Genomic DNA, 122,517 nt, shown 5'->3' on the forward strand with positions numbered 1-122,517 from the left:
TGATGAGTGGGTTAGGTAGAGGAGGAAGAGAGGAAGAGCTTGGGGGTGATGGTGCCGGTCGCCGTGATTGGATGGCGACGAATTGTCGGTTTGAAAGTGAGACAGAGTGGGGGAGAGAAAGATGAGAGAGAGAGAAGAGGAAGAAAGAAAGGAGGAGAAAAAAACAAAATAAAAGAAATAAAAATAGTTTAAAATTTTAAAAGTAATATAATTTTTTATTTGTTAAATTATACATTTAAAAAAAAATCCTTTTAGAACATAAATTAGCAAAAATTCACTTGAAAAATAACACACATATTATATTTTCAAATTGTACTACCAGACACGTTTTCATTGTTTTTATTTTTTGAAGATATTTTCTAATTAATCTATCAGACGCATTTTCAATTCCTGAAAATGCAAATTCATATTCTTGTTTTTATTTTCTGGAAACATTCTTTGAAAACGTTGCTCAAAGGGCCTTAAATCTCTAACATCCTAACAACATTCAAGATTACATCAAGGTATATATTGAAGGTTGATATCAACGTGTACGGTGAAACATAATAATACATGATAATAACTAATAAGGAAATGCCAAGTATCATACAATATACATTATAATATAGGCAGTTTGTTTCGATGATTTATGTGATTTTCAAATAGGCAAAACTAAACCAAACCAAACAAAATTATGGTCCGTAGGTTAAGGTGGTACTTTATAAACTGAACAAAATCGATGAGATTGATTTGGTTTGACCAGTTTAAACCTTAGCACATGTGCTAAAGGCTCATCAGATTAAGCAAATGATGTCTGAAAAACAAATGACAACAACAGATTTGAGAATAATTTGCCTAAATACATTTTGGTTACTCTAATTGTTACTATGAAAAAAAATCTAAAACATTCCAAAAGACGTGAAAGAAATGAGAAGTCCTCTGACAAAAATGAAGTAGAACAAAACAAGAGAAACCCTATTCCAATTCAACCTTATTCCCTTCCTTAGTTCCTAATATATATGAAAGAACTCTTCATTCAAGGCAGGCAGCAAGTAGTAGTAGGTAAGGTATGATACAAGGCAGGCAGCAACTAAGGAACCCCAGGTGGGCGGGCCAGAAGAGATATCGCTGCTTGATTTTTGTGCTTTTGCAGGTTTTGGTGCTCCGGCGGCTTTGTCCTTGCCTTTCTTACGAGCCATCACAACGCTGACAAATGCAGCAGCAAAGAGGACAAAGCAAGCAATCTTCTTCATCTTCATTCCCATGGCTAAGTTGGTGTTTTGTTATTAGGCAAATACTAGCCGAGCTCCAAGAGGAATATTGAGAGTGTGATTAATATTGTCAATGATCACTGAGTCCAGTCCGAGGAAAGTGGTGAGATTGTGAGTGATTTATGTATGGGAGGAGAGGTTCATGATGTTTTGGGTTTGAGTACAGTTAATCTTTTCCACATTTAGTCTTTTCTTTTTCAACTCCTGATCAGTGCCGGTCCTGAATTTTTCAAGGCCCAGGGCAAAAGTAAAAATTAGGCCCTATATATATATATATATTTTTTTTTGGCTTTTTATCACAAAACATCCCTGACGTTTACGAAACTATCAGATTGCATCCTTAAAGTTTTTTTGTATCACTTATGGTCCCTAACGTTAATATGGGTGCTCTTAAATGGTCCCTCCGTCAAAAAAATCGTTAAATCTCCAATTTTATGAGGGGTATAATCGTCAGATCAACTCACTTTTACTTTGACCCAAAAAAAAACTCACTTTTACCTCTCACAATTCAAATATATTTCCTCTAGGTCGTCGTCAACATCATCAGACCCATTTCTATGCTTTTTCTTTGAAATAAGGTTTTTCAGTCGTGGGAAATTGGGCGGTAAAGCTCATCTGCAAAAGTGATTGAGAGAAGATGGATGAGGCAAATGAAAACTATCGAAAAGGGGGAAAGGCTCCAACGTATAAAGGTAAGAATCTTTTGAAGAGTGAAAAAGCAAAGTGTTCATATTTGACTATTTGCTTCTGATGAGAATTTTTATGCTTTAACCTGTGGCTTTATGCTTTGGGTGTGGTCCATATTTGACTAGTTTGTGTCATATTCAAACATGGGGGTTTGTTTATTGTTTTGTTGCTTTGGTACTTTGGCTGTTGTCAGTGTGTGGTTGTGGTTTGTCATATATGGTTTGTTTTCATGTGGTTGGTGTACGTATTTATTATAGAAAGGCTTTGAAATAGGTAATGAAGGAAAAAAAACAGACTTCAATTCTTGGGATTAATTGTTTGTTATGGCAGATCCTGACAAGCTTACTCTTGAGATTCACTATGGAGGTACACTGATGCAAGTAGCTGTCGGAAAAGAGGATGAATATTGTGGAGGGGAGGTTGTGTGTCTTGACAATATAGATGGAGATAAATTATCGTGGATTGAGCTGGTTAGGATTGCAAAAGAAATAGGTTATACAGGGGAGAACATATGCTTTTACTACAAGTTGCCTCGTGATAAGGATTACAAATTAATAGGTAATGATAAAAATGTGTTGCAGATGGTTGCAGAAAGGCCTAACAGCAAAATTATCCCTCTATATGTTGTTTCATTTGATGTGGCACTTTATGAGTTGTCATGGCAAGGTCAGCATGGGGATTTACTAAGTGAAACAGCAAGTGGCACCTACAAAGAAGCTGAAGGTCAGAACGGGGAATATGAAGGGCAAAATGAGGGACAAGATGGTAATGGTACAAAAAATGGAGAAGTTAATATGCAGGAAGAAAGGGAAAGAGCTGGGAATGCTAGTGAAAATGAAGAGAGTGATGAAGAAGATGATACAGAGTTCATAGATAGTGACTATGAGCAAGACACAGATGCAGAAGAGGTGGAGGTTGATGATACAATGTTTGAGGAGTGCATTGACAATCCAATTGAAGAAGAGCCTGAAGAAATGGGTTATGCAGGGGAGATTTCAGATGATGTCCAGAATTCAGAAGATCTTCATAGCAAACAAGACAATGATGACGAGTGTGATGAGAATGGTGAAGTCACCAGCAATAGGAGGAAAAGAAATGTTCCAAACTTCAGACAATGGAGGAGAGAAGCTATGCTAAAAAATCCAACCTTTGATATTGGGATGCACTTTGCCAACAAAACAGTATTTAAAGAGGCTGTGCAACACTATACTTGCATGGTAGGGAAGAACATATGGTTTAAAAAGGATGACAAACAAAGAGTAAGGGCTGCATGTGAGGTGGGCTGCCCTTTTGTGATATTTGCTTCGAGAATTGATGACTCACCAACAATGGTCATCAAAACCTTGAATTTGGAGCACGAGTGTTCAAGGGATCAGAGAAATTATTGGCTGAATTCTACTTTTTTTGCTCAAAGGTATGCAAATGAGTTAAGGGCTGATCCGGATTGGTCAGTTCCTGGATTTACAGCTGCAATTCAGAGAGATTTTGGCTTGGAGCCGAGTATGCAACAAATATATAGAGCTAAGCTGAAGGCAACGAAGTTAAACAAAGGTAGTTTTGTTGAGCAATTCCACAAGCTGCACGATTACTGTGAGGAATTGAAGAGGGCAAATCCAAGAAGCACAGTTTTGCTTAAAACTGAGTTGGATGGTGATCAAAGAAGGTTTCATAGGCTGTATATTTGTTTGGAAGCATGCAAGACTGGATTTTTGCAAGGTTGTAGGCCTGTAATTGGTATGGATGGGTGTTTCATTAAGGGACCACATCCTGGTCAGTTATTGGCAGCAGTAGGGATTGATGGGAACAATGGAATGTTCCCGCTAGCTTATGCTGTTGTAGAGATAGAGAATAAAGAGACATGGGACTGGTTCATAAGAAATCTGATGGCGGACTTAGCCATTGAAAATGGACATGGTTATGCTTTCATTTCAGATAAACAAAAGGGTTTAGGACTTGCCCTTGGTGATTTACTTCCCAATGCAGAACATAGGCATTGTGTCCGTCATTTTTACAACAATTTCAAGACTTCACATAGTGGCCTGACATTGAAACAACTTATGTGGGATGCAGCTAGGGCAACAACAATCCCTTGGTGGCAATGCCATATGGAGAGGATGAAGCAAGAGAGTGAAGTTGCTTGGAAGTGGTTGCACCCAAAATCTGCAGTTCATTGGAGTAGATCACACTTTAGAACCCAGTATAAGTGTGATATTTTGCTGAATAATCTTTGTGAGGCTTTCAATTCTTCAATATTAAAGGCAAGGGACAAGCCAATTCTTTCAATGCTTGAGGGTATAAGGACAAATCTCATGGTGAGGATGGCAAACAGGAGGGTTGCAGCTTGGAAGTGGAAAAGGCATGTTGGTCCAAGGATTGAACAAATTATGGAGAAGAACAAGCTGGAGGCTGGTTATTGTATTCCTACTTTGTCTGGGGATATGAAGTATCAAGTCACAAATATGCATGGGGGGCAATTTGCAGTGGATCTTGCAATAAAAACATGCTCATGTAGGAGATGGGATCTTTGTGGGCTCCCATGTCCACATGCAATCAGTTGCATTCTTAGAAGGAAGCATGACCCTTACTCATATGTAGATGAGTGCTATAAAAGGGAAGCTTATCTTAAGTGCTATAACCCTATTATTTCTCCAATGCCTAGCATGGATCAGTGGCTAAGCACTGGTCCTCACCCATTGTTGCCTCCTCTATTTAAGAAGCAAACTGGGAGGCCAAGAAAGAAAAGGGCTAGGGAGCAGGGTGATCCACCAGCTGCAACCAAAGGAAACAAACTATCTAAGTGGGTTCATGACAAATTTAGTTGCAGCAAATGTGGCCAAGCTGGCCATAATAAGAAAACATGTGGCAAATCAACAAGTCAACAGGTATATTATATTCTTACTTCAAGGAATTATATTATTCATTTGCTTATTGATTAATTACTAAAATTCTTCATATGCTTTGCAGCCTCCAAGTGCCCAAGTGGTCCCTAAACCTAGACAAAGGAAACCAAAACTTAAGGTTTTACAAAATCGTTGTATTGTGATTAAAATAGTTCTAATTATTGTATTATAGTTTGACTTTAATTGTTGTCTAGGTGGCAAGAGGAGGGAGGAAAATACAGCAATCAAGGTCAAACTCTAATGCTCCAATGGGAACAAGTATTTCACAACCTTCTCTAGCAGTTGTCAGGTTTTCACAACCCTCTCCAGCACCTCAAGTGGCATCACAACCTCCTACTGCACACAATTCTTCATCCCAGCAAGCCTCAACATCACAAACTGTCCAAAGAAGGAAATTAAAGTCTCCAGCAAAGAAAGGAAGGCCATGGAGAGTTTGAGATGATGTTTTATGGAACTGTAATTGGAAGTGGTCTAAGGTTTTTGATGTATGATATTGTTTTTTGATGGAAGCTTTCTAGGGGTTAAAGTGATGGAACTGAAAGTGGTTTTTGATGGAAGTGGTCTAGGATTTTTGTATGTATGGAAGTGAAATCCTACTTTCTGACCAAAAAAAAAAGGAAGTGATTTTTGATGGAAGTCATGTAGGGGTTAATGTGATGGAACTGAATGTGGTTGATGATGTAATTGAAAGTAGTTTTTTATGTATGGAAGTGGTTTTTGATGTATGCAGTTGGTTCAATTTGTTCATAGTGGTTGGTAGTTTAGTTTATTCAATTTGTTCAACGTGAGTTGTTTATAGTCCAATTTGTTTTTGTTATTCCCTTTCATTTTTAGCGCTTTTAGCATGTGAAAATGAACAGCAGCTTTAGTTGCCCGCCAATTCCAATAAGAAATGGAGGGAAATGGTTCCAAATTGGTGGCAAATAGGTCTAAGGCATTGAAGAGGTCAAAGGGATTGATTTGACGATTATATCCCTCATAAAATAGGGATTTAACAGATTTTTTGACGGAGGGACTATTTAAGAGCACCCATATTAACGTTAGGGACCATTTGTGATACAAAAAAACCTTAAGGATGCAATCTGATAGTTTCGCAAACGTCAGGGACGTTTTGTGATAAAAAGCCTATTTTTTTTTTTGGATGAAAACCCTATATATATTTAAACTTAGTGATAACTCTCTTATTTTTCAACCAAGATCTAATCTGTCCATCGATTCAAACTTCAATATATTAAAATTTAGAATAAAAGGCTACAATGTATAAACAAGATAAATACTTATAACAATTCAATAAGTTCTTTTTCAACCACCAACAAGCAACCAACCAAAAGAAAAAAATTCTCTACATGCTGAATAGCCTAAGCAAAATAACATCAATCTATATGAAACCCTTTTGCATCCTTAGCAACCAGCAAAACAAAAATGTCTTTACATTCTCAATAGCCAAAGCAAAGTGCAGCAGCCTACTTGAATCTCTTTGCATCCTCAGCAACCAGCAAAATATCAACATCACCACCTGCAAGATAAGGTGAAAAACAACAAAATCACAACTGAAAAGGTATTATGTAAATGATTTTCTTCTTGCATTTTGAGAAGCAAAATCCTCAATGATGCTTTCAAATTCAAGCTTTTCTAACATCTCCTTTTCAATGGATAAGATTGCTAGCCCATTTAGCCTTTCTTGTGACATGGTAGACCTCAAGTAAGATTTCAATAATTTTAATTTAGAACAACTTACAGCAAAAACAAAATACCTTATCCAATTCCTTTGAGTATACTAGCCATTTTCTATCATGAGTCTCTCCATTTGGTAACTTTCTCATGTAATAAGTTGAGGAAAAATGTCTGAAGTTTTCATCCCTAGGATATTTGATATTATTATCTCTTGCAGGACCTTTTTCCACAAGTAAAGCTCTCATTTTTTCATCTAGATTATCCCAAATTCGAGGATAAAAAATGTTTAAAGGAAAACTTGGTTCTACACTCTCAGGTTTAGTGTCTTCATTATTACAAAGATTGTCAAAATCTTCATTCTCAACATGTTGATCTTCACCTAAGTCACCTACCTGTGCATTAAAATCATTCTCAGTTCCTACCAATTCTTCCACATGATTTTGTTGTTCAGATTCATTGACTAAATCATTATCAATTCCTACAATTTCTTCAACATGATTTTGCTGCTCAGATTCATTGACTAAATCTTCAGTTGAGTTATCAAGTGAACTATTTGTTTTGTTTTGAAAAAATTTATCCAGAACACCCTTTTGAGATTGAGTTAATTCTTCTCTCTGTCTTTTTTTTTTCTTTTCTGACTTCCAGATGGGTGTTTCTTAGGGAACATTGTTACACCGAAAACAGAAACAATACAAGGAAAGCCAATGCAATTTTAATACTTCAAAGAATAAATAAAAAACAACATAACCTGGAATTTGAGAAACCCCCTTTGAGAAATCGCTCTCCACATAAACAAATTTGCAATCAATTAGAGCTTAAAAGAATCCCTGCAAAGAGAATATGTAATTTCATGAGTTCACAAATCTACAAACAAAAAAAAAAAAAATCATATTTCCCTTTTCATTTGATATATCAAATCATAAAAAAATTACCTTCAATTGATAAAAGCCCACACTTTGGATTTTGGAATCTCCCAAATCTACCAACAGAAAAATTAATTTAGGAATTCACAACTTTGTAACTTGTAGGAGAGAGGCTTAGATGAGATGAGATGAAGGGGATTCACAACTTTGTAACTTGTAGGAGAGAGAGAGGCTTAGATGAGATGAAATGAAGGGGATTCAAAATTCTGTAGAGGAAGAGGAAGAATAAGAAGAAGAATAAGAAGCACCAGCAAAAGCGACGAACTGGAGGAGTAGAACAGATGCAACGTTCTTCTTCTTGAGGAGTGGAACAGATGTTCTTCTTGAGCAGTGGAATGGAACAGATGCAAATGTTCTTTTTCTTGAGCAGTGGAATGGAATAGATCCAAATATTCTTCTTCTTGAAGAGTGAAACAGACCATCGTTGGTCTTTTTTTTTCTTTTCAAAATATTAAATTAGTTAATAGTTATAATAATCTAATATAATACTTACTAAAAAAAAAAATTGGGCCCTCTGAATATTGGGCCCAGGGCGATCGTACTGTTTGCCCCTGCCCAGGGCCGGGCCTGCTCCTGATAAATATTGATAGGGCATAGCTATATTTAGGTGCATGCTACACTGTGTTTACTTTGCATGTTGAGAATTTCATGTGGACAGAAGTGATTGTAGCATGTTTGGGTTGTGTGGGTCTTGTCGTTAACAGTTGGGTCACTTTATCAAAAAAGGAAAGGAAAACGAAGCAGGCAAGGATTGGAGGAAAAAAAAAAAAAACCATTTTGAGACATCGTGTATTGCTGCAAAATGGCATTTGAAAGTGCAAAATTTGAGTATGGAACATGTTGGGTTGGAGAGAGTCTTATACATGGATTTTCATTTCATATAGGTTTTTTTTTTTATATCACAAAACGTTCCATGAAATTATCAAATTGCGTATCCTTGTTTTTTTTTGAGTCATTCATGGTTCTCAAGGTTAATATGTGTGCTCACAAATAGTCCTTCCGTCAAAAACTTCGTTAGTATGCTGATGCTCCACATATCCAATAATATAGTGTCACGTGTATTTAAAATACAATATATATATTTTAAAAATAATTTAAATTTTAAAATACAACTTTTCTTTTGGTTTTTTAATTTTTAATTTTTATGAATTATAAATTATAAATTATTTTTAATATATATATTGTATTTTAAATACACATGGCACTACATTATTGGATATGTGGACTCCACATATATGCATAAGCAAACTAACGGAAATTATAAATTATTTTTAAAATATATATTGTAATTTAAATACACATGGCACTACATTATTGGATATGTGCAGGGTTGGAGGTGTGCTTAGGCCTGCAAGGGTCTTGGCCCTCCCAAAATTCTGAAATACTATATATATATTGCCTTTGCATTGTACAACTTAGGACAATATATATATTAAATTAATGCTTGTGGCCCCGAACAATAAAGAGAAGGAGGGATTTACATTTCCCCCTCCAACTAAAAGACTCTTTCCATAGCAATATGGCAAAGTTACTCCTAGATCCTACCAACATAATTAATAAAAATTAAAAGAAACAGCCAATCAAATCTTTCTTTCACAAGTATATTTAAGAAAATAGGAAATTAAAGATAATCGGTTATTTATTTATTTACAAGCTTAACACTGGGAAAGAAATCAACCTTAAACCCTAATATATTGGCCCCTCCACACATAAAATCCTGGCTCCGCCACTGGATATGTGGACTCCACATATATGCCACATCAGCTAACTAACGAAGTTTTGACGGAACCTAATGGCAGAGATTATTTGTGAGAACACATATTAACTTTGAGGAACATGAATAACACAAAAAAAAAAAAAAAACAAGGACACAATCTGATAGTTTTATGAACCTCAGAGACGTTTTGTGATATAAAGCCTTTTATTTAAATACTGAATATTAAACTTGATGCAGACTTTGAAATATCTAGATCTTCTAGTTCTAGGTGTATGACTGAATTATTAATTTCCTGTATACAACTTTGTCCAAACGTATGCACATGCATTTCTGAAAGCTCTGACAAAGGTAAAAACAAAGAAAATGGTTTCATTTCAGAAAATCTCTTCAAAACCAAACATATATAATGGGATCCACAAGACTGGTTTCATAATTTTTGAGAAAAAAAAAAAAAACAAGGTTCTATCTTCATAAGCTAATAAGTTATACTAGGGGTGGGCGCATTATGGGTTTTCTCTTGAATTGGAACCGAAACCGAAAATTACACACGGTCTATATCAGTTCAGTTTCATAGAAAATGTCTAGAAAAACTGAACCAAATTGAATAGGTCCGGTTTGGTTATGCCGGTTTCCGGTTTGGAAAGATAAAAATATTGTCACGCCCCGGACCTGGGGGTAGGTGGAAATCCCGCGCCCGGTGCGTGAGAAAATAATAAATAAAAAGAAATAAAAGAAAAGTCGAAGACATAAAATAAACTTTTCTTATGAAAATAGCTCCCAAAAATCTTACAACTTTACAAGAAATAAATAAAACTATATCAATCTCATCTAATCATCTTCAACTGGTTTAGTCCTTGTCTTACCCACTAACTTATCTGAAAAATTAAACAGAGTGAGGGATGAGCAACCACCGCTCAGTAGGGGCATGAGACCTTACCACAGTAGATTGATATAACTAAATTAAGTGACATGCAATCACATAGCCAAATATCATATAATTATGAATAATGCATGAATGAATGCTCTTCATCTAATCCCATTAATTCATATAACTGGACAAGCAGACCTGCACGTCCCATACCATGCTTATACCACTTGGTCCCGGATGCCCATTTATATGAACTAACACCCATCTCAATCATCCCATAATTCCCCTTTTGTTAGTCATCTTGTCTAACTCCCTTTCGCCAGTCCCGAATCACCCAATAAAAACCATATGCACTGTGGGATCCCTGAGACCTGGTACCTGCCAAGAGTTAGACTCAACTACACAAAAGATCCTTCCCATTACCCTATTTTCCATACTTTCTTTATCAACCCAAGAATTCCAGCCATCACCGATAACATATGATCATGTCAATATTAATAAGATAATATAATGATAACTAACAACACTTAACCACCAAATATTAATAATAATCAAATAATAATATCATCTTGATATATTGCTCACAAAATTTAATTAAATCAATCTCTGCAAAAGGCCCCCAAGAAACCCCTACCTCGATTCCAAAGTATAACTCCAAATTAGTAAAACACAAGCAAACCTCTCTATCTCCTCCAATATCATATTTCCTTGCATCTCTCTTTCACTTTTGTTTTTCCCATATTTCTTTCTGTTAGAAATGTGCCCTAAGAGCCAATACATTTGATGTGATCTCCTTAGAATACATTTCATATATGATATATAAAGGGCAAACTTAATTTGTTATCTTTTACATCGTGTAAAGAAACAAATGTCCAGTGTATGCTAAATAAGAGATAAAGTAATCTAAAGAAGATTAGATTCGGGAGACCTTTAATCTCTAACTGTAGCATCCCAAAATGTTCCTAATCATAGGTTATCAAATGGGCATTGATAAACCGTCAAGATTATTTGATCATGTTCCTATGCCTACTTGTGAATCTTATCTACATGGCAAAATGACCAAGTCTCCTTTCACTAGTAAAGGAGAAAGAGTTACAGAACTGTTGGGATTAATTCACTAAGATGTTTGTGGATTTTTGTATACAAACACAGAGGGTGGTTATTCATACTTCATTACCTTTACCGATGATCATTCACGGTTAGGGTATTTATACTTAATGAAGCATAAATCTGAATTTTGAAAAACTTTCAGGAATTCAGAAATGAAGTTGAAAACCAAACAGGCAAGAGTATTAAAATCCTTAGATTCGATCGAGGGTGTGAATACTTAAGCACAGAGTTTCTTGATTACCTTAAGGAACGTGGCATCTTATCACGATGGACTCCACCAGGAATTCCACAACATAATGGAGTTTCTAAAATGAGTTCTATGAGCTGTACTAATTTACCTATATCCTTTTAGGGATATGCACTTGAAACTGCAATTCATTTGCTAAATAGAGTGCCTTCCAAATCCATTCCACAAACTCCATTTGAAATGTGATTTGGGAAGAAACCAAGTCTTGATTAGATCAAGATTTGGGGTTGTCCAGCATATGTCAAAAGGCAAGATGCGGATAAACTAAATGCAGTCCCAAATCCACAAACTGTTGTAACACAGACTCCACGTAGTTCAAGTAGGGTTAGCAGAATGCCTAAAAGGTATTGTTGTTTCCTTCACGACAACAAAGGAGAGTTAAATCTCCTAAGTGATTGTAAGGATATCGAAGACCCTTTGAACTACAATGAGGCAATGTCAGACATTGACTCATAGAAATGGCTTGGAGCCATGAAATCCGAAATGGATTCTATATATACCAACCAAGTCTGGACTCTAGTTGATCCTCCTCCTGGTACTGTACCAATAGGCAATAAATGGATCTTTAAGAGGAAGATAGGCTTAGATGGGAAATTAGAAACCTACAAGGCAAGGCTAGTAGCAAAGGGCTACAAGCAGAGAGAAAGGATTGACTATGAAGAAACCTTCTCTCTTGTCACTATGACAAAGTTTATTCGGATTTTTCTTACAATAGATGCATACCACGATTATGAGATTTGTCAAAATGGATGTGAAGACGGCCTTTTTGAATGGCCACCTTCAGGAAGAACTATATATAGATCAACTTGAAGGCTTCATTTCTGAAGTTGATAAGCATAAGGTATGCAAACCACATTGATCCATTTATGGGTTGATGCAAGGTTCTTGGAGTTGAAACATCCTATTTGATGAAGTTGTCAAATCGTTTGACTTCATACAAAACATGGATGACCAATGAGTGTACAAAAAGGTCAGTGGGAGTTTGGTAGTATTCCTAATAATGTATGTATATGACATACTACTTGTCGGAAACGATATAGGAATGATATCTTCAGTGAAGCTGTGACTCATTAAATCATTCTTAACGAAAGATTTTAAAGAAGCATCTTACATACTTGAGATAAAGATTTATCCTGATAGATCTAAGAGTATAATTGGATTATCTCAATCCTTGTATGCTGATAAGATGCTAAAGAAATTTCATATGGAACAGTCTAAGAAAAGTTTATTTCCAGTACGACATGGACTTCACTTTTCTAAGAGCATGTGTCCAAAAACTCATTATGAGATACAGCAGTTGAATAAAATCTCTTATGCATATGCAATAGGGATTCTCATATATGTCATAGCATGTACAAGACATGATATCGGTTATATGAGTATAACTAGAAGATATAAATCAATCCCATGATTAGATCAATTGGGAGCAGTCAAGTATGTTCTTAAATACTTAAGAAGGACTAAGGACATGTTCCTCATCTGGGAGGAACATCAGAGTAGCAAGTGGAAGCATTTACTGATTCGGATAATGTATCTAATATCAACAATTGCAAATCCACCTAAGGGTACGTCTTCATTTTGAATGGACACGTAGTTAGTTAGAGAACAACTGAAGTTGATTACATTGTCGCTTTAGAAGCTACAGTAAAATCTGTTTGGATAAAAGGTTCATTACCGAACTAAATGTGGTTCTAACCATAATGTCACAAGTACCTTTACTGTGTGATGACAATGGGGTGATAGCTCAAGCCAAGGAACCTAGGTCTCATCAGAGATCCAAACACATAGAAAAATGTTACCATTAGATGGGGCATCTGCAAATATTTAAATATTTTTTGGAGTTACTAATGTGATTTGAATATTAATTAATTAGGCTTACTAATAATTTTGGATATAAATGAACAAGTAAACTTAACATAATAAGTCCGGTTCGGTTACCGATTTTTTCAAGACAAGAATCGGGATGGGAACCGATCCAAAGCGATCCTGTTCAGTTTTTTTTAATCTTAAGTTGACTTTTTGATCAACACAATTTTTATTCCAAGTCGGTTCGGTTTAGTTCACCAGTTCAAATACCCGCCCTTAAGTTATACTACAAATTTTTTGGTAACCTGCCATGGATTGTAAATGTTAAAATTTGACTTTATTTTTAGGCTATTTAAATGGATTGGGTCCAATATGAAGCCGTGCATTTTGTTTGCAGTTTGTCATTTGAGAGGTACTTGTGTTTACCCGTTTCTGTTTGTTTCCTATGTTGGTAGGTAAAGTTCCCCATTAATTCGAAGACCATGGTTTGGTCAGCAAATTAACTTTCTTTATGTGTCGAGCGTGCCACTGTTAGCAATTTTTGATTCTAACAGACTTGAGAATAAGCATAGCTTGCGCCCCAAGCTATTGACTTTGATAAAACGATTGTGAATTTGGGTGAGGAATATCTCCCAAGTAAGTTCTTTTCTATGCCTTAGACTGGTAAGGACTTCATACTTTTTCTCAACATAAAACTGGTAGTTCTGGCCGGAATAAATGATAACGATTGAACTGATTTCAGGCAGAACTCCTTTTTACAAGACTCAAAAAGGGAAAACTGACTATACAAAGATACGAAGAGGACTGTGTTTCCATTTCTGCCTGGGTAGTTGCCTTTGTTCTGGGCTGGACTGGGTGTGCCTGTGCTGGACTGGACTTCCAACAATTTCAACTGATGGGTTTTGGCTGCAAATCGATACCAAAGCTTGAGTTTGGCAGAGCTTCAATCTATTTCAAGCCCTGGAAGGCTTTTGGATGGGCAGAACTGGAATTTCTCCAGTCTGAAAGGGGCAGAAGTGGCTGGACTTGAGCTGGGGGTGTACTGTAGTACCTGTGCTGCTTAGTCAGGGTTCTTCATAAATTTGTTGAGTTTTTTATATTTGAAAATCCTCAAACTCTGCTAGTCTTGGCTTTTGCTGAACCAAATTTGTAACGAGAGAAATCTCGTTATTGTTGACTTATGAACTGGGATTCAACTCAGAAGTAGTGGTCTAATTGCCTCTGCTGGGAGAAAAACAAGATGATTCTGCAAGCTTGTTGGAAAGCTTTTGGAGTACTTCAGACTCTGAGTCTGTTGGAACTTTGTTTTGGGATTTTGCGATCAAGTGACCATTTGAATGTTTGTCTTTTGACTGAATTTTGGGTTGTGTTGGTTGATTGTGTGTTGTTTCTCTGTTCACCCCCTCTTATATATATATGAAATGTTCTTTGAGAGTGGGTGGCAAGTAATCAAAAGATCTTTTTAATTTTTAATTAAAATAAACAAGGGTTCCATCCATTTTCTGGCAAGAAAACACTCAATGATTAGTTTTCTGAGGTGACTGCTTCTGCATTTTTGATGGGGCGCCATGCTTGTTCTTCCATTTTACCTGCTTCTGCAAGAGTTTGGAATTTTGAGGTAGCTAGTTCTCAGCTTTCGAACAGTTTCCTGTTTCACGCTTATCTCTCTTTTCATAAAAGCAGAGTCTGTTTATCCTTGAAAATGGCGTTCCTAAAAAATATCCAGATTATCTTTAGATAATCTAAGCGGAATATGATCTCTTGGCAGCAAAGCCACTTCTGAGTTGTTCTTTTTTTGCCTGCTCCTGTTCAAACTTTATCTCGAGCCGATTTCATTGACTTTTCTAAGTCAGGGTCACGTGGGTATGTTTCTTTTTAACCCAAATCGTCAAGCCCATTTCTTCTTTCGGCTGTTTTGGTTTCTATTGTGGCCCAGTTTTCCTAACGTCTTTTGGGCCACGTGATATTGGCCTGTTTGCTTTGCTTAATAGACTGGACGTGCTGATGGGTTGAAATCGTTTCAAGCGGCCCAGGAAGTGATGTGGGCTCTTTGCTTTTGGTTTTGGCGTGTCAAATTTGGGCCCAAACAACTTGTTTAGGTTTTCTTGGCCGCATTTGGTTAGAGAGAAATCTCTTTTTTATTTTTCACAAAAAAAAAATCTCTCTTTTTTGTTTGGGTAGAGGTCACCATTTGAGAGAATTACACTATATCCTATTTGGCTGTGAGTGTGATTATTGGTTCTTTGCTTTGATTGAGAGACATTGGATGTACTTGATCTATGGGCTATGTGTAGGAATTTCAAAACATTTTTCCAAAGTTCATTTGAATATTAAACATGCATTTAATCAAATTAATCGCAGCGGAAGTCTAAGGTGGTTGTTTAAATTCAAAAACAAAACTTCTTCCAAGTATCTTAAGCCATGAACATTGATATGTTTTTCATAAATGAAAATTCAAGAGAAAAGGATAAGATCTAATTACCCTTGAAGCAATTATATGAATCAATTTGTGTTTGGTCTTCTCTTGATGATTTCCTCTTTGTTGATCTCCTCTTTGATCTTTGATCTTTGCTCCTTGATCTTTCTCCTCCATGTGAGCCACAAAAGTATATGGCCTCTAAGTCTCCACACCAATGGAACCTTGAGATGAGAATAAGTATCTTGAGAATACTTGGATGCTAGTGCAAGATTCTCAAGATTGGTTTCAATCTAAACCACTTTGAAAGATGAAAGTGTTTCACTCTTGAAAACTCTCATTTTTCTCTCTTTGATCTTCCAAACCCATTTGGTTGATGTTGGATTGTGTTTGTGTGTCAATAAGCTTATGGAAACAATTCCCATACACATTCACTTAACCATTTTCGGCCGAACCCCATTGGGCTTCCAAAATTGGGCCTTATGACACTTAAACCATAATATTTAGGTGTCTTAAGCCCTTGGGCTTGATACCCAACCATTTGGACTTTCCTTAATTATTACCGAGGCCCAAATACGTTTTTACACGTAGTAAATCATCCACATCAAATCAATCAAATTGATTTCCTCATTCTCATTTGTATTACTCAAAGTTAACCATTTAAAGTGTGCGATCCATTAGGTTCTAATTAGCAAGGCAGTGGGAAAATATTAGAACTCTTTCTAACCAACTGGAATTAAAACCCCTTTTTAATTCTTCCTTTATTTGGATCGATCACAATCAATCTTAGGACTTCCACAAGCCAAGAGTGACATCTAGCAATATATCAAGGCTACCCAAGCTAACCAGAATAGATGAAGAACCTATTCAGTTGGAATTGCAATGCAATACGGTCCTTCTCTTATACAATGTTTCAAATCATATTATTAGGGTACAGATTGTTTATGTCAAACCCCTAATATGATTTATAACCTCATGTGATTCAAAAGAACATGATTAAGAACAACTTTCTAAATCAAGCTCAAAATACTTTGGCCAAAGATTTACTGAATCACATCTTGAAACATTCTCCTTCTTTATCGAAAGTAGAGATTCCTTATTGTACATTCACATGCCCCTATGATGAATTAAGAGATCCCAACAACACTTAAGACAAATCTTTTACGGCTTGCCTTTAAGAGCTATCAAAGATCAATAACGCATCACAAGACAACCATGATGCCTCAGGTCTAAGGACTAATTTGCATTATTGCAACTATGAGTTCTCATTTGACATGTAGATAAATACTCCATATGAGAACTACGGTTGATCGCGTTCAGTGTACTCATTCACTAATGAGCACCCACATACTTGTATTAGTGTCAACTACACAAATGGTTTGAGACTAACCATCCTCCCAATTGAGCATACATAATATGCGCTAATCTTGACGGTTTATCAATGCCCATTTGATAACCTATGATTAGGAACATTTTGGGATACTACAATTAGAGATTAAAGGTCTCATGAATCTAATCTTCTTTAGATTACTTTATCTCTTATTTAGCATACCCTGGACATTTGTTTCTTTACACGATGTAAAAGATAACAAATTAAGTTTGCCCTTTATATATCATATACGAAATGTATTCTAAGGAGATTACATCAAATGTATTGGCTCTTAGGGCACATTTCTAACAATCTCCCACTTGCACTAGAGCCACAGAGCCATGTATCTCATACCCATTATCTCTGTATGTCTATCCAGTTGTGACTGTGACATAGGCTTAGTGCGTGGATCTGTTACGTTGTTTGCAGATGCCCCATCTAATGATAACATTTTTCTATGTGTTTGGATCTCTGATGTGACCTAGGTTCCTTGGCTTGAGCTATCGCCCCATTGTCATCACACAGTAAAGGTACTTGTGACATTATGGTTAGAACCACATTTAGTTCGGTAATGAACCATTTTATCCAAACAGATTTTATTGTAGCTTCTAAAGCGACAATGTAATCAACTTCAGTTGTTCTCTAACTAACTACGTGTCCATTCAAAATGAAGACGTACCCTTAGGTGGATTTGCAATTGTTGATATTAGATACATTATCCAAATCAGTAAATGCTTCCACTTGCTACTTTGATGTTCCTCCCAGATGAGGAACATGTCCTTAGTCCTTCTTAAGTATTTAAGAACATACTTGATTGCTCTCAATTGATCTAATCATTGGCTTGATTTATATCTTCTAGTTATACTCGTATAACCAATATCATGTCTTGTACATGCTATGATATATATGAGAATCCCTATTGCATATGCATAAGAGATTTTACTCATCTGCTGTATCTCATAATGAGTTTTTGGACACATGCTCTTAGAAAAGTGAAGTGTATGTCGTACTGGAAGTAAACTTTTCTTAGACTGTTCCATTTGAAATCTCCTTAGCATCTTATCAGCATACAAGGATTGAGATAACCCAATTATACTCTTAGATCTATCAGGATAAATCTTTATTCCGAGTATGTAAGATGCTTCTCTAAAATCTTTCATTGAGAATGATTTAATGAGTCACAGCTTCACTGAAGATATCATTCCTATATCGTTTCCGATAAGTAGTATGTCATATACATACATTACTAGGAATACTACCAAACTCCCACTGACCTTTTTGTACACTCATTGGTCATCCATGTTTTGTATGAAGTCAAACGATTTGACAACTTCATCAAATAGGATGTTTCAACTCCAAGAACCTTGCATCAACCCATAAATGGATCTATGTAGCTTGCATACCTTATTCTTATCAACTTTAGAAATGAAGCCTTCAGGTCGATCTATATATAGTTCTTCCTGAAGGTGGTCATTCAGAAAAGCCGCCTTCACATCCATTTTGACAAATCCCATAATCATGGTATGCAGCTATTGCATGCCAAATCCGAATACACTTTGTCATAGTGACAGGAGAGAAGGTTTCTTCATAGTCAATCCCTTCTCTTTACTTGTAGAACTTTGCTACTAGCCTTGCTTGTAGATTTCTACTATTCCATTTGAGCCTATCTTCCTCTTAAAGATCCATTTATTCCCTATTGGTACAATACCAGGAGGAGGATCACTAGAGTCCAGACTTAGTTGGTATACATAGAATCCATTTCGGATTTCATGGCTCCAAGCCATTTCGTGAAGGAAACCACAATACCTTTTAGGCATTCTGCTAACCCTTCTTGAACTACGTGGAGTTTGTGTTACAACAGGTTTGTGGATCTGGGATTGCACTTAGTTCAGTGTTGATTTCTAGCTCATTGGACAATTCCTTGAGTTCTATCTCATGTCCCCTTTTTCCCATCAAGAGTGTATTCTCTTTTTAGGAAGGTAGCTGACCTTGCGACAAACAACTTTTGCTTGTTGATGTGATAGAAGTAATATCCCATAGTTTCCTTGGGATACCCTATAAATCTACACTTCACTAACCTTGCATTTAGTTTATCCACATATTGCCTTTTTGACATATGCCGGACAACCCCAAATCTTGATCTAATCAAGACTTGGTTTATTCCCAAATCACATTTCGAATGGAGTTTGTGGAACGGATTTTGGAAGGCACTCTATTTAGCAAATGAATTGCAGTTTCAAGTGCATATCCCTAAAAAGGATATAAGTAAATCAGTACAGCTCATGGAACTCATTTTAGAAACTCTGTTATGTTGTGGAGTTCCTGGTGGAGTCCATTGTGATAAGATGCCATGTTCCTTGAGGTAATCAAGAAACTCTGTGTTTAAGTATTCACATCCTCGATCGAATCTAAGGATTTTAATACTCTTGCCTGTTTGGTTTTCAACTTCATTTCTGAATTCCTGAAACTTTTCAAAATTCAGATTTATGCTTTATTAAGTATAAATACCCTAACCGTGAATTATCATCGGTAAAGGTAATGAAGTATGAATAACCGCCCTCTGTGTTTGTATACAAAAATTCACAAACATCTTAGTGAATTAATCCCAACAGTTCTGTAACTCTTTCTCCTATACCAGTGAAAGGAGACTTAGTCATTTTACCATATAGACAAGATTCACAAGTAGGCATAGGAACATGATCAAATGATCCAAAAGGTTCCATCTTTTGCCATCCGGTGAATTCTATCTTGGCTAATGCCTCCAAGTTTAAGGTGTCACAATTTAGTTGCGGTATCCACATCTCTAGGCCTCTCAGGTCTAGTTGCATCTTTATCCATATACAGTTAATGCTACCATTCATTTCTAAAATGAAAAGAGACCATCAATCAAAATTGCATAAGCAACTATTTGATTGATATGTGAAATAGAACAAAACATTTTGTCAAACAAAACATCAAATCCATCTCTTAAAAATATAGAGATGGATATTAAGTTCTTTACATATCCAGAAATGAAATAACAATGATTTCAAATTCAGGTCCTCTTCGAATGGTAGTTTGAGATGTTAGGTGCCTATTGCATTGGCAACTACATTAGTGCTATTTCCCACGGTTAGCACCATTTCTCATTTTCCAAGTCTTCTACTCCCACTAGTCCATGCACACAATTGCATATATGTTGATTAGCTCCTGAATCAACTATTCAGTTTAGAAGCTTTAACTGTAATTACTAATTTTAGAACAAGAGAGTGACCTTCTGAAGGTTTTTCTCTTAAGGCTTGCAAGACATCTTTTGCAATTCTTCTTCCAATGTCCATCCTTGCCACAGTGAAAACAAGTACATTTTAGTTACTTGTTTTTCTTTTGTATTCTTTCTTCCTTGGGTTTTTAGAAAATCTTTCTTCTTATTTCCTTTATCCTTACCTTTTGTTTGGATTTGAAAGAAGAAGAACCCTTCTAAAATTGCAACTATCCTTTTAACCCTTTATCTTTTGAGATATTCATTTAAGCTACTATAGCCATGTTGAGTAGCTCATATAGGGTTTCATTCATCTTTCCCATTTTATAGTTCATAACATATTGGGATTAACTGATGAAGGGGATGAAAGAAAGAATCTTGTTGAACTTCAACATCAAAGAAAAATCCATATTTTTCAATATCTTAAGTAATTATATTACTTTGAGATCATGTTGATTAACCGGGAACCCACTTACCATTCTTGTCACAACAAGTTCACATATGGTATTGTAAGCTAGGAGTAGCTTCACCTTTTCATGGATGCCAACATGTAACTTTTACCTCGGTTGTCATCTGACACATGCTTCTTATAAGCCTTTGTCTCCTCCTCAATGGCATATGGACCAAGAGGGGTATGTGGTGGGGTTTTTCTTATACACAACTAATCTTATCCAATTATAGGACAAGTTGGTGTTTGTGCAATCAAACCGGATAGTTCATGTCATCTTGGACGTTTGAGTCAAGTATCTTCGAGATTGGGTTTGTGATGGTTAATTTGAAATTATGCAAAAACGTAAATAGATTTTAATTTAGATTAATCTTCTACCAAGGACTTAGGGTCTTTAAGTCATGATGGTAGCTCCCACTATTTTTGGCAAATTTCATATCCCTCCTGAAATCCGAGAGTTTCCGTTGAAACTCTTAGTGGGGATGGGAGTCTCACTTTCACATACTTTTCCTCAACCTAACAGTTTGTTGGATTGCTATGATACTAATGAGAGGATACTCTTATCCAATCACATCATTAATGTGAATACCCATCACTATGGCCTCTAGAGAACTAGACCTCAACCTAACAGTTTGTTGGTTTCGTTCGTCTTAGTTAAGTTATTCCCACCATGCTTGTGGGTATAGGGTTTCAAGCATGACCTCAACCTAACAGTTTGTTGGCCACACTCGTTATCTATCCGCACTACATCAAGTATGTGTAATAGGCTTCCCTTGGATGGTTACAAGTACTGGATGTTGCCTCACTGAGGTCCAACAAGGTGTAAATGTGCCACCCAATAAGAGACTACCACGGTGGAAGGCCACAAAATAGCATTCAAAGTGCCATTTCGCTTATCAACTTAATATTGCTTTGAGGGTAGTTAAATTGGTCTCATTTTAATCCAATTTTAATCCTGTTAAAAATACCTATCTAATCTCATTAAATGGTTCCCATTGCAATATATTAGTAGCACATAATACTCCCACTAAATGTTTTAGAAACCATTTGCTTGAGATAGTGGAAATACATGATACTACTAATTGATTAATTATCATCATTACCGAACATTCCAATTGCATTGGGCTTGTAGGATGATTATGGACTTTCTTGTTGATCCAACACGAGCCACCATGTTGGATCATGGTCTTGGATGGTGATTCATTTTAATTACGCGTGCATAAAAATAAATTAGGCATGAAAGCCATTTCATTATTACATAGCCAATCAAAATCGAATACATATCCAATAAGCGGCCAATCTCATAGCTCAATTGTTTGGTCTAAGTCCATAACCATCCTTTAATTATTTAAACGCTTTAAACAATTAAACTAGCAATGTAAAACCATGCTCTTGGGTTGCAAACATATATATGGGTTTAATTCAAGTGGTAACCATATTCAAATAAAATAAATTTACCATGGAGTGAAAACGTTTTACTACAATAGCAAAAGTAATTGTGAAAATCTTTTGGACATAGTTACATTTATCATATATTGCAAGTCCAAAATTATTCATCAATTAATAATGGATCCAAAGTTGATCCACTAGGGTGTGGGGTTAATGCATGCATTTATTTAACACAAAGTGGTGATCATGATTATTCCAACAAGGTGAATAATCATGAATGTGACTAGGTAGGCCAACCACACTCACCAAAGTAATCAAAATTAATTTTAGTGTGGTAGGTAAATAAATAGTGATATGAATAAAATGATCAACTTTTGCATTTTATATCAAATCATCATAATATAAATCTAGATAGCCCCACACACTCACCAAAGTAATCTTATTAATTTTAGTGTGGTGGGTAAATGTTTATTGAGTGGAAACATTTTTGAAAAACTTTTAATTTTATAATAAAACACCATCATCATCTTTTGACCTATCTTGGTGGAAAATTCCACTAAACACAATCATCAAAATTAGTCACCTAACTTATGGATCAAAAAGATCCCATAACAAGAACATCAAGAATACCAAGAACATGCATATGAACTAATATGAATGTTCATGCTATTTCCGGAAAAATCCATATTCCATTTTAACCATCTCATGCTCTTAATATCATATATTTCATGAAGTTAAAATCATGGGGTTTTAATGCAACTATGCTATAATATTCATACATACAATTATGAATACAAAGAGAGCATCAATCATCAAAACATAAATCCGGAAATTCAAAATCCCAAACAACCCCTTTCACTCCATTTGATTTTTATTCAATCATATCAAAATAAATCAAGTATAACTATTATACTTTTAAATGAATTCACAACCCATATATGCATCTCTAAACCCAAAAACATATCAAGTTCATGACCTATGGCTCTGATACCAATTGTAGGAATTTCAAAACATTTTTCCAAAGTTCATTTGAATATTAAACATGCATTTAATCAAATTAATCACAGCGGAAGTCTAAGGTGGTTGTTTAAATTCAAAAACAAAACTTCTTCCAAGTATCTTAAGCCATGAACATTGATATGTCTTTCATAAATGAAAATTCAAGAGAAAAGGATAAGATCTAATTACCCTTGAAGCAATTATATGAACCAATTTGTGTTTGGTCTTCTCTTGATGATTTCCTCTTTGTTGATCTCCTCTTTGATCTTTGATCTTTGCTCCTTGATCTTTCTCCTCCATGTGAGCCACAAAAGTATATGGCCTCTAAGTCTCCACACCAATGGAACCTTGAGATGAGAATAAGTATCTTGAGAATACTTGGATGCTAGTGCAAGATTCTCAAGATTGGTTTCAATCTAAACCACTTTGAAAGATGAAAGTGTTTCACTCTTGAAAACTCTCATTTTTCTCTCTTTGATCTTCCAAACCCATTTGGTTGATGTTGGATTGTGTTTGTGTGTCAATAAGCTTATGGAAACAATTCTCATACACATTCACTTAACCATTTTCGGCCAAACCCCATTGGGCTTCCAAAATTGGGCCTTATGACACTTAAACCATAATATTTAGGTGTCTTAAGCCCTTGGGCTTGATACCCAACCATTTGGACTTTCCTTAATTATTACCGAGGCCCAAATACGTTTTTACACGTAGTAAATCATCCACATCAAATCAATCAAATTGATTTCCTCATTCTCATTTGTATTACTCAAAGTTAACCATTTAAAGTGTGCGATCCATTAGGTTCTAATTAGCAAGGCAGTGGGAAAATATTAGAACTCTTTCTAACCAACTGGAATTAAAACCCCTTTTTAATTCTTCCTTTATTTGGATCGATCACAATCAATCTTAGGACTTCCACAAGCCAAGAGTGACATCTAGCAATATATCAAGGCTACCCAAGCTAACCAGAATAGATGAAGAACCTATTCAGTTGGAATTGCAATGCAATACGGTCCTTCTCTTATACAATGTTTCAAATCATATTATTAGGGTACAGATTGTTTATGTCAAACCCCTAATATGATTTATAACCTCATGTGATTCAAAAGAACATGATTAAGAACAACTTTCTAAATCAAGCTCAAAATACTTTGGCCAAAGATTTACTGAATCACATCTTGAAACATTCTCCTTCTTTATCGAAAGTAGAGATTCCTTATTGTACATTCACATGCCCCTATGATGAATTAAGAGATCCCAACAACACTTAAGACAAATCTTTTACGGCTTGCCTTTAAGAGCTATCAAAGATCAATAACGCATCACAAGACAACCATGATGCCTCAGGTCTAAGGACTAATTTGCATTATTGCAACTATGAGTTCTCATTTGACATGTAGATAAATACTCCATATGAGAACTACGGTTGATCGCGTTCAGTGTACTCATTCACTAATGAGCACCCACATACTTGTATTAGTGTCAACTACACAAATGGTTTGAGACTAACCATCCTCCCAATTGAGCATACATAATATGCGCTAATCTTGACGGTTTATCAATGCCCATTTGATAACCTATGATTAGGAACATTTTGGGATACTACAATTAGAGATTAAAGGTCTCATGAATCTAATCTTCTTTAGATTACTTTATCTCTTATTTAGCATACCCTGGACATTTGTTTCTTTACACGATGTAAAAGATAACAAATTAAGTTTGCCCTTTATATATCATATACAAAATGTATTCTAAGGAGATTACATCAAATGTATTGGCTCTTAGGGCACATTTCTAACACTATGGGTCAAATATAGCCCTCAAAATGTGTAAAAATCAACTCCAAACATGGGCAAAACGAAAAAAACCAACCCCTTGGACAGTGAGCACATTTTTTCAAATATAAAGAACCTAAAATATGTCTATAAATACCTTCAAATTTCATAAATCATTTCACTCATTTCATTCAACATTTCTTACGATTTTTATCACATTCTCTATTTATTCACAATTTTCCACACTCAATTTTTTTTTTTGGTCAAATATTTTCCACACTTCAGAAATATTGTTAAATACAAATGTACTATGCTTCAAAAGCAATAATGCGAATGTACTTTTTTTTGGCAACAAAAAATTGCACTTATATGGGACTGAAAAGAAAGAAAGAGTAGAATATCGGTGATGATCACAATTTTAGAAACTGAAAAGGATCTATCTAGAGGCGACAACTACCTTTCACGTGATACATACATTAATACTATGAGTGCAATTAAAGGAATGATTATCAACATGAGTTCTTCACGGCTATAAATTCAATTTAACTGATTATTTAACTGATTACCATTTTTGGTCCATGTAGTGTACCACTTTTACCACTTTGGTCCTTGTAGTTTCAATTTGATCAATTTTGTCATTGTAGTTTCAATTCTGAGCAATTCAAGGACAATTCCCAATTTTTTGTTAAATTACTCTAATATGGAGCGGCATTTTGGTCCAACTCACAACCCCTCCACAACCACTCCCACAAAAACCCAGCAGCCCCTACCCAACCACCTTCTCTCATCCCTCCTCCCTCCTCCCCTTCCCCACCCAACCTCCTCCTCCTCCTCCTCCTAACTCAACCCACTCCCTATCTTATAGCCACGACCGAACCACCCCCACAATCACCTTATCCCCTCCCTCCACAACCACCTTTTCCCTTCACTATCTCTCTCTCTCTCTCTCTCTCTCTCTCTCTCTCTCTCTCTCTCACACACACACATCAAACTCCATAACTAATTACATGCATTGCCTAAAACCTCTCATCATGAATCCAAGATAAAGTAGGGGCTTGAGACTTGAAAGCATAAGAAAAACTACATTAGGGATTGCTTGGGTGGCTAGGGAGTAGTTGTGGAGGGGATGCAAGATTGGACCGAAATGCCCCTCCATATTAAAGTGATTTGACAAAAAATTGGGGATTATCCTTGAATTGCTCAGAATTGAAACTACATGGACAAAATTGATCAAATTGAAACGACATTAACCAAAGTGGTAAAAGTGGCAAACTACAGGAACCAAAAATAACTTTTTGCTTGTATTAAACTCATGATAAGACTCGAACCCATGATACGAACTTTCATGTGAGAATAATTATTCCAAATCATTATAGTGGTCCTTTGCCAATTTTACTCATTATAATAACAACCAATGGGGACGCATTGAACTCTCCACAGGCCCCACTCCCCACAACCAACCGACACTTTTATATAATTGAGAAGTGAAAGGTGCTAATGTATGGCCAGAGTGGCTCTTTGATGTCTGGCTACAGATAAACTTTCCTATCGTTTGATTTAAAAAAAAAAAATATGTGAAACGTGCTTCTAATTTTAATTAAATAAGTTGGCCCAGCACTCAGATTATTTATACACACAATTCTTGGCTGAACGTAGAAAGAAAGCAATTTCTTGAGCACTAATCAAAGTTCAACTTCTATTTGTGTGTTCACCCTTGTCTCTCTTTTTCATCCATGGCTAGACTCTCCAAAGTCAAAGTTCTTGAGCAATGCCAAGTCTCTCCCCCACCAAACTCCTGCTCACCTGATATTTCACAAACCTCTCTCCCTCTGACCTTCCTTGACATACCATGGCTCTTCTTCTCTCCAAGCCTACCTCTTTTCTTCTATGAATTCCCATTTCCCACTTGTCATTTCACTTCCACCGTCCTCCCAAACCTCAAGCACTCTCTCTCCCGCACTCTCCAACACTTTTACCCTTTCGCCGGAACCCTAGTGGCCCGGCCCAAACCCGGCATTCCCGAGCTCGTCTACACCCAAGGTGACTCGGTTTCGGTGACCGTTGTCGAGTCAGATGGAGACTTTGTATATCTTTCAAGCAATTTCCCAAGAGAAGTGGAGGAATTTTACACACTTGTGCCTGAACTAGCATCAAGTAGTAGTTTTGCACCTATTAGTAATGCTACACAAGCAGCCAAACTTCCTTTGTCAAGTGTTCAAATTACAGTGTTCCCAAATTGTGGGATTTGCATTGGACTTGCATATCATCATGTTGTTGCTGATGGGAGGACCTTCAACAATTTCATCAAGGCTTGGGCCTCATTCTCTAGGCTTGGAGATTCATCAACAGTAGACGCACGATCAAAACCCTCTTATGATCGTACGGCTATTGTTGATCCATATGGGTTGGAGGCTATTTTCTTGAAGGAGTGGTGGAAGCGAGTTTCTTCACAAGGCTTGGTTCTTCTTGGTCCTAGATATAATAATGGACATTCAACGAACGTGGTTAGGGCCACTATTTTGGTGGACTTGGCCCAAATGGAGGGCATCAAGAACTGGATTATTGCTTTATGCAACGAGGGAAATGAGCCACATCCGGTACATTTATCGCCATATGTCCTAACATGTGCATTTGTGTGGGTTTGCTTGGTCAAAAGCCAAGAAAATGATCTTAATCACAACATTTGGTGTGGTGAAGATCCGAACTATTTTGGGTTCATTGCGGGCGGGTTAACCCGTATGGGTCATCCAGTACCGCCTACATATGTCGGTAATTGCGTTGGGTTTGGCCGGTCGATGGCGGTGAGTAAGGACTTGCTGGGGGAAAATGGAATTGTTGTTGCGACAAGGGCAATTGGAAACACTATTAAGAAGCTAGACAAGGCAATTTTGGGAGGGGCAGAGAAGTGGATATCGGAGTGGGAGGTGATGTTCGGGTCGGAGCTTCATGTTATGGTTTTTGGGTCACCTAAGGTGGATCTTTATGAGACAGATTTTGGATGGGGAAGGCCCAAAAAGATAGAGGATATTGGAATTGATGGTGCAAAAGCTATTTCACTCACTGAGAGTAGAGACATATTGGGTGGGATTGAGGTTGGCTTGGTCCTACCAAAGCCCCAAATGGAGGCTTTTACAACTTTTCTCATCGAGGGACTCGATGCTTTTTCTTGATTTCATCTTTGTAATGTAGGTGTGTGTACATAATTATTGAGACTCATTTTTTTTCCTTTTGATTTGTCAGTTTATGGTTGTTGGGGAAGCGAGGTGAACTGTTAAAATGGGGTCAATGAATTTATATTATCAGTGAAGGATTTATTTTTACATTAGTGCCCCGCATTTTTTTAACTGTCATCACATTACACATGCATTTTACGTGTTATCTATTTTGATAAAAGTGCTATTTTTGAGAGGGAACGAGATTCGAAATCGAATCTATTACCTCAGATGCAAAAATAAATACTCTTAATCACTCGTCATCTATATAATAGAATAAATGAAACATCATTGCATGATTTGAAAACAAATTATAGTCATTCCAATTCCCCCATTAGGCCCATAGTGCCACCGACCTCACCTGCAAGGTCTTATTACTTCTCAGCTAAGAAGAACAATGATTTACGCAGAAGGCAATTGTGGGAAGAAAATAAAGTAAGTTGGTGAACCAACGGCTTTCAAAATTAAAAATCAAAGCAAATTCTAGCCGTTAGTTTTCTGCTTTTGTGACGCCACAACGTGGCCAGCCCACAAATCCAGCTCTTGCCCCATGTTCTCTCTCCACTCTGTGGGCCCCACTCCCTTCCCCAAATATCACTATATATTTGGGGAAGCAAGCAATCAGCCCAACTCTCTTCTTTATTTGTTCTCTCTAGCTAAAACTAAAAGCTTTTCTTTTCTTCATTCAAATTAAATCTTTGATTTGCAATGGCACATTTGAGCAGCAGTGTGATGAAGATGAAGGTCTTGGTCTTTGCCTTTGCCGTGGTGGGTTTCTTTGCGGCTATGTCTTCGGCCCAAGATTTTGATGGTGCGCCCGCTCCCGCGCCGTCTCAAGACAAAGGAGCCGCTCACTCTGTGGTGGCCTCAGGGGCTATGATCCTCTGCCTCCCGTTTTTCATGTCCATGGTTGCTCTCCTCAACCACTAAATTTTTATTATTATTTCCATCCATTTATTACTTGCTAGTATTAATTCTTTGGGGTTTTCAAATGAATTTCATGGAAGTGACTCGGTGATTCTTTTATTTTATGTATGTATTCATCATGTGTGTATTTTCCTCTACCATTCTTTGTTGATGTGATACCATATTATAAATACAGACAAGTATTGAAGGTTCTGAAACAAATTGTAGTTTTGGGAGAATTTATAAGCACTGCTTAATACAACTAACACAGTCCCTCCAGCTGGAGTGATTCTGAGAAATCCCGGTGATAAAATGATTTGAGATAAAGGATTTAGATTTGAGAAATGAAGGATTGAGAATAAATTTTCAAATCACTTCGGTGATAACAGAGATCGAGAATCAAAAGAACGAACAAACATTCACGCACAACTTCAACACCACAGTTTTACGTGGTGCACTCATAATTGAGCTACGTCCACGGAGTTGCTAGGGGTTTTCACTAATTGAAGAAGAAGATTACAAGTACAAGAGCACTCAAGTGTGTTTCCAAACTCAATTTCGTCATGTTTATTGGCCTCTGAATTGGAGTCGAAATAGGGAAAAAAAAAGAACATCAAAAATACGAAATTAGAAAGCTCCCGACACTGCAACATACCAAACTGGGGCATACTGAAGCTTTCACTCAAACTGTTCAAGTGCCCCACAAGTCTTGAGCGCATTTCTGCTGCTATTACTCTTCTGATTGCCATATCAAATTCAAATGCGATACGGTAAAGGGGGAAGGAGAAGGCCACTATGAAATACAAAGTAAATATTAATTAAACACTGAATAATGGACAAACAAAAAAGAAGAAAGTGGGTTTCAGAAGGAAGGAAAGACATTTCATCAGAAAGAAACAATTCAAGGGAGAGAGAGATGACCAGAAGGTGATATATGTCAAGTACGTACTTTGTTGCAGTCATATTATATATGTGTGTGCTTCAACTCATTGGCCAGCACGTAAAATGCCGCTCTGAAAAGAAGGATAAATCACCAAATAAAAATGAACAGAAAAGAAAATGAACAAGTGAGGTTGGCATCTAAATCAAGACAAGTTAGAAAAACTCACTCGACTTTGAATCTTGTCTAGGTCGAGGAGGCGAAGAAATCCAAATGTTTGGGATGTGAGCAATCTTAGGCCAGTCCTCGCCTGTTTCTACGTTGCATCTTTGATGTAAGATGGGGGAGCAATATGTAATATCCAATTCTTGTAAAGAGGTGTGACGACTCATCCTTTCAGGCAGTGACGTCAAATTAGAGCAACCGTAGATGAAAAGTCTGCGAAGTGACCTGAGATTTCCTATCCCTTCTGGCAGCGATGCCAATTTAGGGCACATTGAAATTTCCAGTTCCCTTAAAGAGATGAGGCATCCCATACCTTGGTCGGGCAGTGACTCCAAATTAGGGCAATCATCAATCTTTAGTTTCTGTAAAGAGGTGAGGCGACTCATCCCGTGATCTGGTAGTGATGCCAAACTATTGCAAATTTCCATTGAAAGCACCTCAAGTGATGTGAGGTTGCCTATCCCTTCCGGCAGTGATGCCAAACTAAAACATCTGTAAATTTTAAGCGATTTGAGTGATGTGAGGTTGTCTATCCCTTCAGGAAGTGATACTGGCTTGTCGCAATCTTTGATCTTGAGTTTCTGTAACGAGATGAAGGGACCACCCAATGAGCTCAAATTAGGGCAATTTTCCATCTTCAGTTTCTGTAAAGAGATGAGGCTACCCATCGATTTCGGTAGCGAGGTCAAATTAGGGCAATAGGTAATTTTAAGGGATTCAAGTGAAATGAGCTTGCCAATGGCCTCGGACACACATTCTATATCCTCATCATCTGTCATAATTTCAAGGGATTTCAATGTGGAATGAGGGGAAGAGGAGACATGTGCATCAAGGATTTTCCAGGTGGAATCCATCAATTTTAATTTGTCAAGATATGGATATAATGGAACGGAAGTAAGGTAAGGACAATTACAAACCTCTAATTCAGACAAACAAGGAAATGAAGGTTGTTGTTCCTTTTCACACTTTGCCGTTGACCTCCACCATCCTTTAAGATTAGGGCAAAATGATAGAATGAGTTTCTTTAGGGAGGGGAAAAATGGTGCTAACAGGCAAATAATATGGGTAGAATATTTTCAGGTTGTATTTCATAATTCTCCAAAAGGAGGTATTTATAATATAAGGATGTAACCCTAGTATGGTCAAACTAGGAAAAAAGATAAAATCCTAATTACCCAATATCTGTATAAAAAGGAAAGAAATATAGCCATAATAAATAAGGAAATAAATCTCCTAATTAAGATAGGATCTCGCTAACACTCCCCCTCAAGTTGGAGCAAAGATGTCGCGCATGCCCAACTTGTCAAGCGAGTTGAGAAAAACTGCAGTAGACACAGCTTTCATAAGAACATCTGCCAGTTGATACTCGGATGATATAAACGGAAAAGAAATAATTTCTGCATCCAACTTATCTTTAACAAAATGTCGATCAACCTCCACGTGCTTTGTACGATCATGTTGCACAGAGTTATGCGCAATTGCAATTGCAACTTTATTATCACAATACAAATCCATGGGTTTCTGGGGTCCAAACCCAAAATCTCTCAACAATCTTCGCAACCATAGTAGCTCGCAAACACCTTGAGCCATCCCACGGTACTTGGCTTCAGCACTAGACCTAGACACCACTTTTTGCTTTTTACTCCTCTAAGTAACAAGATTATCACCAACAAATGTGAAATATCTAGACGTAGAACGTCTATCAGTGATTAAACCAGCCCAATCAGCATCTTTATACCCTTCCATATCTGTATGACCATATATACTTGCAAAACATTAACCCCTTGCCAGGAGTTACTTTTAGATATCTCAAAATGCGCATCACAGCACCCATATGATCTTCACTAGGATAATGCACAAACTGACTCACTACACTCACTGCATATGCAATATCAGGACGTGTATGAGCTAAATAAATTAATTTCCCAAAAAGTCGTTGATAACGCTCTTTACCTGTAGGGACTTGATCAGGATACAACCACAACTTATGATTTTGTTCACTAGGGGTATCAATTGGTTTACAATCCAACATTCCAGTCTTTGCAAGTAAATCTAAAATGTATTTTCTTTGAGACATAAAGATACCATGTTTAGATCTGGCAACTTCAATACCCAGAAAGTACTTCAAATCACCCAATGACTTCATCTCAAACTTGGAAGCCAGATACTTTTGAAGATTTTGCATTTCTGCCTGATCATCTCCAGTTACAATCATATCATCAACATAAATAATTAAAGCAGTCAATTTACCTTTATGACGCTTTAGAAACAAAGTATGGTCTGAGTTACCTTGCACATACCCAAATTTCTTCATAGATGCTGCAAATCTCCCAAACCACGCTCTTGGAGACTGTTTCAATCCATATAAAGACTTTCGCAGCTTACACACAACACCATCTTTAGAGGTTACAAGAATACCAAGAGGGAGATCCATGTAAATCTCCTCATTGAGGTCACCATATAGAAATACATTTTTGACATCGAACTGCAATAAGGGCCAGTCGCGGTTAGTAGCCAGGGACAATAGTACACGCACAGTATTGAGCTTTGCCACATGAGCAAAAGTCTCCAAATAATCAACTCCATAGGTCTGAGTATAACCCTTTGCTACAAATCTAGCCTTGTAACGGTCAATGGAACCATCAGCCTTATGCTTCAAAGTAAACACCCATTTGCATCCAACAACTTTCTTCCCTCGTGGTAAATGAACCAAATCCCATGTTTTATTCTTGTTCAAGGCATCCATTTCAACATTCATGACATCCATCCATTTGGGGTTAGATAAAGCATCCTGCAGCTTAGTTGGCACACATATACTAGATAATTGACACAAATATGATGCATATGACTTAGACAAACGATGAGTTGACACATAATGGCTAATGGGACATTTAGACTTGACATGTATATCATGAGAATATTGTACTTTACGTTTTCCATGAGTGGTTCGTGGGGGTAACTGATAATTTGACACAGATAGATCATTAAAAATTATCTCACTTGATTCACTATCACGAGTAGATTGGGGCACTGGCAAGGTAGATGGGGTATTGCATCAAACTCTTCCATACAAGAATCACTGTCACTATTTTCAGATACTGGCGATTGGTCGCTTGCTTCAATGCCACGGGTTATTTCAACATTGAGAGCACCTGCTTTATCTCTAGATATGGGCGACTGGTCGAGTTCCAAAGGGCGACTGGTCGTTTCTTCACAGAAACCACATGTTTCATCTTCAGATATGGGCGACTGGTCACTTGCTTCAGTGCTACTGGTCGTTTCCTTCTCAAGAGCAGTATCTTCAAACACATCATTCTCCAATTCAAGTCCAAGACTCTTCAATTCACTCCCTCTTTTCCCATGAATTGGAGAGGAGGGAGAGACATAATAAGACACTTCTTCATGGAAAGTCACGTCCAAAGTAACATGCACATTCTGGGTAGGTGGATGATAGCACTTATAGCCATTTTGAGTAGAAGAGTAACCAATAAAGAGACATCGCAGAGCACAATGATCAAGTTTACTCCGTTGATAAGAGTAAACATGAACATATGCAACACACCCAAAAACTTTAGGGGGTAACTTGGAGACGGAGACAGAGGAAACATGGTTACCAAACACATCATGCGGAGTCTTGAAATCAAGAACTTGGCTAGGAGTACGATTAATCAAATAGGTAGCAGACAGAACAACATGCCCCCAAAGATGATGGGGAACAGACATATCTAATATGAGTGAGCGGTGTTGCGTAGATACAGCTGCACCAAAATGGGTTCAACTGCATCCTCAACTTGTGATACTCGCAAGTGCACGAGCCGTTTGGTAGTATAGAATATGTAAGTGCGAGGTCGATCCCACGAGGATTGGTGATTGAATGATTCAATTCATTTTCCCTACACAAAACAGAAATGAAAAAGAAGGGAAATAAATAAAACAAGGAAGAAAGAAAATAACTAACTCAAGCAGATAAGTTCCCAAGTTCAATTAGATTAACGGATTGATTCTAGCTAATGTATGATTAAGCCATGGTGTGTGGTCATAACCTTGTGTTCCTAATTCCCTAATTTGATCATTTGTTGTCTAACCTAAAATTAAGCATTAGGAACCCATTAAGCATAGAAGAACAATTTAAACAACCAAGCATGTATCTAATCCCTGTTGTCGAATGTCCATACATACTCTTCCTATTCATAGTTCAATTCGAATTAAAGCATGGTGTCTACTCTTAATTCAAACCAAGATAGCTAACATGCAAGCCTAAATGGTGATCAATCATTCAAACTAGCATATTAACTTATAAGCATAATGAATAAGAACAAAAACCATAATTGAAACTTGGAAACTAATCAAACTTGAAACTAAAGAAAAGAATTTACATAACGAAAAGTTAAGTGGAACTAAGAAAACTTAAGAAGAATTTCAGCACAAATATTTCATTACAACAATTGAAAACTAGAAAATGAAACTAAGAGAATTTGAGGGAGAGAAGGGAAGGGAGCTCTAGAGAAGTGTTTGAGAGCTCCCCCCCTTGGGGTGTGTTTACAAGCTTAGAGAACTTCCCTATTTATAGGCCTAGGGGAAGTGAAAATCTGAATTCAATATGACTAATGCATACAACACTTGTGTTATAAAATCTGAATTGGTTGATGCACTTGTAATAAAAAATCAGAATTGGTTGATGCACTTGTATTAGAAAATCAGAATTGGTTGCTGCACTTCACCAATAAATCCCACCAGCAGCCCTAGCTCATCTTCATGTCACCATGACCAAGCTTCCAACCAGAAACAATAGCTCATCCTGAGGTCAGCATGACCAGCAACTTCAAGGGCTTACAAATTGGGCTTCCCTTAAGCAAATAACGACTTTAAGCACTCAAACTTGAAGTTCAGAATGTCTTCTTTCCAGCCATATATCATTTGGGCCAATCCAAGGTCGGAGGAGGAAGTTAAGGCCAAAACAAATTGCTAACTCATTTTGCGCGCTGATAAAATCCATCCTGAGCATGGCTCTGTGTTTGCTAGGTAACAGACTCCATATTTATCCAATGGGGCTTAATTTTGGATATGTTATAGTACACACCCATTGGAACAACTTTCATGAAGAATGTGGCCTCATCCAAGCTGTGTAGGTTGCTGAAACAAAGCTTGCAATATGACCTACGGAACTGGACTGGCAGGGGGCTGTAGCCAAAATGAGTTTGTCTTTAAGCTCTTCATCCATTCATCCAAATTAGGCCTTAACATGCTTGAATTGCATGAATTATGCTCTCTAAAGCCATCATTATTACCTAAAGCTCAATGAACTGAAAGATAAACACAAAAAGGATTAAAAGCACAAGTTTAACTCAAAAACATAACCAAATCATAAGCTAGAAGGGTACAAAATGATATACAATTATGAACCGATCAAATACCCCCAAACCTAGATTTTGCTAGTCCTCGAGCAAAACAAAAGGAAAATGAAGAAAAACAAAACAAAATAAGAAGTTAACTAGACCACTTTCGTAGGTAACTCGATTGCATTGAGCGTATGCAACAAGCCTTTAAATCTCTAGGCATCCCTAGTAGGAGGAGTTGTGTCTCCTGAGGGTTTAACATATACGATACCCACAAACGTTTTTCTAACTCTACAAAACAAAATGGTTAGAAAACTTAATAGATTTGTTAGTCCTTAAGAAAAAAAAAAACAAAAACAAAAACAAAAACAAAAAACAAAAAAAAACGTTAACCTTCCAACCAGACAGAAATTTTAAACTTCGTAGACATGGCTCAATAAGGAACAAAACAAACACTAAGGAAGTTCTAAACATTATTCAAGTGCTACCACAATCTCACTCAAATCATGCTCAAGGTGTGTGTGTGAAATAGCCATGAAGATACAACTCATGCTTCTCAAACAACGATATGAATTCCTGCAAGAATGAACACAAGTTTGCCAAGCTAAACCAAGATCAATAGGACTTTACTCATGGCTGTAATGCGGTTATGGTAATGGTTAGACAAAGAATGGATATGAAAACACAAAGTCTAAGGAGCAAAGTAGAGCATGACATGTAAACAAGATCATGGACGTTTGAAATGTAAGGCACATAAATTGAAAAGCTCACAACACCAGATTTTGCAATTGAATTACTTCACAATTTGATTTTGACATTTACACTCTTTGTATAATATTTGGCCCAATTTTGCGGCTCTTTACCCTAGATCACCTTGATTTCTCCTTATATCACCCTAGGGTCGTGACTACATTGGCCACACTTCTTTTCTCTTTTTCTTCTGAATTTTTTTTTAATAGCTCATTTATTGCCTTGAATACAATCTGAAATACAATCATACTCTACATGTTCCCTAGATGGTAGGATGTTTAATGGATGATAAGGTGATAAAAAGAAATGGCTAAGTGTTTGAGCACAAAGGGGTTTACAATGGAATATGTATTGTATGGGTTGATGGAGGAAAAAGAAAGAGGCTTAACAAAGATGGCCTAAATCATATCTTAGTTATAAACTTGACATTCCAGTGAATCACACAAGCAAAAATGCATACAATTGGGTAAGACATGCAAGAGTTGTATAATCATGGCTAAAGTGCATAGAAAGCTCAAGTATAATTATGTGAGACTTAGCTAGCAAAAGAATAAGATTCAGACCTAACACAATGCTTATCAAATTCCTAAGAGCCATATTAGAAGTTAGACTCAAGAAATGTCCAGCCTCCGCTAGTTTATTTCTTTGGCTGCTTCCTTTTTCTTTATTTTTGTTTTCCATTCTCTAAGATTTACTCCTTCAACACCTTAACCACTATATCACTTATGTTTTTGTGAAAATATGCTAAAATATTTATATATATACATGGTTTTGTTTTGAATTTTTTTTGCAAGAAACTACATATTTTCTACACTCAGAGTGTTTGCCAGCTCACTATATAACCAACTTAAATAAGTTAAATCCATCATGCAATGCATTTCATTCCAATTTTTTATGATAAACTAATAGATAATTGACTAAATAAACATCCTGCAAAATTTCAATAAAAATTTCCAAGTTTTTCTTACAATTTCCGTGGTTTTTATTCAATTTTTATCGATATCGATAATATCCCGATATTTCCATCGAAATTTCCGTGTTTTTGGCCTACCGATATTTCCGATATCACCGATATTTTAGACCTTGGTTTCAGGAAGAGTTTCAACTAGCACTATTCAGAACTCCCTATGGTGAAAATATTTTCCTGGACATGGTATATGCTTCATACCAACATCTTGAACTAATTGACTAGGATATATATAATTCCATGCACCTACTTAAGCGAATTGGATTTTGCTTTTCTAGGTTTTTGATCTCTTTGATGAAAAGAAAAATGGTGTCTTTGAATTTGATGAGTTTGTTCATGCACTCAATGTCTTCCATCCATATGCCCCTACAGATGATAAAATTGATTGTAAGTCTTACTACTATAAGAGGCAAAGCTAAATGTTGTGCGTGTGTGTGTCTTTCTTGTTATCTTATGTTGTTTGTTAATTACTTGCAGTTGCATTTTGGCTCTACGATATGAGACAAACCGGGTTCATTGAGCAAGAAGAAGTGAGTCTTGTACTACTTTTTTACTGTCTAAGTCTCCGAGGAAATTTATGTTTTTATGGTTATTTTTACGTTTGATACCTTGTATGAACACGGACACGATATTTAAATTAAGCGGCCTCTGTTTGGTTTCAGGTTAAGCAAATGGTGATTGCCATAATGATGGAATCTGACTTGAAATTGTCAGATGATCTTCTTGAGTCTATCATTGATAATGTAAGCACTACGTAGTTGTGTAAGTTTGGATGTTGTTTTACTGGGTGGTAATCAAAGCTTGTGGAGAATTTAGTACTCACGACATCTTCTATGACAAAGTATTAACAGTGTACTTCTATGACATTGTATTAACAGTGTACTTTTTTTTCTTTCTTGTAGAGGTATTTCCTTTTGCCTTTGCAATTGTATGTGGTGAAACTATGGACAATTGGAGGTGGTTTCTGCAAAAGATATCAGATGTCTTGCTGGGGTTTTTTGGGTTTTTTAATTTTTTTTGGTATGAAATGGTATTAACAATGTACTTCTATGACATGGTATTAATAGTGTACAGAGGTTCGGTGGAGAAGGGTAGTAAGGATAGCTCCTTGATTTTCGTTATTTTTTATTTATTTATTTATTTAAAGTTCGGGTTTTTATAAAAAAAATTGAGTTGGGCTTGTTTTGGATTGTTTTTTGAGTTTTTTTTGTGTTGGGTTTGTTTTAAGTTAATCAATGGTAGAGATGTAATTTATAAGAACTTCAACACTCATTTCTTATGTTGTAAATAATTTTTGGGTATGTTTCTAAAGTGCATTCCATGTGGAGTTTTTATATATTATAATTTCAGCCCTTATTTTGGGTATATTACTAAAGCTCCCTAAAACTTATTTGTCCTTCTATTGGTTCGAATTGATTCTTCTCGATGATGCAAAACCCCTAGTAACAAATACAGGATCGATGCTATTGGAATGTTGGACACAAGAATTAATCCGTCAACCTACCTAAGATGATCTGCTACGACCATCTGAGACATCCAAGTTGTTAATTTGTCCACCAATAAGAACCAGAGCCATGCCTTGTAGCTCACACTTCCAATGAAAAAGCTTACAACTCTCCCAAGTTCAATTTTGAACCACATGGGCTCGCCATTTTTTCTTGGGCTAGGACCAGAACCATTATTTTCTTCGGGCCAGGCCCATTGTGGCTACTGAAGACTATCAGCGTTGCTCCAACAAGGCATAATTTGTGGATCTTTGTGTTGACATACCAAATACAACTTGTGCCATTAAACCAAAATTGTGAGAAATTCCTAATTTCTTCTATAAAGAATTCAACTTTCTGTCATTGATCATGGTTTCTGCAAATCAACTCTAAATTTTGCAGTCCCCAATTTTGTCCTTTTAAGTGTTAAACTAGATGATACAAAACAAATTATGTGACTTGGATATTTCAAATGGAGATGATGTGCTAGACGTACATGGAATTATGGGATTTGTTAATGGTTTCTTTTATAGAAAATGTGATTGATGATTCTGGGGTTACTGAAGATTCAAAGCTTAGTTGCTTGATAAACACATAATTATTACAATTTCTATCCCTAATCTATATTTGTTAATACTTTGTTTCACTGAATTTTGAACCAATTAGAATGTTACCTTGCATTTTACAAATCTAATTGCACTTCATTGAAATAAAGGCTAATTTAGTTGAATTTTCTATTAGGTAGCATTCTCTTTGCAAGCAGCCCAAGGAGAGAAAAGAAATGAAGCCTAAACTCCAGTCCATTTTCGGCAGTCAGTTTGCAAGCCCCAAAACACACGTTTTACTGCTCGGATGGGAATGTATTCTTCATGAAAGTTGTTCTAATGGGTGTCTATTATAATATTTCCAAATTTGAGCCCCATTGGATACATATTGAAACCTCAGGCCTTCCTACACTAAACCTGGTGCAGAATAATTCGTTTTTCCAGCAACACATGTGCAGCAGCAAAAGAACTTTAGCAGTCAGCAATTTTGGACAGAAACACATGGGTTGGCAGCAAATAAAGAGCCAGACCTCCATGCTAAAAGAAGAATGGACAGCACCATGTGTGCAGCTGCCAACATGTGAAGATGATGATTATGTTGATGCTTTAGTTGCTTTCCTTCCTTTATAAATAGAAGGTAATGCAAAGAGATTGAGAGTAAAATTGTAGAGCAGATTTTAGTAGAATAGAGTGCAGATTTTGTGCAATTCTTAGGCACCAAGGGAGAGGAAAAATGGCAATATAATTGGAGAGAACCTTGGGGAGCCATGAGGCAAGGAACCAAGGGGTTGATGATGCAATTTTTCCTTCTCCTCTTTGTTCTTCATTTTTATCTTGTATTGTTATTTTATTTATGTCTAGTTAAACTTTTTTAATGATGAAATACCATTATGAAATGAAGTTTTAGTTCTTAACTTTCAATTCCCAACTATTATATTCTTCAATGTTTATAATTTCACCTTCACATGATTAATGGGATAATTTTCTTTTTACCACTTCTATCATGTATTTGTGGTAGTTAGGAATAAAAGTTAATCTATTAATGCATCCTTGGTTTTGTATTACTAATATACAATTTTCTTTGATCCTTTGTAGTTAAACAATATTTTTCACATAGGATGGCTTAGAATTTGTAATTATGAAGGGAATGGGAATTTACATAAGATTCATAAAAATGCATGCTTAATTGATATATCTTGAGAAAATAGTAGATTGATTTCTTGATTGCTACTCCGTGGGAATTGTTAGAGTTTATGGAATAATGGTATGGAATCTAAAACCTTAGTTTTCCCCCTATTTTAGTTTATTTGCCTTTTCAATTCTTTGCTTTATTTCATTTTCTTTTTCAACTTTGAATTAACTTGGGTTAGGTTTGTTTTCCATCTTTTTCACGCACTCCCTGTGGGTACGACCTCGCACTTACACACACTTATTCTACAAACGATTCGTGTACTTGCGAGTTTTATAAATTTAAAACATGCACTTTCGGGTGGCCAACAAGTTTTTGGCGCCGTTGCCGGGGAGTGCAATGGAAAACTAATCAAATATGAAGTAATTTAATTTTTTCTTTTAGTTTTATTTTGTGGGGAACTAACTCCCTAGCTAAGGCTAGGGAGAAAGCTTTTAATATGAGTGTGTAATTTTTATTAGTTTGATCCAAACTTAAACTTTAATGTGAATTTGTCATTTTTGTTCAAATGGAATTTGTAGTTTTCTTTTTAATTAGTTGATGAATGTTTGATAATCTAATTCATGGGTTCAATCATGTTTTTTCCATTGTGTAGTAAAAACTTTCATGCTTTTAAAAGAGAAGAGAATTACTTAGATTAATAGAATTTCGATGAAGATTATTTTTTGATAGTTTGTTGCCAATGGTACAAGTTATGCTTAGAATACTTATAAAGGAAATTAAAAAGAACTTTAATTATTTTGAACAACTACATTGGAAAATATTTTGTGGATCAAATTATTAAGAGTTGCATGCTTATGTTAAAAGTGGAACCCCAATGCCTTAGTGTTTTAATCAATTGAATTTTCTTTAAATCAAATCTTGCATAAATCTACTTCTCAATCACACTTGTTCTTTTTCATCTCTGTTATTTTCTTTACACCGCTCTCTGTGGAAACGACACTCGGACTTCCGAGCTACACTACTATACGACACCTTCCCTTAGGTTTTGCAAAGTGGTACGAACAAATTGGCGCCGTTGCTGGGGATCGAACCCGGGTCACCCGCGTGACAGGCAGGAATACTTACCACTACACTTGTTGGCCACCCGAAGGTGCATGTTTTAAATTTATAAAACTCGCAAGTGCACGAATCGTTTGTAGAATAAGTGTGTGTAAGTGCGAGGTCGTACCCACAGGGAGTGCGTGAAAAAGATGGAAAACAAACCTAACCCAAGTTAATTCAAAGTTGAAAAAGAAAAAGAAATAAAGCAAAGAATTGAAAATGCAAATAAACTAAAATAAGGGGAAAACTAAGGTTTTAGATTCCATACCATTATTCCATAAACTCTAACAATTCCCACGGAGTACGGAGTAGCAATCAAGAAATCAATCTACTATTTTCTCAAGATATATCAATTAAGCATGCATTTTTATGAATCTTATGTAAATTCCCCTTCCCTTCATAATTACAAATTCTAAGCCATCCTATGTGAAAAATATTGTTTAACTACAAAGGATCAAAGAAAATTGTATATTAGTAATACAAAACCAAGGATGCATTAATAGATTAACTTTTATTCCTAACTACCACAAATACATGATAGAAGTGGTGAAAAGAAAATTAACCCATTAATCATGTGAAGGTGAAATTATAAACATTGAAGAATATAATAGTTGGGAATTGAAAGTTAAGAACTAGAACTTCATTTCATAATGGTATTTCATCATTAAAAAAGTTTAACTAGACATAAATAAAATAACAATACAAGATAAAAATGAAGAACAAAGAGGAGAAGGAAAAATTGCATCATCAACCCCTTGGTTCCTTGCCTCATGGCTCCCCAAGGTTCTCTCCAATTATATTGCCATTTTTCCTCTCCCTTGGTGCCTAAGAATTGCACAAAATCTGCACTCTATTCTACTAAAATATGCTCTACAGTTCTACTCTCAATCTCTTTGCATTACCTTCTGTTTATAGAGGAAGGAAAGCAATTAAAGCATCAACATAATCATCATCTTCACATGTTGGCAGCTGCACACATGGTGCTGCCCATTCTTCTTTTAGCATGGAGGTCTGGCTCTTTATTTGCTGCCAACCAATGTGTTGCTGTCCAAAGTTGCTGACTGCTAAAGTTCTTTTGCTGCTACACATGTGTTGCTGGAAAAATGAATTCTGCATCTGGCTTGGTGTAGGAAGGCCCGAGGTTTCAATATGTATCCAATGAGGCTCAAATTTGGATATGTTATAATAGACACCCATTGGAACAACTTTCATGAATAATGCATTCCCATCCGAGCAGTAAAAACGTGTGTTTTGGGGCTTGCAAGCTGACTGCCGAAAATGGACTGGAGTTTGGGCTTCATTTCTTTTCTCTCCTTGGGCTGCTTGCAAAGAGAGAGCTACCTAATAGAAAATTCAACTAAATTAGCCTTTATTTCAATGAAGTGCAATTAGATTTGTAAAATGCAAGGTAACATTCTAATTGGTTCAAAATTCAGTGAAACAAAGTATTAACAAATATAGATTAGGGATAGAAATTGTAATAATTATGTGTTTATCAAATACCCCCAAACCTATAATTTGCTAGTCCTCAAGCAAACTAAAATTAAAAACTAAGAATAAATGAAAACTAATTAAGCCACTTCCGCAGGGATCTCGATTGCATTTAGTATATGCAATAAGCCTTTAAACCCCTGGGTTGCCCTAGTGGACGAGAGTTATAGTCTCGTGAGGGTTTTCAGTGATGATACCCACAAACATCGAAATGGAGGTTAAACTTAAGGTTATTTCAAATAGCCAGCAAATCATCAAGAAGAATACAAAGCAGTAAAAATCCAAATTTTCAACTCATGGACAATTTTTAAAAGAGCAAACACATTTTTTAAAAACTCATCCCAACTTAAAGTCAAAGGCACTTATAACCATTTAGTAAATTTTTCATTTGTTTCCTTTGGTGTAATGTGAACCAACACAGTTGAGAGACCAAAATAAACTTCAATCATACTAACCTCATTATTTCAAGTATAGTTCAAATTTCATTGCAAATAACAAACCAAGGCATTATTATTATAATTTTTTTAAATTTATAAACAAATAAACATTTTTTTTTTGTACATTTCTTTTGGGTGACCGTGCAATGTTTAGTTTCATTAAGCTTTCTAATTAACCCATGTAACGAGTTTTAGGCTAACAACTCTCAAACCGAAGGTTTTAAGGCATTAGGTGTTGAACACCCCCAAGAGCTTACTAACTCGAGTTAAAAAGGCTACGAAACTAAACTAGTCACAACACAAATTTATACCAAAACCCTACGGGTTGACGCGAACACTCACTGCTAATTAGGCAAGAGGCCCGGTTACTAAGTAAAGTTTGGATAAATTTTATTTCACAATATTTTTTTTTGCAATTAACTTTTTTTTTTATAAAATTTTTAATAATGAGAATACCAAGGTAAACAAGAGCAATGCCATCTAACTTCTCTTAAAACAACAAGGCTAAAATAATTGATCTTTCTTTTATTCTCTCAAAAGTGTTAGTGTGCATGTGTGAATTCAAAGTACAACTCACGACTCATCCACTAAACAGAAATAAGTGAAAAAGACTAAAAAGAAAGAGATGAAGTTAATCACACATGTTTCCAATCGTAAAAACCGTCCATGAATATCAAATCTTAATTTATATGCAAAGAATTCTAATTGATGATAAAATGACTTAACCTCAAATTTTTTATTTTTTAATTTTTTTTTATTTTGTGAACAAATTTGCAATCTAACAAATTGCCAAAAAAAATAATTCCACTTCCCCCCAACTTGAATGAAACATTGTCCTCAATGTTGAAAATGTAGGCATCAACAATGTTAAAACAAGAAACGAAAGGATTAAAGCAATTAAATAAAAGAACAAACAAGAATTAAAACTACACACAGTTGCAAAAATAAAAACAAAACAAAACAGTAAGCCCTAACAGACAGTTCTACGCAACTGAAACCCAAACTTTGAAGAAGTCCAACCCATTGGAACGCCCAAACCAATTGAAAACCCAACCCAAACGAAAGCCCAAAAGAGAAGAAAACAAAAACAAAGAAGCGTTTTCAGAAGCACAAGGAGCGAGAATTCTGAAAAAAAAAAGAAAAAAAAAGGGCCCCGATGTCTCGGCTTCTGTGAGTCACGGGCAACAAAGCGAGGGACGTGTCTTGTGCAGAGGCCCCTCGCACATCCCTAAGCTAGAATTATTGGCTTCTCAGGAAGATGTGATGAATTTTTGTGTTTTTGAAAGCGCTGAAAGGTAGAAATGCAATTAAAGGGGTTGGGGAACAGGTGAGGTGATAGAGGGGGATAGGCCGTAAGGGCCGCGCGAAACTCAGAAGCGCAGTGGGCTAGGGTTAAGCAGAAACTAAGTCTATAAAAGAGAAAGAGAAAGAGGGGAAAAAACACACAAACTCAGAAACACACAAAAGAGAAAAGAAAGTGAGAAATCAAAGCAAGAAATCAAATGGCCTCTTCCTACCCATTTTCATTGGATCTCAACCTAGCTCCACCAACTCAGACATGGGGCCAAGCAGCGGCATTGCTTGCTAAGGAAGCATCCATTGAATGCGTCTCTAAATAGATACCTTGCTTGGCTATACTGCAATGTTTACTAAGAACCAAGATCAGGGCTCCACATGTTCCTAATTTCTTGCCAATGTTGGCTAAGAATCAAGACCAGGATTCTCTTGGATCAGGATTTTATAGCTCAAATTCTGAATCCTTTGTGGTCTAATTCGCAACAAAGAGGGCTTCAGAGGCTGTGGTAACTCTTGCTGCACCTCATCGGTTTTGATATTTCCTCTTTAATACTTGATCAAGCACAAATTTATGTTACAAAAGATGCACATCTGTCTATATGTCTATCTTGAGATGGCAAATTGTCAAAATTGCCTTTTTTAGTCTTTGCTTACATTCTGAATCAATTCTCTACTTCTATTAAAACATTCCAAAGTGATTTGGTCAAGGAAGAATATATAAGCACTGCCGAATACAACTATCACAGTCCCTCTAGCTTGAGTGATTGTGAGAAATTGAAATTCCTAAGGCTGCATTTGGATGAAAGGATTTGAGATGGAGTTGGATTTGAGAAATAAAGGGTTGAGAAAAAAAATTTAAACATTCACGAGATAAAAGAGATCGAGAATCAAAATAACAAACAAACAAACATTCACACACAAATCAAACACCACAGTTTTACGTGGTTCACTCATAATTGAGCTACGTCCACGAGGTTGCTAGGGGTTTTCACTAATTGAATAAGATTACAAGTATAAGAGCACTCAAGTCTGTTTCTTGGCCTCCTCAAGTCTTATTTATAGTTTATAAGACGTGGGGTTACAATCTGGTTCAGAATGGGAAACAAAATAAAACAAAAAATAAATAAAAAAACACGAAATCAGAACGGAGGAACGTTGCTCGACAATGCAGCACAAGATAGCACACTTGGGATACTGAAGCTCTCTCAATTGCTGAAGTGCCCCACAAGACTTGAGCACACTTCGAACCACACTCTTCCGGCACTCTTGCAATTTTCCAATACTCTTAGAAGGTAGATTTTTAATTCCCTGTTCCACAAAAGCTATTATCAACTTAATAGAACTAGAATGAAGTTTATGCGAGTGTAGGATATAACCTAGCACAGAAAATGATAAGGCACGCAAACCAGACACACACAAGGATATAATATGTGAAACAAAAATCACATGCACATCCTATAGAATGTAGCCATGGAGAGAGAGAGAGAGAGAGAGAGAGAGAGAGAGAGAGAGAGAGAGAGAGAGAGAGAGAGAGAGAGAGAGAGAGAGAGAGAGAGAGAGAGAGCCATGGGAGCTTTGAAATTGGGTCAGAAGTGGAGAGGAAGACATTGGGACCTTCAATTTAATAAAGAGAATGGGTGTTTCGAAGCAACTATTGGAAAAAGGCTCGGGTCTTTCAAAGACCCTTTAACAATAGATTACAAGGAACAAATCTATAAACTATGCTATTTTGTATGTTTTATATATACGAGTATTTAATAAATAATAAATAACAAATAACAAATGAAAAATAAATATTATACTATTTGTTTGTAAGTATCATGCTAATTTTTCACTATAATATGTATTTTCAATTTTTTAATATTACGCTTTGGCAGATCCATAATTGAAAGCTCATGGAGTAATGTGAGGTTGCCGGTCCAAAATATGAATAATGTAGGGAATTAACGTCATTCTTGGTAAATCAATCTGAATTTAATTCATAAATATCAGCCATCATGAACGACATCAATTTCAAAAGCTATAAGGAAATTTGAGAGTTAGAATTACCTAAATTCATCACATGTACAACTGAGTCACTTGTATGATCAAAGCCAGGATGCCTAATTAGTTTCTTCTTTTAATCACTGCATATCCATGAAAGAAAAATAAGAAACAAAACCGAATGTTATTATCATGTCAACATACCAACAACAAAACAATGTTAGGATCAAGGGCTCATCATCTAATACATACATACCACTTTCCTGGTGACCTGCTATTGCACAATCACAATCAAGCCATAAGAGTTTTTAATGGGGACCCAATCTGCACTGACCCAACCCTTAATAAAAATAGTCTTCAAGATCAACTGACAAAGAAGAAAATGAACAAGCTGAGGTTGGTTGCCATTTGAATGAAAGTCTCAATGCAAAAGAAAGAAATTAGTAAGAAAAACGCACCAGGCTGTGGATCAATGCGAATGTCGGGGATGTGAGCAATCTTGGACCAGTCCTCACCTGTTTCTTTCTGGCATCTTTGCTTTAAGATGGGGCAATCCTTAATTATCAACCTTTTTAATGAGGCGAGGCAACAAGGCCCTTCTGGGAGTGATGCCAAATTAGGGCAATCTGATATCGAAAGCAACTGAAGTGATTTGAGGTTGCCCATCCCTTCTGGTAGTGACGCCAATTTCAGGCAATCCCAAATTTCCAGTTCTTGTAAGGAGATTAGGCATCGAAGCCCTACTGGGAGTGATGCCAGATTGGGAAGGCATCGAATTCGAAGATTGGAAAGTGACTTGAGGTTGCTGATCCCTTCTGGTAGTGATGCCAATTTAGGACAATTTGAAATATGCAGTCTCTGTAAGGAGATGAGACGACCCATCCCTTGATCTGGTAGTGATACCAAATTAGGGAAATCTTCAATTTCAAACTCCTGAAGTAATGTGAGGTTGCCGATCCCTTCTGGTAGTGATGCCAATTTAGGACAATTTGAAATATGCAGTCTCTGTAAGGAGATGAGACGACCCATCCCTTGATCAGGTAGTGATACCAAATTAGGGAAATCTTCAATCTCAACGCTCGTAATATACATATATTTTAATTTGGAGAGAACAAAGGAGGAGGGAAGGACCTTCCAGCTGCTTCCCTGTAACGATAGTCTGTCAAGATTTGGGTACAACGGCATGGAAGTTAGGTTAGGACAATCACGTATAGTTAAAGTAGAAAGACAAGGAAATGAAGAAGCTGAAGCTGATGCTGTTTCATTCCTCCACCAACCCTTGAGATTAAAGCAACAAATTAGATTAAGACTCTCTAAGGAGGGAAAGAAGGTCGTCGATGGAGAAGCAACTGATATCATCTCATTACTGGCAAAGTCTTTAACCATGTCTTCTGATATGTGCTCCAAATTCCTTAACCCGAAAAGCTCAAGACTCTTGAGAAAAGGTAAATGATCCAACAGTGGAAGATGTTGGCATCTGTCACATTGAGACAATTTGAGATTAACAATATTTGTGAGAGAATGAAACCAACTCGCAAACCTCGCACCCATATAGTACTCCAGGGTTAACTCTTTCAGACTTGAATGGGGCTGCAGCGCTTCCATTGACTTAATAATTACATCACTCTCCTTCTCAACCGCATCACTATTTTCTCTTTCGATGTGCATCCAATGTAAAGTCAACGAATAGAGATGTTGTTTCTCCTTCAAAACTACACCATCATAATTCAATTCTGACACCATATCTTTCTTGTACCTCAAATTTCTGATCTTCAACTCTCCTCTTAAATCCTTTAGCTTCCCCAACTCACTGAGCCCTGCACTGTCCCTCAACATGGAATTGTTTTCGCTCAAAACAAATATACTCAAAGTACGAAGACAAGTCAATTCACCTAGTCCACGAGGAATCCGAGCCAAGTTATTACAACCTTCCAAAATGAGATGCCTCAAGTTGATCAATTTCTTAATATCTCTAGGCAGTTCCACAAGAGAGTCACATCTTGAGAGATCTAGAGTTTCCAAATTTTGAAGTTTGACTATCCAATTTGGAAGTCTCTCAATGGGATTACGACTAAGATCAAAATATCTTAAATGTATCATTTTCCTAAGACATTTTGGCAATTTTTTAATTTCCAATCCATTCAAACTCAACATATGCAATGACTTAAAATTTGAAGCAATTGTAGCACAAAATGACTTGTGGAATGACTTCCCGTGCCACCAGCTTTGGCTTAGGAAAAGAAAAGTCCTTAGCTTATTTGATTCCAGCAAGGATGCTGGTATTTTCCATTTCGAAAAATCAACATCAAAATCGAAAGATACATGAAGAAGACGTTTTGCATTAAAATCAGTCTTCTTGCCATCTATTATTCTGCTTCCCTCCCCTGCCACTTTAACAGCAAGTTCATTCATGAGATCATGCATTTTACAGCTTTTTATTATACCAAACCTATCTTTTTCTTCTTCTTGGAAAAAAGATCTCCAAACTAGTTCGTTATAATATTCATAACCAACATCTTCCAAGCACTCATTAGGATTTGAAGACTTAACGAACCCTTGTGCCACCCACAGCTTAATTAATTTCTCTACGGGAATCTCATAATCAGGCGGGAACAAACTACAATAAGCAAAACAATGTTTCAAATGTGATGGGAGAACATCATAACTCAGCTTTAGAGTTGGTAAAATATCATTTTCTTCTTGCCTTATTGTTGAAAGCTTGTTATTCTTGAAAGCCAACCACTCAGTTTCTGGATCTCTAGTGTACAACATCCGTCCTATGGTCCTTATAGCAAGAGGAACCCCCTTACATTTTGTAGCAATCTCCTCCCCAATCACCTTAAAGGTTGAACTCGTTGGCCCTTTTCCATTTTGAAATGCCATTTTCGTAAATAAAGACCAAGACTGTTCTTCATTCAATCCCTTTAACTTATATGGTTTAGCTGTGTTTGTTATCTTTGCAACTGTATCAATACGAGTAGTTATTAGTATTTTACTACCTCTTGCACCACCCATCAACAAGTCTTTCAAGGCAAGCCATTTTTCACGATTATCATTCCACACATCGTCTAACACAAGGAGGTATCTCTTCCCATCGATCTTCTTCCTAAGCTCATTTTGCAACTGATCCATGTCAAGGCTTTTGGCTATGTCATTAGTTGCAGATTGAATGATTTTCTTAACAAGTATATCCAACTCAAATACATTTGACACACATATCCACATTTTCAGCTCAAAATGTTTCTCAACCATCTCATCGTTTAAAACTAGTTGGGCAAGTGCAGTTTTTCCCAATCCTCCAAATCCAACTATGGAAATAGTTGAGACATTTTCTGTAGAGATGGGATCCAAATCCAACAAAAGTTGAAGAATTGCTCTTTTATCTTCATCTCTCCCTATTATATTATCCTCGCGGACAAATGAGTGGGTGACCCTCTCTTTTATAACAAATCGTGCATCTTCGTGGTTCAATTCTAATTGAACAAACATTCTATTGGAGGCAATCACATGCAGCCTCTGGTTGATATTTTTAATCTTATGACCCATCTTCAGCTGAAAAGCAAGCTGGTTTGAGCTAGAGAAGAAGATGCGTACCTGCTTTGACATTTTATTATTTCCAGGCACCATTTGTCTCCACTGAGCTTCAGTATAAAACTCATCAAGCACGTCATCAGCTTCATAAACTGCATCTTCTACACTATGGAGCCACTCTTTGACTGCTTCACTGTTGGCTTGCTTTTGCTCAGCATCAAGAAGAACAGCTTGGAGTTGGGAAACTACAAGCTTAAGCTTTTGGAGCTCATCGTTGACACCCGAAACCAATCCAATCTCTTCAAAGGCACGGGAGACTAACCTTTCAATGATCCCTTGTGCAATGTTGAAGAGGACTCCTTCTGCCATTGCTGTGATTCAGAACAAAACACAGAGGCGGTGAGGTGAATTAAAGTAGAGACTTGAGGTGTTTTATGTCAACAACAATTCTTTCTTTCTCCTTGTTTATTGTTTCCAAGTGGATGTGGGTGCTTTACGTCAACAACAATAATGACTCTTGCTGCGGTTTTGGTTTCATGTCTGTGTATTATGTGCTTTACACGGCAATTCCAATAGAGGCCAGCTATCTATTTTTATATTAAATAACTAATACTATACAATATCATGTAATGTAATGGTTTTCATATAAATTATTATCTTCATGTGAATGAAAAGACGATAGAGTTGAATACCTAAGTATATATGATTAACTCCATTTGATGACTATACACACACATGAAATGATACATGACCAGCTAGCTGCCATACAATAATTTGTCAGCCGTCCACACTGGCGGTGATGTAGTTGAGTCAAATATTCTTTTGCCATGCACGTCAAGCCAATCACAATTTTATTATGCAGGCTGCGGGGTAAAGAGGAATCCAAAGACTATTTATTTATAACCAAGGTGGTTGGTGTGAGTGGTTCGGCACTCTCATTCCTTAAGAGATGTTAGGGGTTCGATCCCTGCTCTCGTACGGAGTCACCACTTTGGCCAACACTTTACCCCTTACGGGCCGACTCGGTATGAGTGGCGATTAGTCTGGGTTGTGGTTAAGGCTTAAAGGTGCCACCCATAGTTGGGGCCCATCCAGGACCACCTCATGGTTCAGACAAAAAAAAAAGACTATTTATTTATTTATTCAAAACCCTCTTATGATCATACGGCTATTGTTGATCCATATGGGTTGGAGGCTATCTTCTTGAAGGAGTGGTGGAAGCGAATTTCTTCACGAGGCTTGCTTCTTCTTGGTCCTATTATAATAATGGACATTCAACGATCGTGGTTAAGGCCACTTTTTTGGTGGACTTGGCCCAAATGGAGGGCATCAAGAACTGGATTATTACTTTATGCAACAAGGCAAATGAGCCACATCCGGTACATTTATCGCCATGTGTCCCAACATGTGCATGTCCGTGGGTTTGTTTGGTCAAAATCCAAGAAAATTATCTTAATCACAACATCTGGTGTGGTGAAAATCCGAATTATTTTGGGTTTATTGCGGGCGGGTTAACCTGTATGGATCATCTAGTACCGCCTACATATGTCGGTAATTGCGTCGGGTTTGGCCGGTCGATGGCGGTGAGTAAGGACTTGTTGGGGGAAAATTGAATTGTTGTTGCGGCAAGGGCAATTGGAAACACTATTAAGAAGCTAGACAAGGCAATTTTGGGAGGGGCAGAGAAGTTGATATCGGAGTGGGAGGTGATGTTCGGGTCGGAGCTTCATGTTATGGTTTTTGGGTCACCTAAAGTGGATCTTTATGAGACAGATTTTGGATGGGAAAGGCCCAAAAAGATAGAGGATATTGGAATTGATGTTGCAAAAGCTATGTCACTCACCCAGAGTAGAGACATACTGGGTGTGATTGAGGTTGGCTTGGTCCTACCAAAGCCTCAAATGGAGGCTTTTACAACTTTTCTCATCAAAGGGACTCAATGCTTTTTCTTGACTTCATCTTTGTATTGTAGGTGTGTGTGTATATAATTATTGAGATTTTTTTTTTTGCTTTTGATTCGTCAATTTATGGTTATTGGTAGGGCTGGGCATCTATACCGTATATACCGAAACCGTACCGATACCATGTCATACCATACCGTTTAATACCGTACCGTATACCTACCGAATTAATATGGTATCATACCGTACCGTACCAATCTTGTATGACATGGGTGCGGTACCATATATCAGCCACCGAATGCCACCGTACCGTACCGAATAGTAACCCTAAACAAAAAATACGCGAGTTTTTTTCACTCTGTCGTCAACTCGATCTCTCACTCACCCAACAGACCCGAACTCTCGAACTCTCCTCCCACTCCCAGCCAGCTCTCTCTTTCTCTCAAACTCTCGATCTTTCTCAGTCACCCACCCTCAATCGATCGAACCAGGCCAAAACAAACCCTTGGGTCTCTGTCTCTTTGTCACTCTCTCACTTTCACGATCTCTGTCTCAGTCACTCAATCTCTCGAATTTGATCGATCTCTCGATCTATGTCTCACTCTCGATTCAATCTCTGTCTCTCTCTCTCGACTCGATCTCTGTCTCTCTCTCAATCTCTCTCTGTCTCAGTCTCTCGATCTTCCTCTCTCTGTCTTTGAAGCCCCAAATTGACGATCTATCGATCTCTCAATCTGTCTGGAAGCCCCAAATCGACGAAGCCTGCTCCTCTCGATCACTCTCTCTGTCTGGAACTGGAAGCCCCAAATCGAAGACTCAAACTCAAATGGTAAGTTTATGTTCAACAAATTCTCTGTCTAGAATTGAAACTTTTGATAATAAGCTTTTGATTTGAATTGAAATGTTGCTGAATTGATGAATTAGGACAATATTTGCATTTATTTTGGAAAGAATTGCTGAATTGATTATTTGCAAATGTTGCTGAATTGCTGAATTGAAATGTTGCTGAATTGCTAATCTGATATTTCGGTATTTAATTTTTCAATTTTCTAAAAAATGTCACTAATTAAAAACTATTGGTCATTGGTGTTTGTATAAATCTGATATTGCATTTAGCTTCATCGATTGTATTTTCAGTGTGTGTTGTTTGACTGCTTACTTGTGAATGTGATTCTATGATGTCTCCTGTTGTCTCTCTTACAATTTGTCTGCTTGCATTTGTTGGTTTGTTATTTGATTCTGGGGTACCAAATATTTTGTTTTCTGTTAGTAATATGTCTTCAGGTTCATGAATGAACAATTTGAGACCTAGAATACGAGGGTGATTCTTCATTCTATTTTCTAAGAATTCATTTGCATATGAACTCTCAGAAAACAATAATGTTGTCTCTCAACTTAGACTTTTCCCATTTATGATCAGAAAAGTAGTTGTTGCGGTTGCAGTTCTATATATGTTGATGTTCTTGCAGCTCATTTTGGTGCTATAAGCCTTGTAGACTTTCAAGATAATTATTTCTGGCATGTCTCATATTGAGGGTGTTATTATTACAGTACAAAATATTTCTTAAGTGTCCTGTTGATTACAATTTTTGGACGATAAAGCATGTGATCATAAAGCAATGCATGCTTGTAAACTTGAACTTTGCAGAAAGCAATTGCTCAAATGTTTTAATAACTGAGAAGTGTGATACAGTTACAGTATATGTTTTTGTTGCATCAGTTTGTTCAAATTTGATTGCTCACGTGTATGTTTGTAAACAATAAGTGTGTCTGAACTATAGAAGGTGAAACCTGCGCTGCTAATAATTGTTTGTTTGGGTAATTTGCAGAAATTGCAAATGATGGGGATACTTGAATCCAAATTGTGGGCTGCAAATGAAGCTTGGATTGCATAACTTTCTGTTTTTGTCATTTATGTTTGGATTGTGTTTGTAATTTTGTAAGCCATAAGGCATAATTATCATTTATTTTGGTTTGTTGATGTATATTGATTTGGTTGATTATGATTTGGATGTTGAATTTGTTGATGGATATTGATTTGGATGTTGAATTTGTTGAATCTTTGGTGAATGAATAGGTTGAATATTCAATTGGTTCATTTCTGAGTTTTGTCATTTTGAATACCGAAATGGTACCATACCATACCCATACCGATTCGGTACGGTATGGTACGGTACCAACTTTGGCAAACCATAATCCCATACCGAACCATACCGGTTTTAATTTCCGGTATCGGTAGCGGTATGAGCCCAATACCGTACCGTACCGAACCGTGCCCACCCCTAGTTATTGGGGCGCGAGGTGAACTATTAAAATTCGGCCAGTGAATTTAATTTAATTTATTCTTTTCACGCAATGTTCTCTGTCGGCATGATGAATATTGTCTTGTTTTCACTATTTTCAGTGAAGAATTTATTTTTACATTAGTGCTCTGCAATTTTTTTTCTCCCCAAAACTCACGCGAACATGTTGAGTGTTTGTTTTAACGGGCTTCCTCCTTTTCTCAGTGAACGTGTTTCATCCAGCAATTTTTTTAGAACTTTTTACTGGTTCGAGCTTTCTTTGTAGTTTCAATTGCCACAACAAAGATATATGTCGAAATATATTATTAACATAGGATCACTTGGTCAATAGAGAATGATCTTTGGTGGTAAGCAATCGGAAGATGGCTGAACTCTTGCATATTATAACATCCAAAAAAGTCAACGCTTCACCTGGTTTGATATCGATCTCAGTTTCTTCACGGGTAATTTGGAATTGCAGTTTTAATTCCAAAGTTTCTTTAATACAAACTATTGGAACTACTGTTTTTATTAAGACGACAGACTAAGTTGGACAATATTTGGAATTAAGGTAGTTGATTGAAACCACAAAGCTCAAACCAGGAAGAAAAAAATGTTAAAAAGGGAAAAAGAAGAAGAGAAGAGCACGTTGGATGAAACACACTCGTGAGAGGAGGAAGCCTGTCAAAAACCTCAACGATGTTAACGTGAATTTTGGAAGGAAAAAAAAAACCTCATTTAAAGTTTGATGACGTGTCATGTGTTAAGTGGTTAGATTGTTTTAATGATTTAAATTTAATGAAATGCAGGTAAATGCACGGGACCTAAATGCAGAGGCTCATGATCTTAAATTACAAAAGTGCTATTTTTGAGGAGATTGGATTTGAAATCGAATCTAGGATCTCGGATACAGAGATAAATGCTCTTAATCACTTGTCATCTAAATAATTGAATAAATGAAACATCACCATGTCATGATTTGAGAGCAAATTCTACTCCAATTCCCCCATTAGGCCAATAGTACCACCGACCTCACCTGCAAGGTCTCACTTGTCAACTAAGAAGAACAAAGATTTACGCAGAAGGCAATTGTGGGAAGAAAATAAGTAAGTGGGTGAACCAACGGCTTTCAAAATTGAAAAATCAAAGCAAATTCTAGCCGTTAGTTTTCTGCTTTTGTGACACCTCTACGTGGCCACCCCATAAATCCAGCTGTTGACCTATGTTCTCTCTCCACTATATATTTGGGGAAGCAAGCAATCAGCCCAACTCTCTTCTTCATTTGTTCTCTCTAGCTAAAACTAAAAGCTTTTCTTTTCTTTCATTCAAATTAAATCTTTGATTTGCAATGGCACATTTGAGCAGCATTGTGATGAAGACGAAGGCCTTGGTCTTTGCCTTTGCCGTGGTGGCTTTCTTTGCGGCTGTGTCTTCGGCCCAAAATTTTGATGCTGCGCCCGCTCCCGCGCCGGCTCAAGACAAAGGAGCAGCTCACTCTGTGGTGGCCTCAGGGGCTATGATCCTCTGCCTCCCGTTTTTCATGTCCATGGTTGCTCTCGTCAACCACTAGATTTTAATTATTATTTCCACCCATTTATTACTTGCTAGTATTTATTACTTGGTGATTCTTTTATTTTACGTATGTATTTATAATGCGTGTATTTTCCTTTATCATTCTTTGTTGATGTGATACCATATTATAAATACAGACAAGTATTGAAGGTTCTGAAACAAATTGTGGTTTTGGGAGAATTTGTAAGCACTGCTTAATACAACTAACACAGTCCCTCCAGGTGATTAAATGATTTAGATTTGATAAATGAAGGACAAACAAACAAACATTCACACACAAATCAAACACCACAGTTTTACGTGGTTCACTCATAATTGAGCTACGTCCACGAGGTTGCTAGGGTTTTTCAGTAATTGAATAAGAAGCACAAGATACCACACTTGGGATACTGAAGCTCTCTCAACTGCTGAAGTGCCCCACAAGACTGGAGCACACTTCGAACCACACTCTTTCGGCACTCTTGCAATTTTCCAGTACTCTTACAAGGTCCCTGTTCCACAAAAGTTATTATCAACTTAATAGAACTAGAATGAAGTTTATGCAAGTGTAGGATATAACCAAGCACAGAAAATGATAATGCACGCAAACCAGACACAAGGATATAATATGTGAAACAAAAATCACATGCACAACATATAGAATGGAACATTATCTATCTGTTTGTGTATATAAGCCTAAATGTAGTAGCTCAAGGGTCGAGTCAATCTTATGATCAAATACCCAGGTGCATTAACAGGGTGCATACATTTGAATGATGGCTATTGGCTTTCTTCACTCCATCTGTTTCTTCTTCTCTCCACTGCACATGTATGGAAGTAACTGGATCGAAAGTAAACCAATGTTAGTACCATATGAACAATTTTTTTGAGATTTAATAATTGAAAAATGTTTGTTCACCTGTGTGGAAATATATAACAATTACATATGATGAAGTAGCTACCTATTATTCTTTTCCTAGTTCTTCATAAGCCATAACGCCATCTAAGCTTAAAGAACACTTGGTCATGTTCGTTTCAGTATTTTATTTATGCTCATGAATACGGGTTCAAGTGAACTTCAATTCCCCTCATGCACACCGTTCAAGGGAACTTCATTTCTCACACAGGACCTGAAAAGACAAGGAAGAAGGGAGAGTTAGCTGGGAATTGATTTCTTTAGAAAAGGACTAAGAAACAGAGATGTACAAACCCGAAAAATCTGCCCTCTTTGTTTTTGCTTCTCTGTATAAAGGAATAGTATCCAATTTCGAACTGGCTTAAAACGGTGAGGCGGAGCATCCGTTCGGGCACTGTCTGACATCTTCAATTCCAAGATGACAAAGCACTACTCTCTCCACCCAGCCATCTCGCTACACTGCATGTTCAAAAACCAATGAAAACTCTCATTTAAGCATTCAAAGCATAAACCAGCACAGGAAATGATAATGCATGCAAAGAAGACAGAAGGATATGATGGGGTAAATGAGTATCAAAGAAACAAACAACACAATTAACTTCATTGGAACAACAAGTCGGTAGCAGAGGGCAGCATGATAGAAGTATCAATGTTTTAAATGACGCGCACAAGTAATAGGTGCGCTTTGTGGCGGGCCTCTTGGCGAGGCGGTTTTCTAGTGTTTTCTCTAGCAACATAGTGGCTATAACATAGTGGCTATTGTATAATTTCTCAAAGTAATCCCCTTCATCCAAAAACAAAAAAACAAAAAAAAAAAAATCAAGATTTTCCTTTACTAGCACCCAAGTAATTGGGCTAATTCTTCATCAGCTTTTTGAAGAAGCAACATGACAGCTCTTCATAGCATTAAATGGCCAAAAAATCTTGCAGAAATGGCATTGGCTTGGTAACACCAATTAATGTTACTTCTCTCAATTGTAGTTGCTGCCCAGATGTCATTATCTCATTCGTCCGTACTACCACACGGCAACACGTGGTACTATTGTATAAATTCTCCAGAAGTGGAGAGGAAGACATTGGGTCCTTCAATTTAATAAAGAGGGTGGGTGTCTCGAACCATTGGAAAAAGCCTTCTTTTTAATAATAGATTACAAAGAACAAATCTATAAACTATATTATTTTTTATTACGCAGATCCATAATTGAAAGCTCATGGAGTAATATGAGGTTGCCGATCCAACAGATGAATAATGAAGGGAATTAAATGTTTAATTCATAAATACCAGCCATCATGACATAATACAAACTGCTTTCATAACATGGCACCAATTTCAAAAGCCATAAGGAAATTTGAGAGTTAGAATTACCTAAATTCATCACAATTACAACTGAGAGTCACTTGTATGATCAAAGCCAGGATGCCTAATCAATTTCTTCTTTTAATCACTGCATATCCATGAAAGAAAATTAAGAAACAAAACCGAATGTTATTATCATGTGAACATACCAACAACAAAACAATGTTAGGATCAAGGGTTCATCATCTAATACATACATACCACTTTCTTGGTGACCTGCTGTTACCCAATCAACAAATCATCTGAAAAAGAAGAAAATGAACAAGCTGAGGTTGGTTGCCATTTGAATGAAAGTGTGAATGCAAAAGAAAGAATTTAGTTAGAAAAACGCACCAATGCGGATGTTTGAGATGTGAGCAATCTTGGACCAGTCCTCACCTGTTTCTTTCTGGCATCTTTGCTTTAAGATGGGGCAACCGTCAATCGTCAACCTTTTTAATGAGGCAAGGCAACGAAACCCTTCTGGGAGTGATGCCAAATTAGGGCAATCGAATATCCAAAGCTCCTGAAGTGATTTGAGGTTGCCCATCCCTTCTGGTAGTAATGTCAGATTGGGGAAGCGTCCAATTGTAAGATCGGAAAGTGATTTGAGGTTGCCGATCCATTCTGGTAGAGATGTTAAATTAGGAAAATTGTTAATATGGAGCTGCTGGAGTAATGCGAGGTTGCCGATCCATTCTGGTAGAGATGCCAAATTCGGAAAACCGCTAATTTGGAGGCTCTGGAGTAATGTGAGGTTGCCGATCCATTCTGGTGGTGATGCCAAATTAGGACAATCGTTAATTAGGAGGTCCTGGAGTAATGTGAGGTTGCCGATCCCTTCTGGTAGTGATGCCAATTTAGGACAATTTGAAATATCCAGTCTCTGTAAGGAGATGAGGCGACCCATCCCTTCATCTGGTAGTGATACCAAATTAGGGCAATCTAAAATTACAAGCTGCCCAAGTAATGTGAGGTTGCCAATCACTTCTTCTGGCACGTATTCTATATCCTCAACGCCGCTAATATCCAGAGATTTTAATTTGGAGAGAACAAAGGAGGAGGGAAGGACCTTCCAGCTGCTTCTCTCTAACTTTAGGCTATCAAGATTTGGGTACAACGGCATGGAAGTTAGGTTAGGACAATTTTGTATATCTAAAGTAGAAAGACAAGGAAATGAAGAAGCTGAAGCTGAAGCTGTTTCATTCCTCCACCATCCCTTGAGATTAGGGCAATGACTTAGACGAAGACTATCCAAGGAGGGAAAGAAGGTCATCGATGGAGAAGCAGCTGACATCATCATCATCTCATCACTCGCAAAGTCCTTAACCTTGTCTTCTGCTGATATGTACTCCAAATTCGTTAAACTTAAAAGCTCTAGACTCTTAAGAAGAGGTAAATGATCCAACGGTGGAAGATGTTGGCATCTAACACAGCCAAACAATTTGAGATTAACAATATTTGAGAGAGAGAGAAACCAACTCGCAACCCTCGCACCCATATAGTACTCCACGGTTAACTGTTTTAGACTTGAATGGGGCTGCAGCGCTTCCATTGAGTTAATAATTACATCACTCTCCTCCTCAACCGCAGCACTATTTTCTCTTTCGATGAGCATCCAATGTAAAGTCAACGAATAGAGATGTCGTTTCTCCTTCAAAACTGCACCATCATAATTCAATTCTGACACCATATCTTTCTTGTACCTCAAATTTCTGATCTCCAACTCTCCTCTTAAATCCTTCAGCTTCCCCAACTCACTGAGCCCTGCACTGTCCCTCAACTTGGAATTGCTTTTGCTCAAAACAAATCTACTCAAAGTACGAAGACGAGTCAATTCACCCAATCCACCAGGAATCCGAGCCAATTTATGACATCTTTTCAAAATGAGATGTCTCAAGTTGATCAATTTCTTGATATCTCTAGGCAATTCCATAAGAGAGCCACATCCTGAGAGATCTAGTGTTTCCAAATTTTGAAGTTTGACTATCCAATTTGGAAGTCTCTCCATTTTTTGGTTATCATTAAGATCAAGATATCTTAAATGTTTCATTTTCCTAAGACATTTTGGTAATGTTGTAATATTCAATCCATTCAAACTCAACATACGCAATGACTTAAAATTTGAAGCAATTGTAGCACAAAATGACTTATGGAATGACTTCAGCCACCACTCCCAGTTTTGGCTCAGGAAAAGGAAAGTCCTTAGCTTATTTGATTCCAGCAAGGATGTTGGTATTTTCCATTTCGACGAATCAACATCAAAATCAAAAGATACATGAAGAAGACGTTTTGCATCAAAATCAGTCTTATTGCGATCTATTATTGTGCTTCCCTTCCCTGCCACTTTAACAGCAAGTTCATTCATGAGATCATGCATTTTACAGCTTTTTATTATACCAAACTCATCTTTTTCTTCTTCTTGGAAAAAAGATCTCCAAACTAGTTCGTTATAATATTCATAACCAACATCTTCCAAGCACTCATTAGGATTTGAAGACTTAACGAACCCTTGTGCCACCCACAGCTTAATTAAATTCTCTACGGGAATCTCATAATCAGGCGGGAACAAACTACAATAAGCAAAACAATGTTTCAAATGTGATGGGAGAACATCATAACTCAGCCTAAGTGTTGGTAAAATATCATCTTCTTTTTGCCTTATTGTTGAAAGCTTGTTATTCTTGAATGTCAACCATTTAGATTCTTGATGTTCGGAGTACAACATACTTCCTATGGTCCTTATAGCAAGCGGAACCCCCTTACATTTTCTAGCAATCTCCTCCCCAATAGCCTTAATGGTTGAACTCGTTGGCTCTTTTCCATCTTGGAATGCCATTTTCTTGAACAAATTCCAAGACTCCGCATCACTTAAACCCCCTAAGTTATACGGTTTAGTTGTATCTGTTATCTTTGCAACTTTTTTACTACGAGTAGTTATTAGTATTTTACTACCTCTTGCACCACCCATCAACAAGTCTTTCAAGCTAAGCCATTTTTCACGATCTTCATTCCACACATCGTCTAACATAAGGAGGTATTTCTTTCCATCTATCTTTCCCATAAGGTTCCTTTGCAATTGATCCATCCTAAGGTTTTTTGGTTCCTCATTAGTTGCAGATTGAATGATTTTCTCAGTAAGTACATTCAATTCAAACTTATTGGAGACACATATCCACATTTTCAGATCAAAATGATCTTGAACCTCCTTATCGTTGAAGACAAGTTTGCCAAGTGCAGTTTTTCCCAATCCTCCAAATCCAACTATGGAAATAGTTGAGACATTTTCTGTAGAGATGGGATCCAAATCCTTCAAAAGTTGAATAATTGCTGTTTTATCTTGATCTCTCCCTATTATATTATCCTCCTGGACAGATGAGTGGTTGACCTTCTCTCTTCTTACAAATTCTACATTTTCATGATTCCCTTCTAATAGACCAAATGTTCTATTCGAGGCAATCTCATGGAGTCTCTTGTTAAGATCTTTTATCTTATGACCGATTTTCAGCCCAAAAAAAAGCTGGTTTGAGCTAGAGAAGAAGATGCGTACCTGCTTTGACACTTTATTATTTCCAGGCACCATTTGTCTCCATTGAGCTTCAGTATAAAACTCATCGAGCACGTCATCAGCTTCATAAACTGCATCTTCTACGCTTTCAAGCCACACTTTGACTTCATTATTGTTGGCTTGTTTTTGCTCAGCATCAAGAAGAACAGCTTGGAGTTGGGCAACTTTCTCCTTCAGCTTTTGGAGGTCATCTTTGACACCCCAAAGCAACGCAATCTCTTGGAAAACAAGATTGCCTAACCTTTCAATGATCCCTTGTGCAATGTTGAAGAGGACTCCTTCGGCCATTGGAGAAAGGAAAAGAGTATTCACTTGGAGAAAGGAAAAGAGTATTCTTGCCGAAAGTTGTTTGTTGATAGAGTTATTTGGTGTGGAACAGCAAGTGGAGCAAGAGTATTAATAATTGGACAAAGGAAGGAGGAAACATGCATCAAATCAGGTGGGAAAGCTTTGAATATTTGGTGTGGAACAGCAAGTGGAGCAAGTTGAAGAGGAAATGCCGAAATGTCATCTTTGACTGTTTTTGTCATTATTTTAATGGAGGAGTCCAATTGGTTGGTGACATGTGTGATAGCCGTTGGTGTTTGTTGTTTCCAATTGGTTGGTGACGTCAACAACAATAATGACTCTTGGTTTTGGTTTCATGTCTGTGTATTATGTGTTTTACACGGCAATTCCAATAGATGGCCGGCATATCTACTTTCATATCTACTTTTATATTAATCTCTTTGTTTCCAATAGATGGCCGGCTATCTACTTTCATATCATGTAATGGTTGCATATCAATTATTATTTATTTATTCAATATCATGTGAATGTAAAGACGATAGAGTTGAATACCTGAGCAATTATTATTTATTTATTCAATATCTTGTCTGTGTATTATGTGTTTTACACGGCAATTCCAATAGATGCCATTGCCGGCTATCTACTTTCATATTAATCTCTTTTTTTATATATTAAATTACTAATAACATGACATATAACTTGTCATGTAATAATTTGTCAGCCGTCCACACTAGCTGCCATGTAGTTGAGTCAAATATTCTTTAGTCCAATCACAATTTTATTATGCAGGCTGCAGGGTAAAGAGGAATCCAAAGACTATTTATTTATTTGTTAATTTCTTCAACAACAAAAAATTCATTTTGGACCAAAAACAACATCAAAATTTCAAGGGAATGTGATGTAACACGATAAATATAATACATCATTTTTTGTATAGTTTTATATGTATGTATATGAATACGCATGATTTAAACCATTAATTGTGTAATCCTAATAATATGTCATAAAAAATGTAGAGCCATAGCAAATTTAATTATATTATTAGCACACGTTCTATGATTAATAGGCTTTTGGATGGAAACTTATATAACAATGTTATGTTATATATATATTGTTAGAATTAACGTCAATATTTTCATTTTAATATATTAGTGTGATATTTGCAGCTCAACAACATGTACTAAAATATTTAGGGTAAGACACATTGGAAGGAAAAGAAGAAAACAAAAACAACTTATTACTTATGCATTCAACATCAACATGATGTAGTTTTAGATGTCCACCTAGTAATAATAAGGTTTGTCTAAGCGCCCATGGCATGCGTGTTGTTGTTTGTATTCTAATATAAAGGGGAGAACTTTTATTTGTTAATGTTCTTTCTTGTGGAATATTTGCCCTTCTACTGTAAAAAAAAATATTGTCTCCAACTTAACCACTTATTAGCAATACTAATATTATCCTTAATTTACTTACTTGAAAAGTTCAGTACGTGTATGGTTTTATCACAAAAGGCCTCGACAATATTAATAGTGAAACCACTCATTATTTATTTTATCAAATTTCTGACCAGGACATTATACATCAAGCTATACATTACTCTTTAATAATTCATGGTCTTGGTTGGTAAAACATGACCATCCATAGTCATGACCCACTTTTAATTTTCATTAAATTTTTGGGACAACATTTTGGCACATTCTCTAGCTCGCATGCCAGTTTGCCACATGATCTCCTCATCATTTTGCGCATTAAAAAAGGATATTAAAAAATAATAATATTATAGATAGATGACCTCAGAGTGAGTGTCATTTTATTTAATTGGCGTTATCTCAATGTCTTGATATATCTCTCATAAATTTTTAGTAAGAATTACGTGGTCGTATACATGCTTCAATAGAAAACAAGTTTTAAATGCAAACGTACGCTTCATTATAAACAACTCAAAATGCAAGATGGTGATGAAAACATGCATTTTAAAAAAGTATATGTGGTAGTTTAAATGTAAGGATCATGGCAATATTTGACTTATTGTTTATTATTATTTTATTTTTCTTGCTCTACCATATGCTGCAGGTTATTTGAATCCAAAATTATTTATCAAGTTGTAATTGTCATTGCTTAACTACTCTAATTATATTTTCATAAACAATTATTGGGTGGTTATAACCAATTAATCTGCACTACCAACCGTAGTTAGTGCCGGTTTGGCATTGCTTATTTTGGGTGATAAGTGATTTTTAAAAAATTTTGAGAAGCCCAGCCCGTTTGGTAAACTATGAGAAAATCACTTATTATTAAAAATTGCTGTGAGAGAAAGCTATAAGGGAAAGCAGCTAATGAGGTGCTTTCATTTTCTGATTATGCAGGAATCAGTTTCGAAGAGGCGCTGGGTTTAATGATTATGCTGCAATTTTTTTTCTAATTATGCTAGAATCAGTACCAACAATACTTCTAACAAAAAGTTTACCAAACGCTAAACTGCTTTCTCTTACAGCTGATTTCTCTCACAGCAAATCTGACAGCGATTATTTTCACAGCATAGCAATGCCAAACTGTCTCTTAGTCTTAACAAGTTTACCTCAATTATGTCATTTCTAAAGTGGGAGTAGGTGCTAGCTCGCTGTCTCTGCCAATTTTGTTATTTCCTGCTTCTTTGCCAAAAAAAAAGGATGCAGCGTAATAATGGGTTGGTGATCAAATGAAATCTGGAATTCACCATAAAATTGAGAAAAGTCTGATGATTTATTGATAATTATACTCGGAATAACAACCCTAATCTCTTAGTTAAAGTTTGTTTAAATACTACCTCAAACCCTAGTACTACTAGGAATACTAATTGGATTCAAAAATTCCAAAATTATTCTTAATACTAAAAATGATGATTTAACTTACCAAACAACGATATTCGGCCTGCAACAATTAGATTTTGATGTTACGCTTATCAAACAGCTCCTCGATCATCTCGACTATATATATATGCTCTACATCAGAAAATTTACAGACGCAAGAATGATATACTGATTTGTTCAACAATAGTATAAGCTAATAATTAATTATCTGCTTCAATTTGGAGTACCATACACATAGCAGTAAATATAGGATATATATATATATATATATATATATATATATATATACCGCGATGGAACTAGTTAATTGAGACCAATGGATTAACTGCTCACATTCTAATAATTTGCCCTCTTTGTGAACTAGATAAAATGCTAAATCATCATTATTGTTAGGACTCGCCAAATTAATTATTCACATAATAAGAATATAACAAACAAATATAGAGATTATATTAATCCAATGGGGTTGTTGAGTGGTTAAGATCATATGAATAAGAAGTTGAACAACCAGGGTTTTAAATCAATGGAAAATAAGAGTGGAGAAGATGCATGATTTTCATCTGGAGCTCTTCACAATTCTATTTCTTAGAGTAGTTGAGGAGGTCAGGTTGGATCGTGGAGCTGCCCCACCTGACGTACCATGCCATTGATAAAAAACAAAAAACCCATACATACACATTATGGCCATGACTTCCAACTTCTCATATGTTTTCCTCTTGAGAGATATATGATAGTTCCTTTTCTTGGAAGTTGGAAATGAAGTGTCACATGAATATTGACTTTGAATGGCAGTTTGTAAAACAAGGTAGGATATGAACGAAAGAATAGTTCTGACAGAATGAGTTTTCATTAGTGTGATATTGTAATTTATAGAGATGTGATTCTATCATTTAGGGGTACAAGAAAGGTAAATATATATACAAATCAAATCAGATATTTATTCCTACAGTCTTGTAATTCTACTGCTGATAGTCAAGGGATTGCATAATCAAATCAATCCCCTAACATCTTGTATCGTATCAATTTCTTAACACTCCCCCTCAAGTTGGAGACTGAATGTCAAGAACTTCCAACTTGCGCAACATGGCTGAAAAGGCATCTTTCCCCAATGGCTTCGTGAATACATCTGCTACTTGTTGGGATGAAGCCACATACTTCGTAAAGATTGAACCGTCCAAGACAATTTGGTAGGGTTATGAATCCCATGAAATTCAGACTCAACATACGCAATGACTTAAAATTTGAAGCAATTACGTTGCAAGACGACTTGGACCTTTTCTCATCAATACGGCTACATAATTTATTTTGAAAAAGAAAAGTGCGTATCTTATTTGCCTTTAGCAAGGGGGTTGGGATTTTCCATTGTGAAGGATAATAACCATCAAAGCAAAAAGAAACATGACGCAGTTTTTCATCAACATTCTTTTGATTTGAATCTATTATTGTACTTTCCGTTCCCTGATGCTGAAATTGCAAGTTCATGCATCAAATCATGCATTTTACACCAGCTTATCATACCAAATTCGTCTTCTCTTTCTTCTTGGAAAAAGGATCTCCAAAGTAATTCCTTAAAATATTCATAACCAACATCTTCCAAACCCTCATTCTCATGTGAAGACTGAATAAACCCTTGTGCCATCCGTAGTTTAATTAACCTCTCCACAGGAATCTCATAATCAGATGGGAAGAGGCTACAATAAGCAAAGCAATGTTTCAAATGTGATGGGAGAGCATCATAACTTAGCTTAAGTGTTGGTAAAATACATGCTATTCTTGAAAGCCAACCATTCATTTTCTTGATGTTTGGAGTACAACATTCGTCCTGTTGTTCTTATAGCAAGCGGAACTCCTCGGCATTTTTTAGCAATCTCCTCCCCAATGGCCTTGATTTTTGAACTCGTTGGCTCTTTTCCATCTTGGAATGCCATTTTCTTAAATAAAGACCAGGACTGATTTTCATCCAAACCCCTTAATTAGTAATGTATTTTTGCTCTATCCCTTATCTTTGCAACTATTTCACTACGAGTGGTTATTAATATTTTGCTACCTTTTGCACCACCCAACAACAAGTTTTGCAAGCCAAACCATTTTTCACGATTCTCGTTCCAAACATCATCTAACACAAGGAGGTATCTCTTCCCATCTATTATTTTCCTCAGTTCTTTTTGCAACTGATCAATCTCAAGGCTTTTGGCTATGTCATTAGTTGCAGATTGAATGATTTTCTTAACTAGTATATCCAACTCAAATACATTAGAGACACATATCCATATTTTCAGCTCAAAAAAGGGTTGGACTTCTGGATCGTTGAATATGAGTTGGGCAAGTGCAGTTTTTCCCAATCCTCCGAATCCGACTACGGAAATGACTGATACATTCTCTTCAGAATGGTATCAAACAAGAGTTGTTTAATTGCATTTTTATCTTCTTTTTTTTTTGGTCAGAAGATGAACTTCATTTCAAAGCCTCACCCAAAACGGGGAGGGAACAGTACAACAAACAGGGCAACCCAGTAAGGAAGCCAGAGAAACTAAACTAATCTGCAATATCAGGTAAGCAGGAACAAAGAGGTTGTCCCAGATGATGATATCACCAGATAAAACAAACTTAAAAAAGACAAACCAAGCTGAAATAAAAGGGGCAAAAGAGCCCAGTGAACAAAGCAACAACAAGTTCGAAAAAAATACAAATCCACCACAAATCAGCCACCATAAGCCAACCACAATCCTAGCAGGCCCAAGGCAAGGGGAGCAGGAACAGGACCATGAGATTGGAAGAAGGTGGTGCAAGCACCCGAGCCGTAGCAAAGCCGTGGCTCTACACAAATTCCATGTTGTACGAGATTTCTCGTTTTGCGGTATCACAGCAGAAGCCAATAGATGGAACCAGATCGAGCTGGGAGAGAGGGGGTCTGAGTGAATGTCCACCCGAGATTCTCCATCTCCACCCGAACCGAAGTCACCAGTACACCTAGAGGAGGAAAGCAGGAACCGATCGAAGGGCAACCAAGGAACCACGCCGAGAGGATTGGAATGGGGGAGATCTGGGGAATAAAACTGGAAGGGAGGCATAAAGCCCCAAATCAGAGGCAAAAAGCCCCAGAAGCGAGCATTAAAGCTCAAGTACATCACCATCTCCTCACAATGAGAGAGAATCGGACACAGCAAAACAAGCCAGATAGGAGGCCTGAAGCCAAGGAGAACAAAACTCCCGCAAAGGGAGAGTAGAGCACCCACAGAGGGGAGAGCAGACCACCCACAGAGGGGGGAACAGGTACACCCACAAAGGGGAAAGCGGAAGCACCCACAAAGGGGAAAGCGGAAGCACCCGCAAAGGGGTGAGCAGGAACACCCACGAGAGGGGGAGAAGATGGGTCGGCAGATCTCAGCAAGGAGATACACCAGCTGCAGTAACAGGATAGAGAAGAGAAATCCAGAGGAGAGGGGAGGAGGAGCGGACCTCCTTTCCCCCCCCCCCAAGGTAGAGCGGCGCAGAGAGAAAAAGTTTAGTTAGGGTTTTGTCGTCCCTTTCTTTCTGAATTGCATTTTTATCTTCATTTCTCCCTATAATGGTTTCCGTAGGGGCAAAAGAGTGAGTTACCCTCTCTCTAGTTATAAATCGTGTATCTTCACGACTCACTTCTAAGTTGAAGTTTCTACGAGATGCAATCACATTAAGTCTCTCCTAAATACGTTTAATCTTATGATCCATCTTTAGCCGAAAAGCAAGCTGGTTTGAGCTAGAGAAGAAGATGCATACCTGCTTTGACACTTGATTATTTATAGGCATCATTTGTCTCCACTGTACTTCAGCATAAAATTCATCTAGCACGTCATCAGCTTCATAAACAACATCTTCTAGGCTTTGAAGCCACAGTTTGACTGCATGAGTCGCTTGCTTTTGCTCTGCATCAAGAAGAACAGCTTGGATTTGGGCAACTGTCTCTTGAAGCTTCAGGAGCTCACCTTTGACACCCCAAATCAATCCCATCTCTTGGAACCCACGGGAGGTCAACCTGCCAATGATCCCTTCTGCAATGTTGAAGAGGACTCCTTCAGCCATTGCTTTGATTCAGAATAAAAACAGAGGTGGATTAAATTACAACAACTTCAAGTGTTTGTTTCAAATATGGGGTTGTGGAAAATGGATCCTCATTGCTAGTCTTTATAAGGCCCTGTAATTGGAATCTTTCAAGTAAATACTGGTTAAGCAACGCACATGATTCTAGCCTACTAGTTACTCTAAAGCATTTGTTGCTAGCAAGCAAAGATTGTTAATTGGCACAGGTTCAAACTGTTGAATTATAAGTTCTTTAGCTGATTTAGGAGTTAGTTAAAACAGTATTTTACTCTTTTATTTTTCATAGCCAAGTGTAAAGATCCTATTGGATACTTAGATGGATTGCTGAGATCGTCTTGTGATGTAAGAGATCCAGCTACTGTGCCTAACGGTTACATTCCTCATTCCAAGTGCGTGAGGTTGCAATGAAATAGAAAGAGAACCTTCCTCTGCTTCAGTGTAGCAGAGCAGTAAGGGGAACGTTTCATTCCTTTTGCCATTCTCATGTTTCTTCTTCTCTCTTTCGTCACTATCACTCTCATACATCAGAAAACACTAACAAAAACTTGATCTCAAGTAAAGTACTTGGAATGTAGTTAATTAAGCTTCCTTCACATCAGACAATTAGAGACATTTTACCACGAGTTGAAGTAAACAATAAAATCATACATAAAAATCCTTCTATCGGTTCGATTTGATTCTTCTCGATGATGCAAAACCCCTAGCAACAAATATAGGATCGATGCTATCGGAATGTTGGACACAAGAATTAATCCAGCAACCTACCTATGATGATCTGCTACGGCCATCTGAAACATCCAAGTTGTTAATTTGTCTGCTGAATATGCAGAGTTATTCAATCTTTAATGTTCTTCGGGCCAGGTCCACTGTGGCTACGGACGACTATCTACGTTGCTCCAACACGGCAGAATTTGTAGATCTTTCTGTTAACATATCAAATACAAGTTGTGCCATTAAACCAAAATTGTGAGAAATTCCAAATTTCTTCTATAAAGAACTCAACTTTCTGTCATTGATCATGGTTTCTGCAAATCAACTCAAAATCTTGCAATCCCCAATCTTGTCCTTGATTCCTGCTGTTAGTAGTTGAGTAAGTGTTAAACTAGATGATACAAAACAAATTATATGACTTGGAAATTTCAAATGGAGATGATGTGCTACAGATACATGGAATTATGGGATTTGTTTATGGTTTCTTTTACAGCAAATGTGATTGATGATTTTGGGGTTACTGAAGATTCAGAGCTCAGTTACTTGCTGAGGAAGCATCCCTTGAACGAGTCTCTAAACAGATACCTTGCTTGGTGATGAGCACAAAATTAATACAAGTTTTATCCTTAAATTTATATTTGTTAGTATTTTCTTTTGTTTTATATAAATCTATTAAAGTATTTTTATTGTTTCTTTCCAATCTTTGTTTTTATATTTAATGAGTGGTTGTTTGTAGATATTAAGTGTCTTCCACCAATAGCATGTTGAGGAAAAGAAGTAAGTAATGTGTTGCAAGAAGAAAGTAAAGGATGAGAAGAAATATGTGCAGCAGCAAATGCAATTGAAGATAAAACAAATGAAAAGAAGAAGCAATCAATTGCATGAATATACTCTAGGACATGCATGCAAAGCTTCCATCATTGAAGAAATAAAGAAAGAATGAATAAACAATGAAGGAGAAGTTCAAATTGACTACTTGCAACCAATGAATGCAAAGAAGAATGATGATGCTTGAGTTGTTATCTAGCTACAATTTGAGGAAAGTTGCTGCAGTTTTTATGAGAAGATACGATAGATGAGCAAGTGGAGCAATTGATAAGAAGACTCAAAGATCTTTGTGAAAACCAAAGTCAAGGAACTAGGCCAAGATTAAGGAATATATTTGAAAATGATGGGTACTTATTTGAAATGATAAAAGCTTGGAGTAAAGAAGCAAGTGGAGAGTGGTGTGGAGAAATTCAAGAGTGATACCCGACAATGAGAAGAAGGAAAGTATGGAAATGCATGACAAAGTGTTCAAGTGGAAGAAAGTTTTGAAGAATTTAGATAAGGAGTCATCATCACAATGAATTAATTAAAGAAAGCAACTTGGCAATTGGTTTGATGGCAAGTGGAAGACATATTAAAATCATGAATATTGCTCCCATCCTCCTATAAATAGATGGAGCTACGGCATTGTAAAACTACACCAAGCTCCACAATCTTGAGCTTTTTCTCTTTTCCCTCCATATTTCTAAGTCTTAAATTCTGTTTTTAGTTTTATTTTATTATGGGGAACTAACTCCCTAGCTAGGGCTAGGGAGGAAACTTTTAATATAAGTGTGTAATTTTTATTAGTTTGATCCAAACTTAAGCTTTAATGTGAATTTGTAGTTTTTGTTCAAATGGAATTTGTAGTTTTCTTTTTAATTAATTGATGAATGTTTGATAATCTATTTCATGGGTTCAATCATGTTTTTCCCATAGTGTAGTAAAAACTTTCATGCTTTTAAAAGAGAAGAGAATTACTAAAGATTAATAGAATTTTGATGAAGATTATTTTTTTGATAGTTTGTTGCCAATGGTACAAGTTATTCTTAGAATACTTCTAAAGGAAATTAAAAATAGCTTTAATTATTTTGAACAACTACAATGGAAAATATTTTGTGGATCAAATTATTAAGAGTTGCATGCTTATGTTAAAAGTGGAAACCCAATGCCTTAGTGTTTTAATCAATTAAATTTTCTCCAAATCAAATCTTGCATAATTCTACCTCTCAATCACACTTGTTCTTTTTCATCTCTGTTATTTTCTTTACACTGCTCTCTGTGGATACGACACTCGGACTTCCGAGCTACACTACTATACGATACTATCTCCTTTGATTTTTGTAAAAGTGGTACGAACAAATTGGCGCCGTTGCCGGGGAGCGGCTTGTCAAAGAGTGCAGAGATCCCCTTGGTCAAAGGTTTGCTGGTTATGTGAAATTCTTCACATCTGGTACACTCTTTCCAAACTTATCTCATTGTTAATATATATTTGTATTTGTATTTTTTGTTTATCTATTTATTTTCTTTATGCGACCTAGAGATCATCTAGGAAGGTTTGTCAAAAAGTCTGAAACTGTTAATTTAGAACATTCTGCTTCAACTTCTTCAACTGAAAATTCCAACAAATCTGAAAGCATGGCAGCAATTGTGAATGATGAACAAGAAATTGCGAATAATGAACAAGAAATTAATGCTCATATTGAAAATAATGAGATTGAGAATAATGAAATGAGAGAAGTAGTTGCACCTAGAACTTTAGAGACATTTTTGCATCCTATTCGTGCACCAAATCCGTCATGCATCATGTTTCCACCTAACATGCCAAATTATGATTTCAAACCTGGAATGATTCAACTGCTTCCCATTTTTCATGGCATGGAAAGTGAAAATCCTTATGTGCATGTTAGGGAATTTGAAGAGGCTATTGGCACTTTTTACAATGTTCAACTTGATAGGCTTAATTTCATAAGGTTGAAATTTTTTCCTTTTTCCTTAAAAGAAAAGGCTAAAAGTTGGTTGTATTCATTAAGGGCTAGATCCATAGGTTCTTGGGGGGAAATGACTCAAGCATTTTTTAACAAGTATTTTCCTAATCACAAGACGATTGCTCTTAAGAAAAGAATCTCAAATTTCTCTCAAAAGGAAAATGAAACTTTGTATCAAACTTGGGAAAAATTTAAAGAGCTTTTGAATTTGTGCCCACACCATGGTTTTGAAAATTGGCGTCTTGCTAGTTATATCTATGAGGGACTTCTCCCTCGTGATCGCCAATTTGTTGAGTCAATGTGTAATGGAAATTTTATGCAAAAAGACCCTGATGATGCCCTAGAATTTTTGGATGAAATTGCTGAAAAAGCTCATCAATGGACTGTCCCCAGTCCAGTTGAGACCACTGATCGGTCAAGAATTGCCACATCTTCTACTAATAAAGGAATTTATCAATTAAAAGAAGAAGATGATTGGAAATTAAAATTTGAGGTTTTGACTAAAGAGATAGCTGCTTTGAAAACGGAAAAATCAAATTTGCCTCAACCTGTTTTTCAAGCTGATGTTAATCAAGTATGTGATTCTTGTTATGAGATTGGTCATACTGTTAAAAATTGCCCAATTTTTCAGGAAATGAAAGGAGCTTATGAGGAGCGTTGTGCTGCTGTTGGAAACTTCAAACAACAATATTCTCCTTTTTCCAACACTTACAATCCAGCGACAAGGAATCATCCAAATTTTCGTTGGAGCAATGATTCACAACCTCAGGTAAGTGAGAGAAATTCTTTCAATCATCAATTTCCTACAACTAATACATTTAATGCTAGACCATCTTTGAGCGATACTCTTCAAGCATTTATGCAGGAACAACAGAAGCAAAATCAAAGGTATGATACCTTGTTTGGTCAAATGGTTGATGAAAATAAAGAAATTAAAAGCCAAATTTCTAAATTGACAAATTCTTTTGCAATAAATGAAAAAGGGAAATTTCCTTCTCAAACTCAACCAAATCCAAAAAATGTTAATTTGTGTGAAACCTCAATTGAACATGCTAAGTCTGTCATTGCTCTTAAAAGTGGTAAAATAATTGATACAACACCTTCACCAAAGGAAGTTGAAAAATCTAAGAATAATGATGAACTAAACAAGTCCAAATTGAGTGAATTAAATGAAAATAATTTTCCTGCTCCTTTTCCCCAAGCTTTAAATCCTCCAAAGAAATTGAATCAAAATCATGAAATTTTGGATGTTTTTAAAGAAGTCAAAGTTAATATTCCTCTGTTAGATGCTATTAAACAGATTCCTTCTTATGCTAAATTTTTAAAAGATCTGTGCACATTTAAAAGAAAGCATCAGGTGAAGAAAACTGCATTTTTGACTGAACATGTGAGTGCATTGTTGCAACATAAGGTCCCTCCTAAATACAAAGATCCAGGAAGTCCCACTCTTTCATGTGTAATTGGAAAAAATTACATCAATTGTGCTTTGCTTGATTTGGGGGCTAGTGTAAATTTGTTGCCATATTCAGTGTATTTGCAGTTAGGTCTTGGTGAATTGAAGCCCACAACAATGAAGTTGCAACTTGCTGATCGTTCTGTACGAGTGCCGAGAGGGGTAATTGAGGATGTATTGGTCCAAGTGGACAAATTTTACTACCCTGTTGACTTTGTTGTTTTTGATACACAACCTGTTTTGCATTCTGAAAATGAAATTCCTGTCATTTTAGGACGTCCCTTCCTTGCTACATGTGATGCACACATCAGTTGTAGGAGTGGGATAATGAAACTCAGTTTTGGTAACATGACATTGGAAATTAACATTTTTAATGTTTTCAGGAAACCTTATGAAGATGATGAATGTGGAGTGGTGAACTTGATTGAAGTTCTTGTACAGGATCAATTTGAGAAGACTAGTATTTCTGAACCTTTTGAGACTCTTTTATTGAATTCTAAAGAATCCGAATTACTTGAGGAGCCAGAAATTGCTTATCTTAATTCGTTGTTTAATTCCTTACAGGCTGATAAATGGACTCCAAGGTTTGAGAAGCTTCCACCTCGAAAGGAAAAGACATTGCCATCAAATGTGGAAGTTCCTAATCTAGAATTGAAGCCTTTACCCATGGGACTTAAACATGCCTTCTTGGGGTCCAACAACACTTTTCCAGTGGTAATATCTTCTGAACTTGACTCTTTGCAAGAAGGTAAGTTACTTAATGTGTTGAATTCTCACAGATCTGCCATTGGTTGGACTCTTGCTGACATTAAGGGAATTAGTCCTCTTGTTTGGTTTAAATGATGCAAGTTCAAATAGGAAGCTTCAGTTGAGTGAGTTGGCAGAATTAAGGAATGATGCTTACGAAAACTCTCGAATTTACAAAGAGAAAATGAAGGTTTTTCATGATAGAAATATTTTGAGGAAAAACTTTGAACCATCACAGAAAGTTCTCTTATATAATTCGAGATTGCATATTTTTCCTGGTAAACTTCGTTCCAGATGGACAGGTCCATTTGTGGTCACAAGAGTTTTTCCTTTTGGAGCAGTGGAGATTGAGGATCCAAAAAATGGTAATGTTTTTAAAGTTAATGGTCAACGTCTTAAACCATTTTTGGATAATTTTGTTATGCAGGATGACACGATTCACTTGGAGAATCCTGTTTATCAGGATTGAATTCTCAGACTATCTTTAGTTTCGTATTTATTATTTATTTGTGCTATTTATGTTTTTTTAGATATTCATAAGCTGTAGAAATTACCCACACACACAAAAAAAAAAAAAAAAAAAAAGATTTTTCATATGAGCTGACTTTTGGTAACTCCAGTGAGTGTCTTCGTCAATACAGTGTCTAGGAGTTCTATAGGCGACACCTTTGGTGTTTAAGAAGTTTGGGTTTTAAGCGGGACCATTGTGACCCCTCCAACCTTCCCGGATCCCCTGGCTGTGTTTTCTGAGGCCCTTAACTGGTCATCCGTGAGTTGCTTGTATATTTGTGTTTTTAAAATAAGTTATTTTTTACAAAGTGTTAAAAATAAAAAAATAATTTTAAAAAAAAAAAACAATATAATTTTTGCTTATTTCTTTGTGTGGTTATTTTTGTATTTTTTTTATGACTGTTTATTTTGTATTTGTATAGATTTTAGTTTTCTTTTTGTGTGTTTTATTTTATTTTGGTCTTTATTTCTTTTTGCTTGGATTTTATTTATTTATTATTTTTGTCTTTCATTCTGTACGGGATAAATACCAAAGGGATTGACACGCATATTTTCCAGGTATTATCTTTCTATTTAAGTACTGTAAAAAAAATAAAAATAAAAATAATAAATAAATAAATAAACAGATCGGAACCCGATCTCCAACTAAGGCAATTCTGAATTTCTTGTTTCTCTTTGCTTTTATTACTGTAATTCTTTCTTTCTTTCTTTTACTTGTTTATGTATTTAATTTGTTGTTAAGTTTGGGAAGTAGATTGCTTCTTGATTGCACACACGGAAATTTGGCTCGAATACTTATTCATTTCATAAACATGTGATTACATACATAGACGTGAAAATGCATACATATATTTAAAAATCACATGTTTCTTCCCAGATATTGAGCCACCTGAGGCATCATACTAATTGCCTCTATTTTCTCTTATTTGTAGAATCTGCAAAAGCTCTGCATGATCATTGTTTCTCTTCCACAGTGCTTCTACTTGCTGGTTGGCACAGTAGAGCCGCTTTTGCAAATCCGCCACCTGAGCCTTCAAAGAGGCTACTTCCTCGGTCAGAACTGCGCACTCTCGCGTCCTCGCCAGTAATCTTATGCCCAGATTTGTGGAGGAGGTTGCGTGGAGAACAGTTAAATCATGAGACTCCTCCACCGCGGCCTTGTCTGACCTCTGTGTCATGTACAGATGATCTGCCGGTGTGAGTCTCCTAACAGTCATCCCTCCTGGCAGCACTACTCTTCTCGGCATTGCCTCAGCAAAGTTTGAGGCCGAGCCATGATGATATGTGGAGTTTGGGAAGACGGATTGAGGAGGAGCACTTACTTGAGCCACTGATGGCGCAAGGGCCAACTCTAGATTCAAATCATCGAGGGAAGTGGGTGAGGTTGCCATTGTGATTTGTGTTTCTTGCTTATTGATGTTTTACTCTGAGTTTTCAGGATGAAACACAGACGCAAGCTCAACTCCACAAAGACGGGTTAAATAGACTTCGGCTTCTGCGTTTGTTTCTCTCGGATTCCCTAACGTTTTGCAGCCGCGTGTTTTTAGAGGGGAGACAATTTTTTTTCTTTTACCTTCATGTTTTTTACTTTCACTTTCACTTTTACTTTCACTTTCACTTTCCGTGTTTTCTGCTTAATTATTGAACGCTGTCTCTGCACGCCGACACATCCCTTCCTTCTTTTATCCGTGACCTTCCCTTTCCAGTTTTTGTTTTTATTTTTCTATATATATATATATATTTTTAAAATTTTGGAAATGTGTTTATTTTTCTTTTTCTTTTTCTTTTATAACTTAGTTTATTTTCTTTCCGAAAAAAAAAAAAAAAAAATTTGGGCTTTCGTTTGGATTGGGTTTTCAATTGATTTGGAGGTTCCAATGGGCTGGACTTCTTCGTCTTTTGGGTTTCGGTTTGCGTAGAACTGTTTGTTAGGGTTTACTGTTTTGTTTGGTTATTTTTGTTTTCCTTTATTTTTATTTTTATTTTTTATTATTTTTGCAACTAAATTATAATTTTAATTCTTTTTTGTTCTTTTATTTAATTGCTTTACTCCATTTCATTTCTTGTTATAACTTTGTTGATACCTACATTCTTCAACATTGAGGACAATGATTGATTTAGGTTTGGGGGTAAGGTTTAGAAGTTTTGTTTTGTTTTTTTTTATTATTTTATTTCACCCAAAAATTAAAAAAAAATTAATTAAAAAATAAAAATGGTGTTATCTCTAGATTTTTATGCTTACTATCATCAAATCAGATTTAACACTCATGAATGATTTTTACGATTGGAAACATATTATTAAATTTTAAACCCATAATTTTAGTTTTTTTTTTTTTCACTTATTTCTATTTAGTGGATAATTCATGAGTTATACTTTGAACTCTCACATGCACATCAACACTTTAGTGAGAATGAAAGAAAAGATCAATTATAGTTAACTTTGTTGTTTTAAGTAGAGTTAGAAGACATTGCTCTTGATTGACCTTGGCGTAAAAAAACAAATAAGTAAATAAATAAAATAATAATAATGATGTTAATTTATCCAGAGTTTTACTTAGTAACCGGGCCTCTTGCCTAAACAGGAGCGAGTGTTCGCGTCAAACGGTAAAGTTTTGGGGTAAATACATTTTGTGACTAGTTTAGTTCTGTAGCCTTTTTAACTCGAGTTAATAAGCCCTTAGGGGTGTTTCTACACCTAATGCCTTAAAACCTTTGGTTTGAGAGTCGTTGGCCTAAATCTCGCTACATGGGTTAATTAGAAAGCTTAATGGAACTAAACATTGCACAGTCACAATCAAAAAAAAAAAAAAAAAAAAAAAAAAAAAAAATTGTATATATATGCTTTGGTTAGTTATTTGCACTGAATTTTGATAATGATTGAAATAATGAGGTTACTATGATTGAAATTAACTTTTGTCTCTAAAATGTGTTGGTTCACTTAAACACCAAAGGAAACAAATGACAAATTTACTAAATGATTATAAGTGATCAAAACTTTATGTGGGGATTAATTTGAAGCATGTTTGCTCTTTTAAAAATTGTTCATGAATTTTTCAATCCAAATAGCTTTTGATGATGGTTAAGCATTTGTTTAAATTTTCAAATTTTGTTGTAGCATAAATTTTTAAACTCTCATTTCGATGTTTGTGGGTATCATCACTGAAAAGCCCTCACGAGACTATACTCGTCCACTAGGGTAACCTAGGGGTTTAAAGGCTTGTTGCATATGCTAAATGCAATCGAGATCCCTGCGAAAGTGGCTTAGTTTTCTTTTCTACTTAGTTTTTATTTTCTTTTGCTCGAGGACTAGCAAAATATAGGTTTGGGGGTATTTGATGAGCACAAAATTAATACAAGTTTTATCCTTAAATTTATATTTGTTAGTATTTTCTTTTGTTTTATATAAATCTATTAAAGTATTTTTATTGTTTCTTTCCAATCTTTGTTTTTATATTTAATGAGTGGTTGTTTGTAGATATTAAGTGTCTTCCACCAATAGCATGTTGAGGAAAAGAAGTAAGTAATGTGTTGCAAGAAGAAAGTAAAGGATGAGAAGAAATATGTGCAGCAACAAATGCAATTGAAGATAAAACAAATGAAAAGAAGAAGCAATCAATTGCATGAATATACTCTAGGACATGCATGCAAAGCTTCCATCATTGAAGAAATAAAGAAAGAATGAATAAACAATGAAGGAGAAGTTCAAATTGACTACTTGCAACCAATGAATGCAAAGAAGAATGATGATGCTTGAGTTGTTATCTAGCTACAATTTGAGGAAAGTTGCTGCAGTTTTTATGAGAAGATACAATAGATGAGCAAGTGGAGCAATTGATAAGAAGACTCAAAGATCTTTGTGAAAACCAAAGTCAAGGAACTAGGCCAAGATTAAGGAATATATTTGAAAATGATGGGTACTTATTTGAAATGATAAAAGCTTGGAGTAAAGAAGCAAGTGGAGAGTGGTGTGGAGAAATTCAAGAGTGATACCCGACAATGAGAAGAAGGAAAGTATGGAAATGCATGACAAAGTGTTCAAGTGGAAGAAAGTTTTGAAGAATTTAGATAAGGAGTCATCATCACAATGAATTAATTAAAGAAAGCAACTTGGCAATTGGTTTGATGGCAAGTGGAAGACATATTAAAATCATGAATATTGCTCCCATCCTCCTATAAATAGATGGAGCTACGGCATTGTAAAACTACACCAAGCTCCACAATCTTGAGCTTTTTCTCTTTTCCCTCCATATTTCTAAGTCTTAAATTCTGTTTTTAGTTTTATTTTATTATGGGGAACTAACTCCCTAGCTAGGGCTAGGGAGGAAACTTTTAATATAAGTGTGTAATTTTTATTAGTTTGATCCAAACTTAAGCTTTAATGTGAATTTGTAGTTTTTGTTCAAATGGAATTTGTAGTTTTCTTTTTAATTAATTGATGAATGTTTGATAATCTATTTCATGGGTTCAATCATGTTTTTCCCATAGTGTAGTAAAAACTTTCATGCTTTTAAAAGAGAAGAGAATTACTAAAGATTAATAGAATTTTGATGAAGATTATTTTTTTGATAGTTTGTTGCCAATGGTACAAGTTATGCTTAGAATACTTCTAAAGGAAATTAAAAATAGCTTTAATTATTTTGAACAACTACAATGGAAAATATTTTGTGGATCAAATTATTAAGAGTTGCATGCTTATGTTAAAAGTGGAAACCTAATGCCTTAGTGTTTTAATCAATTAAATTTTCTCCAAATCAAATCTTGCATAATTCTACCTCTCAATCACACTTGTTCTTTTTCATCTCTGTTATTTTCTTTACACTGCTCTCTGTGGATACGACACTCGGACTTCCGAGCTACACTACTATACGATACTATCTCCTTTGATTTTTGTAAAAGTGGTACGAACACTTGGCTACACTACACCCTAAACCCTTTGCTCTTCAAGACCAGTCTGTCAAAAACACCCTTTTTCTCTCAAACCCTAGCGCCGCACCCTCTCTCTCAAACCCTCAGTGTTTCAACGCAGCAAGGGGGGAGGTGGTCACTATCCCTCCTTCCCTCCCCCCTTACACCCCTTTTCAATTTCCAATTTTCATCTTCCATCTTCCTCTTCTTTCCATCTCTCCCCCCTTACACCCCTTTTCAATTTCCATCTTCCATCTTCCAACTTCCTTTTCTTTCCATCTCTGTTATCATCCATCTTCCTTTCTTCCTCTGTTTGTCAGACCTCTTCTTTCCACCTCTGTTATCTTCTTTTTTATTTTCCCAGCCCCTTTAATTTCCACCCTCCGTATATGGCTTCTTCAAGGACTCTATCTCCCTCTTGGATCTATCGAACCCCATGGGCTGCAGCGATTCCTCTCAAACACGATTTTTCGTGTCCCCTTCGGAAGATGTGTAGAGCTCTTGCTCGGGTGCTTGCACCACCTCCTTCCACTCTTGGGTTGTTACCACCTCCTTTCTTGCTAAGGATGTTGGTTTCTTTGGCTTTGGGAAGTGTTTTCCCTGGTTTGCTCTTGGATTGGCTGTTGGTTCCCTCTTGGTGCTTTGGTGGTTTCGTTTTTGTAGGAGTTATTGGGTCTTTGATGGTCGGTTTATGTATTGCAAGGAATTTTCAGATTTGTACCTTTTGTTTTTGTTTTGTGTGTTTTGTTATGTTTGCAGTTCTTTCACTCATCATTAGTCCTGGTGGCGATGTCTCGGTTTTCATGGAAGCTGCGGCAGCGGTACTTTGGCGTTTGGTGGTGTTTCTGCCTTTGGTTGGCTCTGGCTTTATGCCAGCTTTGTACTCTGACTTTATGTCAGTTTTGTGTTCTGGCTTTATGCCTGTTTAAGTTTTATTTCTAGTAGGCTTTTACTGTTGCATTTGTTTGGACTCATTTTATGAGTTTCACTATCTTGTAATGGGCATTGCCTTTCTATCAATGAAACTTGATTCTGACCAAAAAAAAAAACACTACAATGTTTGCTAAGAACCAAGATCAGGGTTCCACATGTTCCGCTACTAAATTTTAGGTTCAGATTCTGGTTCTTTTGAATATAATCAAGTTCCTAATTTCTTGCCAATGTTGGCTAAGAATCAAGACCAGGGTTCTCTTGGATCAGGATATTATGGCTCAAATTCTGAATCCTTTGTTGTCTAATTCCTGTCGGCAACAAAGAGGGGTTCAGAGGCTGTGGTAACTCACGCCGCACCTCATCGGTTATGATATTTCCTCTTTAATACTTGATCAAGCAAAATTTTATGTTACAATAGATGCACATCAGTCTATATGTCTATCTTGTTTAGATGGCAACTTGTCAAAATTGCCTTTTTCAGTCTCTGCTTACATTCTGAATCAGTTCTCTACTTCTATTAAAACATTCCAAAGTGATTTGGGGAAGGAAGAATATATAAGCACTGCTGAATACAACTATCACAGTCCCTCCAGCTTGAGTGATTGTGAGAAATTGAAATTCCTATGGCTGCATTTGGATGAAAGTATTTGAGATGGAGATGGATTTGAGAAATAAAGGGTTGAGAAATAAATTTCAAACACTCCGGAGATGAGAGAGATCGAGAATCAAAAGAACAAACAAACATTCACACACAAATCAAACAACACAGTTTTACGTGGTTCACTCATAATTGAGCTACGTCCACGAGGTTGCAAGGGTTTTTCACTAATTGAATAAGAAGATTACAAGTACAAGAGCACTCAAGTCTGTTCCAATCTGGTTCGGAATAGGAAACAAAACAAAATAAAACAAAAAATAAATTTAAAAACACGAAATCAGAACAGAGGAACGTTGCTCGACACTGCAGCACAAGATACCACACTTGGAATACTGAAGCTCTCTCAACTGCTGAAGTGCCCAACAAGACTTGGGAGCTTTGAAATTGGGTCAGAAGTGGAGAGGAATGCATTGGGTCCTTCAATTTAATAAAGAGAGCAACTGTTGGAAAAAGCCTTCTTTTTAATAATAGATTACAAAGAACAAATCTACATATTTAATCTGCTATAAACTATGTTATTATGTTATATATATATGAGTATTTAATAAGTAACAAATAACAAATAACAAATAAATATTATACTATTTTTTATTACGCTTTGGCAGATCCATAATTGAAAGCTCATGGAGTAATATGAGGTTGCCGATCCAAAAGATGAATAATGAAGGGAAGTAACTGAATTTAATTCATACTTATCAGCCATCATGACAAAATACAAACTGCTTTCACAATTTCAAAAGCCATTAGGAAATTTGAGAGAGTTACGATTACCTAAATTCATCACATGTACAATGGAGTCACTTGTATGATCAAAGCCAGGATGCCTAATCAGTTTCTTCTTTTAATCACTGCATATCCATGAAAGAAAAATAAGAAACAAAACCGAATGTTATTACCATGTGAGCATACCAACAACAAAAAAAGAACCAAGGGGTCATCATCTAATACATACATACCACTTTCTTGGTGACCTGTTGTTGCACAATCACAATCAAGCCATAAGAATTTTTAGTGGGGACCCAATCTCCACTGACCCAACTCTTGATCAGAATGGTATTCATAATCATCTGAAAATGAAGAAAATGAACGAGCTGAGGTTGGGAAGGCATCGATTCGAAGATTGGAAATAAGCGATTTGAGGTTGCTGATCCCTTCTGGTGGAGATGCCAATTTAGGACAATCAATAATTTGGAGGTGGTGGAGTAATGTGAGGTTGCCGATCCCTTCTGGTAGTGATGCCAATTTAGGACAATTTGAAATATGCAGTCTTTGTAAGGAGATGAGGCGACCCATCCCTTGATCTGGTAGTGATACCAAATTAGGGCAATCTTTAATTTCAAGCTTCTCAAGTAATGTGAGGTTGCCAATCCCTTCTTCTGGCACATATTCTATATCCTCAACGCTCTTAATCTCCAGAGATTTTAATTTGGAGAAGGGAACAAAGGAGGAGGGAAGGACCTTCCAGCTGCTTCTCAATAACTCCAGACTATCAAGATTTGGGTACAGCGGCATGGAAGTTAGGTTAGGACAATACTTTATATGTAAAGTAGAAAGACAAGGAAACGAAGAAGCTGAAGCTGAAGCTGTTTCATTCCTCCACCATCCCTTGAGATTAGGGCAATCAAATAGATAAAGACTCTCTAAGGAGGGAAAGAAGGTCGTCGATGGAGAAGCAGCTGACATCATCATCTCATCACTGGCAAAGTCTTTAACCATGTCTTCTGATATGTGCTCCAAATTCCTTAACCCGTTAAGCTCAAGACTCTTAAGAAAAGGTAAATGATCCAACGGTGGAAGATGTTGGCATCTGTCACAGCCAGACAATCTGAGATTAACAATATTTGTGAGAGAATGAAACCAACTCGCAAACCTCACACCCAGGTACCCGTCCACGACTAACTGTTTTAGATTTGAATGGGGCTGCAGCGCTTCCATTGACTCAATAATTACATCACTCCCCTCCTCAACCGCATCACTATTTTCTCTTTCGATGCGCATCCATTGTAAAGTCAACGAATAGAGATGTCGTTTCTCCTTCAAAACTGCCCCATCATAATTCAATTCTGACACCATATCTTTCTTGTACCTCAAATTGCTGATCTCCAACTTTCCTCTTATATCATTCAGCTTCCCCAACTCACTGAGCCCTGCACTGCCCCTCAACATGGATTTGTTTTCACTCAAAACAAATATACTCAAAGTACGAAGACAAGTCAATTCACCCAATCCACGAGGAATCCGAGCCAATTTATAACATCCTTCCAAAATGAGATGCCTCAAGTTGATCAATTTCTTGATATCTCTAGGCAGTTCCACAAGAGAGGAACACCATTTGAGATCTAGTGTTTCCAAATTTTGAAGTTTGACTATCCCATATGGAAGTCTCTCAATGGGATTTTCACTAAGATCAAAATATCTTAAATGTTTCATTTTCCTAAGACATTTTGGCAATTTTGTAATTCCCAATTTATTCAAACTCAACATACGCAATGACTTAAAATTTGAAGCAATTGTAGCACAAAATGACTTACGGAATGACTTCCACCACAAATCTTGGCTTAGGAAAAGAAAAGTCCTCAGCTTATTTGATTCCAGCAAGGATGTTGGTATTTTCCATTCCGACGAATCAACATCAAAATCGAAAGATACATGAAGAAGATATTTTGCATCAAAATCAGTCTTATTGCCATCTATTAATCTGGTTCCCTCCCCCGCCACTTTAATAGCAAGTTCATTCATGAGATCATGCATTTTACAGCTTTCTATTATACCAAACTCATCTTTTTCTTCTTCTTGGAAAAAAGATCTCCAAACTAGTTCGTTATAATATGCATAACCAACATCTTCCAAGCCCTCATTAAGATTTGAAGACTTAACGAACCCTTGTGCCACCCACAACTTAATTAAATTCTGTACGGGAATCTCATAATCAGGAGGGAACAAGCTACAATAAGCAAAGCAATGTTTCAAATGTGATGGGAGAACATCATAACTCAGCCTAAGTGTTGGTATAATATCATCTTCTTCTTGACTTATTGTTGAAAGCTTGTTATTCTTGAAAGCAGACCAATCAGTTTCTTGATGTTTAGAGTACAACATCCGTCCTATGGTCCTTATAGCAAGAGGAACCCCTTGACATTTTCTAGCAACACTACTACAAAAATTGCAATAGACGACGGTAATCCACCGTCGTGTATTCCGTTTTTCAACCGTCGTGAAATCCACCGACATCTTTTGATGCATAAAACCACGACGGTAAATCCCCGTCGTCTATTATTTGTAAAGACGACGGTTTTGAGAAAAACCGTCGTCTATTTCATATAATAGACGACGGTTCTTTAATCAAAACCGTCGTCTTTACACCTAATAGACGACAGTTTTGAGAAAAACCGTCGTCTATTATATGTAATAGACAACGGTTTTGAGAAAAAACCGTCGTCTATTATATGAAATAGACGACGGTTTTGAGAAAAACCGTCGTCTATTAGGTGTAAAGACGACGGGTTTGAGAAAAACCGTCGTCTATTAGGTGTAAAGACGACGGGTTTTTTTTAAAAGAATTGTGTTTTATTATATCCAAAGACGTCGGTTTTGTTAAAAAAGCATCGTTGATTGTATATAAAGAAGACGGTATGGTGTTACATTTTTAGTTATTTTTAGTTTTTTGTTTCCTATGATTCTATACAACAATTTTAACTAGAATACCAATTATAATGCTGTATTAATAAATACATACACTCAAAAATTATTTCTTTCATAAAACTTGATGATTCAATAGTTATTACATAGTCAACCAATTTTTGTTCCATTACATACATACTTCCTACCTATAATTAGAAATAATGGAGCTCACAAATTCTGCTAATTTGATTTTAACTTCATCAATTTGTTCTTCAGTGTATGAGTTGGCTTTGCCTTCGTGCACATTTTCCAAGCTGCTTTATTCCCCTCCCAGCAATATCAGCAACAGGTTATGTGCATATCTGAAATCATAGTTGCAGATGATTCTGAATTAACAAAGAGGAAAACCATTTTCTTTTATAACTTTTGTTTTGAAATATATAACAAAATGCAAACCATTGATGACAACAGTTACAAATTGGGCTAACACTATTTCACAATGAAGCAACAGTAACCTGTTCAGATATTTCATCAATAACCTTCTTGTCACCAGCACCATCAAGAATTACAGTGTCATCTTTTGAATTTGTGACCTGTAGTATTACCCCATTCGTTAGGAGAGTGGAAGAAAAACAAGATATGGAAAAATATCATTAAATCGAATGGGAAACTCCATTAAAAATTCTCCTCATCAAAGAACTACATGTCATGGTTAGACTGACAACAACGCAAACAAAACCTCAAGTATATCAAAGCTCACCTTTTTCCAAGTGCCGAGCATATTCAATTCCACTTTGTCAAGATTCAACCAAGCTCCTCTCCTCAGTAATAATCTAAAATACAAAAGAGATGTCATTTCCAGGTCAATAAAATTCAAAAGAGATGCATTTGATTAGGTCAGGTAATAATAATACAAAGCTAATAATGAGAAAAATAAACTTACAGAACCCCCAGTGAGAACGGCAAGATCCTGGAGACTGGATTTCCTATTTTCACCAAAACCAGGGGCTTTGATTGCACAGACCTGTAGCAAATCACATTAGATTAGCAAAAGCTGACTTCCCTACACAAAGAACCAAACGATTACATAGGAAAGAAAAAAAAAACCTCAAACAAGAGCATAAAAACAACTGAAAGCAAACCTTGATTCTAGCACGAAGCTTATTTAGAATAAGGTCACTCTCCACATATGCGGCGACAATCAGCAAAGGCCTTTGCTTCTGAAAAGGAGGAGCAAAAGTTTGTCAACCAATTGAAAAAAGAAAAAAAAAAACTAGTGAACCTAACCAGAGAAATGCTAACCTGCAAAGCCAACTCCAATACTTTAACCACGACATTAATACTTGAGATTTTCTTCTCATGGATTATGATTAGAGGATTTTCCAATTCCTATCAGCACATACAGTTGTTTGAAGATAATCAGCATCAAGCAAAAAGGGACTTGAGGTGCTGCTAACTTTAACAAGCAGCCCTCTAACAGTTTCAAGATATAGTTATCGCTGAGTCAAACTAAAACTTACACATTTCTGATTTTTCTGGTTGGTGATGAAATAAGGGGATATGTAGCCCTGTCTAGCTTCATTTGGGAATAAAAAAACTAAAATAAAATTAGTTGGAGTAGTGCTACTTCCATTTCTCTATGCATATTTTACTATTATGACTCAAATCTCGACATGAATAACATAAGATGCAAGCACCACCCACACTTCTGCATATTAACTCAAGCTAAGCATGACTTAGACCATATAAACAGCACCAACAAAAGTTAACTTACCATATTGAAACTGCCAATCGAGATAAGTTATGCTCCCCTTTTTTAAATCCCTTTGTCTCAGTTTTCACAGCATCCAAATAGAAACTCAAATCGACACAATCACAAGCAAAATCTGTTCTCCATAGACGCTTTGTTTCCAAGCTTCAATCAAATGGATTTCTCTGATTCAGAATCTCATAAACAATGGAGGAACAAACACAAATTCACACATATATAAATCCCTAAAACAGAAAGAAAAAAATTTAAAAAAAAATCAGAAAAGTTGCCTTAATTTCTATACAAATCGAAAATATTTACAAAAAATATAACAATTTGCCCAGATAATTTACAATTAAACACCCAAATATTTTAACCCTAAATCATATTAGAGATATAGAAATTTATTCTTCAAAAATTATAGAAAATAATCCTAAGAGAAGGAGAGTTGTTACCTGGGGAATGGAGGAAGGGAGGCTCTCATGGAGCCAGCCAGCGAGAGAGATGGAGCGAGCCAGCGAAGAGATAGAGTGAGCTAGAGAGAGACAACAAGAAAGATAGCGCCAGCAAGAGAGAGCCATCGAGAGATAGACGACGAGAGAGAGCCGTCGAGAGGAAGATGGAGAGGGAGCCATCAAGAGAGAGACGGAGAGAGGAAGATGGAGAGACAGAGAGCCATCGAGACAGAGAGTCGTTGAGAGAGCCAGAGTGAAGATAGCTAGAGAGTTATCGCGATATTGAAACCAAAATGGCGACCTCAGTGACCTGGAAGGTGAGATCTGTGACCTGGATGGCGAGATTTGTGACCTGGACGGTGAGCTCGTAACCAAGACGGCTTTTCAGAGATGAGAAAGGGAATTGAGAGTGAGAGAGAGAGAGAGAGAGAGAGAGAGAGAGAGAGCGATTTCTGAAAACGTCGCGAGAGGAGTGTTTGAGAGAGAGAGCTGTCCGTGAAAATTTAAAACTTAAATGAAATTTTGGTCCAGCGCGTTTTAAAGCACGACGGTTATATAAATGAATGGTCGTAATTTTTATCTCCTCCTTTTAAAGCACGACGGTGTTTTTAAAAACAAGACGCTTTTTAGTTTTACGGTCGTCTAATACGGGTCGTGGTTTCCCATAATTGTAGTAGTGCAATCTCCTCCCCAATGGCTTTAATTGTTGAACTCTCTGGCTCTTTTCCCTCTTTGAACGCCATTTTCTTAAATAAAAACCAGGACTGCTCTTCATTCAAGCCCCTTAAGTTATATGGTTCAGCTGTATCTGCTATATTTGCAACGTTTTTACTACGAGTAGTTATTAGAATTCTACTCCCTTCTGCACCACCCATCAACAAGTCTTTCAAGCTAAGCCATTTGTTACGATTCTCATTCCACACATCGTCTAACACAAGGAGGTATCTCTTCCCATCTATTATTTTCCTCAGTTCTTTTTGCAACTGATCCATGTCGAACATGTCAGTTTTTAGGATTTTCTTAACAAGTATATCCAACTGAAATGAATTAGAGACACTTGTCCACATTTTCGGCTCAAAATGCTTTTGAACCTCTTCATCGTTGAATACGAGTTGGGCAAGTGCAGTTTTTCCCATTCCTCCAAATCCCGCAATGGAAATGACAGACACATTCTCTGTATTCTCTGTAGAGATGGGATGCAACATAAGTTGAATAATTGCTCTTTTATCTTCATCTCTCCCTATTATATTATCCTCGCGGACAAATGAGTGGGTGACCCTCTCTCTTATTTCAAATCCTGCATCTTCGTGGTTCACTTGTTCTAATTGAATAAACATTCTGTTGGAGGCAATCACATGCAGCCTCTGGTTGATATTTTTAATCTTATGACCGATTTTCAGCCCAAAAACATGCTGATTTGAGCTAGAGAAGAAGATGCGTACCTGCTTTGACACTTTATTATTTCCGGGCACCATTTGTCTCCACTGAGCTTCAGTATAAAACTCATCGAGCACGTCATCAGCTTCATAAACTGTATCTTCTACGCTTTGGAGCCACTCTTTGACTGCTTCACTGTTGGCTTGCTTTTGCTCAGCATCAAGAAGAACAGCTCGGAGTTGGGAAACTACAAGTTTAAGCTTTTGGAGCTCATCGTTGACACCCAAAACCAATCCAATCTCTTCAAAAGCACGGGAGCCTAACCTTTCAATGATCCCTTGTGCAATGTTGAAGAGGACTCCTTCTGCCATTGGAGAAAGGAAGAGTATTCACTTGGAGAAAAGGAAAAGAGTATTCTTGACGAAAGTTGTGGTTTGTTGATAAGAGTTATTTGGTGAGGAACAGCAAGTGGAGCAAGAGTATTAACAATTGGACAAAGGAAAGAGGAAACATGCTTCAAATCACGTGGGAAAGCTTTGAATATTTGGTGTCGAAAATCTAATGAATTTTAATAACCCCACATCATCATAATTTTATTAAACCAAAAATAACCATTTGCACCTTATCATATCTATCCAGTAACTTTGAAATAAAAAATAAAATATCCCAACACCAGCACCAGCACCAGCACCTTACCCCCTCTCGATCTGTGAGAAATTCCCAATTTCTTCTATAAAGAATTCAACTTTCTATCATTGATCATGGTTTCTTCAAATCAACTCAAAATCCTGCAATCCCCAATTTTGTCCTTGATTCCTACAGTTAGTAGTTGAGTAAGTGTTAAACTAGATGATACAAAACAAATTATGTGACTTGGAAATTTCAAATGGAGATGATGTGCTAGACGAACATGGAATAAGGGGATTTGTTAATGGTTTCTTTTACCGCAAATGTGATTGATGATTATGGGGTTACTGAAGATTCAGATCTCAGTTCCTTGCTGAGGAAGCATCCCTTGAACGAGTCTCTAAACAGATACCTTGCTTGGCTACGCTACAATGTTTGCTAAGAACCAAGATCAGGGTTGCACATGTTCCCCTACTAAATTTTAGGTTCAGATTCTGGTTCTTTTGAATATAATCAAGTTCCTAATTTCTTGCAAATGTTGGCTAAGAATCAAGACCAGAGTTCTCTTGGATCAGGATCTTATGGCTCAAATTATGAATCCTTTGTGGTCTAATTCCTGTCGGCAACAAAGAGGGGTTCTCTTTGATCCGTTATGATATTTCCTGTTTAATACTTGATAAAGCACAAATTTATGTTACGAAAGATGCACATCAGTCTATATGTCTATTTTGTTTAGATGGCAAGTTGTCAAAAATTACCTTTTTCAGTCTATGCTTACATTCTGAATCAGTTCTCTACTTCTATTTAAACATTCCCTCCAGCTTGTGTGATTGTGAGAAATTGAAATTCCTAAGGCTGCATTTTTTTTTTTTGGTCGAAAGGCAAATTCATTGAAAACCCACAAAAGGGCAAGGAACACAACCAAAGGGCCAAGCAAGGAGCACCCGCAAAAGACAAACGCAACAACACCAAAACAGGACCAGATCTAACTAAAACCCAGGCATAGGCATAGCATGAAGATCATGATCCCGCCGGAAACAAAATTAAGCTGGCAAAAAGCATTTGGATGAAAGTATTTGAGATGGAGATTGATTTGAGAAATAAAGGGTTGAGTAAAAAATTTCAAACACGAACAAACAAACATTTACACACAAATCAAACAACACAGTTTTACGTGGTTCACTAATAATTGAGCTACGTCCACGAGGTTGCTTGGGTTTTTCACTAATTGAATAAGAAGATTACAAGTACATTGCTCGACAAAATAAAACAAAAAATGAATTTAAAAACATGAAATCAGAACAGAGGAACGTTGCTCGACACTGCAACACAAGATACCACACTTGGGATAATGAAGCTCTCTCAACTGCTGAAGTGCCCCACAAGACTTGAGCACACTTCGAACCACTCTTCCGGCACTCTTGCAATTTTCCAGTACTCTTACAACGTCCCTGTTCCACAAAAGCTATTTTCAACTGAATAGAACTAGAACGAAGTTTATAATGCACGCAAACCAAACACAAGGATATAATATGTGAAACAAACACATGCACATCATATAGAATGGAACATTATCTATCTGTTTGTGTATATAACCAAGCCTAAATGTAGTAGCTCAAGGGTCGAGTCAATCTTATGATCAATACCCAGTTGCATTAACAGGGAACATACATTTGAATGATGGCTATTGGAGGACTGTTCTCTAGGCCACAACTTTTGAAATTTTTTCCATGCCTTCAAGTGGAGGTGGGGATGGGGTCGGCATCATTATGCGACAATGATCTGACCAATGTCATTATTTGACAATGACCTCTTGTAGATGTAACTGTGCGGGAATAACATCCAATCGATGTCCTGGGCTATTTGAAATTTGAATTTAAAATCCAATTTGAATAAATTGGCTTTATCTTCACATTCATAACTGGAGCAAATCTTGCATAATCTTGCATCATGCCTTCGCAAAATTTTGGGGCTTTTGAATACTCTGGAAGCTGATGCGTTCTTCACTGCAATAAGATTCCGAAACTTCAAATTTTTAAATTTTTTATTTTTTATTTTTTTGTGAATAACAGTCTGTTTTTCTTATTGTGATGTTCTTGTTTGTGAATTGAAAATGGATACAGTGTGAAAACAGAATAATTTCCAGGACTGTTCTCTGGGACATAAACTTTGAAAACTTTTTTGTGTCCACACACACATGGGGATGGGGACGGGGTCGTCATAGCTTCTGAGAAATTGTCGGTTGGTGTACCAAATATCTCATTGGCGTTCTATTCTTCATTGGTTTTTTTTTTTTTTTTTTGTCTTTTCTTGCGTTAGAATTCTTGTGAAAATTCATTGGGTTTGACATTCAGCACCAGAAGAAAGCCAGAAACTCTTTCATACAATGAGAGCAGCAAACCACCAACTTTTCATGATAAACAGTAGCAGGAAAACAAAAGAAATTGGATAATACAACTTTTTTGTTTTCAGGTTCGTGTTCCGCAGAAGCTACATTCAACTTGAAAAATGAAATTACGAAAAATAAATCATGATACAACTTTTTTGGTTAGATGCACAATCGTGCTTTCATGAATCTCTTACATCATTCATTGGCAGTAAGACTTGCAGAGAGATTTGGCTTAGTCTGCTAGAAACATCCAAAATGGGACAGATTCAATACAAGTGGCCAATGTAGAGCTGTTTATGCCACATTTTGGACATGGGCGAAAAATGGTCTATTTCTTAAAATACTATATTTTTATGGCCCTGGCCCAGGCCCAGCATTCTTTTTCTGTTCTTGAAAGCCGAAGGACCCTTTTTTTCTTAGAGGGCCATCAATATATAAAAGAAATTAATGAAAGCCCATAAAGACATAAAGCCCAAATTTTTGAGTCCCACTAAAGTTAAAAAGATCGGTAACCGTTACACATTGACTCACGTGAGGGACTGAAAGAGATTGTCACCATTAATGACGACATGACTATTCTTCGCGTCCAGCAAGGAAACAAGCTGTACAAAAGCCACCATTGCCAGAAAGAGCCGAATTGCTAACCAGACTTTCGAATACAAAGGATTCAAGCCAGGGGATTATCACAAAAGACCAGTGGTTTTTATCAGAAACATCCCATCATCCTGACTATAGACCAGTCCAGATCAACAAATCAGCAACTAACTCTGGACAGCATCCACATACCCTCTCTTCAGCCTTCATCATTGAAGCTCTCCTTACCTATAAATAAAGAGCCTCCGCCACAGAAGAAAAGGACTCTCTAAAAACTAGACGCAACGTCTCGAGAACACTTGAAAAACTCAAGATCTTTTCAAATCAGCTTACATAATTTCCAGATAACCAGTTAACAACTCCTGCATTCATCTTTTGTTGCTCTGCCATCATCATGGTATGGTTTTTTTTTTAATGATCAGTTTGAATTCATGTATCTATTTGACTTGATAGAGAAATCTCCAGTCATTTAATCGCTTTATATATATATATTATAAATTGTTCGGTAGATTAATTTAATTTCCCGCTTGCGCACTCTTAAATTTATCATTTGGATCCGAAAGGAAGGGTCTAGGCCCGAATAGGGCTATATTAGTCCGGAAATAGAAGGTTGATTGGGCCCAAATTGACTATTGGCCCAGTTTGAGGGCTGCTTGAATTCGAACTAGGTTTCTAAACTTAAACAGGGTATTTCTGACCACAATCTCGGTTTTCTCCCTTGCTTGATCAGGTATTGCTCGCACCTGTTAAGATGATATGCACGAATGAAAGAATATTGAAGTCCTCTTAGTTGAGGCATAGAAAAGAACTAATCCAGGCCTACCCCCTTGGACCACAATGGCTTGAGCAGAGGTCCAGAACAAAGCGCAAACACAACAAATCAACCATTACACCAGGTCTATTGGGCTGGTCTCATACCCAATAGTGGAACGCCTACAGGATTCCCAAATCAGGACGGAAGGAGTTGGAAGACGAGGCCCAACCCCAAGTTCGCTCGCTCCTGTCAACCTGATTCAACTTTCAATTTTGTTCAAAAGATTGAGAGAATCCCCTTCCATGAGCCAAGAAGATCCAATCGGGGCATTGGTGTTGATCCAGCAACCTCCTTACCCCTTGTAGAGCAATCCAATCCGCTCGGAATCACCGAAAGGAGCGTTCGCAGGAAAAAGGACCAACAAGAGCCTTGTCAAATTTGCTGGAAGAAGGGTCACGCTGCTTTGAACTGCTATGACAGAGATGATTTGAACAATGCTAAATTTGCTACAATAACAAGAACCACATTAAATTGAATGTATTTGAAATAACTAAATGTCATACATTTGAAATTGATTTAAAATGACTACATATGAGGAATCATTTGAAATCAATTTATTTTCTTCCTTTCTTTCTTGTCTAGATCTTGGCATACATGAATTACAATAATCCATACAAACAACTTTGCCTTATAATTTTATCTAAATTCATTGTTTTGAAGTTCCTCCATGTAGCCAAATTAAGTTGAGAATAAATATTCGAACACTCTGGTGGTAAACGAGATTGAGAATCAAAAGAATAAACAACACAAATCAATCACTATAGTTTTACGTGGTTTACTCATAATTGAGCTACGTCCACGAGGTTGTTTAGTTCTTTTTGTTCTGGCCCTTTTGGCCTCTATCTCACCAAAAAAAAAAAAAACAGAGAGGATATAATATGTGAAACAAAAAGCAGATGCACATCAAACAGAATGGAATATTAACTATCTGTTTGCGTATATAAACCTAAATGTAGTAGCTCAAGGGTCGAGTCGATTTTATGATCACAACCCAGGTGCATTAACAGGAAACGTACATTTGAATGATGGTTATTGGCTTTTCTTCACTCAAATCTGTTTCTTCTTTTCTCCACAGCATATGTATGAAAGTAATTAGAAACAAAAAAAAAAGGAAGTAAAATAAGAAATAAGAAACAAAATTGAAAGTAAACCAACGTTAGTATCATATGAGGTTCAATTCTCACAAGGGAACTTGAATTCTCCTCATGCATACTGTTCAAATAAAGTTCAATTCTCCTCATGCATACGGGTCAAGGGAACTTCAATTCTCACAAGGGACCTGAAAAGAAAGGGAAGAAGGGAGAGTTAGCTGGGAAATGATTTCTTTAGAAAAGAACTAAGAAACAGAGATGTACAAATCCGAAAAATCTTTCCTCTTTGTTTTTACTTTTCTGTATAAAAGAATATTCAATTTTCAATTAGTACAGAGTAGAACTTAATGTCACAGTCTGACATCTTCAATTCGAAGGTGACAAAGCACTACTTTCTCCACACAGACAGCCATCTCATGTTCAAAAAAATTACTACACTACTTGGGTGCTTACAGTTATCGGGTCAAGTTCTACTTTGATACCAGCAATTTTTGGGAACAAAGTAGTCCCTTAAACTGTGCATTCTGTTTGGAAAATGAGCACATGAGGAACACAAGCAACAGTTGAGACTTTTTAGATGCAAAAATCACCTCAAATGTGCCCTTGACATGCTCATTTCATCGAATCGCAGTCGACAAAATTAAAGCCATATTTGACGACTAAGATTGGATTGAATTATGGGATTGCATTGTATTAGATTGTATTGGATTGAAGAGGATTACACAAATTCAATGACATGTTTAATAGTACTACACATGATTAAAGGGCTGGATAAACTAAAATATGTTCTTACATAGTCTGGCAGCATAATCCAATCCAACTTAATCCCAAATTTTAAATAGGATTCATAATCCTACTACATTTTTGCCTAGGATTATATGGTTAGTAGATGACTGAAGAAGCAAAATTAATAAAACTGTGACTACATCATAGTAGAGCTTCACTCCAAACTGGACGAAAATCATTACAAAGGCTACACCATATTCTGAATCCAAAATGTGGTCGAAAAACCAATGAATATCTAAATATGACAATAACCCAGGCAACACCCTCTAAACAAAAACACGTCTTATTTTATTCAAAGCATCTATCACCTCCACCATTGATGATGAAAAAAACCCATTTGAATCCCACTATCCATTTTTATAATTTATATACAGTCCCCAACCAACCAGTTTGATATTGGCATGCTGTCCATACATCCTATCCTTTATTCAATTTCATTTTGACCCAATCTGTAGACACTTATTGAAGCCACAGGCAGGCACAAATATAATTGTCAAAATCCTCAACATATGCTCATCCACTCCATAATTACTTTTATTTTGAATTCTGTTACATGTATGCTTTCTCCAAAAACTGGATCACCATCAAGCAAGCAATTCTGCACGACACATCAGAGTATAAATTACACAAGCATACGTTAGTGACGAAAGAGATAAAAATTGCCAAAAAATGCATACACACCTAACAAGACTGTAAAAAAAATTGCAAGACCAGCCATTGTATTTTAAATTTTTCCTAAATTAACATGTGAAAGACAAATCCTTAGATTATTTCTTTTTTTAGTGACCCCCAACTGCACAATAAACTATCAAACCCGTATCCCGATTACATCCAGCACCAGAAGAAAGCCAGAAACTCTTTTATACAAGGCTTTTAAACACTATGGCCAACAGGTAATTTCTGGCACTATTTAAACAATGAGAGCAGCAGACCACCAACTTTTCATGTAAAGAAAGGCCATGTTATGAGTAAAACCAGAAGCAGGAACTAAGTGAGACTTGAAATCATGATAAAGTGCACAACAAAAGAAATTGGATAATACAACTTTTTAGTTTTCAGCCTCATGTTCCACAAAAGCTACAATCAACTTGAAAAATGAAATTACAAAAAGTAAATTCATAATTTCTATATCATTCAAGGGAAATAAACAGTGCTGGGAACTTTATCAAACAAAGAAAAACTCAAGGTACATGAACCACACCTTTCAAACCACTGGAGTATTCCACTTGCAATTGAAACACCAGCATGAGAGCTGCGCATATGTTCTTGATGTAAAAAAATCCTGCACATATAGGCAAGATTGAAGCAGACACATCATTTTTCAGTGATTCATATAGGCAAAATCATACAACACTGCCATTAATCAATATGATCATCAACTACTAAAGAAAAACATTCAGTTTGTCTAAGTTCACAGTCCCATTTACCACTGCAAGACAAATTACAGAACATTATGGTATCAAGGTGTGGTCATCATGCATAATGGCTACTACTTTACTGATAGGCCATCCCTGTTGTATACAAAACTTTGTATTTGTTATTTGACAACTTAACCTTCTGATTAGAGGTCTGCCATAAATGAACTATTACATTTATGGAAAGCAGTTGTAGTAAAGAATCAGAATCAAACCAGAGCAAAAACTTACATTGGAATGTTGAAACGGCGTTATTCACCTTATGTGTAGATCAGCAAGAAAGTCTGACAGCCTGAAAATGCCAAAAATTTAGTAAGAAAAGAAAATTAAATGATCGAAAAAAATAATCAGAAGGCACAAAGCAAACCTAATATTTGTAGCTATCACCGTCTGACCATCTTCATTTCCAAGATGGCGCAGTGCTACTTCCTCCAGACGGCCATCCCTGTATGCATGCTGCAATCAGACAACAGCCATGTTCAATGCATAATTATTGTAAGTAAACAGGACCTGCTCCAGAATAGAAAACAAAAATACACACAAATGAGACACGGATAAGAAATGTAAGAGCACAAGAGTGAACACCACATTTGAACAGACAACAGACCAGCTCAGGAAGTAAAAAGTAGATGCAAAACATACTTTGAGATGGAAATGTGCACATGACAGTAGAAGGAATATAATCTGAAAAGTACAGAAAATTCAGGAGGTTACCATACAAGAAAAAAAGTGTCATCAGTGACAGCCCAAGGCGACAACAAAGTGACTTCAAAAAGTACCTCAACTTAGAGAAACCTCAAATAAAAGCCGTGTCGCATATAAAACAAGAAGAGATTGCCATATACATCCAACAACCCAAACTTTATGGGCCAAACACAAAAATACGACAAAATGGTGATTGGTCAGAAAGATTGTACAACTGAAAAATTAAAGCACAAATGCAAATCATAGCCATATAACAGTTTCTTTCCTTTTCATTTTTATCAGTTAGACTGGATGCCTTTGAAAGTTATAAAATGGTTAGCATAAATATCACGTCACACCAATAAAAACTATTAGAGATTCAGAGAACATAACCCCATCACTGGAGAATAAATCTATATTTCATTCATAAATAGGAGTTGTCAAAATACAAACTACAATCAAAACACAGCAACTCCAAAACCCATAAGGAAATTTGAGAAGATACAACTGGCTAAATCTAGTAGCTCACGGGCCATAAATCTATCTCATCTTCACTCGAGTCACTTGTATCAAAACCCATGTGCATTAACAACTCCCTCTCCAATGGGTTTAAATCTTCATTTTCTAAATCTTCAAGTATATAATCATCCCATTCTTCTAAGTGCTCGAACATATGAAATATGACATCCATAGGCACAATATCATATCGCCGTGGAGGAGGCCTTCTTGGAGGTGGCCTGTGAAATTTCCATACATATGAGCCTGGCTTGACCGTATGCTGGAACACAAAAAATTCTACCCATTAAAGGTGTCACAAAGCTAATCCTCTCCGAGATGAAAGTAAAATGAAAACAAAAAACGGCACATGATTCTAAGGCCAACATTCAGGAGAAGCTAGTTTGATGCCTCTCCTCGAATATGACCAAATACAACTATAAAAGCAATAGAAGGTTTTAATTTCCATGACAGACTATGTCAATAACACAGGAGGGTGAGAGAGAGAGAGAGAGAGAGAGAGAAAGAGCATTACTTCTGTTTCCCCAAGTATCAATTATTAAAAGCACAGATTATTTTCAAAATCGCAAACAAGCATCAAATTGATATTCACTTAGTATATTGATGTAGACCTTAGCAATGACAAACTACATCAGTCAGTTTTTACAATTCATCAGTGTCAGTTACGTCAAGGATGGAAAACCTTTGCCAATAGGTATATCATAAAAAGCATGACCATAGTAAACCTCAAGAAGACCATACAAACGTCAAATGACCAATATTGAGTTGAGGTATTTGCAATGAAAAGGGAAAGAACAAGTTACATATTGAACCAGAGGAAAGAGGAAAGATCCAAGAATAAGACCCCAAATGTATAAGAGAAGCCTAAAAAATAAACAAACAGATATCATGATGCTCCTATTGCCCCAAAAGTATTTATACCAAATACTAGTATTACGTAGAAAGCAATGTGTTGTCCTATATAACCCCGTGTTATTAAACCGAGGCTTGGTTGATTTTGGTTATAAGGAATCTAGAGGGAGCCATCTGACTATAATTTTTATCATGCAGACACAATTGCAAGCCCTTGGAAGCCTGAAAAACATCTCAACAGGTTATTCAACAACTGGTAATGCATTGATTCTACATGTTATTAGAGTCCTAGACCGACCAGAAACAACAGGCACAAGGACAGAACATGTGCAAAGATTAAAGGGAAAAATGCGTACAAGAAATTAAAGTTCTTAAAGACCGAATACAACCACATCAGTAAATGCAGTTATATAAACTCTGGACTATATAATAATAAATACATTTTTTTCCTGCTCCAACTATGTTGCATGGGGATGGGCATAAATCAGACAAAATATTTAAACACAGATATTGCAAAGGCCTGAAAGACCAAAGCATCAAGTGTATATAAACAGCAGTATAACATATACCACATAAAAACTCAATACGCAACCCCTTATCCCCACCTACCACTCACTCATACAAGTGCAGGTACTTCAACACATGATTGGACTTGGTGACACGGAAATAATGTTTTCATCAAATGAACTAAGAGTAGTATTAGTTAAAGAAACGTGCTTCATCAATAAAATACAAATCACAATATATTGATCTCAATATCCTCAGGTAAATAACAAAAGGCCACCTAATTAGGCCACAAAGAAGGCATCCACCCGCAATCAATCACAACAAAAAATAATAATAAATAAAGCAAGTTTCAAAATAAGCAAATAAAATCAAAGGGGCCACACCAAAATCCATCACAAAGTATATCAAATGGCTCCACAAACACAAGGAATAAAAAGATAAGGGGAACAGAGTTTATGATTTTAGGTTTGGGGCTTAAGAGGCAAGTAGACTAGCCATCACATACTTGTCCAAGTCATCAGTAGATTCTTTACATGGTAAATTGCACTCAACATAACAGAAAAACCAATGTGAATGACAATTGCAGCAGCATAATTCACTGTAGCATTTCTATTACCTTATAAAAGCAACTAGTTCCAAATGGGCAGTTCCCATTTCCAAAATCGAAGTGCTTGCAATCAATTGACCTGCAAGATAAAAGAAATATAAGCACAAACAAAACAAAATATAATGAGAGAGAGAGAGAGAGATTCCACTGTTTCCCACTCTCGAGGCCTTTCCAACTTCAAATCAAAAGAGCAATACAAAGCTGTTATTTCTGTCCTCCAAATTCAGTATTTTATATATAAACAAAAGTTAAACTATAATATTTCCATTCTGAAAAAATAAATTGTGAAAAATATCCAAGGTACAACACAGTGCACTGCTAATTGAACCGCAGCTTTAAAAAGAACAAAAGGACAATTAAGCACAAAATTACCTGAGCCTTGACTTGTAGCTGTCAATAATTTCCTGTTTCTCTTCTTTTGTGTTATACCAAATGACACTTGGAATGACAAAGTATGACAGCTTCCGACATATTGGGCACGCTCTCAATGCACTATTGACATCCATACCAGAAGTTGGGGAACTACTACGCCAATTTCGAATACAAGATACGCAAAAAGGATGATCACATTCTGAGAGTATCCCAAACTTCCGCTCAGCAACTGTGGGCTTTGACAAAACACGTTCCAGGCAAACACTGCATTCTATTTCTTGACTGCGTTTCAAAGCCTCAAGTTGCTTCTGCTTTTCCTCACATGTCTTCATATGCTCCTCCCTTTCCATAGGTCTGTAAGGATGCAAGCAATGTTTTCCACAGCTGGGGCATATATCTCCATGAATATGAGGACATTTTTCTCCACGAGGACAATTACCCGCTGCAGCAAATGAACAAATAGCATGATCTTCTGGCCTAGTACTCCTAGTCGCCCCAGCACCATCATCATCATTGTCACCATTATCATCATAATCATCATCATCCAGGGAACCATTCCAGGCAGGCTTAGAGGGAGGTAAGAAAGGACTACTTGAAGCAGAGAGTTCCGAAAGAATTCCCGGGGCAAGAGCAACTCCACTTGATGAGGTTCTTGAAGGATGAGCCAGAGATAAAGAATCAACAGCCAGAGATTGCTGAGAAATTGTTGATGAAGACGAACCAGAAGACTGAGCCCGAGAAGCTTTAACATGTTCATATCTGCATCGACTACCAAATGCACAAGCGCCTTTCTGATAAAAGGTACATATCTGTCATGATGAACCAGAAAGCAAAAAGTTTAGAAGGTAATAATAACTGTTGATTGTTATTACTTAACACAAATGCAACTAAGGGTAAGTAGAATAAATAGTTTACATTATTTGGTGTTGCCTTCCAATCATGTGAAAACTCACAATGCTCCCCTTTCAAACAGGCTCCATGGGCAAAAAATTTGCAGAGAACCCTGAAGAAAATTGAAATGACAAAAGAACTAGTTCAATTACCGTCAACAAAGACCAACCAAATGAGCCATGGAATGCCTCTTGAAATGTGACAATAAAGAAGTTTGCTAAAACACTATTAAAGGATTTGATCAAATATTCATAATTTCACAGATATAATTTCACAAATGCATTCCTTTCCAATACCACCCCAACTCTTCAGATAAGTTCTAAAAAACCAAATGAAGAGCCACTTAAACTACAGAAAAATAAAAAATAAAAAACAATATGAACTAAAGGAGTTTTACAATCACTTTTCTTTACATATCTTTAAATAATTCAGATTTCAAAATCATATCACGACTCAAAATTACTCATTTATCCAATATTTTGCACAAATGGGATTATACAACCATTTCATTGATGTTAAACAGAATGGAAAGGTGTTATAAATTCACAAAAGCAGCAAATATAAAGACAGAAAATTTATTTTCACGTGGGAATTTCCACAATATTGATTCCCAAAGGACCTCTAACCAACATTACCCAACAAATTAATCAAAGGACAACAACTCCAATACCAGTACTGTTCAACATTTCAAATTTAATTTCTTTTTCCTATTTTCATCCTCGTCATTTCCTCCATTTTCTCAGCAACCAATTAATTTTTAAAAAATTTAAAACAAAATAAAAATTAGCAATTCCAAGAATCTTTTAGGAACAGAAAAATACCAAATTCAGCAAATTACATATGTAAAATCACATATCCAAAAATTAGAAGATTCAACAATATTCATTTTACGATCAATGGTCATCTTCAAAACAAAACTCACCTTTTGGACATGGCGATCAAGAAACCGAGGGATAAGCCAGAGCCTTTCCACAGGAACAAAAATTGGAAACCCTGAAAAGCTTGAGAATGATAAAGAAACAGAGGGAGCAATGAATCAACAAGTCTTAATTATTCATTCCGAGTCTCTGACAAAAGAGAGAGAGGAAAAAGTCTCTCTGCGAGTCTCAAAATTGTGAGTATCTAGGGTTTTTTTGGCGGTCGGTGTACGATATGAAATGGCCATTGGTTTTGGGATATAATTACGGGCATACCCCTATGCACAGAAGAGGATTGAGAATCGCGGACGAAACGGTAGGTTGTAAGAAATTATGGTATTGGTGGGTCGGGTGCGACCAAAATAAGAAATAACGGAGGGCCGAAACGCAAATATTAATAAATAATTATAAATTTTCTAAAAGAAAATAGACAGATTTTGTATGAAAAACAAGAAAGTTCTATATTGACATCCATGCGACTCGTATTCTCCATGGGTTCACGCTATAATTAAAGCAAAGGCATATAATTTCAAATTTTCATTTTAGATTAGATTTATTTAGAGTCATTTAGACTATTGTTTGTATAAAAAAATATATATTTTTAAAATTTTATGTGGATTATTAATTTTAGTCTCAAAAAAAAAAAATTACAATACAAACAATATTGAGAGAAAAGAGAACCAAATCTAAGACCTCTGATATAAAAGTAAAGACTATTAACCATTTGAACTAATAGAGCAAAGCAATGTTTAGAAGTTCCGACAAATAAATAAATAAATAAATACAACATTTTAAATAGATGTGGAGTAAAGACTATTAACTATTTGAACTAATAGAGCAAAGCAATGTTTAGAAGTTCCGACAAATAAATAAATAAATAAATACAACATTTTAAATAGATGTGGAGCCTATCAGTATATTTTAAAGATATTATACAATGTAGTACAATAATATGGTTTCCTAAGTATTTTTCTTGCGAACAATATACAAACTTATATTGTATTAACTTTCGGAGCATACACTTCATGTATAAAACTTTTCATTTAGTGGAAAAGTGCCTTGATTTGCAGACTATAAGTCTCAAGTTCAAATCCTTATGACATCTTAGTTGTGTGTGTGAGTTTAGACTATCGCTTATAAGTTGTACTAAAAAATAAAAATAAACCACTTTTCGGCCTTATTTAGTGGCTCAACCTAAATTAAATTGAAATTTAGCCCAAGTTAGTTTTTGTGAGTCTTATTCATCATAATAGGACTTATAATATGTTGAATTCTTGTCAATTTTAATAAGTTCAATTCCAACATTTATAAGTTCAACAAACAAATTGCACCGAACCATGACATTCGTCAAACTCAATTGAAATAGAGTACATAGCGAGCCACCAAACGAAGTCTTCTTATATAGGAGAATCTAGACATCTTCAAATATTATGAAGAAAAAAAACCCTCCAACACCAAGAATTAGTTCGTGAATAATAAACATTGATAAACATTTTAAAGAAATAGAGGGAGATAGTATGTTACACTGTCACTAACGCTGTTGTAGCCCATCCATCCTAAGGGGTCCCTCTTGCGGTTTGCATGATTGGTCAATGGCCAAATACCCCAACTTTTTCCCACCACATGGGATAAGGAAAATCTTAAATTAAAGATAAGAAAGACAAGGAAAGAACCACAACCCTCTATCCAATCCCATCCCATGGCTACCATGTTCTCCCCTTCCACCTTCTTCTCTGCAACCACCACCAACACCCCCAATACCACCATCACTTCTCCAAAACCACCTCAAACTCCACCACCATCCAAATCCCACCTCTCCATCCCACCCTCCAAACCACTCCTAACTACCTTAACCGCCACATTAACAGCCACCGCTGCCACCGCCGCCATCCTAACCGCCACTCCACCCTCATTAGCAGACTCCACAGCAGCAACAACTTACCAAGTCTACTACGGCACTGCCGCCAGCGCAGCCAACTATGGCGGCTACGGTGGCAACTCTAACAAGAAAGACTCCGCCGAGTATGTCTTTGACGTGCCAGATGGTTGGAAAGAGCGTTTGGTATCGAAAGTCGAAAAGGGTACATATATACATATATACGCTACTATATACATTTGTTGCGACACTTAATTATATATAAATGTTATGTTGTGAGACTGTGAATCTAAATCGAAGAAAAATGTGACTCGGTTACTATTTGTTGATGAACAGGTACGAATGGAACTGATAGCGAATTTTATAACCCGAAGAAGAAGTCAGAGAAAGAGTACTTGACGTTCCTTTCTGGGTTTAGGCAACTAGCACCAAAGGACTTGGTACTGAACAATTTGGCTCTGTCAGATGTGAACTTGCAGGACTTGCTAGCTAGCGCGGACAATGTGACGTCGGAGGAGAAGAAGGACGAGAAGGGACAAGTTTACTACGTGTATGAAATCGACGGCGTTGCTGCTCATAGTTTGATTTCAGTGACTTGTGCTCAGAACAAGCTCTATGCTCATTTTGTGAATGCGCCTACGCCTGAGTGGAACCGTGACCATGACATGTTGAAGCATGTTCATGAGTCTTTTAAAACTATTGGCTCCTTCTAGTTTGCGTTGATGCCTTCTTTTTCTTCTAACAATGTGGTTCTGCTGTGCACATTTGAAATACAATATAGATTTCAATTATGAAATAAAAAGACTTCTGATCCCACCTGTCCATGGGCTTTCTCATCTGCTTATACAATTTTACAAGTGCTGGAGTTGGGGGGAAAAGAGCCAAAGGAATTTGAAGTAAATCTTTTCAGATTTTATGTGGATGGGTGGTTGTTAGAATTTGGAAATAAGATTTGTAAATGTAAGTGCTATGAGTTATGTGGGGCTTACATATATAGGCTATAGCTTAGCTTCTGCATATATGAGAAGCTCCCTGTTAATCATTTTCGTCTACTTCAACCATTTTCGAACACCTCATGGCATTATACGTGTGTTCGAGGCTTCTATCATTTATGTATGATTTGATTTCTCGTACAACGCCCCTTATTTTGAATGACTTTCGTTTTCTAAAGTGTCCAAATTGAACTAGCAAAATGATGAACAATTGGCTGAATGCCAATGTAGTTTTGATGGACTTCAAGTTAACCAAAACAGAGGATTATTTCAAATTTCAATGGACTCTGCTCACATCCATCAAAGCAAAGTTGAATGCAAAAAGGAAATTACAAAAGCAGATTGATATAGGCATTTGTGAACCATATAACATACTCTAAATTAACAAGTGATGATACATTAATTATTTGAAGCAATTGAATTGTGGTTGTGGCTAACTAATACAAAGTGAAGCCATCATCATAGGAAACATGGCATCCCCTTTGACAAGGTGTGGCATTTTCATCATACTCTTGACAACAGCTCCATCTCTTCTTCCAATTCCCACTTCCAGTGTTTGGTCTCTTGCTCTTCTCATTCCATCGGTACACAATAACTCCAGACCTATCACTCCACTCTCCATCAATCCCTTGGTGTGGTGGGGCGATTGCAAATAATCCCTTCTCTCCTACACAATCCAAAACCAATTATCATTTTAATGCGCTTATTCAAAAACGAGTTTACTCTGAATCTCATTTATTTCTAACAAAAGTTGTGACACATTATTTAACGAACAAATTTATTGTTACTATTTATATCATTCAATCATAAGGAAAGATACTTTTAGTAGGCCTCACATGGTCCCAATGAGCATGTGGGGGCAGAAATCAAAAGGCGAAGCATCTGAATTTGTGATATGTATATTACCAGTGGTGTGGCCATGAAAGGAGCAAGCAGTAGGGGAATTGTCTTTGTCTGTGTAGAGGGTGTTGCACCTCAAGCACCGCTTCTTCGTTTGGGTTTGGGATGTGCTTGTTTTGCCGTCGCTAATATTTGAGCTCAGCTTGATCTTTGAGCTATTTGATGTCCTGCATAAGAAGCTTTGAGGAATACCCAGAGCCAGAGCCATGAAAAATGTTCTATTGTTGTGAGAGACAGAGAGAGCTGCTGAAATGAAATTGGGGTACCGGAAAGGGGGTGGCATGTTTCCTATGATGATGGCTTCGCTTCTGTGGTTGAACAATCTGGGTCAGCCCATTTTTATTGGCAGTGCTAAAAAGCCCAGTTTTTTTTTTTGTGTGGGTTTGCCCTCCACCCGTGAATCTAAGCACTACACCCAGCTTCAAAAAATAAAATCCAAACAGCCCAGTTTTAAAAACTCAAAATTGACTAATCATATCTTAAGTTATTAGATTATTGAAAATGTTTAGATGTTGCGAAAGAGATGAAACACTCAAACATAATTAAAGACGTTACTCTGTCACTCAAACATGATGTTGGGCAATTGCTCTTGTTTTTTCCCCCAAAGGACTGCACGAATAAATTTTTTAAGAAAGGTCTTAATTATGTAAAAATAAAAGTCTATAACTTTTTTTTTAAACAAAAGAAATTATAAGAAAGGACTTAATAGAGATGTGGGCTGATTGGGTTTTCTTTAATGGGCTTAAGCATATATGTAAACTTGTCTTGCACTCCAAGACTTAAAAGTCTTGTGCATCAAGTCGCATAGATAAAATCTTTGTATATATATTGAGTGGCTGATCAATGGAAGATGATCTCATTTTTCTTTCATCATTTCCTTCTCATGGTTCTTTCACATGGAGCATAGCCAAATCGTTCAACAGCTTTTGGAGAGGGAAAACCCCAAAGCCGCCCCAACCCCCTTCCTAACTGGCAATGGCTTCTTACGTTGTATACCATTCCACTCATTCTATTCAAGCTCTCCACCCCAAAGCTCTCCTTGCCCATGAGAGGAAAAAGCCAAAAAAATCCTTGATCAACTAATTTACCCACCAAACTCACCCTCATCTAATATCACTTTTTGAAACATACTCGATCTGTTGATATAAACTTTTTCCAATGCTCACCTCTTGAAAATACAACGTGTGCCAATTCATTTTATTTGCACATATAATCACTTGTTTGAATCACATCGTAAAATCCACCGATGACATTTGGAAAATTTTAACATAGTGATCATAGTGGTTGTTTTTCTTACCGACAGTAATTAGATAGTACAACGGTGAGCATGTGCCTAATATAAAGATGAAGATCAACGAGACTTGTAGCTCGAGTGGTAGAGAATTTCTCCCACACCCTTTTCTACACCCGAAAGGAAAAACGAAAAAGTTCAATATACTTTTTGGGTTTAGGGCACAAGCATATACGGTATCCAAACTATTCAATTTTTTGAGCCTAGCCCAACACATCTCCCAAGTTGGGCTAACCCATTACATAGTCGTCACGGCGCCGTCTACTTTGACATACAGTACACAACCTTTTCATGTGAAATACGAACCGTTAGATCAGAAAGTTAACGGCTGTGATTTCAGCCATTCAACACTTGTTCTCTTTGGAAAGGTCAGCGGTCAGCCAATAAAAAGGGTAGCTTCGCTGCTCCCAAAAACTCGTCTCCTCCACACAAAGTCTCTGTCTTTGAGCATTTCTGCGTAGAGCTCAAAGCTTAGACCCCGGCAGACATCAATCGCTTCTCATTTCCTCCAAAGGTATACGAAATTCAATGAAAATATCTGCTAGTTATTTTTAGATCTGAAACTTCTCTATATCTCCGTGAGAATATTTTTTTCTCTTTCAGATCTGTGTTCTTTTTCATTTTCGAAGGTAAATTATAGTATCGTTCCTATAGTTTCAAGATCTGATTTTTTTGTTTCTGTTTTTCTGCATTTGCAACCTGTTGTAGTGAAATCTGATATACTGGATTTGTATGCTTTTAATGTTTAATTTCTGTTCATCTGTCTCAGATCTGAGTTTTTAAGTGTCATTTCTGTGGTAGACTTGTTTTCATGTTCATTCTAGTTGCTTATTTGTTGATTACAGATCTGGATCCGTTAAGATCTGGTCTGTTTTGGTCATTTTCAAACTTTTTGTTTTTATATTTTTACTAAATTTCAAATTTATTTGGATTTCGGCACGAAGAGCGTGAGTGATAATATAGTGTTGCAATTATAAAATAATAATTTTATTCCGGGTTTTAACTCTTGATCCAATGATCTCAGATTTGTTCGCCATTTTTGATTGGGAATTTTTGGTGTTTTGAGCTTTACGCAACTAGTTTTTATAATTGCACAATTGCGCTTAAACTACCTTGTGTGTATGTGAATTCGATTTCCAATCAGTAAGTTGCTACCACGGTAACAAGGAAATGATTTGTTTTGATGCTAAATGCTATCACTCAAAGTAGTTAATTTGTTTAGTTGGATCCTTTGTCTACTGAAGTCATTTTTCGATGATATGGGTTTTTTTCGTGTATACTGTCAAATTGGATTGACATTCTTTGTACCCTGCATTACATATGTGATCTAGGTTAATAGATTGGATATTTGTAATTTTGTTACTGTTCAAAACCAAAAGTGGATTCCCATTCAGTTTATGTTATTTTTTTTAATGACATCATAATGTTGTCTGCATCTGTAACAGAAAAAAGTATGAAGATCATTAGACAGATTATAGAATATATGTATTTTATAAATACATATATGGTTTTAACTATCGTAACTCCTACCCTTTGAGATCATCCATTAATCAATCAAGGCTCGTCCTCTTTTGGTATCTGTCTCTATGAAAGAATGATTGATTTTATAGCTGTTAGTTTGGTTTGATTTGATGCTTTTATACAATATTTTATGGCAGTTAGTTTTTGAACGAATAGTGTTGTCTTTTATTGAAATTATATTTTACTTGGTTCAGGAAGGTTTATTATTTTCCTTTCTCTGGGTTTAAAATTGTTTTGTGCACATTCTTGTAGGATAAGTCACAATGGTTGATCAGGTTCAACACCCTTCTGTTGTTCAGAAGGTAGCTGGCCAGCTCCTTCAGCAATCTATTCAGGGATACGATAGTGGCTTCCAAAGGCCGGGGATGTACCAAAGGCGTGCATATGGAAACTACTCTAATGCTGCATTGCAGTATCCCTTTATGCCAGCATGCAGAGCTACCACTGATCTATCTTTGGTTCCATCAACTGCATCCCCAATCTTTGTCCAAGCCCCTGCAGAGAAAGGCCACTTTCTTATTGATTTTCTTATGGGTGGAGTCTCTGCTGCTGTATCTAAAACTGCTGCTGCTCCAATTGAGCGTGTCAAACTTTTGATTCAGAACCAGGATGAAATGATCAAAACTGGTCGGTTGTCTGAACCCTACAAGGGCATTGGTGAGTGCTTTAGCAGGACAATCAAGGAAGAGGGGTTTGGTTCATTGTGGAGAGGGAACACTGCCAATGTCATCCGTTACTTCCCTACACAGGTTCGCTCACAATGTTATTTTCTGGATTTTTTTTTTATTCATATCAACATTTGCTAAAATTTCTTCTTGGAATTTATTACAGGCCTTGAACTTTGCCTTCAAGGATTACTTTAAGAGGCTATTCAACTTCAAGAAAGACAGGGATGGTTACTGGAAATGGTTCGCTGGTAACTTGGCTTCAGGAGGTGCTGCTGGTGCTTCTTCTCTTCTCTTTGTGTACTCGTTGGATTATGCCCGTACCCGTTTGGCTAATGATGCCAAAGCTGCAAAGAAGGGAGGAGAAAGACAATTCAATGGTCTTGTTGATGTCTACAAGAAGACATTAAAATCTGATGGCCTTGCTGGTCTTTACCGTGGATTCAACATATCTTGTGTTGGTATTATTGTGTACCGTGGTCTCTACTTTGGATTGTATGATTCATTGAAGCCTGTGGTCCTGACTGGAGGTTTGCAGGTTAGTGGACTACTCTGATTCATAACCTCTTGGTTCATGGTTATATGGTCTTATAGTAGGGTTGCATTTACCAACGTGGCTTGTTGCATGAATTATGATATTTTTCGTTGCTTTCTGCGTAATTATCATATATTTTGTCTGCATACTTATGGCACAATTTTTCTTATATTAGTCATTATTTTACTTTCTCAAAATTATAAGTCTTTTGGCATATTGCTGTATGATTTGTCAATTGTTCTGCTTGTTATTTTTGGCTTCCCCTTGTTTTACTTAGTGTCAGTTGTGAAGCATTAGAAATAGTCCTATAAAGCATTTATTGTTTTGTTGTTTCTTAAAGGATCATATGTCACAATGGTGCAATTTGTTGACCTTAGCCCTTGTCTATTTTCAATTAATTGAGTCAAGGATAAGTTGTGTTTCCCTATTATTGTTTGGATTGGCTTTATTGACCTTATGAACTGCAATATGCATGTAAAACCTTTTGCTTTCAACTTTTTGACGTTTTGCTTTTTTGTTTGTTTTAAAAACTACAGGATAGTTTCTTCGCCAGCTTTGCCCTTGGTTGGCTCATCACCAATGGTGCTGGTCTTGCTTCCTACCCAATTGACACTGTTCGCAGAAGAATGATGATGACCTCCGGTGAAGCTGTCAAGTACAAGAGCTCCCTGGATGCCTTCAAGCAGATCCTGAAGAATGAGGGTGCCAAGTCTCTCTTTAAGGGTGCTGGTGCCAACATCCTCCGTGCCATTGCTGGTGCTGGTGTCCTTTCTGGTTATGATAAGCTACAGCTGGTTGTGTTCGGGAAGAAGTATGGATCTGGTGGTGCCTAAGAATGTAGTTCCTCCCAAGCCAGATAGCATTATTAGATGGTGATGAAAATCTTTTTGAGTTTGAAGAACTTGTTTCGGCAAAATTTTCCTTAAAATAATTCAGTTATAGGGGAGTTAATCCCAAACCGATTTTTACAATGGAATTGAGTTTTGTTCCCATAAAACCAGATTATTGAGTGGTGGAAAATGCCACTTATTTTGGGAGTTTCATTCATATGATTTGCAGGTTATTTATGTGTGTTTTTGTTTTGGCTTTTTTCTACTTTATGAAAGTCAAAAAATTCTTTTTTCCTTCAATGATGTCAAATTGTTGTACTCCCGGAACAATTTGGTTGGTCTAGCAAATAATTGCTTCTGAAATTAGTATAATCTCATTATACAACAAATGCTGGTGTATGCAAATCCGTAGTGAACAGAAAGTTTTAAGATTCTTGGCTTTTCCACAAACTGCTTTTAGTCTGTTTTAGTTTCTTTGATTCCTAAAACAAGATTTTGATGAATCCTTCTGTGCTTGCTTTTGGAAAGATATTCTGCAATACGATTCTCACTTTGTTTTCTTCTTTTAAATAATTTATTTTGAATACCTCCGTGCAAATGGAGCTTAAGATGCATGTTATTGCATTCAACACCTGAACATTCCATCAAAATAATGGGAAGATGCGTGTCTGAAATAATTCTCTCATGCTTAGGCTGTCGTTATTTGGATTGGAGAAAAACTACCTTAGGATGTGTGGTATCATGGGCTTTCTTTTTTACCCTCATTGCCACTTATCCGCAAGCAAATATATTTCTCAACCATTTTCTCAGTTTCAGAGTTTTTGCAATGCATACATACCTTGCAAAATTCGATACACCACCCACGAACCAAAAGCCAAAATTATGTCATGTTTATCAGACGATCTTCTCTATGCCATCCATCCAAAAACCAACGAACAAAGAGATGATGTCATGCTTATCAGATGATCTTCTTTGATTTCTCATTTCAATGCACCAGTAAAGATAACGAATGCTACAAACTTACAAAACTTTTTATGATACATTCAATATGGTGCTTTGAGGTGTCGATATCTTACCATTTTTTAGGGATTAAAATGTGTTAAGCTTGCTTAATGACTACTCTGTTCTTCTGCAAGAGACTTGTAATTCAAATGGTTAAGAGCATTTACTCATGCATCCGATGTCCTAAGTTCGTTTCCCTCTCTCTCAATATCGTTTGCATTTAAAAAAATGCGATTAATCCATCTTCTACAACTTAGACCAAATTTGGAAGTTAGACCTCCAATTTTTCCCTCAACATACCTAGAATCTAGTTGGTTATCCAATCTAAACCAATCCTTAGCAGCAAATGATGGTATAAAACAAACCAAGCTGTTATAAAAAAAAATTAAATAAATAAAAAAACCCAACTAACTTTAAGTAATGGAGTTGAGTCATCGACATCGACCCTTTGGAATAACTGTTGTGTTTCATAAAACACTGTCTTGCATTAGATGCCTCAAATCCCTTTTCTGTATAATTTTGACCAGCTTTTGGAAGCCCCGTGAATTCCTTGCTTGTGGTGCAAGTGCTAGTATGGTCCCTCCCCATCATCCCATTGAACTTCTAACATTGAATGAGCTTTATGAACCAGATTAACCAACATATTTATTTTACGAAATTAATATAATATTGATGAACAGCGGTTTCTCTTCTTTTTATCTGTCTCTGGGTTCCTTTTTTTATTATGTTATAAATATTGTTCCAGTATGTCCCTGCGGTCCCAAGAACTGCTGGATTTTACGAATGTTTCTATTGGTTGAACGACAGAAAGAGAGAAAGTTGAATGTCACATTCTTCTTGTGGCATGTGGGTTCCAAATTTTAAAATTTAACCGCACAAATTTGATTGAAAATGGAACCATAGGTTGGTGGGTTAGCATTGAATGCTTAAGTTCATCACCCACAACCTAATAAATGCATGAGCCGGTTCAAGAACGAGTCCTTTTGCAAGGGATTTGTAGCTTAAAAGTGGTAAAGAGTAGTTACCTTTGTATGTCTTCGAGTCCCTCTCTCTCAATATCACTTATATAGAAAATAATAATTTTTTTAATTGAAAAAAATTGAGTTCTTCTTAAAGACTCAAAAGTGATTTTGCGATATATGCTTTCAAAAATTTCAAAATAATCACTTATTATGACCCCAAATAAGCAATGCCAAACAGACACTAACTGATTTTTTTTCTTTTTTTCTTTTGTCAATCTGCCTTTGCAACATAAGTTGCTTGTGTTGTCGAGCTATGAATCTAAAACACTCATAAACCTGATTCTCATTTGAATTTGCGGTCTAGTTCCACAGTCTGAAAATATTAGTCTTCCAAGAGTACATCAGGCCGCTCAACTTATATTTACTTTTGCTGTTCAAATTGTTGATGAACCAACCAACTTGTTGTACGATCAGAGCAGTTGGAAAGTTAAAACAAATTAGTAGAATCTCAAACACTTCTCTAGATAACACTTTCTGGTTATGCCTAAATATATGCATGTATAAGACAATCCATTCTTTTATATTTGGAGTGAGAATCAAATACCCAAAGATTCTTTCATTGGTTCAAGTATTGACTTAATCCAAGTTAAAATATTTTTCTGCAATTTTTTTTTAAAATGTTATAAATCTTCAGAAACAGAAAAAAGAAATGCTAGAACAACAACTCTCCAGTGGCTCAAGGGGTCAAGATCATTTTCTATTGTATCTTCCTTGCATTGCGTACAAACAAAGCTTTCAATGGACCCATATTGGGGAGAATCAACCTGGTGTATCAATTACATAATTTTGTAATGACTCATTCAAAAGTTCAAAGCTGGCATTTAAATTTGTGGACCTTACTTAAATATACCCTTTTAGATTATATATCCCCAGCGATTACCAATGAAAGACTAAAATATTTCAAAGTCTAGTTGCCCAAGAGACTTTTGAAATATTTTAATGATCAATAGGGTCTAACCGAGTAAAAATGACCTTGATTTGCAGATCAATATGTGTGTGAGAAACTCCACCTCTTTTAGTATCACTTATATATAAAATAAATAAATAAATAAAGTTATGTATCAACGAACTCTTAAATTAACTTCTCCGATAACTCTCTAAACGAGCTCGTAAATTAAAATTTAGAGATGAATTGAAACTATGCTCCATTTCCCCCTCCAAAGAGACAGCAACACATTCAAAACATTTATCCTTCCTAACTTTGACCGTGCACCGTAGTTTATTTATGGGAGTCTTAAAGAAACAAGGACATGGGAAATTAAATTTGGTACTTCAAACCAGAGGGTAGTTGGGACCAAAGTTTGTTTACAATTTGTGGGTACTTTTGTTATTAATTAAGCTTATCCTGTTTTCCACTTTAAAGCTGTTTGGGGAATAGCGACCAGACAACTTTTGCTTTTAGGTGAACAAATTGTAGGGATCAGAAACCTCGAAGATTTTACAGCACAGTTTTGAGCTGATCTGAGCTGAGCTGTACGGCAAAGATTGAATAGAGACAGACAAGTTTGCCTCTGGTGAGTGCGGCTTGCCCTGCCTGCCCCAACAGAAACAGATGTCACCGGCTGTAAAAACGGCTTTTTACCTCCCTGTCTTGGTCAATCACTCAACGCCAACCTCTGGTTTTCTTTTCTTTTCTTTTCTTTTTGGTATTTTCTAAGATAAAAACACTTTCTTCTTTCTTTGTTTTCTTTTCCCCACTATCCAAACTAGTATAAACTTGGAAACTATCAATTTGTCCACAAGTAACGGCTCTTTTGAGTGACTGATGAGGAGGTAAATATTATTTATTTTATTTTCCATTTTGAGCTTTGAGCTTTGTAACGTGTTAATAATGAACATCACAATTTTAAAGAGAATTAGAGTTCAAGTCTTTACATGACATTTTCTCCATACATACTCATAAAAAGGTCAAAGAAAGTGGAACTTAATCTACTTATCTCAAACTCATGTAACAATAACCTAAATGATATTTTTCAAGCACATTGTTGTCGTGTAAATTATGTTAAATCTCCACACAAAGAGACATTTTTATGTAAGTCAGATCGAGCAAAACTTAAGGGGAAAAAATGTGTTGGGCCCCTCAATTTGCTTAAATATATTAACTCAGGCCGGTTTCTAATTATCTCTTAGTATACTCGTATTTCTCTTATAAATATTGAAAGAATTCTTAAATTCGAATCTCTAATCTCTCGATTGATTAAACGTAAATACTCACCTCGGTTAAGTGGTTTTTGTTGAGTGTGATCATAATTACCACATAAAATAAAACTATGGGCAGACATCATGACCATGGCCGTCTAAAACAGCGACAATATAATATTAGTAAGTATTATTTGTGAAATGAAATTTCAAAATCTATAATCTATAGCTGCTCTGCAAAGTACATATAGGCTTCTGCTGCATAAAACAGAAAAGATGGATGGATTATAGAATAGATTGCACATTAATAAATAAAACCCAAACGCAACAACCGCAACCAAACCAACACACACTCTTTCTCTCTCTCTATACGGATAATACACAACTACTTTAGAGAGAGAGAGAAGAAAGAGAGAGAGTCTCTATCACACACAGTGACACAGGGACTCGCTCACTGAGAGAGAAGAAAGAGACAGTAGTCTTCTGTGTGTGTCTCTTGTGTATGCAAAGCAAGTGTAAACTTAAAGCCCCATTTCTACTCTCTCTCTCTCTCTCTCTCTCTCTCTCTCCACCAACCCCATCAATGTATGTTCTCTCTCTCTCTCCGAGTTCAAGCATTTCGTTTTTTTGTTGTTAATTGTGTAATTCAACAAATTAAAGATGAGTTCATTATCTTTTTTTTGCTTCTGTTTCTTTATGAGTGCAATTTCTCTGGCTTCTCTAAGATACTGATTCAGTCTCATTTTTGTTTGCTGCGATTATCTCAGATTTTTGTTTCGCTGCAAAATGAGAAGGGAGTTTTCTGCTGAATGAGGTACCGTTTCTTAACCAAAGCCTTCTCGTGCGTTTGGTTACCGAGAAAAACAAAACAAAAAGAAGGAAAATTTTACTTCTTCAAAGTATGGAAGCTTTGATTTCTTTGATTTTCGTGCATTTTATTGGTAGCCAAACAAGAATACAAAATTAGGAGATGAAACAGGGCTTTAAATTCTGCTTCTGTCTTTCTGAGCATGTGCTTGTTTTGCCCTAAATTTGGCAAATTTCGAGAATATATGTTTTAACATTGTCACACATTTATTTTCCAATGCTGGAAAAAAAGATTTTTTTTTTAATTTTTTTTATTAATTTGTAGTTAGACAACTCAGTCCATGAGCATAATACTACACTATACACATACAACATACAAACACAAATATAAATAAATTGTGAAAGTTTCTCTTGTTCTTTAAATTTGGATTTTTTTTTTTTGGTGAGCAAGTCCTGAAGGATTTCATTTCCGTTTTGTAGCTTGTTATGTGAATCTCAGTTTAATTAGTGGTGCCAAAATGAACGGGAATGGACAAATGGATGTGCATTACATAGACACCGACTTTCCTTACACGCCTACTGAAAGCTTCATGGACTTCTTTGGAGGTGTTACCCATGTACCGATGGACTATGGCCACACCATGACGATGCATGATCAGGCATGTTTGATTTATCCATTTTGGATCCGTACTTTTGTTATGAAAGTTATTCTGTGATGTCATGTTGTTTGCTGCCTCATTAGGTTGTTCATGCTTTTGGCAGTGGTTGGATAGTGTAAGGTTGTTTCAGATCCATCTTGCTTGTGAACTTGGGAAGTTTGTTTCCTTTGATGCATTTGTTTAGCCTTTCTATTTTACATGCATTAAATTGTTTGCTTTTCGATAAAAGGGAAGTCTAAAATGATCATTAATGGAATTCATGGAATTTTTGTTTGTCTCACAAGTTAATGAGGTTGTCATGATCATTATCACTGTGAAGCAAGGCCAAGTCTGCTCGCATTTTGATCTTTAGTTTCTAGTGCAAGATGTTGTTTCCTACGGCAATTAATTTTGAAACAACTGGGAAGATAATATGTTCTGACGCATATTACTATTGTTCTATGTATATTTGGATTGTCAACTTTGAGTTTTCACACAAATTTTCTGAACCATACAGAACACTAGGAGTTGTATTCAAGTTGTCACCGTATCGTTTTATCATTTTTCTGAGGGAAATACGGTATAATTTTGATGAACTGAAATTTTCGCTATGCTGAAGTGTTATTTTTATATTCTGTCTGTCCAGGAAACTGCATACTGGTCAATGAATATGCATTCATACAAATTTGGACCCTCTGGTCAGGGGAGTAATTCTTATTACGGTAATTATTATGAGGTAAATGATCATTTGCCCAGAATGGATGTCAGCAGGAGGACTTGGGAACACCCTTCAGTGATGAATTCAGAAGAGCCTGCAAACATTGATTCACATCCAGAAGAAGAAGATGCAGTCGCAGAAGCTGTACCTGAAGAATGTTAGTCAGAACTTACTTCTGCCTATTTGTATCCCACTTATTGTATGGACTCAAATATTATGCTACTGGCCAATTGGAGTTGTCAAAGACCATTTTTCCTTGATATTCCACATGGCAGTTTTCGCTAGCTGTTAAAACCAAAAGTGCATTTTGTTGCAATTTATTTCTACATGGATCTTCAATGTCCTTATTTCATTTTACTTTTCATTGAAGCTTTACTTCATTCTTGTTTTCTGAAGTAATTTTTGACCAGTCATTGGAACACTATATCTCTAACCATAAAGAAATCTATTTTCCTTTTTAGGCATTCAGAATCAGCAAAATACAAATACTTCTCAGGTATGGATCTTGCTTTGTGGTTTGTGCAGTTTCATGTTTTCCTTCTGCTGTATTACATATGGTCAGTTTTTATGCATATTTACTGTGCACCAAGTCCAGTACTAATTTGTTTTGGAATAAATGCACCTAGGTATTTCAAATTTGAATTCCTGCACTATTTTTATGTTAAATTCAGCCTTTTGTTCTCTGCATTTATGCAGGTCGTATGGCAAGAGGATATTGATACTGATAACATGACCTATGAGGTTTGTTATGTATACACACTATCCTCCATTGTTGCTATGGCATGCTTTTTTCAGATGAAGTATATCTTGTTGGAAGTAGAACTTCTTTACCTTTGTTTTTTGGTCTACATCAGGAATGTAAGCATTAACACAAACCTGGGCAGTTGCACATTCATGCCCACCCTAAACTTTGTTCGCCTGCTTCTTTCAAGTTATTAGTGCATAAAACTGGCTTTTCATGATTCTTTAGATTCTGAAATCAAGGGGAACACTGTTTTTATTGTACGCAAACCACAAATATTGTGCATTAACAAGATTTTAACTGTAGGTACTTTAGAGGCTTCAGAAACTAGTATAATATGATAAACGTAAACAGGTGAATGAGTTGTTATCTTTTATGTCTCAATACCAAGGCTGGTGATATTTTGATATACATACCGTAGAAAATTATTGCAATATTCGATAAACTTCTGTATACCTTGGCAAGGGTATGAGACATATTGAAGTCACCTACATTTTCTGTATAGAAGCTTAATATACTTGGGGCAAGGTTTGTCATTGTCCTCTTGTGACATTCGGGTTTGAGGGTTTATTTTTGGAAACATAGACTGAATTTCAATTACCAAAAGTTTTAGTAAAACGCTGGTTCATGAATGAAAGTTCGAAATCAATGGGGGTACTAAAGACAAGCAGGTTCCTTATAAACTTCAAGCGTATCTTGTATATTACCACCTCTTTTATTTATTTATTTTTAACCATAGGTCTGACATGCCTAGTCAGACTATAGATTTTACAAGCTTTACATGAATGTTATCGATATGTTTTATTTTATGTTGGTTGCAGGAATTACTTGACTTGGGTGAGGCAGTTGGCATTCAAAGCCGAGGTCTTTCTGACGAACTTATTAGTTTGCTTCCAACGTCAAAATACAAGTGTGGAAGCTTCTTCTCAAGAAAGAAATCTGGAGAGAGGTAACATTCTAACTCTTGGAGAATTGAGTAATGCAGACTTTTATCTGCCTGCAAAAGTAAAACTAAATGCAGACCTTACCTTTTCATTGCCTTTCTTGTCCTCATCTCAGAAGTAAACGCAATTGCATCTATCTTTTTCATTTTTCCTCTCTAGACACTCTGGAATTACAACAAATTTGGTAGGGTTCTATTGGTAAATCATTTTGTCGTACTAACGCAGATATTTTGTCATAAAAACTTACCTTACCAAAAATGACAATTTTTCCTGCTTGAACTCTATGTATTTGAAGGACTACTTGTGAAAGAGGCTGATTTATCTTATCATCATCATCATCATCATCATTAACAATGCACTTTAGAAGTCTATAGTGACTGGGAATGTCATTTCTCGTCAAGAGTTGTCTTAACAACCTCTAAAGAAGGACCCTCTTACCTTATCCTTAACACTGTTTTCACAAAAAAGAAAAAGAAAAAGAAAAAGAAAATAATATTGGCATAAAATTGCTGTGACAAAATGGACAAGTTTGTGCCCCAATTGGTCTCCTTAATTTGATAAGTCGTTCACTTTGTGTAGTAGAAGTTATTGAAAAGCTAGTGCTGATTGGTAAACATGTGGAAGAACATATTTTCCCTTTTCTTTTAGCAGTTTCAGTTTCAGAAAACTTGAGAGGGAGAGAGAGAGATGGGAAACATCTTTTTCTTTTAAGCTTTTGGCATCTGCCCATTAACACTAGTTTTGGAAAAGCAGGTGTGTGATTTGCCAGATGAGGTATAAAAGAGGAGATCGACAAATCAACTTGCCATGCAAACATGTTTACCATAGTGAATGCATCAGCAAATGGCTCGGTATCAACAAGGTTGGCTAATGCCTTAAATCTGGCCTTTCAGAATTCAGAAGGTTGCTATGTTCATTTTGTAATTCGACGGCCACAAACTCACTCTCATTTCCTTTTATTGTATTTGTTTAGGTATGCCCAGTTTGCAACCTCGAGGTTTCCGATGAGGAATCAAGGCGTTAAAGCATCAATTGGAAAGAAAAGATTAGGCAAAACCAGTGCTCATTTTCAAGTTGAAAATTTATTTTCCTTAGAATTCGTTTTTTTTCCCTTCTTATACATAGACTAGTTGAAGACTACGGGTTTTTCTTGTTCTGTCTTTTAACACGTTCTACTGAAGTAGTAAAGAGAACAAACAAGCCATATAATTCAACGTCCTACAAGTGAATATGAGATTCAGATTAGACTGCCACCCTCCAGCCACTGTGTTAGCTTTCTTGAAATTTGCCTGAGTTTTCATGCGAATGACAACATCAACTTTCAGTCAATTTTAATACTTTCGAAAAACAAATCGTCCAAACATGTATATTTGCTCCGGAATCCAGTCACCAATCACCATTACTTAATATGTGAGGTTAACTAAAGGCTCAGAATTATACCTCGCATTGGGTTCATTTTGATCCTCTTGATCCATCAACATATTCACTTGGGCTTTTGGACTACTTTTTTATTTGTTCCACTTGGGTTTTGGCTTGTAGACGAGGTCTTCTTGAAATATCAGTCTAAGGCCCATTGATTGTTTTCTCCTACATACGAAGAGTGTAAGGCCCAGTGATTTTTTTCTCCTACATACGAAGAAGCGGGAGCTTCTATAATGAGGGTTTATAGTGAGGAGGCTATTTGAGGAGGCCCATCTCACCATCAAAAGGGGTGTGGACCCCCCAATGCACCCCCCCCATGTACTTTGTTTTTAGTTGTTGATGGTGAGATTTCACCTCCTCAAATAACCTCCTCACTCAACCTCCTCATTCTAGCCTCTCCAACGAAGAAGCATTATTGATCTCTATTGACGTTTGTGAGGTCAGACCCTTAGCTCTAAAAGTCTATAGTCTAAGACCTCGGGTGGTTGAAGTAGGCAATATGATAATATTAATAACTTACCTTTTTAAAATTTAAGTACTTTAAAGGCACATGAATAAACACAAACAATGATGTGGTGAATAAAGAACAACCAAAAGTATTAACTAAATAACGTACAACAGTTGTTGACCTAGAAACCCTACAAGGGGAAAAAGTGGGGGCACCAAATCAGGAGAGTTCTAATCTACTCAGTTAAAAAGTACAAGAAAGATTTAGCTCAAACTATCACCTATAGGCAGCTACAATCTAACTTTCAGCAAGCGCATTTTCTTTACCTCTTAGCAGCAAATCCTCTCCAAGTCTTTACAAGAACACCAAGCTCAAGTTGCACGTAATTTGATGTATAAAGTGAGTTGTGGTTTCACAAATTCATCTTTCTTAATCACAAATGATGATTAAGCTAGACAAATGAAACCAAGTGTTGTGAATGTACTTGGAGGAATTTTATGTGTATGCAATCATACTCATACTCTCAAGTAATCAACAATGGATGAAGCAATAAAAGTAGTTTTTGAATGCTAAAATAGTCCCAAGTTGATTAAAAAGAAACTTAGTAAGTTGTTCACTCGATTAAGTTCTATAGCTTTTAATGGGTCATTGAAAGCTCAAGGGTCAGTAAAATTGTTAGAAGAGAAAGGCTTTTTGGTACTGTGGAATGTACTAGGAACCTTTCTAGCACATAGTGTAAGAAGTGCCTTCATGTTGCAGTAATTGAACTTATACATCGTGGTTATCAAATGAAAAGGGGACGTGTTATTTATGGAAGTTGTTACATTAGATTTGAATTGTACCCATTTTGCTATAGTTTGTCGTAGGTAATAAACTATAGGGTTCATAAATGTTGGTTATGGTAATCACACAACAATTTCTATTCACGTTCCTATGTTTTATTTGTGGAGTAATGCAAATTAAAATATGTTTATATCTACCTTTCTCTCTTTAATTTCAAGTATGGTACTTTGTAATGCACATTAAGTCTTTGAACCTCAAGATCCTTTGAAAGGTTTTGTTTATAGGCTATAGAATTTTCTTTAAAGTCTTCCATTGCATATCAAATGAATTTTTGATAAACTAGATGTCTAAATGAACCTCGTTTTTGAGAAAAACACAATATATCCTTCATATAGAAAGTTATGGCCCTTGTTGTGTAGATACAGCTGCACCAAAATGGATTCAGCTGCATCCTCAACTTGTGATACTCGCAAGTGCACGAGCCGTTCTGTAGTATAGCGTATGTAAGTGCGAGGTCGATCCCACGAGGATTGGTGATTGAATGATTCAATTCATTTTCCCTACACAAAACAGAAATGAAAAAGAAGGGAAATAAATAAAACAAGGAAGAAAGAAAATAACTAACTCAAGCAGATAAGTTCCCAAGTTCAATTAGATTAACGGATTGATTCTAGCTAATGTATGATTAAGCCATGGTGTGTGGTCATAACCTTGTGTTCCTAATTCCCTAATTTGATCATTTGTTGTCTAACCTAAAATTAAGCATTAGGAACCCATTAAGCATAGAAGAACAATTTAAACAACCAAGCATGTATCTAATCCCTGTTGTCGAATGTCCATACATACTCTTCCTATTCATAGTTCAATTCGAATTAAAGCATGGTGTATACTCTTAATTCAAACCAAGATAGCTAACATGCAAGCCTAAATGGTGATCAATCATTCAAACTAGCATATTAACTTATAAACATAATGAATAAGAACATGAACCATAATTGAAACTTGGAAACTAATCAAACTTGAAAAACTAAAGAAAAGAATTTACATAATGAAAAGTAAAGTGGAACTAAGAAAAACTTAGGGAGAATTTCAGCACAAATATTTCATTACAACAATTGAAAACTAGAAAATGAAACTAAGAGAATTTGAGGGAGAGAAGGGAAGGGAGCTCTAGAGAAGTGTTTGAGAGCTCCCCCCCTTGGGGTGTGTTTACAAGCTTAGAGAACTTCCCTATTTATAGGCCTAGGGGAAGTGAAAATCTGAATTCAATATGGCTAATGCATACAACACTTGTTTTATAAAATCTGAAATGGTTGATGCACTTGTATTAGAAAATCTAAATTGGGTGATGCACTTGTATTAGAAAATCTTGAATTGGTTGATGCACTTCACCAATAGA

General features: G+C 36.4%; 12 protein-coding genes, 2 long non-coding RNA genes, 1 other non-coding gene and 2 pseudogenes across 20 annotated transcripts; 8 read left to right on the plus strand and 9 right to left on the minus strand.

Moving 5' to 3' along the window:
• The first annotated feature begins 4,042 nt into the window (after positions 1-4,042).
• LOC148296227 (uncharacterized) lies at positions 4,043-5,274 on the plus strand. The gene is made up of 3 exons (XM_088248064.1): positions 4,043-4,819; positions 4,902-4,955; positions 5,032-5,274. Exons 1-3 carry the CDS (start codon positions 4,043-4,045, stop codon positions 5,272-5,274), a joined length of 1,074 nt encoding a protein of 357 aa, XP_088104190.1.
• Positions 5,275-6,216: 942 nt separating this feature from the next.
• Positions 6,217-7,910, minus strand: LOC148296228 (uncharacterized). The gene is made up of 3 exons (XR_015834061.1): positions 7,444-7,910; positions 7,260-7,338; positions 6,217-6,353 (listed from the first exon to the last, which is right to left on the minus strand). It is a non-coding gene; the product is annotated as an uncharacterized LOC148296228 (long non-coding RNA).
• Positions 7,911-26,452: 18,542 nt separating this feature from the next.
• LOC110764208 (anthocyanin 5-aromatic acyltransferase-like) lies at positions 26,453-28,139 on the plus strand. Its single transcript, XM_021967122.2, has one exon. The coding sequence runs from the start codon at positions 26,553-26,555 to the stop codon at positions 27,987-27,989; it is 1,437 nt and encodes a 478-aa protein (XP_021822814.2). The 5' UTR covers positions 26,453-26,552; the 3' UTR covers positions 27,990-28,139.
• A 7,888-nt stretch (positions 28,140-36,027) lies between these two features.
• Positions 36,028-37,969, plus strand: LOC110764217 (calcineurin B-like protein 9). The gene is made up of 5 exons (XM_088248065.1): positions 36,028-36,036; positions 37,222-37,281; positions 37,374-37,482; positions 37,573-37,625; positions 37,758-37,969. Exons 1-5 carry the CDS (start codon positions 36,028-36,030, stop codon positions 37,851-37,853), a joined length of 327 nt encoding a protein of 108 aa, XP_088104191.1. The 3' UTR covers positions 37,854-37,969.
• Positions 37,970-45,482: 7,513 nt separating this feature from the next.
• Positions 45,483-50,522, minus strand: LOC110764207 (putative disease resistance protein RGA3). Its single transcript, XM_021967121.2, has 4 exons — positions 47,023-50,522; positions 46,821-46,931; positions 46,631-46,707; positions 45,483-45,889 (listed from the first exon to the last, which is right to left on the minus strand). Exons 1-2 carry the CDS (start codon positions 50,462-50,464, stop codon positions 46,906-46,908), a joined length of 3,468 nt encoding a protein of 1,155 aa, XP_021822813.2. The 5' UTR covers positions 50,465-50,522; the 3' UTR covers positions 45,483-45,889; positions 46,631-46,707; positions 46,821-46,905.
• Positions 50,523-51,199: 677 nt separating this feature from the next.
• LOC148296229 (anthocyanin 5-aromatic acyltransferase-like) lies at positions 51,200-52,206 on the plus strand (annotated as a pseudogene).
• A 299-nt stretch (positions 52,207-52,505) lies between these two features.
• On the plus strand, positions 52,506-54,094 carry LOC148296230 (uncharacterized). Its single transcript, XR_015833487.1, has 2 exons — positions 52,506-52,825; positions 53,826-54,094. It is a non-coding gene; the product is annotated as an uncharacterized LOC148296230 (long non-coding RNA).
• A 1,978-nt stretch (positions 54,095-56,072) lies between these two features.
• On the minus strand, positions 56,073-62,091 carry LOC110764214 (putative disease resistance protein RGA1). Of its 5 annotated transcripts, none has more exons than XM_088248344.1 (7): positions 58,481-62,091; positions 58,304-58,344; positions 58,112-58,190; positions 57,040-57,204; positions 56,792-56,959; positions 56,597-56,670; positions 56,073-56,341 (listed from the first exon to the last, which is right to left on the minus strand). In XM_088248344.1, the coding sequence occupies exons 1-2, from the start codon at positions 61,935-61,937 to the stop codon at positions 58,325-58,327; spliced, it is 3,477 nt and encodes a 1,158-aa protein (XP_088104470.1). In that variant the 5' UTR covers positions 61,938-62,091; the 3' UTR covers positions 56,073-56,341; positions 56,597-56,670; positions 56,792-56,959; positions 57,040-57,204; positions 58,112-58,190; positions 58,304-58,324. The 5 variants fall into 5 exon arrangements, with proteins under 5 accessions (XP_088104470.1, XP_088104471.1, XP_088104468.1 ...); XM_088248345.1 differs by having other exon boundaries at positions 58,300-58,344; XM_088248342.1 differs by having other exon boundaries at positions 58,300-58,344; positions 58,436-62,091.
• Positions 62,092-65,793: 3,702 nt separating this feature from the next.
• Positions 65,794-68,900, minus strand: LOC110764210 (putative disease resistance protein RGA3; annotated as a pseudogene).
• Positions 68,901-72,493: 3,593 nt separating this feature from the next.
• LOC148296231 (small nucleolar RNA R71) lies at positions 72,494-72,600 on the minus strand. Its single transcript, XR_015834195.1, has one exon. It is a non-coding gene; the product is annotated as a small nucleolar RNA R71 (small nucleolar RNA).
• Positions 72,601-81,671: 9,071 nt separating this feature from the next.
• On the minus strand, positions 81,672-89,291 carry LOC110745239 (disease resistance protein RGA2-like). The gene is made up of 4 exons (XM_088249391.1): positions 88,088-89,291; positions 82,535-84,728; positions 82,350-82,426; positions 81,672-82,018 (listed from the first exon to the last, which is right to left on the minus strand). The coding sequence occupies exons 1-2, from the start codon at positions 89,150-89,152 to the stop codon at positions 82,587-82,589; spliced, it is 3,207 nt and encodes a 1,068-aa protein (XP_088105517.1). The 5' UTR covers positions 89,153-89,291; the 3' UTR covers positions 81,672-82,018; positions 82,350-82,426; positions 82,535-82,586.
• On the minus strand, positions 85,312-88,001 carry LOC148296232 (chaperonin CPN60-1, mitochondrial-like). The gene is made up of 8 exons (XM_088249390.1): positions 87,405-88,001; positions 86,974-87,114; positions 86,502-86,588; positions 86,342-86,419; positions 86,143-86,223; positions 85,960-86,032; positions 85,715-85,792; positions 85,312-85,561 (listed from the first exon to the last, which is right to left on the minus strand). The coding sequence occupies exons 2-6, from the start codon at positions 86,974-86,976 to the stop codon at positions 85,997-85,999; spliced, it is 285 nt and encodes a 94-aa protein (XP_088105516.1). The 5' UTR covers positions 86,977-87,114; positions 87,405-88,001; the 3' UTR covers positions 85,312-85,561; positions 85,715-85,792; positions 85,960-85,996.
• Positions 89,292-95,190: 5,899 nt separating the features above from the next.
• LOC110744326 (zinc finger (CCCH-type/C3HC4-type RING finger) family protein) lies at positions 95,191-102,156 on the minus strand. Of its 2 annotated transcripts, XM_088249203.1 has the most exons (8): positions 101,849-102,156; positions 100,951-101,038; positions 100,036-100,844; positions 99,673-99,742; positions 96,865-96,953; positions 96,729-96,789; positions 96,284-96,364; positions 95,191-95,680 (listed from the first exon to the last, which is right to left on the minus strand). In XM_088249203.1, exons 1-6 carry the CDS (start codon positions 101,857-101,859, stop codon positions 96,753-96,755), a joined length of 1,104 nt encoding a protein of 367 aa, XP_088105329.1. In that variant the 5' UTR covers positions 101,860-102,156; the 3' UTR covers positions 95,191-95,680; positions 96,284-96,364; positions 96,729-96,752. The 2 variants fall into 2 exon arrangements, with proteins under 2 accessions (XP_088105329.1, XP_021799994.1); XM_021944302.2 differs by lacking the exons at positions 95,191-95,680; positions 96,284-96,364; positions 96,729-96,789; positions 96,865-96,953 and adding an exon at positions 97,566-97,959.
• A 1,327-nt stretch (positions 102,157-103,483) lies between these two features.
• On the plus strand, positions 103,484-104,761 carry LOC110744331 (thylakoid lumenal protein (Mog1/PsbP/DUF1795-like photosystem II reaction center PsbP family protein)). Its single transcript, XM_021944309.2, has 2 exons — positions 103,484-103,924; positions 104,056-104,761. The coding sequence occupies exons 1-2, from the start codon at positions 103,543-103,545 to the stop codon at positions 104,430-104,432; spliced, it is 759 nt and encodes a 252-aa protein (XP_021800001.1). The 5' UTR covers positions 103,484-103,542; the 3' UTR covers positions 104,433-104,761.
• A 198-nt stretch (positions 104,762-104,959) lies between these two features.
• LOC110744329 (uncharacterized) lies at positions 104,960-105,915 on the minus strand. The gene is made up of 2 exons (XM_021944307.2): positions 105,618-105,915; positions 104,960-105,378 (listed from the first exon to the last, which is right to left on the minus strand). The coding sequence occupies exons 1-2, from the start codon at positions 105,892-105,894 to the stop codon at positions 105,149-105,151; spliced, it is 507 nt and encodes a 168-aa protein (XP_021799999.2). The 5' UTR covers positions 105,895-105,915; the 3' UTR covers positions 104,960-105,148.
• A 1,342-nt stretch (positions 105,916-107,257) lies between these two features.
• Positions 107,258-110,686, plus strand: LOC110744330 (ADP/ATP translocase 1, mitochondrial). The gene is made up of 4 exons (XM_021944308.2): positions 107,258-107,416; positions 108,676-109,172; positions 109,255-109,626; positions 110,160-110,686. Exons 2-4 carry the CDS (start codon positions 108,687-108,689, stop codon positions 110,454-110,456), a joined length of 1,155 nt encoding a protein of 384 aa, XP_021800000.1. The 5' UTR covers positions 107,258-107,416; positions 108,676-108,686; the 3' UTR covers positions 110,457-110,686.
• A 4,233-nt stretch (positions 110,687-114,919) lies between these two features.
• BB (RING/U-box superfamily protein) lies at positions 114,920-119,718 on the plus strand. The gene is made up of 9 exons (XM_021944306.2): positions 114,920-115,201; positions 115,384-115,430; positions 115,904-116,082; positions 116,708-116,936; positions 117,241-117,275; positions 117,476-117,520; positions 118,343-118,470; positions 119,219-119,327; positions 119,439-119,718. Exons 3-9 carry the CDS (start codon positions 115,942-115,944, stop codon positions 119,487-119,489), a joined length of 738 nt encoding a protein of 245 aa, XP_021799998.1. The 5' UTR covers positions 114,920-115,201; positions 115,384-115,430; positions 115,904-115,941; the 3' UTR covers positions 119,490-119,718.
• The last annotated feature ends 2,799 nt before the right edge of the window (positions 119,719-122,517 follow it).

Source organism: Prunus avium, chromosome 2, assembly GCF_965620075.1.
Source record: "Prunus avium chromosome 2, drPruAviu1.hap1.1, whole genome shotgun sequence".
Lineage (NCBI taxonomy): Eukaryota > Viridiplantae > Streptophyta > Magnoliopsida > Rosales > Rosaceae > Prunus > Prunus avium.

Coding starts and splice junctions, on each gene's coding strand:
- LOC148296227 (XM_088248064.1), top strand. CDS start 4,043: ATGGAGAGGATGAAGCAAGAGAGTGAAGTTGCTTGGAAGTGGTTGCAC. Junction 4,820..4,901: donor GCAAATCAACAAGTCAACAG/GTATATTATATT, acceptor TATGCTTTGCAG/CCTCCAAGTGCCCAAGTGGT. Junction 4,956..5,031: donor AAAGGAAACCAAAACTTAAG/GTTTTACAAAAT, acceptor ATTGTTGTCTAG/GTGGCAAGAGGAGGGAGGAA.
- LOC110764208 (XM_021967122.2), top strand. CDS start 26,553: ATGGCTAGACTCTCCAAAGTCAAAGTTCTTGAGCAATGCCAAGTCTCT.
- LOC110764217 (XM_088248065.1), top strand. Junction 37,282..37,373: donor AAAATATTTTCCTGGACATG/GTATATGCTTCA, acceptor TTGCTTTTCTAG/GTTTTTGATCTCTTTGATGA. Junction 37,483..37,572: donor TACAGATGATAAAATTGATT/GTAAGTCTTACT, acceptor AATTACTTGCAG/TTGCATTTTGGCTCTACGAT.
- LOC110764207 (XM_021967121.2), bottom strand. CDS start 50,464: ATGGCAGAAGGAGTCCTCTTCAACATTGCACAAGGGATCATTGAAAGG. Junction 46,932..47,022: donor TCGCATTGATCCACAGCCTG/GTGCGTTTTTCT, acceptor CTTCTTTGTCAG/TTGATCTTGAAGACTATTTT.
- LOC110764214 (XM_088248342.1), bottom strand. CDS start 61,937: ATGGCCGAAGGAGTCCTCTTCAACATTGCACAAGGGATCATTGAAAGG. Junction 58,345..58,435: donor CATCTCAAACATCCGCATTG/GTGCGTTTTTCT, acceptor CTTCTTTTTCAG/ATGATTTGTTGATTGGGTAA.
- LOC148296232 (XM_088249390.1), bottom strand. Junction 86,420..86,501: donor TATTGGAGTTGGCTTTGCAG/GTTAGCATTTCT, acceptor CCTCCTTTTCAG/AAGCAAAGGCCTTTGCTGAT. Junction 86,033..86,142: donor CCGTTCTCACTGGGGGTTCT/GTAAGTTTATTT, acceptor TTTGTATTTTAG/ATTATTACTGAGGAGAGGAG.
- LOC110745239 (XM_088249391.1), bottom strand. CDS start 89,152: ATGGCAGAAGGAGTCCTCTTCAACATTGCACAAGGGATCATTGAAAGG. Junction 84,729..88,087: donor TTAAAGCCATTGGGGAGGAG/ATTGCACTACTA, acceptor TTTTGTAGTAGT/GTTGCTAGAAAATGTCAAGG.
- LOC110744326 (XM_021944302.2), bottom strand. Junction 99,743..100,035: donor AGCTACAAGTCAAGGCTCAG/GTAATTTTGTGC, acceptor TTTATCTTGCAG/GTCAATTGATTGCAAGCACT. Junction 97,960..99,672: donor GAACTAGTTGCTTTTATAAG/GTAATAGAAATG, acceptor TTTGTGTTCCAG/CATACGGTCAAGCCAGGCTC.
- LOC110744331 (XM_021944309.2), top strand. CDS start 103,543: ATGGCTACCATGTTCTCCCCTTCCACCTTCTTCTCTGCAACCACCACC. Junction 103,925..104,055: donor GGTATCGAAAGTCGAAAAGG/GTACATATATAC, acceptor GTTGATGAACAG/GTACGAATGGAACTGATAGC.
- LOC110744329 (XM_021944307.2), bottom strand. CDS start 105,894: ATGCCACCCCCTTTCCGGTACCCCAATTTCATTTCAGCAGCTCTCTCT. Junction 105,379..105,617: donor CTTTCATGGCCACACCACTG/GTAATATACATA, acceptor TGGATTGTGTAG/GAGAGAAGGGATTATTTGCA.
- LOC110744330 (XM_021944308.2), top strand. CDS start 108,687: ATGGTTGATCAGGTTCAACACCCTTCTGTTGTTCAGAAGGTAGCTGGC. Junction 109,173..109,254: donor TCCGTTACTTCCCTACACAG/GTTCGCTCACAA, acceptor AATTTATTACAG/GCCTTGAACTTTGCCTTCAA. Junction 109,627..110,159: donor TCCTGACTGGAGGTTTGCAG/GTTAGTGGACTA, acceptor TAAAAACTACAG/GATAGTTTCTTCGCCAGCTT.
- BB (XM_021944306.2), top strand. CDS start 115,942: ATGAACGGGAATGGACAAATGGATGTGCATTACATAGACACCGACTTT. Junction 117,276..117,475: donor AAAATACAAATACTTCTCAG/GTATGGATCTTG, acceptor GCATTTATGCAG/GTCGTATGGCAAGAGGATAT. Junction 117,521..118,342: donor CTGATAACATGACCTATGAG/GTTTGTTATGTA, acceptor TGTTGGTTGCAG/GAATTACTTGACTTGGGTGA.